The 144,179-nt window shown below is 49.9% G+C and overlaps 1 protein-coding gene across 1 annotated transcript; it reads right to left on the bottom strand.

Annotated features, from left to right (window-relative positions):
- Positions 1–68,109: 68,109 nt before the first annotated feature.
- Positions 68,110–139,053, bottom strand: UMODL1 (uromodulin like 1). Its single transcript, XM_063659821.1, has 23 exons — positions 138,978–139,053; positions 135,538–135,780; positions 127,336–127,497; positions 126,178–126,299; positions 123,139–123,325; positions 121,187–121,327; positions 112,425–112,679; positions 108,354–108,466; positions 106,527–106,746; positions 101,081–101,218; positions 99,485–99,897; positions 98,992–99,439; positions 96,886–97,143; positions 94,578–94,690; positions 91,235–91,448; positions 89,329–89,466; positions 87,371–87,690; positions 83,868–84,013; positions 83,095–83,331; positions 82,506–82,665; positions 80,101–80,185; positions 72,513–72,715; positions 68,110–68,134 (listed from the first exon to the last, which is right to left on the bottom strand). Exons 1-22 carry the CDS (start codon positions 139,051–139,053, stop codon positions 72,534–72,536), a joined length of 4,371 nt encoding a protein of 1,456 aa, XP_063515891.1. The 3' UTR covers positions 68,110–68,134; positions 72,513–72,533.
- Positions 139,054–144,179: the final 5,126 nt, after the last annotated feature.

Genomic DNA, 144,179 nt, shown 5'->3' with positions numbered 1-144,179 from the left:
TGGCACCTGGCTAAGTATCTTTTCCACATGTTCACTGCTATCAAGTATTTATTGGGTGAAGAGGGCAAACCTATTCCAAATGGGCAGATTTCTACAAGGAGCACAAGTTCAATCTGTTCAAAGTCATAGGACAGGCTTGTGAGAAGATGGAATAGACATATTTTTCCCTACTCCTCCCTCTAAGCACAATTCAAAACCTTGGATATTACACAAAACAAACATAAGGAGACTCTAGAAGATGGGGAAAGGAAGGGAAACCATCCAGGGTTCTTGGGACCCAAAGAGCCACACTGTGGTGAGGTCCCTGGATTTTTATTTTGCATCATATATCCCAGATTTTGAGTTGAAGAAGCTGAAAACCTGGAAATGCAAGTGAGCACAGACCAAAAAAAAAAAAAGTCCCAACAAAAGCCTGCCCTCTCTAGCCAAAAGAACAGGAAAGGGGCAACCTAGAGGACAGAAAATTTTTAGACAATAACTTCTCTGCTTCAACCAAACATTCCAGAATAAACTGTGGTCAAATGTCTGCCCATGCCAGTAAAGAAAGAGTGGGGAGTTCAGATTTCCACCCTCCTCAGGCTGTAATTAGGCACGTAAACCAACTCCTACTTTTCTAGCCATAATATATGTGTCAGAGAAGGCCAATTAGGAAGTCTGGACTTCTGCTCCCACTGGGCACTAATGAGAAGCTCCTCGTCCACCTTGCTGGGGTGGTGACAGGAAACCCAGTAGAGTCAGGACTTTCACCACCACCCAGGGTAACAAGGATACTCATCACCTTGTGATATCATGAAGACCATGTGGGGAACAGTACTAAGGTCTCCTACCTCCCCCAGCTAGGGAGGTATCAGTAGAGGCCAAATGGGAAGCCAGAACTTCAACCCCCATCCAGTGGTAATGAGGAGCCCCTCTTTTGGGTGTCAACAAAGGCTGAGCAGGGAACCTGGACTTCCATCCTTCCCTGGTAGTAAGGTGGCAGTGCCATGCCCCCTTCCCCTCCCACAGTGATGTCAGAGAAGACAATTAATGGATGGATGCCAATCAATGCATGCCAACAAAGATGACAGCAGTGTTAGAATTATCCAACAAATGTTAACAAGCAGCCATCATAAAAATGCTTCAGTGAGCAATTATGAGCAGACTTGAAAAAATAAAATAGAAAGTAGAAAGTCTTAGCAAACAAATAGAAGATAAAAATAACAAAATAGAAAGTTTAGAATTGAAAAATTAAATAACCAAAATTAAAAACTCAGCAGATGGGCTTAATAGCACAATGGAGGGGACAGAGGAAAAAATCAATAAACTGGGAAATGGAACAATAGAAATCATCAAATCTGAACAACAGAGAAAAACAAGTTGAACAAAAAATGAACACAGCTTGAGGGGCCTGTAGGACTGTATATAAAGATCTAACAGAAGCCCAGAAGTGGGGCTGAGGGGTTAAAAAGTAATCAAAGAAATAATAGCTGAAAACTTCTCAAACTTAGCAAAAGACATAAACCTACAGATTCAAGAACCTTAGCAAACTCCAAACAGAAAAAACCCAAATAAAACTATACCAAGAAATATTACAGTCAAATTTCTGAAAACAGAAGACAAAGAAGAGATCTTAAAGGGAATGAGAGAGAAACAATACCTTACCTATAGGGGAAAAAGCAATTTACATGACAGCATATTTCTCATTGAAAACAATAGAAGAAGACAGAAAGAATTAGCACAACATTTTTTATTTCCTGAAAGAAAAAAAAAAAAAAACTGGCCACTCAGAAATCAAGATATTCTCAGATAAAGAAAAACTAAGAAAATGTGTCACACGTAGACATAACCTAAAATAACGATGAAATGAGTTATTTAAACATAAATAAAATGGTAAAAGAATGAAACTTTGAACATCAAGAAGGACAGCACTTTGAGAGGCTGAGGCAGGAGAATTGCTTCAGCACAGGAGTTTGAGATCAGCCTGGGCAACATAGTGAGGTCCCATGTCTACAAAAAATTTAAAAATTATCCAGATGTGGTGGCACCATGCCTGTAGTACCAGGATATAGAAGAACTCAATAACACTATTAATCAATAGGATCTAATCAATATTTATATAACACTCCACCCAACAACAGAAGAATGCACATTCAAGTATCCATAAAACAGATACCAAGTTAGACCATATTCTGGGCCACAAAGCACACCTCAACAAACTCAAAAGAATTGAAATTGTACAGATTGTGTTTATTTATTTATTTATTTATTTGTTTGTTTTTGAGACAGGGTCTCCCTCTGTCACCCAGGCTGGAGTGCACAGGCATGATCTCAGCTCACTGCAACCTCCACCTCCCAGGCTCAAGTGATTCTCATGTCTCAGCCTCCTGAGTAGCTGGGATTACAGGTGTGTGCCACCATGTCTGGCTAATTCTTGTATTTTTAGTAGAGATGGGGTTTCACCATGCTGGTCTCTAACTCCTGGCCTCAAGTGATCCTCCCACCTCAGCCTCCCAAAGTGCTGGGATTACATGCATGAGTCACCATGCCTGGCACCAGACTGTGTTTTCTGGTCAAAGTGAAATCAAATTAGAAATCAATAACAGGAAGATATAAAAAAAACTTCTGAACAGTTAGAATCCAAACAACATACTTTAAAATAATTTATGAGGCAAAGAGGGAGTCTGAAGGGCAATAAAAATACATTTACCTGAATGAAAATGAAAATAAAAATACATGAAAAATGAAAATAAAAATATCAAAATTTGTGGGACACAACTAAAACAGTAAGGAAAGAGAAATTTATAGCACTGAATTCATATATGTTGGAAATGAGGAAAACTCTCAAAATGATAATTGAAACTCTTACCTCAAGAATGTAGAAAAAGGAGAGAAAAATCAGAAAAGAAAGGAAATAGTAAAGATAATCACAGAAATCAATGTAATTGAAAAGAGAAAGCCAGTAGAGAAAATCAATGAAACACAAAGCTGGTTCTTAGAAATAATCAATAAATTTTTTTTCTTTCTTTCTTTTTTTTTTTTTTTTGAGATGGAGTATTGCTCTGTCACCCAGGCTGGAGCGCAGTGTCATGATCTCGGCTCACTGTAACCTCCGCCTTCCAGGTTCAAGCAATTCTCCTGCTTCAGCCTCCCAAGTAGCTGGGATTACAGGTGCCCACCACCACACCTGGCTAATTTTTGTATTTTTATTAGAGACGGGTTTTTACCATGTTGGCCAGGCTGGTCTTGAATTCCTGACCTCAGGTGATCTGCCCTCCTCAGCCTCCCAAAGTGCTGGGATTGCAGGTGTGAGCCACCATGTCTGGCCACAATCAATAAAATCGACAAACCTCTAGCAAGATAAGCAAAGGAAAAACAGAGAAGATACAAATTACTGATATTGGGGATGGAGCAAGGGATATCACTACAGATCCCACAAGCATCCAAAGGATAATGCGGGAACACTACAAACAACTCTGCAATCATGCATTTGACAACTTAGATGAAATGAACCACTTCCTCACAAGATGCAAACTACAACTCACTGAATATAAACAGACTATTTGAATAGTCTCATAACTATTAAGAACATTGAATTTAGTTTTGAAAACTCAAAAAAAAAACAAAAAACAAAAACAACACCTAATTCTCCAGGCCCAGATGATATCACTGGAGAATTCTAGCAAACATTTAAAAAAATTAACACTAATTCTAGGCAATCTCCTCCAGAAAACAGAAGAGGAAGAAACATTTCTCAATTTATTTTATTTAGTTAGTATACCCTGATATCAAAATCAGACAAATATAATATTTTTAAAAAACACTATAGTTGATCATGGGCTAAGGCAAGAGGGTTTCTTGAGCCCAGGAGTTTGAGGCCTTAGTACACAATTGTCATGCCTGTGAATAGCCACTGCACTCCAGCCTGGGCAACATGGCAAGACTACTACACTGCAGACCAATGGCCCTCACGAATATAAATACAGAAAACCCAAACAAAATACTAGCAGATAGAGTCAAAAATATATTTTAAAAATTATATACCACATTCAAGTTGTGTTTATTCCAGAGATGTAAGTCTGGTTCAATATTTGAAGGTCAATCAATGTAATATACTATATTAATAGATAAAAGAGGAAAAAAATCACATGATCAGGCCAATTGATGCAGAAAAAGCACTTGACAAAATTCTATACCCATTCATGGTTAAAACATTCAGAAAAATCAGAATAGAGAAGTTCCACTTGATAAACAGCATCAAGAAATCTACAGTTAATAATATAGTTAATGGTGAACAACCCAATGCTTGCTCCTTAATATCAAAAATAATGCAAGAATGTTTGCTTTCACCACTCTTATTCAACATGATGCTGGAATTTCCAGCTAGTGTGGTAACACAAGAAAAGGAAATAAATGGCAGACAGATTGGAAAGGAAAAAAAAGGCAAAACTGTTCCTATTTTCAAATGACATGATTGTCTACCTAGGAAATCCCAATTTATCTACAAAAGCACTCCTGAGACAATAAGTGAGTTCAAGCAAGGTTGCAGGATACAAGATAAACATACATAAATTTTATTTCTATCCTGTGTCAATGAACATATGAACACTGGCATTAAAAACATGACACCATTCACAACTGCTCAAACACAATTCAATACTTAGGTGTAAATGTAACAAAACAGGTACAGGACTTGTATGCTAAAACCTACAAAATCCTGATAAAAGAAGTAAAAAGAGAACTAAAGAAAAAAGGAGAGAAATGCTGTTTATAGATTGGAAGACAACGTAGTAAAGATATCAATGATCACCAAAATATGCATGTTTAATGCAATTGCTATTAAAATCCCAGCAAAATTTTCTGTATATGTAAACAAGAGTAGTCTAAAATTTAAAGAAAGGCCAAGCAGTTAGAATAGTTAAAACGATTTTGAAAACGAAGAATAAAGGAGGAGAAATCAGTTTACCTGATGTCAAGACTTATTTTACAGCTACAATAATCCAGACTGTTTGCTATTGGCAAAAGGATAGACACAAAGACCAATGGAACAGAATAGAAAACCCAGAATCACACCCACTCAAAGATACAAAGCAAATCAGTTGAGGAAGGATGGCTTTTCCAGCGAGCGCTGCTGACACATTTGGGTATCCACGGGCAGAAAAAAAGAACCTGTACTTAAATTTTCTTATATAAAAGTTAACTCAAAATGCATCGTAGATGTGAAATAACCTTTCAGGGAAAAAATATGAGGAGGAAATCTTTAGGATACGGAGCCAAAGCATTCCAAAAGCATGATCCATAAAATGAAAAATTGATAAATGGGACTACATCAGAATGAAAAATGTTGACTCTGAGAAAGACCCTGTTAAGAAGACGAAAAGTGTTAATAACAGACCAGGAGAAAATATTTGCAAATCTCATCTCCAACAAAGGATTAGGATTCATAATGCCTGAAGAACTCTCAAAATTCTCAAATATTCTACATCTATGATGCATTTTGAGTTCACTTTTGTATAAGAAAATTTAAGTCCAGGTTCTTCTTTTCTTCTGCCCATGGATACCCAAATGTGTCAGCAGTGCTTGCTGGGAAGCCGTCTTTCCTCCACTGATTTGCTTTGTGTCTTTGAGTGGGTGTGATTCTGGGTTTTCTATTCTGTTTCATTGGTCTTTGTGTCTGTCCTTTTGCGAATAGCAAACAGTCTACGCCCAGAGATAGCTGTGACTGTTGAAGTCCGGGCACTGTGGCTCACACCTGCAATCCCAGCACTTTGGGAGGCTGAGGCCAGAGGATTGCTTGAGCCCAGGAGTTCAAGACCAGCCTGACCAACAGGGTGCGACCTCATCTCTATAAAAAATTTTAAAAATTAGCCAGGCATGGTGGTGCACACCGGTAGTCTCAACGACTCAGGTGGCTGAGGTGGGAGGACCGCTTGAGCCTGGGAGGCAGAGGTTGCAGTGAGCTGTGATCGCGCCACTGTACTTCAGCCTGGGTGACAGAGCGAGACCTTGTCTCAAACGAAAAAAAAAAAAGGGAGAGAGACTGTTGTGACTGTTGAGTAAAATTAAGATGGGGGTGACTAAGTTGCCTGGGAGCTGCCAAGAGAGGGATGGGGGGAGGGACGCGTGCATGCATTCAACAGCGTTGCACCCTGAGATCACACCCCTCCTCTAACCTGCCGGCCCCCATTTTTCTCTGCTTATCTCTCCCCAGATGGCTTTACTCCTCCATGCTTCCTGTGCTGAACTGTTGTGTAGAAAGTTCTGCAAGGAAAAGTGGGTGGATACATGCACAAAGGCACTCCCACCAGCCTGAGATCTTCAACCCTAGGTTTGTAATATTTCAATATTCAGGTTTTCACTAACATGAAACCCAACTGAATTTACATATTTATTGTCAACTTCCCTCACAAGTCTCTGGGACCAGCCTGGTGAAGGGAGTCAGAGGGGTCTGGAGTGGAACCCTGGCCTCCATACTCAATAGCAGACCAACCCGAACAAAACCTGTCCCCAGGCACGGTCCAGGGGTGGGGATCCATCCGTGGGTAAATGCTGCTGCTGCATGGAGATGACATTGCAGAGGGCAGGGACAGGCACCTGCACACTCAGCAGGACACTGCGCCCTGCATGGACCAGGAGAACCATAGCATCAGGGTAAGGTGATTTGGGGGACAAGGGCAAAGTTCAGGTCCCCAGGGTGGGGCACCTGGAGGGATGACCCTGAAGGGCAGAAGTGCTGAAGGCTGAAGAAGCGGGTCCCCAGTTTGCCTCGGGCTGGCCCCTCACCAAACTATACAGCAGGAGCTCCCACAGCCCACGCCAAGAATCATCTCTAGACTACATCAGGCCCACGGAACGAGTTGAAACAAGCCCAGTCTAGATCTGAGCTTTAGCTTCCAAATCCTTCCCTGTCTCTTCTGATCACATCTGAGGGCAGGGCTTTCTCTGTTTTGTCCACCCCTGCGTTCCCAGCATCAAGAACAGCTCCTGGCACAGAGTAGGTGATCCCTGATGTCTGCTGAGCACGGGGCTGAATCTTAGGTCTCAGGAAGTGAAGTTCAGGTTGGTGTAGCGCTGTGGTGGAGTGGAAGAAAGTCGACAGAATGGAGCTCACTCAGATTAACTCAGGGTAGCTCACCCTGTCATGTAAGACAAGTCCCCAGCCCCTGGGCTGCAGACCAGTCCGTGGCCTGTTAGGAATGGGGCCACACAGCAGGAGGTGAACAGCAGGTGAGGGAGCGTTATGGTTTGAGCTCTCCCTCCTGTCGGATCAGTGGTGGCATTAGAGTCTCATAGGAGTGAAAACCCTATTGTGAACTGAGCACTCAAGGGATCTAGGTTGCACGCTTCTTATGAGAATCTAACTAACGCCTGATGATCTAAGGTGGAGCTGAGGTGCTGGTGCTCGTGCTGGGGAGTAGCTGCATATACAGATGAACATTGGCAGAGAGGTCTGACTGTACAGAGACCATAATAAATCAACTGCTTGCAGACACATATCAAAACCCTATCAGTGAGTGGCAAGTGACAGTTAAGCTGCATCTGGTGGCAGGCTTTACAGTGGCAAGTGAGGTGAAAAAAAAAAGCACAATATGCTGGGCTTAATACCTAGGTGGTTGGTTGATAGGTGCAGCAAACCACGATGGCACACGTTTACCTATGTAACCAACCTGCACATCCTGCACATGTACCTCGGGACTTAAGAAAAATGAAAAACAACAAAATAAAAATAAAACAAAATACAAAAAGCACAATAGGCTGGGCATGGTGGCTCATGCCTATAATCCTAGCACTTTGGGAGGTCGAGGCAGGTGGATCACTTGAAGTCAGGAGTTCGAGACCAGCCTGGCCAACATGGTGAAGCCCCATCTCTACTAAAAATACAAAAGATAGCTGGGTGTCATGGTGCATGCCTGTAGTCCCAGCTACTCAGGAGGCTGAGGCAGGAGAATCACTTGAACCCAGGAGGCAGAGGTTGCAGTGAGCCGAGATCATGCCACTGCACTCCAGCGCAACAGAGGGAGACTCTGTCTAAAAAAAAAAAAAAAAAAAGTGCAACATAAAAGTATTGCACTTGAATCATCCCGAAAGCATCCCTCCACCCCACCCCCAAACCATGGAAAAATTGTCTTCCGTGAAACCAGTCCTTGGTGCCAAAAAGTTTGGGGACCTCTGATATATGAAGACTGCAGGTAAAATGGTTGAAAATCGAAGCCCTACACTTCCAGGAAGACTGTGTTCATGCCCAACACTTGATCAGAATTTTTCTTCACTGGCTGAGAGGGGGAGGCTGGGAAGCCATGGGATGTACCCAAAGGCTTCTCTGGAGGGATCTAGAAACCCGTTGGGACCCTGCAGAGGAGTAGGCAATCCAAGCCACCAAGCCGGCCTCACCCCTATGGCCCGGCTGGCTGCACATGCTCACCAGGGGCCATGGGCAGCCCTTCCGCAGGCCCACCTGAACCTGTGACTCCTCTGCACCCACCATCACAGAAACCGAGTGCAGGATCCTCACACCGGACCCCAAGTCTTCAGGGTCCCCCTTTCTCCCCCTCATGTCCTAGGCTCTGACTCATTCTCACCGCGTCTCCCAAATCCAGGCAGCTCACCAATATTTGGTATCTGACTGGTGTAGGTCACAGATACTTTACATCACAGTTTAAGTCACAAATGATTGCTGCCTGAACTAGGAGACGTGGCTTACATTTTTCTTAATCTACATCTAGTTAATTACACTTATTCCATACATTTATATTTAAAAATATTTTCTTACTAGAAAGCATTTTGTCAGTGACTTACCCACAAATATAGGTAGTCCAGCTGCTGCCCTCTGAAGTGACCTATATTTATTTTGCAATTAATAAAGGGAAGAAGAAACTCCCTTAAGTGGGACAAAATTTCAGTTTTCACCACTGCAGGCATGTGAAGCCCACCAAACTACAAATGACGATTCAGTGTCTGTGTAATGCTACAGGGAGGATTGTTTTAAAATCAGCCTGATGCAATTCCATGTGTAATAATATTGCCTAATGTAATTGTTACTGCAGAAAACAGGAAGTGAGCGGGGTTACTAAAGGGCAGTTCTGTTTCCTCCCAAGTCACTAGGCGTAAAACAGCACCTAGTGCCTGTCCACAGAGGGACCCAAGTAGGAAAATCTACCCATCTCTCACTTTTGGTCAGATTATAAGTTTTACATTCGTGAACATAGTGGAATTTATTTTTTATAACACACATTGAAAACAATTATGGCAAAAACTGGAATTCCTCCGGGTCTACAGTGTAATAGTTTTAGGTAAATCAAATTTTCGTCTATATTAACTTTAATGGCATCATATCACAATACCTCTAGCCAATGATTATTGCAGCAAAGTGGGGGAAGGTGAGCTGGTGAAGCCTCTGAGATCTCAGCCCTGGAAGGGAGCTTAGCAGAAACCTGGTAACAAGGACGAATGGGATGGAGGCTGTATTAGGTGCTCTGTGCTGAGAACTCTATCCATTAACTCAATCCCCATCACAGCTCCATGAGCCAGATACTGTTATTATTCACAATAATAAGTAAGGCACAGATTATTTCACCTGCCCAAGGTCACAGCAAGAAAGTACCCAATTCCAGAGTCAAAACAGGTGGGTGTGGCTCCAGAAGCTGCCCTTTTTTTTCCTTCCTGTAAGGACTTACTTTCTTTTTAAGTAAAGTGCACAAATCTTTCTGTAAAGTCTGATGAATATTACATGTCTATACACCTGTATATTCACCATCCAGATCCTGATATAGACCATTTGCATTGTGTAAAAATGTTCCTCTTCCATTTCCTAACCAATTACTATCTCTACAGGTAAACATTATTCTGGCTTCAATTAGCATAGATTAGCTTTGTTTATTCTTGATCTTTATATAGTTGGAATACAGTATTACTACTTTGTGTCTGGCTTCTTTCATTCATATGTTTTTGTGATTCATGCATGTTGGTGCTTGAGTCCATAGTTTACTCTTTTATGTCACAGAGTATCTTTTCATTCTCCTATTGGTTGACATTTGGGTTGTTCTCAGTTTGGGGCTATTATAAACAAAGTTGCCACTAGCATTCTTGTATCTGTCTCTTGGTGGATACAAACATTCATTTTTGTTGAGTGAAATCGACCAGAGAAATTGCCAGGTTATGGGACAAGAATGTGCTTAATGCTAGTGGATGCTGTCAACCAGTTTTCCAAATTTTTACCGACTTATACTCTCGCCTGCAATGTGAGACTTCCAGTGGTTCCACGTGCTTGCCCTCACTTTGTACTGCCAGTTTCTTTAAGATGTAGCCACTCTGAGTGGAATGTGGTGATCACATCATGAAGGTTTTAATTTGCTGTTCTGTACTGATTAATGATGTGCTGCTTCATTTTTTTTAAGTTGTATTGTTTTGATTTTAGTATTGGTTTGTAGAATTGCTTAATATTTCTAAATAGGTGCCCTCTGTCACATAGATGGATTTTGAATATGTTTTCTCAGTCTGTAGTTTGCCATTTAGGTTTGTTTTGCTTTTTGTTTTTTGTTTTTGTTTTTTTGATACGGAGTCTCACTCTGTCACCCAGGCTGGAGTGCAGTGGCATGATCTCAGCTCACTGCAACCTCTGCCTCCCAGGTTCAAGCAATTCTACTGCCTCAGCCTCCCAAGTAGCTGGAATTACAGGTGCCCTCCACCACACCCAGCTAATTTTTGTATTTTTAGTAGAGATGAGGTTTCGCCATATTGGCCAGGCTGGTCTTGAACTCTTGACCTCGTGATCCACCTGCCTTGGCCTGCCAAAGTGTTGGGATTACAGGCGTGAGCCCCTGCGCCCGGATGACCATTTAATTTTGTAATGATGTCAGTTTTTGTCTTTGTTTTTTGATGACAGAGTTCTTAGTTTTAATGAAATCTAATCACTTTTATAGTTAGTATGTGTGTGTTTTCTTTAAGAAATATCTGAAGAAATGAAGAATATGAAAATACATTTATTTGCTTTCTTCTAGAAGCAGCGTTATTTTCATTTTCAGATTTAAGTTTATGATGCATCCTGAATTAATTTCTATGTAGGCTGAAAGGTGCATTTTTTTCCAAATGCTTTCTTAGTGTCTCCAGCACTAGGGATTGTAAATGCCCTCCTGTCTTCATTGCACTGGTTCTTTGATGTAACCAATGGCCATATATGGGAGGAAGGTAAATCTCTCAACCATCTGTTCTTCTCCACTGCTCTGTTTATCTCTCCTTGTACCAACACCACACCATCTTAATTACGGTAGTTTTTAACTAAGTCTTGAAATATGATACTGTAAGTTCTCCAATTTTCTTCAAGGTTCTGTTGGCTGTTCTGGATGTTATTTCTGTATAAATTTTAGACTCACCTTGTCAATTGTCTTCAAAAAAGGGAGTGGGAGAGAAAGAAGAAAACAAGCACACTGGGGTTTTGACTATGCCATATGCATAGATTAATTTGAGGAGAAATGATATCTTAACACATTAAATGTCCTGATCCATAAATGTAGAATAGCTCCCCATTTATTTGTCTTTTAAAATTTATCTCTGCAGTGTTTTGTTTTGTTTTGTTTTGTTTTGTTTTGTTGAGACAGGGTCACACTCCTGTCGCCCAGGCTGGAGTACAGCAATCACGGCTCACTGCAGCCTCAACCTCCTGGGCCCAGGTGATCCTCCCACCTCAGCCTCCCAAGTAGCTGGGACTACAGATGTGCATCACACCCGGCTAATTTTTTGTACTTTCAGTAGAGACCGGGTTTTGCCATGTTGCCCAGGCTGGTCTCAAACTCCTGAGCTCAAGTGATCTGCCCGCCTTGGCCTCCCAAAGTGCTGGGATTATAGGTGTGAGCCACCAGGCCCAGCTCTCTGCAGTTTTTTAAAGTTTTCAGGGTTGAGTTATTGTTCATCTTGAGTTATATTTATTCTTAAGTATTTAATATTTTTCATTTTATTGTAAATGATATATTTTAGTCTTGCCATCTAAATGTTTGGCGTTAGTCTATAAAAAATGGTATCGACCTTTGTATATTGACTTTATAACCTGCAACCTTGCTAAGATCACTGGTTTCTGCTCTAATCTTTATTTCCTTCTTTCTGCTTGCTTTGGGTTTAGCTTGCTCTCCTTTTTCTAGGTTCTCAGGAGGAAGTTTAGGTTATTTATCTGAGATTTCTTTTTAAATACAGGCATTAGGAACCATAGATTTGCCTCTCAGCGCTGCTTTTGCTGCATCCCGGACCTTTTGGTATGTGGTGTTTCTATTTATTTTCATTCATTTTAAAGTATTTTCCAATTTCCTTTGTGATTTCTTCTTTGAACTATTGTTTATTTAAGAGAATACTGTTTAATTTTCACATTTTAGTGAATTTTCTAAGATTATTTATTAACAATAACAGTTGATAGATTTGTTTAGAGATAGTTCGACTATGTTGTGCCTGAGTATAATCCTTTAAAAACTTATTCATCTGGCTTGGATCTAATTTCTTGACTCTGTGGGTTTCTGTCTTTCATAAGATTTAGAAAATATGTATCTATTATTTCTTCAAATCTTGCATCTCTCTGTCTCTCTCCCTCCCTCTCCCTCCCCACTCTCCCCCTTTCTCTAGGACTCCAGTCACACCTGTGTTAGCATTGACTATATCAACATAATGTTCTGTTTTTACCATTGTTTTCTCTCCATGATTTGCTTTGGATATTTTCTATTGATCCGTCTTGAAGCATATTAATCTTGTGTTCTGCTAAATGTAGCTTGCCGTTAAAGCCATCTGCAATACCCTCATGTCAAATATTTATTTGTGCTTCTGGAATGTTCATTGGTGACTTTTGCAGATTCCAGTTCTCCACTGGGATGGTCTCTCTTTGCACCCCTCATGTCCATCTTTTCCTGTTTTTGGCATATTTACAAGCATTACTTTCCAGTCTTTGGCTGCTCACTTCCTTCTCTGGAGTATGGTCCCTGAACACACAGCCGTTTCCAGAGGGGAGGAGGTGAGGCTGGCCTCCCACAGCTGCGCTGCCTCTGACCCACAGCCTGCTGCTGGGGTCAGCTTTGTCTTCCCACGTGTGCATCATTTCTTAGAGTCCCCAGCATGCCATTTCCAGGAACCAGGCCAGGAGCTGAATGTTGCAACCCGTCTATAATAACAGCAATGCAATCACCCAAACTGTGGTGAGGTCACCAGCCTGTGACTGACAGTCAGGGGGTGTCTTTCTTTTTCCACAAACGACTTGGGAACCTGTCTCGGGCAAATCAGGTCTACACATAAAAATTGTTTTCATCATTTTCTTGAATCAGCCCATCCACATCCAGCAGGACACGCCCTTCAGCCACTGCTCTCTGGCCACCTACCTCTGGGTGCACTTGGATTTCTCAGCTCCCCCCATAAGAAGTTGTGACTCCCCCACCCCCAGCTCTCCTGAGAGGCCTGAGCCCCTCAGAGGAGAGCAGGACCCACTTCTGAGACAGCACCTTTCCTGTAGCCTGAGATCAGTGCGGCTCCCTTAGCTGTTGGCATTGTCTGCAGGCATCTCCATGAAGCCCATCATCTGTGTCGTCCGCCCATGCTCCTGCAGCGCCTGCCCTTGGCTGGCTCCTGTGGCTTCTCCAGCCAGGGCAGCTGAGGGTGCCAGCACCTCTAACGAGCGCCTCAGGTGGGAAAGGCCTGAGTGTGGGGCTGCCCGGGGGTGAGCAGTGCCTCCAGTCACGTTAACTCGCTTTAGGTGTGCTTGATTCACTCCTGAGAGGTGGAGGGTCAAACACTGAGGGTCTCTGTTCTCTGTTCAAGCCACTGTCTTTTCGTGTGCGGCAGCCGAGTGTGATGATGGGGCATTCCCAGCACCTGTGAGCCCAGCCACAGCATCACAGACATGGGGAGCGGAGGGATGTCCTTCCTTCCCTTTGCTCCATTGCCTCAGGCATTGGGATGATGGCACATGCTTCTCCAGCCCCGGGTATGCAGTGTCTTTCTTCTCAAATCCACCTCCTGTCCCCCTGCAGGGACCTGGCCCAGGGGGTCTCCAGCTCCCGGAATCCCTCCCCACAGCCCTTTCCCGATGATCTACCTCCATGTCCCACCTCCTGCCTATGGTAAGGCTCACAGCCTGGGATCCCTCAGAGATTCTGATGGGGTGAGACTGGGCATCTTCCCAGGCGATTCAAGTCTACCTCCCAGGCAGAGAACGCCTGAAACTGAATGTGTGCAAGAATTGTCCAGAGCTTGCCCAACGCACTGCCCACATTCTGACTCAATAGGTCTGAGACTGCACATTTTGTTATTTATTTATTTATTTATTTATTTATTTATTTATTGAGATGGAGCGTCGCTCTGTCGCCCAGGCTGGAGTGCAGTGGTGTGATCTCGGCTCACTGCAACCTCCGCCTCCTGGGTTCAAGCAATTCTTCTGCCTCAGCCTCCCCAGTAGCTGGGACTACAGATGCCCACCACCACGCCCGGCTAATTTTTTGTATTTTTAGTACAGACAGGATTTCACCATGTTAACCAGGATGGTCTCGATCTCCTGACCTCATGATCCACCTGCCTCAGCCTCCCAAAGTGCTGGGATTACAGGCATGAGCCACTGCCCCTGGCCGAGGCTGCACATTTTGAACTAGCTCCTTGGGTCTAAGTGCCCACAGCACTTCTGTATTCCTTCTTGAAAATGGTATCATCGTAACGTCAGCCCTGGCAGAGCGTGCCAACTCCTTCCCTGTCTGTCATGAACACCTAACCCTCCAGCCCCACCCAGACTGGCCAGGCCTCCCTGCCTCTTGCACAGTGACTGAGTGTGATGCCATCACAGTTCTGAAGCCAGGCTGCCCTGTAGAATCACCTGGGGAGTGACTGTCACCCCTGACCCATAAGGCAGGAGCTTGGGGTGTGGGGTCCAGGAACAGGGGACTCCAGTGAGTGACCAGAGTTGAGAGCCATGCCTCGGGTCAGTCCTGAGCCACTGGAGGTGGCGACGCTGATGGTCAGTGTCCTCCGTCTCTTTCACAATGCTTTGCCAGTCCCCTTGCACACATACCTCAGGGGCTTCACACCCCTGCTGCAAGTGGCCATCTGCTTTCCTAACCTGGTCTGTTGGTCTAAGCCCGTCAGGCTGCCCTCACTGCTGGCCTCACCTGCTGGTGCAGTCTGAGGTCATTGCAGGCAGGATCTGTGTATGAGCTCAGGCCACGAGGACATGAGGATGAGGGTTTTGCTTTGTTTTTTCCTGATGAACCACAGGATAAGAAATGATTCACTCTTTGAAAAATACGGCGCAGACTATTCTTGTTCTGCTGAAAGCTCAACAGGTCTGAGAAGAACCACAAAACAGCAAGGAGACTGTGGCGTGGAGACTGTGGCGTGGTGGCTGGGATGATGACAGGCAAGGGAGCGGCTTGCCTGTGGGGGCTTCACCCTGCTGGAGCACTCTGGGCCATGCTGGGAAGGGCAGGGACTGTGTCTCTGAGGGCCGCCCCGGAGCCTCCTGCAGGGACCTCCTCTGGTCACCCCCCCTCTGCATCTTTGGTGTCCTTGAGCTCGGTCATCCTCTCCTTACCTTTCAGAACCTGCTCTTGGCATCTGAGACCAGCTGTTTGGCCCTCACTCCTCTCAGGGGCATTTGCATTCAAGCTGTGCTGCATGTTGTGGAACTGTGTTCTGCCATTTAAAGCCATTCTGGCAGCAGTGGAGGAAGCTGTCTAATAGGGGGTGGGGTGGTGTCAGGTACAAGTCCTGGAGCAAACATGGTCCTTTCCATGTAAAGAACTTGATGAATAAAGAATAATGAAGACAATGAAGTTAATGACAATTAGCGTTTTTAGCATTAAAAACATGTCATTCTCCAAGGCAGTCTTTTTCAAACCACTGAGTTGTTTTTTCTAGTCCTCCTGGAGTCTATATTCTAGAATATTCTGGGTAGGAGCCAGGGAGAAAGCCCAGGAGAGAGCAGGGTAACTGCAAATGCCTTCAGTGGGCAGGGCAGGCCAAAGCTGGGAAAGGGACAGCTTGAGATGTGGGGGATTTTTCTTCTTAATAAAAATAAGGAGAGGTTTGAAGAAGGACCCTGTGGGGAGTCTAGCAAATCTGCACCGGCTTGACGCGCCTGTCCTTTTCAATTCACAGAAAGAGCTGCCCTGATCGCTGACTCTGGCCCACTTCCAAAAAGAGAAACTGGAAAGGTGTTAAAAAAAAAAAAAAAAAAAAGGGAGAAGGGTTTGGGAATAGGAACACGAAGAAGGAAGCCGGGGAATTGGACCTGACTGCACGGAGGCAGAGGGGGTGGTGTGGGAACAGGGAAGGCAGGTCACAAATTGTCACACATGGTGGTTTCTGTACAATAGGTGTGGGGAGAGGGTGAGTAAGTGAGGGAAGAAGGGGACAGCCAGGTCCAAAGACAGAGAACACAGGGCCCAGTGGCTTCACTGCTTTGCCCTGAGGCCGGCTGCACTGCCCCTCCATATTCTGATCTTCGGAGAACCTGCCCAGGCAGTGTGATTTAGTGAGCGGGCGTGGCTATGAACCACAGTGACATGTGAAGGCATGCCTGGAATGTATGCCCCTCTGTTTTACTGGACAGTGCGGGCGAATTTGTCTGCAAGAACAATGACCCATTTTAGATATAGCCCCTAGTGGGAACCCCCCTCCCGGGAGCTTAGACTTGGAGAGAACTGGGCCCCTTCATGATTTCATTTGTAAGCCTGGGAGGGCTCGAGGCGAGTTCAGATCGGCCGCACCTGCTTCCTCAAAGATTTTCACTTTCTGCACTGCCGTTGGCCTTGTCATGTTAACAAATGTCTCGGGCTCCAGTGGCCGATGAGTTCTGGGATGTACGCTGCTGTTGGCAGTGGGATGTTTATTGTGTGTTTTCTACAGAGAAGCAGCTGCTAGGATGAGGCCTGTTCACAGCAGGCCAGGTAAGCATGAGCTGGGACAGAAAATGAAATAGTGCCGTCAAAACTAACATAGGAAGTCACATTGGGGCAGAGCATTTTGCTCTGCAACACGGGAAGAGGTCTCCTAAGAGGTTCCCAACTGTCAGCGGCAGAATCTTACAGCCGCAACACCTATTAAATAATTGCAGGATGTGGAAAAACCACATAAAAATATCTCATGTGGCTGGGGTTGAAAGGCATATGTGTGTAGTAGGCTGCCATTTGATATAAGTCACAGACTGTTGTTGACCAAATCTCAAATCTGCTCACCAAGACAGTCCAGGTGCTGCCCACATGGCTGGGACAGTCCCAGCGGCCGCAGGAAAACCAAAAGGCCATTTGTGCATCATGGGAGCCGAGAGGACAGAAAAGCAAACCTAGTCAGTGCCTCCCCAGGGTCCAGAGGATTCTAAAGGCAGAAAGTTGGACAGCTCGGGGTCTAGATGAATGCTCCTCCTCAGTGTGCTGTGAACCTCCCACGGTCACCGCTGGATGTGGACAGCTGTTCCCTACCTTCAGGTCTCCAGCTGATGGCAGGGGGTCTGGGGATGGAAAGCGGAGCTGAGTGGAGTGGGTTGAACAAGGTAGCATGGAACACCTGGTATATGGGGCCACAGAAAGCTCACCTGCTACCTGGAAGCCATGAGATCCTGAGCTACTCAGGGCAGTGGGCAGGGCCCTTCCAGCAGAGCAGAGCCAGAGGCGGCCAGGGACTAACAGTGCAATTCCGTTTCAGCCTTCCGGGCTCCTGGCTGCGCTCTTTAAAAGTCAGACTGGGGGCCCTGTGTACAAATGTGCCCTGATAACAAAGGTTTTGTCTTTAGAAACCATCAAAATCTTAACTTAAAAACTTTGAATATTCGGATCTCTTTATAAAACCTGATGGAGCACTGGAGACACGATCTTTAAAGTTGCTGGGGCTAAAAGCCCGCCTCCTCCTCAGCCCCAGCTCTGCAGCGGGTGCCCCAGCAGCTTGTGGCAGGCGCTACTGTCCACTTCTCTGGTCTGTGGGCAGCGCAGACCATCCTGTGTTGGCAGTCCCAGGCGAGCCTGTGTTTTCGTGGGCTTATTGTTCAGAAGTTAGAATGCATTTTCCCATCTGTGCAAGGGTGAGGTTCCCAGGCCAGTCCATAAAAGCCTGTTTTTGTTTCATTTGTAAATAGACTGCCTCACTGTAATTTCTCATGGTACCAAACTGTAGGACTCAGTATAGAGAGCTCTGCAACACTGTGGGTGTTGGAAAAATATTCCAAATTTGGCCCCTGGCCTCCAGGGCTATAGGCTTGGTCTTCCCTTCACACAAGATCTCTGGCAGCCCACACGCCACAGCCACGCAGGTGCTGAGGAGTCCACTGGGATCCAGGGGGGGTTTTGTGCAGGGGCAAGTATGGCCCAGCATCACCTACAGGGTGGTTCTTGGCCAGGGGGGCAACCCCAGGGCCGAGGAGGTGAGATGGAGATGACAGGATATTGGTTAACACAGTCATTTCTGAGGGTTGAGACTTGAGAGCTCTGGTGGCTTCTAAACTGTGCGGCAAGGGTTGATGAAGCAAACGCCAACAGAGCTCCTGTCAGCACAAAGGATCTCACCTGAGGAGGAGGCCGTTCGGATTCATCTTACATGCCCAGTCCGATCTGCCGGTAAGGCTGTCACTGTCTTAATTCCTGTGGAGCCAAGCCCATACTCAGCAGGGCCTGAGGCTCCGATTGATTAGTGATGTCTGCCATGGAATGGGGCAGGGACACTGTGGTGGGAATTTGCCAACCCTGGCCACATCTTCACTGGGAAAGTCAGTACCTGCCATACTTTTAGAATTCCCCATGGAAAAATGTGCTCTTAAATGCAAGCTGAATTCACCATGGAAAAATGTGCTCTTAAATGCAAGCTGACACTTGGGTCATTTTCAGAAGTCCATACTAGAAGTGTTATTTGTCAAGGATTCTACAATTGGGCACATAAATCTAAAAATGTTCTATGCCAAATGGTATCCATGCAATGTCAGGGAAAAAGCAGGCAGTCATGTTCTGGGGAAAAGGTTTTGTTTTCTGTACACAAAATTAAGTGTAGTCTAGAGAGCTGAAATCACTAGTTTTGAAAAGTTGAATGTTTCCCACTTCCGTGTCCAGAAAAACTTAGCTACAAAGTATACTTACAGCCACTGTGTATTGCACCTGAGTTGCTTCTGTAATCTTATGTTGCCATACTTCATATCTCTTCAAAGTCATATAGACACTAATATATTTTGGGACATTAAATAATATATTGTCAACTGATTTACAACATAATTTAAAAGATGTATTATAACTGAAATGTAAAAATTCAATCATTCTTTTTTTTTTTTTTTTTGAGATGGAGTTTCACTCCTGTCACCCAGACTGGAGTGCAGTAGCACAATCTCAGCTCACTGCAACCTCCACCCACTGGGTTCAAGCGATTCTCCTGCCTCAGCCTCCCAAGTGGCTGGAACTGCAGGTGTGCACTGCCACGCCTGGCTGATTTTTTGTATTTTTAGTAGAGATGGGGTTCCGCCATGTTGGCTAGGCTGGTCTCGAACTTCTAACCTCAGGTGATCCGCCTGCCTTGGCCTCCCAAAGTACTGTGATTACAGGCGTGAGCCACTGCGCCCGGCCCAATCATTGTCAATTTAAAGTGTTTTTCATCCATAACTGTCCCCTAAAATGACAGGTGTCAGTGAGTCTGGGAACTTCTCCATAAGCAGTTATCGAAGGGCAAACAAATGATTAAAGGTCTCAAGGGGAGTTTCCTGGGAATTCTAGGATAGCAGAGGATCCTTGGCTGACTGCAATATTCTTGCCGCGCCATTGCAAGAGTGTGCACCATGGCACAGCTCATCTCAGAGGCTGAGACAGGGAACTGTTGACCCAGAAGCATTCACAGGGCTTGCGACCAGCTTCCCAGCAGATGCAGGTGTTGGGCCTGGGGCTCTTGTGGGAAGGACTGGCTTCTGAACCCACAAACATCAGCTTTCCACCGAAATCCACTGCAAAATGTTCGTGCCTCTTAAATTTAAAAAAAAAAAATCTTTTTAGCAACATAACTGAGCTCAACCAATATGAAGCAACTATATGTAGGACATCTTTTTGAATGAAGGAAGGAATGAATCAATGATGAACAGATAGATAGATAGATGATAGATACATAGATAGGTAGGCAGAGAGAGAGAGATGATAGATTTCTAAATGAGTAAATGCCTTGCCCAGCCCCCTTCTCCCTGGGCTATGTCTGACTTCCGCTCGTGGTTTCCATCTTAGCCCACAGCCAAAGCTCCTCCTGGTTTGCTCAGCCTTAGAGCCAACTTCTTAACTACTGGCTGTCTCGTTGTTGCAGCCTAGGCTGTGTGACCTGATCACAGGAAATACACTGCTTTCTCTTTCTGGCTGAGTTGTTGCTCACACTCCTGCAGCCCTTCTCTAACTGCAGAAGAGAAGGAGACAGTCAGTGAGGCCTCCACAAACTCTAAAAGCCTAGTGGTTCCAGACTGTGGGTGATGGACAGTTTGCCCCCCTGGAGTACTGTCACCACCTCTCACATAGCCTTCCCGAAGAACAGCTGCTATGTGTGAATTAGACTTAGAGGGCGCTTGGCCAGGGGGAAGGATTGTGCCTTTTGGCCAACACTGGCCTTGCATAGTTAAGTAAAATAAAAACACAGACTTCTGATCAGCCACTTAGATTGGTTTCTTTGTCATCACCGATCTCTTCTGTAAACCAGATTTTAATGTTTCATACTTTTTTCCAAGCAGATGTCTGTAAACTGCTTCCATTATTATGAAAGCAGTAACTACCTGTTATCAAGTGACTGCCCCGTGCTCAGCACTTTACTCTCAGGACAGCCTAGCACTGTGGGGATGATTTAGGATGGCTTTGCCAGGACTGGGAAGGAGGGGAGAGGAGTTCCTGGAAAGCGGGAATTTCAGTGCTAAAACCAGGACAAGTTGGTCACTCCAAAGTGATTCCCATTTTCCAGGTGAGGTAACTGAGGCACAGAGGAGCCCCTGGCTTGTCCAGGACACACAGCCTGTGGGGCAGCTGACTTCTGACCTCGTTTACTCTGATTCTAGGGCCTGTGCTAGGAAGCATGGACTTCCTCCTGCATGTTCTTATCCACATAGAACTGTCCAGTTGTCTTTCTCAATGGTCCAGACACAAGCTTTCGGGCCCTGGGTGAACCCTGAAAGACATAAGGAACAGACATGAGCTGCAGCGTTCAGCCCTTCTGTGGGGCACCCACCTGCCCCTGCTGGGGTACAGATACCCTGAGTCAGCTGCCCCCACCAAAGGATGCCTCCCAACCTCCCCCAGCTCTCACCTCTACACCAGGCCTCCCCTCCATGAGCACGACCCTCACCCTGCTCAAACTCCTGCACCTCCTCTGACCCACGGCACTGCCCCGCCCATGCCAGAACAGACCCCTACCCTGCTCAGCCCACCTCATGACTTTAGGACCAAATTATTCAGAAAACAAAAAGAAGCAGAAGATCTCTTTCGAAAAAATAGGATAAATTGTAACAAAATATATATGAAACAATGCTTCTAGCCTTTTTCACTCCCAATGCACATATCAGATACTTAAAAATTGGGTGTATTTCTGCTATGGACTCCCAAAATCCACGTGCTGAACCCCTGATCTCCAATGTGGTGGTATTTGGAGGTGCCGCCTTGGGGAGGAGATAAGGTCACGAGGGTGGGGCTCTCATGTTTGGATTGGTGCCCTATACAAAGAGAGAGACACCAGCACGTTCATGCTCTCTCAACCCTAACCATGGGAGGACACAGCAAGAAGTCTTCTGTTGGCCAGTCACGAAGAGGGCCCCCACCAGACCCTGACCCTGCCACCACCCTGATCTCATACTTCCCAGGCTCTGGAAGTGGGAGCCTGTTGCTTATGAGCCACCCAGTCCCCATGGAAGCCTAAACTGACTGAGACAGAAAGTGGCCCTGAGGAGTGGGATGCTGCTGTAACCAAGACTCACAAATACGGATGCAGCTTTGGAGCTTGGTGATGAGTGGAGGCTGGAAGAGTTTGGGGGTCCATGCTAGAAAAAGCTGAGATGGCTGTGAAGGAAGCACTAAAGTCAATTTGCTGAGGGCTAAGAAAGGGGAGAGGAGAGCTGGAGGGAAAGCATTCATCTTCTCAGAGGACACACAGACAACCATGAGCAGAATGGTGATAGGAATACCAAAGGCCATGTGGGTGAGGTTTCAGGGGGAAATGAGAAGCATGGCGTGGGACAGCAGAGGAAAGGTGATCTTTGTTATAAAGTAGCAAAAAACTCTGCTGACTTGTGTTCCTGTTCTAGTGCTTTGTGGAAGACGAAACTTGCAAAAGATGAAATGGGATCTTTAGCTGGGAATATTTCCAAGCAAAGTCATGAAGGAGTGGCTTGGTTCCTCCTGACTGCTTATAGTGAAATGTGAGAAAAGATAATGGATTGAAGAAAGAATTGCTAAGCAAAACAGAACTAGAACTTAAAGATTTGGAAAAATCTCAGCCTATCCATGTTGTAAAAAATGAGAAGGCATGTTCAGAAGAGAACACTAAGGCTGTGGCTTCCAGAATGGTAAGAAATAAATTTCTGTTGTTTAAGCCACCCGCTGTATGCTGTTGTGTTATAGCATCCTGTATTAATCTGTTTTCATGCTGCTGATAAAGACATATGTGAGACTGGGCAATTTACAAAAGAAAGAGGTTTAATGAACTTACATATGGCTGGGAAGTCCTCACAATCACAGTGGAAGGTGAAAGGCACGTCTCACATGGCGGCAGACAAGAGAAGAGAGCTTGTGCAGGGAAACTCTCTTTTTTAAAACCATCAGATTTTGTGAAACTTATTCACTATCATGAGAACAACATGGGAAAGACCTACCCCCATGATTCAACTACCTCCCAGTGGATCCCTCCCACAACACATGGGAATTCAAGATGAGATTTGGGTGAGGACACAGCCAAACCATATCATACCCCAAGCAGACCAAAACAACATCCTTCCATAACTTTCTCTTTAATCATAACACATAAGTAATTGTGAGTGTGTGTGTGTCTGTGTGTGTGCATGATTTATGTGAGGTAGTTTTTCTTTTAAATCACTATGGAATTGTACCTTTTCCATGTCTTGAAAGCATTCCATGGCCATATATGGAGATCGTACCCATTATTTTATTAGCTACATCATCTTTCCTTGAATTGTAAGTGCCATAATTTATTCAGCTATTCTCTGATGTAGGAACATGAAACTTGCTGCCTTTTTTTTCCTGCTAATACTGTTACTGGCATAATTTTCCTGCTAATACTAATTCTGGCAACTCTAGCTTTTTCTTTTGTGTGCGTGTTCTAGAAATGGTCAATAATATATTCTTCTCTGTTAGTCCTGGTTTTTCCTTAACTAGTAGTTTGTTTTTAAGAAATTGACAGTTTTACATTATTTTTTCCTCTTATATTTGAAACAACTTGGGCTTATTTGTTTTTGAATCACCATGTTGTTTATCCCTGGCTGTCCTGAGATACTGAGATACTTGTGTCTTTTTTTTTTTTTTTAATACAGAGTCTTGCTCTGTCTCCCAGGCTGGAGCACGGTGGCGCAATCTCGGCTCACTGCAAGCGCTGCCTCCTGGGTTCACACCATTCTCCTGCCTCAGCCTCCTGAGTAGCTGGGACTACAGGCGCCCACCACCATGCCTGGCTAATTTTTTTGCATTTTTAGTAGAGACGGGATTTCACCATGTTAGCCAGGATGGTCTCGATCTCCTGACCTCGTGATCCGCCTGTCTCGGCCTCTCAAAGTGCTGGGATTACAGGCGTGAGCCACCGCACCTGGCCATACTCACATCTTAACAGATCTTAACAGGAGAGTAGCTTCCCGTATTGCTAAGGAATATGTTAACTCAGGGAGCTCCTCTTCATTTTTCTATACACACACACATCCCACACCATGCACACAAACTACACACACACCACACACATGCCCCATATATACACCACATGCACACCACACACAAGTGTGCATGCACACACACACCCCCCACACATATACACTGCACACACAAACCACACACACACACCACACATACCCAAACACACATCCACCACATGCACACCGCACACACAGGCACATATACACACCACACATATACACCACACACACCACACATACACACCACACACCACTCACACCATACACACACACCACACACATACCCAAACACACATTCACTACACGCACACCACACAGATATGTGCACACACACCACACACACATCACACATACAAACGAAACACACCACATCACACACCTCACACACATCACACAAACCACACACACCACACACCTCACACACATACCACGCCACACCACATCATATACCACACACACAGCACACACAACACAAAACACACACCTCACACACACACACCATAAACACACACACACCACACACCTCACACACACACAAACCACACACACCACACACCACACGCCATATGTACACCACACACACACCACACCACACACCACACATACACCACACCACACACAGACACACCACCCCACACCACACACACACACACACCCCTCACACACACATAACATATATGACACACACCACACCCTTCAGACACACACCATAAACACACACCATGCACCTCACACACACCACACCTCACACACACACCACCACACATGCCACATAACACACACACTACACACACCACACCGCACATCTCAGACACATACCACATCACACTACACCACACACCTCACACACACACACCACCACACACCTCATACACACACTACACACATATCACATATGCATATACCACATACCACACAAACACACACACACAACACCATACATCTCACACACCATACCACACACACACACGCACACAATGTACCACACACCATACATCACACACCCACACACCACACCCACACACCACACCACACACCACACAGACACTACATACACACTACATGCACACCACACATCACACACCACACACCTCCCATACATACACCACACCACACACCAGACATATACCACAAAACACACCACACACACACCCCACCACATACACACACTACACACACCACACAGACACACTCACACCACACACACACACATATATTTTTCCCTCTTCTAATAAACCATTGGCTTTGAATAGCTTATCTACTAAGCAGTTTCAGAATGGTTTGTGTGTTTTTACACTTGTCTGCCTAATTTGTTCAATGTCATGAAGTCCCATGCCAGAGTGATGTGTGCCCTGAGAGTCGGGCCGGCAGGCCTGGATTCCAGCCCTCATCTGTCAGCTGACCAGTCCCTGATGCTGTGCAGGCACACCACCTCTCCAGACCTCTTCATGAATAGGCAGGATGGTATGGGGACATGGTGCTGCCCCAAACATAAAACCTAGAAGGACAAATCCATAGCCAAAGCCAGGTTTGGGACGCTCATGGCTGAGGATGGCTGGCTGTGCTCTGGGGCTGGAGGCAGGTGCTGGAGGGTCAGGAGTGAGATGGGGATGGAGACAGCTCCCTGCTTAAAGCAGGGCAGGGGTCAGGCCAGCCCTGCTGGCGAAAGTGACTGAGAAAAAGCTGCTGCTGCTGCTGCTGGCTGGGCTGGGCTAGGGCTCCTTGGCCAAGGACACTGTGGGCAAGGGAGGGGATGGGTGTCACAGATGGCAGTGCTGAGACTCTGCTAGACAAGCCCCAGCCCCTAGAGAGAAGGAGGCTGGCCCAGGTGAGCCTCGGGATGGTAGGGAGCTGGCAAAGAGGGGGCCCAGAGTTGCTCCTTGGTTGGGGGACAAAAAAACAGAAACCCAAGTTCTCATGCAACATGAGCTTGCAAACCACAATTCTAAAACACATGGAGACGTCTAACAATCCACTGGCTTTGAATACCTTACTAAGCCATTTCATAATAGTTTGTATAAGTTTTTACCGTTGTCTGCCTAATTTGTGAGGCTTTCAAAGATCCCCCCCCTTTATTTTTTTGAGATGGGGTCTTACTCTATCACCCAGCTTGGAGTGCAGTGGAGTGATCTCAGCTCACTGCAACCTCCACTTCCCGGGTTCAAGCAATTCTCCTGCCTCAGCCTCCTGAGTAGCTGGGACTACATGTGCGTGTCACCATGCCCAGCTAATTTTTTGTATTTTTAGTAGAGACGGGATTTTGCCATGTTGGCCAGGCTGGTCTCGAACTCTTGGCCTCAAGCGATCTGCCCGCCTCGGCCTCCCAAAGTGCTGGGATTACAGGCGTGAGCCACTGCACCTGGCCTTTCAAAGCCTTTTTTAATGCCATGGAGTCACATAACTGAGTGAAGAGCTTTCTGAAAACCAGGGCCAGCAGACCTGGATTCCAGCCCAAATGACCAAACCCCAAAACCAGCATTGGAAACATTAGAAACAAGCATTCACATCAAATAGAATTAATTTTATAGGACATTCTGGCAGAAATACTGAAGAAATTATTTAAATGTAAAAGAAGCAGAAGAAATTATTAAACAAAGAAAAAAGATATAAAAAGAGAATCACATTAAAAATTTTGAAAATGAAGAGTAGAATAATTGAAGTTTAAAACAAACCTTATATCTGGCAAAAAAAGTAAAAAGAAGGAATTAATATAGATAAAAGTAGAAGTCACTGAGTTAGAAATCAGACATAGGTAGGATGAATGAATGGTCTGGTTCTTTGAAAAACATCTCCAGGAGAGAAAATTCGAAAGCCAACTTAGTTCTTTAAAAACAGGTTTAAAATACAAAAGTTGGTTTTCTGCTGATTCTTGAAGCTGCATCATTGTAGTTTGTTATACGATGCTCTCTATTTTATGTTTAGACATTTCTATATAAAAAAACTAAAAAGAGAGAAGAGAAATAGCAGGAAAACATTAACCAAAGAATATATGTAAATATCAGAAAAATAAATGTAAGGCAAAACCATGAGCAATAAATAGAGTGTCAGTACTCAATGACAAAGCTTCAGTTCACCAGGACAATAAAGCAAACATGTCTGTAGACAGGAGAGGGCCTTTCCCCAGCTCTCATCCTCACTGTCTCATGGCTTTTCCTAGGAGTGTCAATTCCCAAGTACTTCTGGCCTACCCTGCCTTCTGTATTTCCAGAAATGCCTTCTAACACAGAGATGCAGGCACTGCTAGTTGCGAATTATACAGAACATCCCAAAATGACAGGACCCCAGAGACATAGGTGACACCAGCCATATCTGTGACATGAGAGAACACAGGCATGTTTCAGGCACAAGCAGAACATTTACAAAAATTTACCTAATTCCAGGACACAGAGCAAAACTCAAAAAAATGTTAAAAATTTGGTTTCATGAACATTTTATTATTAATCCACAATTAATAATTAAACACAAAAGATAACTGGGGAGAGGGAGCGCATGTTTAGGAATTAATAAATACACTAACTCACTCATGGGTCAAAAAAGAAACTATGTTGAAATTAGAAAATAATACAAAAATTAACTCAAGATGGATTAAAGACTTAAATGCAAAACCTAAAACCATAAAAACCCTAGAAGAAAACCTAGTCAATACCATTCAGGACATAGGCATGGACAAAGACTTCATGACTAAAACACCAAAAGCAATGGCAACAAAAGCCAAAATTGACAAATGGGATCTAATTAAACTAAAGAGCTTCTGCACAGCAAACAAAACTACCATCAGAGTGAACAGGCAACCTACAGAATGGGAGAAAATTTTTGCAATCTATCCATCTGACAAAGGTCTAATATCCAGAATCTACAAGGAACTTAAACAAATTTACAAGAAAAAAAACAACCCCATCAAAAAGTGGGCAAAGGTTATGAACAGACACTTCTCAAAAGAAGACTTTTGTGCAGCCAACGAACATATGAAAAAAGCTCATCATCACTGGTCATTGGAGAAATGCAAATCAAAACCACAATGAGATACCATCTCACGCCAGTCAGAATGGTGATTATTAAAAAGTCAGGAAACGATAGATGCTGGTGAGGCTGTGGAGAAATAGTAATGCTTTTACACTGTTGGTGGGAGTGTAAATTTGTTCAACCATTGTGGAAGACAGTGTGGCTATTCCTCAAGGATCTAGAACCAGAAATACCATTTGACCCAGCAATCCCATTACTGAGTATATACCCAAAGGATTGTAAATCATTCTAGTATAAAGACACATGCGCACATATGTTTATTGCAGCACTATTTACAATAGCAAAGACTTGGAACCAACCCAAACGCCCATCAATGATAGACTGGATAAAGAAAATGTGGCACATATACACCATGGAATACTATGCAGCCATAAAAAAAGAATGAGTTCATGTCCTTTGCAGGGATATGGATGAAGCTGGAAGCCGTCATTCTCAGCAAACTAACACATGAACAGAAAACCAAACACTGCATGTTCTCACTCATAAGTGGGAGTTGAACAATGAGAACACATGGATACAGGGAGGGGAACATCACACACTGGGGCCTGTCGGGGCATGGGGGGCAAGGGGAGGGAGAACATTAGGACAAATATCTAATGCATGCAGGGCTTAAAATCTAAATGACAGGTTGATAGATGCAGCAAACCACCATGTCACATGTACACCTATGTAACAAACCTGCATGTTCTGCACATGTATCCCAGAACTTAAAGTAAAATTTTTAAAAAAGAAAATTAGAAAATAGTAGTTTAGCCCTAATAAACTATCTTAAATCTTACAGAGTACAGATTAAATGTTTCTTAAAGTGATATTTGAAACCCTAAAAGCTTACATTAGAAAACAGGAGAGGCTAAAAAAAAAATGAATTAAGCTTCCAGTGTAAGAAATTAGAAAAAGAACAAGCAAATAAGCACAAAAATATCAGAAGGAAGAAAATAATAAATACCAAATTGAAATTGATAAATTAGAAAGCCGACTGCACCAGGCCCCTGTGCCCAGCTCAGGTCTATGCAGTTTCTGTCTCGTTCCAGCTGTGGCCTCAGCCAACAGCTGCATGGGGGCTCCATTCTCTGTCAGCTGACGGCCCTCTCTTGTTACTTGGACAAAGAAGTCTGAGGGAATTCCATGCCCTCCTCAGTAGGTCCCAGCAGGGTCAAGAAAAAAAATATCAACAATTGCTCAGAGCAGTGGCAAACATTTTAGCATCCAAGAAACAAAATAATTCTTTCAAGCACATGGGACCAGGTTAAATAACTGTAAATGAAGTTTTAAAAAAAGTTACAGCAAGTTTTTAGAATTACCACCATTCAGAGCACTTTCTCAGACCTCAATGCAATTAAGTTAGAAATCAACAATACAAGCACTTCAAAAGTATGTTAGAAATTAAGGGCCGGGTGTGGTGGCTCATGCCTGTAATCCTAGCACTTTGGGAGGCTGAGGTGGGCGGATCACCTGAGGTCAGGAGTTTGAGACCAGCCTGACCAACATGGAGAAACCCCATCTCTACTAAAAATACAAAATTAGCCGGGCATGGTGGCACATGCCTGTAATCCCAGCTACTCGGGAGGCTGAGGCAGGAGAATCGCTTGAACCTGGGAGGCGGAGGATGTGGTGAGCCAAGATCATGCCATTGCATTCCAGCCTGACTCCGTCTCAATTAAAAAAAAAAAAAAAAAGAGAAAGAAATTAAAATGTCCTCTTAAATGACTCTGGGGTTAGGAAATGGCAATTTCTAACCCAAGAATCATTTGGGTTAAGGGATGCCAGCTCCACCTGAATGGATGGATGGCAAGAACACATCATATTGTCATAGATGAATATTGCCCCTAGAAGCGATCAAAATCAACAAACTCAAAAGTGGGTTTTCTGTAAAAACTAATAAAATAGACAAGCATCAGCCAGAATGACACAGAAAGGGAGGGAGGGGACAGAGAAGACGGAGGGAGAGGAAGAGGGAGTAAAGAGAACAAGCTATGACTAATGGGAATGAAAAGGGGATTTAATGGCAGTGAAATTTAAAGCACATCTATGAGATACTATGAATAACCTTGTCCAATGAACCTGAAAGCAGCAATGGAATGGATCATTTTCAGAAAAGTAAACATCACCAAAACCGAATCAAGAAGAAATCAAACACCTGGAAAAACTTATAACCATTAACATACATTGATTTGGTAATCAAAACTCTCCCACCTCCCTAGAGATCCTAGACAGAATTTCAGATGAGTTTTTATCAAATCCTCAAGAAATAGGTTATCTTCATCATACACAAATTATGCTATACATACATACATTAGCATTTATAAAAATGTTAAATCTCTCAGAATCCCTGAAATCAAGTTCGAAGAGTATTGGTAGAACACTATTCTTCATAGCAACGCTTTTAAGATGCTAGCATAAGTTTAAGGGAATATACATGTACAATTCAACCAAAAAGATTTAATATCTAGACTATATAAGAAATTCAGGCCAGGCATGGTGGTTTACGCCTGTAATCCCAGCACTTTGGAAAGCCAAGGCTGGAGGATTGCTTGAGCCTAGGAGTTCAAGCCTGGGCAATAAAGTGAGACCAAGTCTCTACAAAAAATACAAAAATCACCTGGGTGAGGTGGCTTGCACCTGTAGTCCCTGCTACCCTAGAGGCCTGGGGTGGGAGGATCGCTTGAGCCCAGGAGGTTGAGGCTGTAGTGAGCCAAGTTTGCACCACTGCACTCCAGCATAGGCAACAGAGACCCTGTCTCAAAACAAAACAAAACAAAAAACTGATATTTGAAACATGCAATGGATATGAATAGAAAATTCACAGAAGAAACTCAGATATCCACCAAACACATAAAAAGATGTTCAAATTTGTCAGTAAACATGGAGCTGTAACTTAAAACAATGACAGACCATGTCACACTCGTTCACATGTTTAGACGTTTTGAGCCTGTCGACAACAAGTGTACCCAAGCATGCAGATAACAGGATTTCTAGCACATTCTCAGTGGAGAATAATATGGTACAACCACTTTGGAGGGCAGGTTCATGACATTTGGTGAATTTGAGGATGCGTATCCTCTGTAAGCTGGTCCTTTTAAGGGTAAAGGAAAGGACGCAGGTGGTCAAGATTACAAAATCAGTGCATGGCAGTGCCCAGCTCCATCCAGGGCTCTGCTCTGCTCATTAGGCACCCCTGCCTCTTAAAACAAGGAGATTAATCATGTGAGATGATCAATCTCTAATGGCATTTGGACATTTTAACAAGTCCACGTTTTGTTCACTCTCATGATCTCATGGTTTGTTTTCTCATAACTTATAAAAAATAAACTTCCAAAGTGTTTAATCCAAATGGAAAATCTAATCGTCAAATGTTAGCTCCTTGAGTGTGTCGATACAAGGGATGTCAGTATTACAAGCGAAGAAGAACAAAAAAAAATACTGGGTGTATTTTTAGCTTTAATGTTAACACAAAGTATTCAGTGCAATCATGTGAGAATGTTTCCAAGAACATTTCAACCACTTAAAAATGGCCTGTTTTCTAAAAAGAAACCAAATGTATTTTGCTGGAGGAAATCCATGCTTCTACGAAGTCAAATTGGATTGTTCCATCCTGTAAGGGCTGAATCACGTAAGGGGCTGCTTTGAAATGATTTCTCACCAATCCTGCCCACGTGTTTTGTGTCCCTAAGATTTTTAGCTGAAGGAATGTGGAGGCTGGGTGCAGTGGCTCACGCCTGTAATCCCAACACTTAGGGAGGCCGAGGCGGGCAGATCACTTGAGGTCAGGAGTTCGAGACCAGCCTGGCCAACATGGCGAAACCCTGTCTCTACTAAAAGTACAAAAATTATCTGGGCGTGGTGACAGGTGCCTGTAATCCCAGCTACTCAGGAGGCTGAAGCAGGAGAATTGCTTGAACCCGAGAGGTGGAGGTTGCAGTGAGCCGAGATTGCGCCATTGCACTCCAGCCCGGGTGACAAGAGAGAGACATAGTCTCAAAAAAAAAAAAAAAAGAAGGAACATGGGAATCCTCATGCCCAGCCCCTTTCTCCAGATGAGTAAAATCCTCTGGCTTTTCCCCTATTTCACTGTGAGTTTGAGGTTAGGCTTTGGCGATCATGTCTCTCCAGTCACTTTGTGATCCTTTTCAGCTCTGGGAAGTGCACTGGCAGCCCAGCAGGAAGGCTCTGGTGAGCCTCAGCTCTTCCAGGGGATGCACTGATACCTCAGTGTTGGGTTTTGCATGTTCAGATTTTCAATCTTAAAGCATGCACCATTTTGAGGTTCCAGAAAGAAACACCAAAGCAGCTGCCCTGTCTCCCGCTGTGACTGTGTGGCCATCAAAAACCCCCAGAAGGCTCTGGCAGCTGAGTGGGTGTAAGAGCAGGCTGGTGCTGGGGGTCCTGTGAGCTTCAGAGCTGTGAGGGCAAGGTGCAGACCCGGGAGTAGAACAGAAGGAAAACACCTTTGTAAATCTTGAAGCAGGTCTTGAGTTCATTTAAAAGTGTTTATTGAGTGCTGGCTAGGAAGGCACTGTGCAGAATCCAAAGCTCTGGAAAACGTGGTCCCCATCCTCGAGTTGACAGGCTAATTAATGGAGCTAAGTTCTGTGCACTTGCACACACATGTTCAGACACATGAACACGCGTCCCCACTTGAGCATCCAAAACATGACCAACATTTAAGCAGCGTTTGATCAAGTGTCCATGTTTTGCAGAAGCCCAAAGGAGACAGAACTTGCTGTGAGATGGAGCAGGATGCCTTCTAGGTGGAAGAGGGAAGTGTGTCATGTCTATATTGGGGTTACATTTGCAAGCATCACACACCCACTGTATGTAGGGAAGAAGCCACTCGGCGGATGGCCAAGTGAGCAAAGGAGCAAGGTTAGGTTCCCTGACTCTAAAGATCTAAAGTGGTTTGTTAGTGCTTCATAAAGCCAACTTCAAAACTGTGGTTTGAGGTCATTTCTTACTAAAATAATCAGATTTTAAAAATCCACATGGTAGCCAAGAGAAAGCATGTGGAGTCAAGAAGCTGAGAAGCTTCAAAGGGAAGTTGGAGTGATCGGGAGGCTTCTGTGCAGGCAAGTGGCTTGGGTGAAGGGGTGCAGACAAGTGCTTGAGGGCCACTGGGAAAATGGATTGACATTTTTAAGGCTGTTGCCAGGAAGAGTAAGGACATCCCTGGAGCTCCTCTGCAGGAGGCATTCCTAGCAGGTTGAAGGTCAGTCTCTTAAGCAATTCAAATAGCCAAGGACAGTACGTGGAACAGTAGAAATTGCCAGGACGTTCCAGTGTTAAAAAACTCACTACTTAGAGGCATTGAGGGATGACTTCGCTAAATCTCTCGGAACTTTCTTTCCTTCCTTCCTTCCTTCCTTCCTTCCTTCCTTCCTTCCTTCTTCCTCCCTCCCTTCCTTCTTTTTTTTTTCTTTTCTTTTCTTTTTCTTTTTTTGACGGAGTCTCGCTCTGTCGCCCAGACTGGAGTGCAATGGCGCAGTCTGGGCTCATTGCAACCTCCGCCTCCTGGGTTCAAGCAATTCTCTTGCCTCAGACTCCCAGGTAGCTGCAATCAATTACAAGCACTTGCCACCACACCCAGCTAATTTTTGTATTTTTAGTAGAGATGAGATTTCACTATGTTGGCGAGGCTGGTCTTGAACTGCTGACCTTGGGTGATCCACCCACCTCAGCCTCCCAAAGTGCTGGGAGGTAAGCCACTGTGCCCGGCCTCTCAGAATTCTTGAAATCGAGTTTGAAGTGTATATTGCTAGAATGGCCTATATAGGAAGAAATAAAGCCAGACTAAAAGCTAAACACAATCAAGACGGTAACAACAGAGACAGCAGGCAACGAGGTTTTAAAATAAAACAGTGTATAGTTATACATTTATGTATTGAGACCCAGCCTTGTTCCAGGGAGGATTAGGAGGGTATCATCGGCGCTATTCATAGGGCTGTCAAGATTAAGGTCATTTAAGACATGAACTAAGGGCCAGAAAAACGGTCTGGTGAGTTTTGTGTGCACAGTACCCTTTCGTGTCTTTCTGATGTCAACCAACCCCTTTTCCCAAGAGGGATCGTTTCCACCTGGCCCAAATGGGGCTGACATCTTGCCAACCATATGGTCCAGACCTGACCAATCAGAGCACCCCACCTCCTGGCTATGGTATTGGTTTAAGCCCACTCACGTGACTCAGGCTGGACCAATCAGACTCTCTCCTGACCAGCACTGAGCCAATGGGAAAAGCTCTCTCCCTTCGTTGATGTGTTGCACCAAGGAGAATGTGAAACCCAAAGGCCCACCTACCTCCTCTCCAGCCTGGCCCAGAAAGCACCTTTGAAAGGTAAGAGGATCGGAAGGGGCTGGGGGAGACTAATGACATCATTAGAGCCCGGCCAAGGGCCACTTGGGTGTACTCTGGGCTTTCCATTTGTGTCAGCCAAGGGGCTCCCTGTTTTGCTTAGGCCGGTTTGAGGCGGCTGCTTCTCAGACTAATACAACCTTTAACCATAATGGGGTGATAAATGGCATTTTAAAGAAACTACAGCTAATAATTCCCCAAAATAGAAACAGAACTGGCTGTTAATTCAGGCCACCGAGAGAGGAATGAGCTGCATTTTAGAGGTGTAGAGAAACCTTTGCATTTATACATTATTTCTCCAAACTAGCTCTCTGTGTCTCTCTCCTTCTCTCTCCCACCCACACACATTTTAGCGAGTGTTATGAGATGAAACCAATGTTCTCAGGTGCTGGAATGTCATTAAATACTACAGAGTAGTCATTAACTAAATGGTACCTGATCATTTTGGAAGAGTTCATGGAACTTTTAAAACAATACCTGGCTTGCTTTCTTAGAGTAGTTTTTGAATTGGTTGAATCAGGCTGAACACTTCGAGAAAACTCTAAGCTCTAGGGGTGATGGCCTCTTTAAAGGCAAAGGAGATACTGACCCTATCTTCTGTGATAGAGTCATTGGGGGTCTTAAATGATAATCTGGAATGTTCTGGAACAGATGGGTTGCCTCTCCTCTTTGATGAGCCACATGGGGTGTTTTCTGCGGAAAAGGTCCTGTCCCGATTCCCCTTGGAGGATCTCCTGGGCTCACTGCCATTCCCTGGGCAACCTCTAAACGAGAGGTCCCCTCTCCCGTGCCATCACACCTGGCAGGTCTCCACACTGGCCAGGGCCCAAATGGACCGAGAACAGGCTTTCTCACGGGATCCTAGCCTTAGCCTTCAAGCTCAGAGAGGTTCTGAGTTCCAAGACACCCTGGATGCTGGGAGCCCCGGCCACTAATTCAGCGGGTCACCACTGTTCAGCTGGCCGGGGTCTCACCCACGTGCTCAGAGGTGCCGGCGCTTCTCAAGGCATGCCCTCTCCTCCACACCGCCACTGCTGCCCTCTCCGAGAATGTGGGTGCAAGGGAGACCACACCGGCCCAGGAGTCAGAAGACCCCTATCGAGGCCAGCTCTGTCTCGGCAAGGGTCGAGGGAGGGGTGCATGGGACCTTGGCAGGCCACAGAAGCTCACTGAGCCACAGTTTCCCCATGTTTAAATAAGGGCAGTAGCCGAGGTCAGTGGTTTTCCACTGCCCACCGCCCAAGTCTCGGGAGAACAATGGGGAGGTGGTAAGAGGCAGAGCCATGAGCCCTGCCCCACTGCTACCTGCGGCTCCACTTGGATCACTGCGCAGCAGGCCCCTGGGCTACAAAAGAATGCCTGAACTGCCGTGGCGCATGGCCTTCAAGGGCTTGCTGGTTCCGTGATGCAGTGGCAGGAGGCATTTCTACATGTGTCCGATCCATACATGCGTGGGAAACACAGAAGCACGTTGAGAGCAAATGCTGATCACTTGGCGGAGACCTTTCTGCCTCCCTTCAAGCAAGTCACCCCATCGGTCTTCCATCAGAGTCACGGATGACAAAACCCACCTCTCCCCATCAAAAATGCAAAAGAAATCCGTGCTCAATAAATGAAACAGGAAACAGGAAGGCTGTTGAACTTAATTTTAATTTTACATTTGAAAGAAAATTCTTTAGCTTTTTAAATAATGTTATATATACTTTAAAGATCCCTCTATGAAATAAGTCTTCTTCAATAGAAAGTTAAAACGAGCTGGGGGCTGGGCACAGTGGCTTACACCTGTAATCCCAGCACTTTGGGAGGCCGAGGCAGGCGGATCACCTGAGGTCAGGAAATTGAGGTCATCCTGGCTAACTCGGTGAAACCCCATCTCTATTAAAAATGCAAAAATTAGCCGGACCTGGTGGCGGGCGCCTGTAGTCCTAGCTATACGGGAGGCTGAGGCAGGAGAATCTCTTGAACCCGGGAGGCGGAGGTTGCAGTGAGCCGAGATCGTGCCACTGCACTCCAGCCTGGGCGACAGAGTGATACTCTGTCTCAAAAAAAAAAAAAAACAAAAAAAACAAAAAAAAAAAACTAGCTGGGGAGGGGGAGAGTATTATTTTATTATTTTTGTTTTTTTGTTTATGTAGAAACTTTTATTAAAGCACATTGTGAACATTTTTCTAATCATTCCAACATTCAAGGATTAAAAAATTAGAGAAAGATCAGTAAAGCAGAGTGAAGTATAACATAATGCTATCATTGTTCTGAACTCAAAATGCTAGAAGAGAAATACTTCCACATCCTCATTTTTAGAACTGAGAACTCTGTTGTACACTGTGAGGCAGCTTTAACTATTCCTGTGGCACACAACCGCTTTAGAAAGCATTTGGGGTGGGACTTTAAAGCTCTAGGCATGAAATTTTTATATCCCAAACAATTAACACCCACATTATTAAGCATTCAATGCTCCACTTTATTTGCAGAGAATTATTTGAAGTTGATGCTGCTGCTAAGATGTCTCAGTTTGCCCAATGAGATCAGGAGCAAGCATGGGCTCTGGGACAGTTTCCAGGCCCAGCTAGAACACAGATCCAGAGTGACCCACTCTCTGTTTCCAGACCCCACCCACAGTCACATTTGTTCACAATACAGACACACCCAAGGCCTCCAGACACAATGACGCACCGAACAGGGCCACGTTCAGCAGCTCCTGGCAGGCAGCCAAACTTAGGGTCCACCTGAGTCCTTTCTGCGACTTTTAAAAGTCCATTCTCTTTAAGGCATTCTTTGATGGTCCATGATTTCCTCTTTCCTCTTGCCAAATTTTAAATGAGAAGCTGAGCATTGAGAGGTGAGGACAGAGGGGAGGAGGTGCACATAAAAGTTATCAAGGGGGAGGATGCTTATCTGGTTGCGTGTGCTAGAGCCTGCCCCAACCTGCGTGTGGTATGTGTGTTTCCGCAGGCTCATCATTCCTTCATTCAGTCAGTCAGTCACTTGGACAGTCAGGAAATCAGTGATGGTACAACATTTGTTGACCTCCTGCCGAGCGCCAAGCATTGTGCTAAAGTTACGAGGTGAATAGATATTGTTTCTACTCTCAAGGGCCTTATTGTCTAATGCAAGAGAAAGACAAATAAATAATAACAGCATAAAAATGCTGCAACTGAAGTACAAACAGTACATTCTAGAAGCAAGAGGAAGAAGCCGGGTAGTTGCTGTGTCATTTTGACATCTTATGTTAATGATATTTGTATTTAAAAATTATTTTTCCGTTAAGTTGTGATCGTAGAAGAAGTGCTTAAAAATGATGTGGAATGTATTGTAGGATTCATGTGTATCCTACATGTGTAAAAGTAAAATGTATGAAAACAATAATACAAAGGAAGGGTGGGGAAATGAAAGTACACAGTTATAGTTGTAAAGTTCTTATACTACATGGGGAAGAGGTGTCCTGTGATTTGGAGATGGCCTGTGACAAATGAAGATGCCCTAGAGCCTGATACTAAAAAGCAACAGAGCAGCCACTAAATAACAAAAAAAGTACAATCAATGAGCCAGTTGTGGAGATAAAATGAAACACTAAAAAACACTCAATTTAAATTTTAGGTTATGGGTATTTTACCATGATTTTAAAAAAATACTGAATATTCAATTGATCAAAATAGGAGAGGAAAAAAGGAAAAAGAAACAAGTAAATGATGGGACAAATGAAGCAAATTACAAGATAGTAGACTTAAACTCAACCACACCCAAATTATCTCACATATAAACGGGCTAAGCACTGCAATTAAAAGACAAAGACTGTCAAACTGGACAAGAAAGCAGGGCCCAAATTTATGCTGTCTACAAGAAACTGACTTTAAATCCACATAATGACGCAGACAGATTAAAGATTAAAAACATGAGAAAAAATATACCATGCATATACTAGGCATGAAATTAGTTGGCAAAGTAGACTTTAGAACAAAGAATATTACCAGGGATAGAGAGGGACATTTCAGAACGATAAAGGAAGAAATGTATTATGAGGATATAACAATTCTAAATGTGAATGTAGCTAATTATAGAACTTCAAAAATACATAAAGGAAAAGCTGACAGATCTCAAAGAAGAAACAGACAAATCAGCAATTAGAGTTGGCAATTAAACATTCCTCTCAGTAACTGATAGAACAAGTAGACAGGAAGTTGTAAGAATATGTTCCTTACTCAGGAACAAAGTACTAGCCACTATCAACCTGCTTGCCCAATTCACAATTACTGGCACTCCACCCAACTACTGACAAATAAATATACATTCTTTCCAAGTACATGTAGCATGCTTACCAAGATAGACCATATCCCAGGCCACTAAACAAATCATAATAAAGGTAAAGTGGTTTGAATTATGTAGTATTTGTTTTTTAACCATAAGATAATTAAAATAGGAATCAATAAGAGAAAAATATGTGGAAAATCTTTCAAGTATTTGGAAATTATAACACACATTTAAATAGCCCATAGGCTAAAGAAGAAATTACAAAGGAAATTAGAAAATATTTTGAATTGAATGAAAATAAAACCACACCATATCAAAATTTGTGAAATGCAGCTAAAGTAGCACTTAATGGGAAGTTGATAGCATTAAATGTTTATGTAAAAAAAAAGAACAAAGGCCTCAAATCAATTATCCATATTTGCAACACAAGAAGGAAGAAAAAAGCAAATTAAACTCAAATTACAAAACAAAGAAAATGATAAACCTGAGGGTGGAAATCAATGAAACAGAAGACAAAAAAGGAATAGAAAAATCAATGAAAATAAAACCAAGTTATTTGACAAGATCAACACAATTAATACATCTCTAGACAGGAAAATAAAAAAAATTTTAAAAAGGAGAAAAGACAGAAGTCACCACTATCAGAAATTATAAAGAGGACATTACTATAAATACTATAAACTTTAAAAGAATGATTAATAAACGAATATTATGTATAACTTTATGCCAATAAATTTGACAAGTTAATTGAAAAACATTTCTTGAAAAACACAAACTACCATAGCTCACTCAAGAAAAAAATCAATAACCTGAATATTCCTATATCTATTAAAGAAATTGAATTTGTAGTTAAAAGCTTTCCTCAAAGAAAACTGTAGCCCCAGATGGCTTCATTGGTGAATTCTACTAAACATTTTAGGCAGAAATAACATAAATTCTGCAAAACTCTTTAAAAAGCTTAGCATTCTTTTTTTGTAGAAATTGATAAGCTGACTCAAAAATTTAATATGGAAATGCAGAGGACCTAGAACAGCCAAAAGTTTTTTGGAAAATGAATAAAATTAGAAGACTTCCACTACATACTTTTAAGGCTTATATCAGGACATTGTAGTATGGATATAAACATAGACATAAAGATTCATGGGACAGGACAGAGAGTCCAGAAATATACCCTCAATTAATTGTTGACAAAAAATGCTAAGGTAATCGAATGGGAGAAGGAGGGATAGTCTTTCCAACAAATGGTACTGGAACAACAGGGGGTCCATATGAGAACAAGAAAAAGGAACCTCAAACCTTCCCTCAGGACATATGCATTGAACTGTGTACTTACAATGGGTGCATTGTTGAATGTGCAAATTACATCTCAATAAAGTTAATTTTTTAAAAAGAGCTGTTTATTTTTAACCAATTCAGTGATTATTCCAGTGTTCTTATTTGTGTATTTGCTCACAGATGAATGTTTCAAGACTCTTATTCTTAGTCTTACTCATCTGTGAGCAAATACACAAATGTTTACAGTGAGCAAATACACAAATATTGATACACAAATGTTCACAGTGAGCAAGTACACAAATATTGATACACAAATGTTCACAAGAACATTTAGATGACAAGAATCCATCTAATCTTTTTGTGTTTTTTTTTTTTTTTTTTTTTTTGAGATGGAGTCTCGCTCTGTCACTCAGGCAGTAGCGCGATCTCAGGTCACTGCAAACTCCACCTCCCAGGTTCAAGAGATTCTCCTGCCTCAGCCTCCCGAGTAGCTGGGATCACAGGCGTGTGCCACCACGCCTGGCTAATTTTTGTATTTTTAGTAGAGACGGGGTTTCACCATGTTGGCCAGGCCGGTCTCGAACTCCTGACCTCAGGAGATCCATCCACCTCGGCCTCCTAAAGTGCAGAGATTACAGGCGCGAGCCCATCTAACTTTTACTTTACGAAGGAAGATACATGATGTCCAAAAAGCACATGAAAAATCATCAACATCAGGAAAATACCCATACGGTACAAAGACATCACAACAGAATGGCAAAAATTAGAAAGAACGGCAACACCAGTTGTTGGGAAAGATGGAGTATGACGAGAACTCTCACACACTGGAAGGCAAAATGGCACAGCCACTTTGGAAAAATGTCCAGCAGGATCTTATAAAACTAAATATGCAACAGCCCCATGAGTTAACCTCCCACTCTTAGATATTTACCCAAGACAAGTCAAAGCAAATCCTGGACTCAGCTTGTGTGTCTGTCACCAGGAGAGCGAATTGACAAGCCATGGTGCATTCATACAATGGAGCAATACTCATCCATCAAAGGCTTGGCCTACCATCGCATGCAACAGTGTGATTCTCAGAACACCATGCCATGTGAGAGAAATCTTACACAAAAGAGTACAGACTGTGCAACTCCATTTATATGAAGGTCTAGAGCCAGCAAAGCTCATCCCCAGGGAAGAAAATTCAACACTGGGGTTGCCTTAGTGGTTCCATAGTGCCTGGGGAAGGTCACAGGGGATTCTCGGCTGATGTTCTGCATTGTGAGAGAGGTTTGGATGAGACTTAAAAGTTATGCACATGGCTGTTTGTAAATTTTATTTAAAAAAAGAATTATAAACTCATAATGAACTCTAATTAATGGTCTGCATGCTGAAGCGCTTGCAAAGTGAAGCGTATTGGTGTCTACAACTTACTTGAAAATGCATCCGAAAAACCAGTGGATTTGTTGACAGAGGAACTGACAAATATGTGATAAAGCAATAATAGAAAAATGTTCATTTTAGAATCTAGGAAGAGTTTGGTACACTTTTCTATAAAGGGCCAAATGCATATTGCAGATTTTATGGACCAGACAATCTCAGTCACGATGGCTCGACTCTTCTTCCGTTGTTGTAAGAAGCCAGCCATAGTCACTATGCAAATGATGAGTGCGCCTGGGTTCTGTTGTAAAATAAATGCAGCTTCATTCATAGATGTTGAAAGTTGAATTTCATGTAATTTTTATGTGTCCCAACATATTTTTTCTTTTGACTTTTTAACCATTTAAGAACAGAAAAACCATTGTTAGCTTGCAGCCCATATAATAACTGGTAGTGGGTGAGCTTTAGCCCAGGGGCTATAATTTGCTGACCCCTGACATAGGAGGAGGGCATGTGGGTGTTTCTTGTACAATTCTTTCAACTTTTCTGTGTATTTAAAACACTGTCATAGTAAAATATTGGGGAAAATACAAAAAGAAATTAAATACATTACAACAGTTATTTTCTTTAAGGTCTCCTATTAGTATTGTGGCCCTACGTGTACCTCACTGTATCTCCCACAATTTTTACCCTATGCACTGTTGAAGCACCTTTTTGGTACATTTGTAGTTGGGACATGTCTGTTGTCAATTGCATTCTTTATTATTCTAAAGAACCTATTCTGGTCTTTCTTGGTGAGTTTCCCCCTGAACTCAGCCTTACCTGACATTAAGGATACAAATCCAGCTTCGTTTCTGTTTGAGGCTGTCCATCCCTTCTTCACCCATCGTTTCATTTTACAAGCTCTCTCAGTCACAGAGCTTTAGGACTCTCTCCTGGACAGGCACGGGATTGAGTTTTTGATTCTTCTGTTTATCTCGTTTATATTAAATGACCTGACGCGTTTGATCTTGGTTCTCTCGTACGTGTACATGGGACGCTTTTTCTTTTTATAATGAAAAGGTACAACATCAACACACAGCTTCCTCATCGTATGGTTTGCTGGGTAATTCTTCATTCAGCCACACATCCTCCACTTCTCAGAACCAACACAGGTGCAGGTGCCCCTCTGACTGCGCACGGACCTCATCTCCCTGCTACATACCAGCTTTTGCCTTTGTGATGTGATCCTTCATGGCCTTTTCTGAAATGTGTGGCTGCAAGATTCTGTCTCCATTTCTTCCTGCACCCTTGCTCCGCCCAGGCTGGAGTGCAGTGGCGTGATCTTGGCTCACTGCAACCTCTGACTCCCGGGTTCAAGCGATTCTCATGCCTCAGCCTCTCGAGTAGCAGGGATTACGGGGGCCCGCCACCACACCCGGCTAATTTTTGTATTTTTAGTAGAGACAGGGTTTCACCATGTTGAGCAGGCTGGTCTTGAACTCCTGACCTCAGGTGATCTGCCCACCTCGGCCTCCCAAAGTGCTGGGATTACAGGAATGAGCCACTGGGCCCGGCCAGCTGCTGCTTTTGACATCTCTTCCACCTGTATGGCTTGAGGTCTCACATACACCCAGATTTTATCACAGATAGAGCTCGTGTTTCTTATTCCTCTTGTTGTGTGCGGGTCTTCCTAGATGTTAAGGGAGAAATTCTGCCCTGAAACCACTGTTTTTGTTTGTTTTTTTGAGATGGAGTCTTGCTCTGTTTCCCAGGCTGGAGTGCAGTGGCGGGATCTAGGCTCACTGCAACCTCTGCCTCCCAGGTTCAAGCGATTCTCCTACCTCAGCCTCCCGAGTAGGTGGGATTACAGGCATGTGCCACCACACCCAGCTGATTTTTTGTATTTTTAGTAGAGATGGGGTTTCTCCATGTTGGCCAGGCTGGTCTCCAACTCCTGACCTCAGGTGATCTGCCCCCATCAGCCTCACACAGTGCTGGGATTACAGGCGTGAGCCACTGTGCCTGGCCTAGAACACTGTTTTTAAACTGAAAGTCTTGCTGTGTATTTTAAATCAGCTTTAATCATCATTAATAGTCTTACTGACTTTTTTTCTATTTAAGAAGAAAAACAGATGTTTTCTTTATTTAAAGAGAATCTATGGCCATTCTTTTATATTGCTGCTGGATTATTAAAACAAGTTAGTCCATAGGTTAATGTAATATGGTTGGTAAGTAAGCCCAGTTTCCTAAAAATGAACAAAGCATGAGTAAATATAATTTCTCCACACAAGTAAGTAAAACAAACATCATAGTCTCCAGGTTAAAGTTATAAAAAATAAACCATCTGAGTTTGAATAGACTCCCATAGAGAGATTACTTGCAATAAGTGACTGTGTTTCATGATGACAAGATGCATAACTAGTTTTAAGCACAGTTTCCCAGAAAACTAAAGGTCTTTCCGTTCTCTTCCACTGATCTACACGTTTCAGCACAGTCTGCCTATCTACACAATGCCAGACACGTCCACACTGGGACTCGAACTCTCAGATGCACTTGTCTTGCACCTCTGCACCCAAACGTTCTCACTTGAGCATCCTTGCAACTTCTGGGCTCTGGTGCCAGCCATAATTTTACCTAACATCGAACCAAGATCTGGGGGTCAAATTAGTCTGTTTCTTTCTCCTTCCTCTGGCCACAGTTGCCTGACTTTGGACGGCTGCCTTTGACCCTGTGTGCAGGCTTAGAGGTTGTCAATCAAGGAGCTCCACCTCCCGGCCAAGTGTGGGGCTGGGACACAAGCCAGGCCAAGGAGACTAATTTGGAACCCTGATCAGGGTGATGGAGGGATGGAGGTGAAACTGTCAAAAGCAATTCCTCCCAGGGCAGTGACCTGCAGACTCAACTACCTGGATCCCCAGAGCTGCCTGGAAACTGCTCTTTCTTGGTTGGTTCTTTAGCTATTCCCCCGGTTCTGAGTCCCCACATACCCTGGCCTCTTGGATTCTCAGCCAGATCCATATTCTGTAGCCTGCAACCAAACACCTTGACTAGCTCCTCTGATCACTAGCCCCATTCTAAAACCCAGAGGCCCATGCCAGACACTGGGTCAGGGATAAGGGTTCTCCCAGGTGGTCTGAAGGGTGGTAGGCCAGGCTTTCTAATTAGGTCAAAGATGGCTTAGAAATCCAGGACAGGAAAGCCAGGGGCATGGCCACCATGAGGAGAGCCCAGGGACCAGAACACAGGGCAGAGAGTCCTGAGTCAGGCAGGATGCTACCACGGGCAATGGGAGGTGGGCACATGAGCTCTCTGTATTATTTCTGATAACTGCTATCTTATCTACTCTTCTTTTTTTCGTTTGTTTTTTGTTTTTCGAGACAGAGTCTCGCTCTGTCGCCCAGGCTGGAGTGCAGTGTATCTTATCTACTCTTCTTATAATAATTGTCTCAAAATAAAAAGATTTTAATGGCAGAAGTCAACAGGCTCACACCCATTAACTACTCACCACACTCCCTAGGCCGTGCACTCTGATCTGGGGCTCAGCTCTGGCTGCACTGAGGACTGGGCACCTGGCACATCCCTCATAACCAACTTCCACTCCACCAGCGGGCCCAACCCTGCACCCCACACCTCCCACTGATCCCTAACATCTGTCCACTCACGTTCCCTCCTTCACCACTGACTCTCCATCTGAAGCAGGCAGGGCCCTCTGCTCACACCGACCCATTCCCCATGTCTCCAGCAGCTGCTCCCCAAGCCCCTCCTCCTCCCTGTCATCCAGGCTGTGTCTTCGCCTCCTGCCCTCCAGCCCACAAACCTGCCCATCTTGCACAAGGCGAAAACAAACCCTTCTCTGCAACCAGGCGCCTCCTCAGCAGCTGGCTGCCTCTTACCATTAGCGACCCAGGTCCCTAAGGAGCAATCTGCTCTTTGCCTCCATTCCTCATCCCTCACCCACCCCTGCCCAGCCATGCAGTCTCACCCTCACTAGCTCCTGCCCAGCCATGTGAGTCTCCCTCTCTCACACACCCCTGCACAGCCCTGTGAGTCTCCTCTCACTCACCCTTGCCCAGCCATAGGAGTCTCCCCCCACTCACCCCTACCCAGCCGTGTGAGTCTCCCCTAACTCACCCCTGCACAGCCATGAGTCTCCCCTCACTCATCCCTGCCCAGAGATGGGAGTCTCTCCCCACTCACCTCTGCCCAGCCATAGGAGTCACCCCCTACTAACCCCTGCCCAGCCTTGTGTGTCTCCTCCTCACTCACCCCTGCCCAGCCACGTGAGTCTCCCTCTCTCACACACCCCTGCCCAGCCATGTGAGTCACCCCTCACTCACTCCTGCCCAGACATTTGAGTCTCCTCCTCACTTATCCCTGCACAGCAAAGTGAGACTCCTCCTCACTTATCCCTGCACAGCAAAGTGAGTCTCCTCCCCGACTCACCCCTGCACAGCCATGCGAGTCTCCCCCCACTCACCCCTGCACAGTCATGTGAGTCTCCCCCCACTCACCCCTCACTCATCCCTGCCCAGACATGTGAGTCTCCTCCTCACCCCTGCATGACATGCAAGTCTTCCCCCACTCACCCCTGCACATCCATGCGAGTCTCCCCCGACTCACCCCCACACAGCCATGAGTCCCCCCGCACTCGCCCCTGAACAGCCATCTGAATCTGCCCCTCACTCATCCTCACTCCAATCTGTCCTGACAAGTCCGCCTGCAGAATCCGTGGCTGTGCTGGTCCTCCACCTCACTGGCGGCTCTGAGCCTTCCACTGGGTCCCCCCTCCCCTGCTCCCCTTCTCTGGGCTGCTGGATGCTCTGCTCCCCGCCCGCGCTCTGCCACTTCCTTCGTCTTCTCCCAGGCGTCTCCTGGACTCTTTGTTTCTTTGTCTAAGAAAAAATAAAATTGGGGAAAGGCAGCCTTCTTCCAGATATTGTTGGAGTGAGGATATCGTAACTATTTTGAAAACTCAAACGGGCTGAAGAGGGGGATGTGTTTGGCAGTGTTTGCACAAACAGAGAGGCCTGTGGAAGGTGGGGGCTGCGTACAAAGTGAGGCCTGTGTGGCCTCAGGGTGGCGTGTGTGCCTGTGTGTGAGGCTCTGTGTGTCTGCATGTGGCTGTGTGTGTCTGTGTGTGTGTCTGTGTGTGTCTGTATGTCTTCTGTTTCTCTGTGCATGTCTGTATGTGTGTGTTTGTGTGTGTGTGTGTTTCTCTGTGTCTGTGTGTATCTATGTGTGTCTCTGTATGTGTCTGTCAGTGTGTGCATGTGTTTGCGTGTGTCTCTCTGTGTGTGTCTGTGTGTATTTGTGTGTGTGTGTGTGTGTGTGTATATGTTTGGGTATGTCTCTCTCTGTGTTTCTTTTTTTTTTTTTTTGAGATGGAGTCTCGCTCTGTTGCCCGGGCTGGAGTGCAGTGGTGTGATCTCGGCTCACTGCAACCTCTTTCTCCCAGGTTCAAGCAATTATCCTGCCTCAGCCTCCTAAGTAGCTGGGATTACAGGCATGCACCACTACACTCAGCTAATTTTGTATTTTTAGTGGAGATGGTGTTTTACCATGTTGGCCAGGCTGGTCTCAAACTCCTGACCTCAAGTGATCCGCCCGCCTCAGCCTCCCAAAGTGCTGAGATTACAGGCCTGAACCACCGTGCCCGGCCTGTGTGTATTTCTCTGTGTGTGTCTGTGTGTGTGTCTGTGTCTGTCTGTGTCTTTGTGTGTCTGTGTGTTATGCATGTGTAACCCGCTGAGGTCAAATACACACATACTTGGTAGCCCATGCCAGTGAGTCATTGTTACCTGAAGCCCAGGGCTCCTGAGCGGAGGTGTCTCAATCATGTTTGCAAACTCATTGAAAATCTGTGATGTTTCCAGCCGGGGCTGCCTGAGAACAGTTCTTGCCCCAGCTTACCATCCACAGCCCTAAATTTCTCTGGACTATAAGGAACTGTGGGTCCTCGTGCCACAGTGACCTTGTTGTCTCCAAAAGGAGACCTGAAAAGGGGGGTTGGCAGGGGGCAGAGGCTGGGCTGAGTTGCTGGAGGCCGAGTGGGAAGGGCCCATCTCTCCCCTTCATCTCTGCTCCCAAGCGACCCGCAGGCCAGTAAAGCTTCCTGGAGAACATCTGGGGGCTAGAGCCACGCAGGCTCCAGGACTCAGAGAGGCATCCAACATGTCCCCACACAGGTTGCCCCCCTGGCCTGGCACCAGACACGCACTCAACACCTGTGCTGCCTCAGTTACTGCCCCATGGCTCCAGGGAGGGCATTTCCTTCCGAGGTGAGGATGTGGGGAGGGCTTTCACGCTGGCTCAGCAGCCCCCCCACCCAGCCCCTGCCCACGGCGCCTGCAGAGTGAGCGAACACAGGGGTCAGTGCCACACTCTGCCCCAGCACGTGTCCACTGATTTCACACTCCAAGTAGAAGAAGAGGCAGAGGAGGCGGGGGCCTCCCAGGATGGGGTGCCACCACCTGGTGGGGGTGGCAGGGACAGGAGAGGAGCCCCCACCTCACAGCCACCAGGGCTCCGGATGGAGCGGGAGGGCAGAGGGTGCCACAGGCGCCCGGGCTCCGTGGGAACCACAGCCTCCGTCAGAGGAGCTTGCGGCTGGCACTGAGTGTTTTATGATCATGATGTGGAGTATCCTGTGGTGGTTTCAGGGCCACGATGGAATGGCTGTCCTGGTGCCGACATTCACCAGGCATGGAGACTCATGTGTCAAATGGGCATAGCCCTGAGAGTGCCCATGTGGACGTGGACACAGGGAAAGGGCCTGCCCCTGCCTGGCTTTGGAGGCCACCAGCCAGCACCTCCATCATCACGATGACCTCACTTGGCATCTCTGGGACCTGTCGGGTCTCCCCTCCAACCCCCCACTGTCATCCCATAATGAGCTGTACCCACAACGTGAAGTGAAGGAACCCCACGTGGCCCCCAGTGCCCCACCGTGATGAAAGCCCACACAGACGGCTTCCATGCCTGGCTGACTGCACTGGGGCTCCCAGAGGACTGCCTCCCAATTAACTGCCTCATCTGTTTATCCTCTGAGCACCCCTGGCTGCAGGATCGTGGCTCCCAGGACCCCCTCTGAGTCCTGGGTTCCACATCCCTCGTGCATCTGCAGAAAGAAACTCCTCTGTCAAGGATGTCAGGTGCCTGCTGTATTGAAGCCAAAAGGGTCCAAAGGGCCCTCCAGACATAGGAGCTGAGACGTGGTATTCCCCAATGTTCCCCACCCATGTGCCCAAGAGTCTTCATGTGCCAGGACCCAGGGCCCCTTCAGAACCATGTATCCATCAGAGCTTTCCCTTCCCTTGTCTGTTTCCTTCTGTGTCCAGAAAGAGACCTAACTCTGTATTCAGTCAAGAACAATCCCAGCTCCTTAAGTGAATATTCTGTTTGTTCTATTGAGTGAATGTTTATTGAGCATCTGCTATGTAGGAAATGTGCTAGATTCTGGGGCACAAAAGGAGAGTTGCACGGCCCCACCAATGAGGCAGCCAGGGGCCAGTCCTAAACACAGAGAAGCAAGCATGATTCCTGCAGGGTGCAATGGGGGAAAGCCCGGGACCCCCAGAACACAGAAGGGCACTGACCCAACCCAGAAGCCAGGACAGCCTCCTGGAGAGAACAGCTTCCTGGAGAGAACAGCTGCTGGGCCGTGCCTGAGGGACCAGTAGGATGGGCCAGGCAAGAGGACATGGTGGTTGGGATGGGTCATCCCATGCTGGGCAGAGGGCATCGGTACAGCAGGAGAGCTCTGGAAAGAGCTCGTGGCTCAGAGGACGAGAGCACAAAGTGTGGGGCCAGGAAGGTGAGACTGGTGGGGTGGGGGTTGCGGGGTGAGGCGGTGGTGTGCTGGTAAATGTTTAACAACAAGCTCTCTGCAAAAAACATGTGCGTGTAAACATCTGTACATCAGTCCATTCTAAATTTTATTGATACAAAGGAAGCACGCAATTTACAAATAATACAGGATTTTTTATCATAAATTCCATAGAGCCAACTGGTCCACACAGATGCTTTTGTTGATTTGGGCCAAACTCTCATATTTGTAGCCAGCCTACAGCTGCAATTCAACTACAATTTGACAACTTTTTGTGCTATTTACAATGTAACAGTTACGAGCATAGCACACTTGTAGATTAATCTGCATTGATCGAATATTTTCATCATTTCCTTAAGTCTAGATAATCAATAAGACGATAAAATGAAGCCTTGATTTGTAGCACATGCTGATTTCCGTGACGTAAATGCTCTTGTGATGGTGGATTCAAGCTGTGGACACGACGAAGCTCAATGCAGAGACCAGTGTGCCCTAGCAAACCTCCTGTTACACAGGATTTCTGCCATACAGATGCAAGAGAGGTAATAACTGCCACAGCATGATGATCATAAAATTATATCATAATAATACCATAAAATGTACAATTAATAAATTGTATTAAAACAAAGGTAACAAATGCTCAAAACTCAAGTTACCTTTGTTTTAATGTAATTTATTTATTGTACATTTCAGCTGTTCCCCACTGGGCTCTCACAAGCTGGCGTGAGCTGACTCCAGCACCTGTCCCTGCCAGCAGGGACAAGACGCCAGGACTGCCAGGCCAACACACAGAAAGGCCATAGAGAGCACACATCTGAATGCGTCAACCCCGGCTGAAGCCCTTTCTTCCTCCTAATCCTGGAACCTGTGACTCGGTTGCCTTACCTGGCAAAGTGAATTAAGGCCTCAGGTGGAATGAAAATTGCTAATCTACTGACCTTAACATCAAGAGTTTATTTTGGATTATCCTGGTAGGCCCAAAGTGATCACCAAGATCCTTAAATGTGAAAGAGCAGGCGGAAGAGGAGCTCAGGGGGATGAGATGTGAGACGGCCTCCACGCCAGTGCTGCCTTTGAAGATGGAGGAAGGGCCAAGGGCCAAGGCCTGAGGGCGGCTCTAGAAGCTGGGAAAGGCAAGAAGTGGACTCTCCCTAAACTGAGCCTCTGGGAGGAACCAGCCCTGCAGTACCTTGATTTTAGCTCAAGGAGACCTATATTGGACTTCAATCTCTAGACCTTTAAGAGAATAAATGTACATTGTTTTAAATTACCATTTGTGTGGTCCTCTGTGACAGCACCTAGAGGACCCTAGAGCAGGAGCCCTCTGCATTTGTATGTCCCATTCTTTCACAGCTGTGACCCCAGGCTCTGTGGGCTAAGGGCTGGGAGTCTCGGGCTGACCCTGCCCCACGCTGATCTATCCTGGGGCCCTGGGCAGTTCCTCAGCTTCCTGAAGGGGAGCAGCGACGGTGATATCGACCTTGCCCGATTGTTATGAGGATTAAATGAGATTATAACTGTGCAGGGCTCAGTACAGGATGGGGCACTATGAAGCTCCCCATGGCCATGAGCTGTGATTATCATGAGTACAGAAGGGTTGTGTCCTTATTAAGCCCGCTTCTCTGGGAAGACTGGGCTCTCTTTTTCCAGAAACAGCAGTGATTGAAAGGCAGCCTGCGTCCTCGGGACAAGGGCCACTGTGCATTGTTTCCCAACAGATGCAGCAGAAGTCTGCTCAGCCCCGCAGGCGTCATGGCCCGGAGCCAGCCAGGCTGATGGTGTTTTCGTGTTTGCCTTTGTCTGTCCATGACTTGGGAGAAAGCCATCTTTGGGTGTTATTCCCTTCAAATAGATGAGCAAAGTGGAAAATGCCCCTTTTCTCAGCCACAGCTGGACTGTGGGAATCAGGACTCCCACATCTGGAGTCCCCTGCGGCCCGCATTCTAGGAGGATCTGCAGGTGTGTGCCTCCAGCCTGACCTGCATTCTCACCTGGAAGAAGGTTGGGGAGGCAGGGCTGGTGCCCTCAGGACCCAGGGGCAGAGACGAGCACCTGGAGAGCAGACCTATCTTCACAAAAGCATCTGCAGAGACAATGAGGGATAAAGACCCAAAATCCAGTCTTCTGTGTCCAGGGCACCCCACACCCGGCCTTGACAGACTCCACCGTTTACCCTCTAGTCCCTGCCAAGTTGGCGATCCCAGGTCCTTCCAGATCAAAGATTTGGGCCTCAAAGTCTGAAAAAACTATGGACTGGACTTGCTGCCAGCAGTGTAGACCGAGGGCAGCCAGAGCTGGGGGTCTCAGGTTCCCCTTTTAGTTTGTTTGTGTTTTGAGATGGAGTCTCACTCTGTCCCCCAGCCGGGAGTGCAATGGCGCAATCTCAGCTCACTGCAACCTCCATCTCCCGGGTTCAAGCAATTCTCCTGCCTCAGCCTCCCGAGTAGCTGGGATTATAGGAGACTGCCACCATGCCCGGCTAATTTTTGTATTTTTAGTAGAGACGGGGTTTTGCCATGTTGGCCGGGCTAGTCTCGAGCTCCTGACCTCAAGTGATCTGCCCACCTCGGCATCCCAAAGTGCTGGGATTACAGGCGTGAACCACCGCGCCTGGCAGGCTCCCCTTTTTGCATCTGCCTCCAGTCCCACCTCTGCCCACCCTGGTCTGGTGTCTCTGATCCGTTCCTCTCTCCAGTCTAATCAGTGTCCAGGCAGATCCGAAGTGAAGGTGGTTTGGGAGGGAGGACAAGCTCCGTGACCCTGAGTGTGAGGGAGAGGACGCCACCTCTCCCTCGTCAGCAGGTGAGGGAATGGCCTTTTCTCCAGCGGGAGGCTGGGCCTTAGGAAGAAGGTGAAAGCTTTGCCTGGGGAGGCCATGTGGATGGCCCCTATGTGAAATCAGTGCTAGAGAGCTGTGGCCTGGGTAGTGAGTGCCTGTGTTGCTCATCTGAAGTTTTGGGACAAGGTTTGAGTGTCCCACAGATCCCACACACGGTGTCCGCTACCCAGAATTGCAGGGAGACCTGCAGCCTCTCATTGCCGTGGTATTTGCAGGGGATACAGAAACTCACTGCAGACAAGGGAGAAATGCCTCCTTGCTCTGCTGCCCACGGAGAAGGCAGCCACAGCACGCTGTGGGATTCCAGTGACCAGGCAGCCACGGGAGGAACCCTCCAGTCGCCGTTTCTCTAAATGCCCCAAGTGTATGCAGAGGTCTCTAGATGCAAGTTCAGGCACTGGAAATATCTCGGGTATGAATTCAGTAGGGAAGTTCTGGCCAAGAAGAGGGGCCATTTGCAGGGCTGGACGAGTCCCCCAGGACATGCCCGGCCCCTGCTTGCTGCCCCATGACAAGCTCCAGGGCCAGAGCGTGGGCCTCCCCTAGCTGCCCCAGGCCTCCTGCAGACCGTGCTCCTAATGCCCCTCAGCAGCTGTCTGTTCCGACCCACGTTCTGGCTCCATGCCTCTCCATCCCCGCTGCTCCTCAGGAAGTTCTTTGGGGACAGGGCTGTGTGTCTTGTTCCTCTTTATCTCCCCAGAATGTCGCTTTGCTTTGGGCATGGTAGGTGCTCAGTAAGTATTTACTTCCCACAGCAGCTCCACGACTGACCGCACAGCGCCCCACAGAGGCAGGCCCCGGGGATGGGGTAGCTCAACGTGTAACCCTGATTCTCACTGTTGGCAGCTCCCACACTCCACACCCAAATCCAGTCACCAGGAGCAATGGAGTCCCTCTCGGATTCTGAAATCTGCAAAGAAGATTCCAGTCTTGCTTGGAGCACTGCGGGGAGAGGGCCGCCTGCCTTCTAATGCCCCCAAAACACTTGTAAGAAACGTGATAAACCAACAACAGATGAATGGATAAAGAAAGCGTGGTAAATACACACATGGAATGTGTATATTACACAAAGGGAAATATACACAATGGAATCTTATTTCGCCATCAAAAAGGACGGAATCCTGTCATTTGAGGTGGCATGGATGGAATTAAAGGACATGATGTCAAGTGAAATAAGCCAGGAGCAGAACTCATGTGTAGTTCACATGTATGAACTCATGTGTAGAAGCTAAAAAAAAAAGATCTCATGGAAGTAAAATGTAGGACAGAGGATGACAGAGGCTGGGAAGGAAGGGTAGCAGGAGGGAGGGATAGCGAGAGATTTGTTGAAGGATACAAAATTGCAGCTGGCTGGGAGGGGTAAGTTCTGGTGGGCTATAGCTATAGCACTGTAGGATGGCTACAGCTCATAGTAATGCAAAGTTTCAAATAGCTGGAGGGAGGAGACTGATATTCCCAACATGAAGAAATGTTGTTTGAGATGACGGATCTGATCACAACACATCATCTGTATCAAAACATCACCATGTACCCCATAAATGTGTACAATTATTGTGCCAAAAGATACTCTTAAAAAAAAAGAGAGAGCACCCTCCAGTTTACTGAATCGGAAAGACTGTGTGTGGGGCCCAGGATCTACCCAACAAGGCCCAGGTGGTCCTAAGATTTGGGAAAGTTTGGGAAGACCCTTTTGGGATCAAGTGTGTGACGTGGCCCAGAGTCCCGCTAAGAGTGTCCCTGGGGTATCACACATTTTAATTATTCTGACTCCACAGATGGGCAAGCCTGGGCTGGCCACCTGCCCTTGGAGGAAGGGCCAAGTCCAGCACAGTCTGCATGTCCCCGCTGCAGAACAGGGAACGGCTTCCTCCAGCCATTGCCTCCAGTCAAGCTGAGCTTCTCGAGGTTAAGTTCACAGCCTCATTCTCCATGGCGATGTAAGCATGTCACGTGGACGGTAGAAGGGACACTGGTCCCCTCGGACTCTCCCCAGGTTGTCTCCTCCGGGCCTTCCCCCGGCCCAGCCTCTTTCTAAGCCCCCAGCAACCGCCAGGGGTCTATGAAGGTGGTGCCTGGGCTGTGCACCCCTGGGAGCTCCAGCAGGCTGGCCCCTCTTGCCTCAGCCCCATGGGCGCAGGCCTCCCAAAACCCAGCCTCGTGCCTCTTCCTCCATCCGTTCACTGGGGCCAGAGAACTTTCTGGACTCCATTTAATGGGAACTGCAAACCCTCAGGAAGGGAACCTCGAGTGCTCATGGCTCGTCTTGTCTAAGAATTCTAAAATAACTTCCACAAAACATTTGTTCTCTTACTACCAGCCACAACCCCAGCTAAGACCCTGGAGACTACATGAACACGCACAGACTCCAGCTCACACTTTCTTGCCAGCCACAGGCCATGCCTGGGGGCCCCTCTGCTGGAAGACTCAGAGTCTCTGGCCGCCCGCCTGGCAGGAAGTCCCCTTCCCTGTCACCTCTGTGGAAGGCCCTGCCCTGTGGCTTTTCTGCCTCACTGCTGCTTAACACACCACCCCAGTCGTCTCCTATGACACGGTAGAGAAGGTTCAAGCCTCAACATCTTCATCCTAAGGGACAGGGGGGACTTCCACGCCCACACACCCCGCTCTTCACTGACACTCGCAAGGCTACAACCTGGTGGCATCTATCAATGTTCCATAGAAAATTCTGCATGTTAATTTATTTTCTCATACCTTTAGTTCCTTAGGGTTTTGTTGCTGTTGTTTCTCTCTCGCTCTTGCTCTCCCAAAATCCACAGAGAGAAGACTGGTGTGCACTGGTGAACGTTGAATATTTGGGCTTCCTGGCATCATCGCTGTGCAACAGAAACCCAGGCAGATCGTGAGTCTGGGCCCAAGGAAGGAAGCCTGGCTGAGCGGTGCCCAGGTCTCCGGCCCTGGGTCCTAGTTGGGTAAAGCCCCTCCCCAGGAAGCTAGTGGTGGCCTCAGGAGACCAGCCCGGGCACCAGCAGCTACAGCCCCTGTCACTGTTGAGGCTTTCCAGGGGAAGGGCAGACACCTGCAGGGAGCGTGGAATTCCAACCACCAGCGGCTGTGAAGAGTTTCAATCAGATCTAGTTCACCTTCAATAGAAGCGGCTGTGAAGAGTTTCAATCAGATCTAGTTCACCTTCAATAGAAGCGGCTGTGAAGAGTTTCAATCAGATCTAGTCCACCTTCAATAGAAGCCAGCGTTTAGAACCACGCCTGCGCCCCTCTGTGTCCGCCTGAGGTCATTTCTGCCCCGGGCTGGAAGGCTGAAGTCACCATGGTTACTGATATGTTTATTTTTGCTGGGTTGATGGCGGTTTCTGCTACTTGAAAAAAAAAATTATAAACACCTTCAGAGATGTGTAAAATATGATGCAGCCAACAAACAACGAGGGGCGTCTCCTCTCAGCTGCGCGCCATCAGCTGCACACACCAGTTGTCCCTCCAGCAGGCGCTCATCATTTCTGCACAGCTGAAGTCAAGGAGCTCTGAGCTTGAGCTAATGCCCCCTTGACCTTTAGTCCAGCTGCACCTGAGTGCCTGGGGTGGGGCAATTTCCCCACCCTGCAGGGAAATCAGAGCCAGACACAGGAGGGGCTGACCCCCAACAGCTGGGACACGTCTTTATGAGACGTCAGTGCTCAGAGGGCGGCTCCATGGACACAGGCACCCTCAGACACTCACGCCCCTCCCTTCCAGACCTCCTGTCCTCTGTGCGGGGAAGGGCTCACTCAGTGGAGCTGGGCGTCCAGACCCTGCACATTCCACAGGACTGGCTCCTGCTGGGCCTGGTGATGACCTCTAGGCCCTTGGAATATCCTGCCCGACAAGCATGTCTTTGTAGACCTGGGACCTGGGGCCCTGTTGGATGGTTTACCCTAACCAGGGGATTTAGGGTAAAGGTTTGGCTTGGTCTTCTGGGGTCCTGGGCCACACTGTATCAGTTGTGACCTCTTGGGGGCTGGGGGCTGAGAAGCCGTGGGCAATCATGTGGGTGCTCCATGCCTTCATGGCTGACACCCAATAAAAACGTGGACACCAAGGCTCAGGGCTCCCAGGGTGGCGGCAAGGCACCGTGAGTGTTGTCACACATCGACGCTGCGGGAATGGGTGCTGACTGTCGACCCCACTGCGAGAGGAGCTGAAAGCTTGCGCCCAGTCCCTCCCCACCCTGTGTGACTTTCTCATTTGCTGATTTTAATCTGCCTGCTTTTGCTGTAAGAAACTGTGACTTCTGTGGTCTGTGAGTCTTTCCAGAGAAGCATCAAGCCTAAGCGTGGTCCTGGGGGCCCCCAGCACATCCTTCTTCCCCCATAAACTGCCCCTGACTAGAGCCTCTGTTAGAACAAACAGGATGGAGATGATCCTGCCCCTTTATGAGAGAAGGATTTGCTGTCTGAGATTTGACACATTGTATCCTAACGGGGGTTGGGAGGAGGTAGCTATGGGGTGATGAATAAAAGGACGCACTGGTCCCCAGTCCCCACGACCTCCTTCCCCTGCCACTGAGACCTGAGAGAGGGCCACGCACACTCGGCCCAGCTCGGGTCCCAGGGCTCAGGCTCCAGAGAATCAGGGCATCAGCTCTCCTGTCCCGTGTTCCAGGGCTCAGTCCCACACAGCCTGGTGCTGCTTCTGCTGCTGGGCCAGGGCTCCCCAGACCGGTTCCTGAAGCACAGAGCCTTGGTGATCTGCCCAGGTGTGGCGTGCTAGGTCAGGCCCGACACTGCTCACGGACGACCTTGACCAAGCTCCCTTCGCTCTGCGCTCAGTTTCTCTGGCTGAAGAATACGGAAAACGCTTCCTGCTGCCAAGAGCACATTCAAGGGCATCATCTCTGTGAAGTGCATGGCTCACCACCCAGCACATAATAAAAGTTCAACAAACATTCATGTTAGAAACCTTGCCTTTGCCCAAGCCAGGGAATGGAGTCTCACTCCTGCATCCCAATCAGCCAGCCTGGCAGTGGACAGTGCTGCCCCTGGACAGGTGTCCCCAGCTGCCTGCCTGCCTGGAAAGCTGTGCTGCTGCCCCCTCCAGGTGCAGCCTGGGTGCTGAGTGTTGGACACACTCCTTCCTTGCAGCGCCACCCTGCGCCCTCTGACTTGGCGTGGCCTTCTGTACAGTGGCCACTCCGCTGAGGACCGAGTCCTGCCTGCAGCTGGGACCACCCCCAGGATTTGTCCTGATATAGCTCACCCACTCTGCCTCCTCCAGATGCAGTTAAGCAGGGCACCTATAACTGTGTCCAAAGTCACTGCAGGTGGCGATGCCGGGGCTGACATCAGGGGAAATGCAGCGCTGCAGATGCTAAGCTCAAGCTCTGGGGTCAGGGTGCCTCAGCTGGAATCTCAGCCTCACCGAGTTGCTCATCCTCTGTGAGCTCCTGAGTGCTCATCTGTGAGACGGGGGTGGTAACAGTTCCCAAACTGTGCTATTCTTGGGAGGCATCATTGAGATCATGTATGTAAACTTCTTAGCACAGCATCCAGCTCTAAGAACATAACCAATCAATATCCGCTCTTGCTATCGAGGTTCTAAGGGTACTGGTTATGCAGCCTGATGAGGCCCCTTAACGTGCCTTGACATCAATTCCTCACTTATGAGCCTGGGAGGATGCCTGCTAACTGCACAGCCTTTGTGAGGATCAATGATCAAATGTGCATGAAGGTCTCTAAAGCCCATAGTCCTATACAGCCAACCAATTGTGCTACACTCTCTAAGCGCATGTGGACAGACTGGGTGGTAGGGTTTAGTTTTGAATAGGCCAAACGCTCCTTGCAAGAGCACAGGTAGGGCCAGGGCCACAGTGGAGGAGCTGGAGCCAGATGCTAAATCAGAAGCAGATCAAGGGGCAGCCCAGAGCACCAGGCAGCATCACAGCACAGGAACCACCTAGCTGGGCAGAGCACAAAAGACATGGAGACTCTACCTGTGAGAGTCGTACCCCTGCAGTTCAGAAGAGCTTGAAAATAGCTTGAAAGAGAAGCCGAGAAGTTGAATCTAATCAGTTGTACTTCTCCAGTTCAGAAGAGCTTGAAAATAACTCGAGAAGAAGCAGAAACATTGAATCTAATCAGTGGTGAAGTCACCGGACAATGGGCACAGACTAATCTGATGGAAGGATCGGGGAATGATTTATCTGAACCAGGTCATGCCTGGGAGACTGGCCCCTCTGGAGGATGTGGAGGTCTGTGTCAAGGCAGCTTCCAAAGTTCTCATCAGTGGCGTCCCAGAATCATCCGGAAGGCCTATGATCCCAGGTCTCAAGCCCAGACCGAAATCACGCACACTTAGAGAAAGTAACCCTATTCTTGCTACAGGAAATTGCTTCCATAGTGGAGAAAGCTCTTCAGCTCCAGGAAGGTTTACCATTGTTTGCAGATGATGAAGTAAATCAAACCTATCATATTAATACTTTCCTGCTGTGTTCTGAAACAGTCTGTGTATGTGTTTGAAAGTGTTTACAGTGTGTAAGAGAATGAGGCATACTAGAGGCTCCCACAGCGCACACTTTCCTAGTTTATTCCCCAGAATAGCTGATTCTAGTTTAAAATGTGCCATTCTTTACAGACTAGTGATTCTAAATTGAAAGGTGTGAGCAAAACAAACTAGATATATAAGTAGAATTGGAATGTTTCCTGGAATCTGGGAACCGCCTGTTTACAAAGGTGTCAGTGGTTTTCTCAGAGTCCTCTGAAGTACTTGGGTCAGGCAGCTGAGGTGTCTTAAAAAGAAAATCAAATAAATTTGTAAGTTCAGTGTAAATGTCTGAGGGAATTTAATTAACAGAATGGACTGTTTATGAGGGTTTTTTCAACTGAGTTGGTCAAACATTAATCAAAAGTCCCTCTGAAAGAGATTGCCAAAAGCTCCCAGATGAATATAAAACAAATAAGATTCATGAATTGAGTTTACTTAAGGAAAACTAATCGTTTTTTTAAATTAACCTCAATAAATTATATATTAAATGTTCAAGCAGCCATGAAGGTGTTTTCTGTGTACAACAGCCTCCTGGAACAACCAAGCCCCTGGTGGCCCTGGGTAGCCCCAGGCAGGAGGCCGGAGCCAGGAAGCCATGGAACTGAGGGCCAAGGAGAAGCCCAGGAGCCAGTGCAGGGCAGTGGGGAGGCCGGGACCGTGACAGGGATCCTGGGGCCACTTCCTCCCCCAGCAGATCTCTCCTGCTCAACTGCAGAGGGGCAGGTATGGGAGGCATCCGGCAGAGGGACTCAGTGGCCTTGGAGGGTGTAGCCATCACTTTCATGCCCCATGGATGGCCCAGCGCCTGCCTCTCCCCAGCAAGGAGGGGAGGTCAATGAGGGATCTGTGGCTGGGAAGCCAAGGCATCTGGGCCGTGGTGCTGTCCAGAGGGGGAACCAGAAGAATCCCTGCAGAACAGGCTGCTAAGGAGGGCTCGCCTGGGTGTGTGGGGTCCTGTCTGCCTGCACAGGGATGCAGCCAGCCCTTGTGAAACCTCAGAGTTTAATGTACCTTCCAGGAAGGAAGAGGATTGCCCAGGAGGGGCTTGATGGGTCAGATATTAGAAATTAGACTCAGTCCCAGGAAATGCTGTGCGTGATCAATAGGAGGAAGTCAGATCATTGTGACTCCGATAAAGTGAAAGGGGGCCGCATGAGAGGGGCCTGCCCGTGGGGAAGAGCGGACCTGCTCTGAATGAGGCCAGTGCCTGCATGGGCATGGGGGAGCTGCAGGAGCCACAACCTTCCCAAGGCAGCTCCAGGGCACAGTGTGCAGACAGTGGAGGCCAGAAGCCACCCCAGCCACCTGGTGATGCTGGCTTCCTGGAGGGTTGAACAGAGAGTACCTGCTCCATCCTCAGCCAGAGCTCCAGCGCTGGCTTCCCCCTAGGTTGCCAGCCTCCCTGACCAGGGCTCTCGCTGTGTTCGGGGGACTGGTGGTCCTGGGAAGGGGAAGTCCCAGCAAGGACGGCCCCTGGAACTGTTGCCAGGCTCCATTCCTCTACCCAGCCCCTGGCAGATCATGGCTGTTGCCAGACAGGCTCCATCCCTCTTCCCAGCTCCTGGCAGATCACGGCTGTTGCCAGGCAGGCTCCATCCCTCTGCCCAGCCCCTGGCAGATCACGGCTGTTGCCAGGCAGGCTCCATCCCTCTGCCCAGCTCCTGGCAGATCACGGCTGTTGCCAGGCAGGCTCCATCCCTCTGCCCAGCCCCTGGCGGATCATGCTAGGTAGTGACCCCCTCCCCACCTGTTGTGGCTCTACCCTGGGGAGGAGGGTCCCGGAGCCAGAGCAGGCATGGAGCCAACCTGTACCAAGCCCACTGGGGCCCCGCATCGTGCACGCCCCTGTGTTATGTCTTTAATATTCTCAGCCACTGCCCCAAGTACTCAAAACATGTCTTTACAGAGACTGAGAGTGAAGGTGGAGGCGCAGCCTAGCCAGGTGGGAGGGAGGCCCTGGCCTACCATGTGGTACAGGGGCAGAAAATTCCGTCATCAAAACCAGTGTGGTCTTGTTTAGCCCAGACTCCCACCCAACGATGCCCATGGGAAATGGTGCCTAGGACATGACCGCGGGCAGCCTGGGCTCTGGTCTGGCCCCAGCTGTGTGATCTGAGGCAGGTTACTAATGTCTCAGGGCCTCTTTGTTCTACCATGTGGGGGTGCCAGCACTTGTCCCCCAAGATGGTCTCATGGAGAAACGTACATGTGTGCAGCTCAGCAGCTCTGGGCCCTGGACAGTGTGACCTAAGCGTCATTGACCCCTTTGAGGATGAGCACAGGTGCTTGACGCTGAGGGGAAGTGACTTCCTCGGCATCACTCAGCTGCCAAATGCAGAGTTCAAAGAGGACTCAAGTAGATGACACCAGCTACCCCCAGACCCTAGACATACCCGCCTCTGCCACCGTCAGGGGCTCCCACCTTCATTCAGGGCTTCTAAGTAGGAATCAGAATGCTTCTCACAGGAACAACCCAATAAGAAGGCACCACTCGCCCACCAAGCGCATTCTCAAAGAACTACGTGAACAGGCTCTGCTATCCTGCTTTCCCTAGCTCCCATAAAACGTCCTAGGAGATGGAGCCTTCGGAGGTCCGAGAAGCAAATATCAATGTAGACCCATTCAAAAGACACTCAAGTCCCCTCCTCCATGTTTGGGTGCAGGCTTGGGTGCTGTGAACCCAAAACACAGAGGCTAGGCTCTTTCCCTGGCATGTCACCTTCCTGTAGCTTCTCACTAATGAACCAACAGCATGAGGCCTTTCCCTTTGACACTGCAAATGGCCCAGGCCTCAGCCCATCAGGAGCACCCAACATCCTCCTGGCCAGAACGATAGGCTCAGAGTTGGGGATATCACGTAGGACATTTCAATCAAGAGATAACTCTAACCTTTTTAAATTTTATTTATTTATTTATTTATTTTATTTTTTTGAGACAGAGTCTCGTCTCACTCTGTGGCCCAGGCTGGAGTGCAATGGCATGATCTCAGCTCACTGCAACCTCCGCCTCCCAGGTTCAAGCGATTCTTCTGCCTCAGCCTCCAGAGTGGCTGGGATTATACACACGTGCCACCATGCCCGGATAATTTTTGTATTATTAGTAGAGCCGGGGTTTCACCAATTGGCCAGACTGGTCTGGAACTCCTGACCTCGTGATCCGCCTGCCTTGGCCTCCCAAAGTGCTGGGATTACAGGCGTGAGCCACCGCACCTGGCCTAACCCAGCCTTTTAATCAGTAGTTGGGGGAAGACCTGTTCTGTCTTCAGCTGGACATGCACAAATGAGCAATTAGTCCTGATTACTGCTCGCAGCTATTTGGGAGCTAAAAGGGAGCTTTGGGTTAAACTAATACCATGGAATGCAGAGCAAAAGGCAGATAAAATCTGGGCCATTGAGAGCTGCAGGAGCAAGCCACACCTGAGGTCCACCCTGGCCTGGACTTCTCACTTGCAAGGGGTCATAAATTGACTTTATCCTTAAAGCCTGTTGGAGTTGACATTTCCATTGTTTGTTGCCCAAAGTTCCCTAACCAATGCTAGCAACACCTTCACTTCACAGATGGGGTAAATATGAGGAAATGGGCTCAGAGAGATTGGGTGACATGCCCCACATAGGAGGGCTGAGATTCAACCTCCAAACTCTCACAACCACAAAGCCCATGCCCTTAGCCTCCCACAGTCTCACACTAGCTTGTGGGATGCAAACTAGCTATTCCCTGGGTTAGGAACTCCAGGTCGTCTGTCACTTTCTTTCCATCAGAACTGAGACAGCAGAATAGGGAATAGGGTGACCAAGGGTTAAGGTAGAAGCAAAAGAACAGCAGGTGCAGCCAGTTCTAGGCAAGATTAGGCAGCACACGGGCCACATCCTCACTCCTGTGATAACAAGACAGAAGTTTCCACTTCAGCTTCTGATTGGTCACAGGCCAATCCTTCATAGGGTCTGACTAATTGGAGGCTTCTAAAGGCTGCCTAGGGGTGTTACCAGATTATTTGAGTTTCATAAAAACCCTAAAGAACATTGTAATGAGGGCTCTTGAGCCACCTGCTCCAGCCTGCTCCCACTCTGTGGAGTGTACTTTAGCTTCAATATACCTGCACTTTATTTACTGTTATTTTGTTGCTTTGTCTTTTGTTGCTTCCTTCTTTTTTGCTTTGTTTATGCATTTTGTTCAATTTTTTGTTCAACACAAAGAACCTGGATGACACACAGTCAAGACCTTTTATCCGGTAATAGAAGTGCTTTGGTGTCCTGGGTGTCGCAAGTGAGGATCTACAGTCCTTGATGAGGGGAACGATTTCTGCCCACCCAAGGCTCAACAGTCCAGTCCCAGGCCACCCCCAGGACCCATGGCTCCCCTTGGTGTCCACACCGTGGTGCTTGCCCCTCTGGTGTCCACTCCCGGCACGTCTCCCCTGCCTGACCTTGATGCCAGGGCACATGGATCTCTGTTGACTCAGAGGGGCATCCAGGTCAGAAGCATGTCCATGTTGTGTCCCTTGTGACAGCCTGTGGAGTCATGCTGCCCCTTCCCTCTAGTCCTCATTGCTGCTTCCCAGGAGTCCCACTTCGCACAGGCCATCTCCTGCTATAGGGACAAGCCTTGCAGAATCAGCCTGCCTGGGCGATTGTCCCTACCCCCTGAAGCTCTTGGGGATCCCCAGGGCTCTCCTTGGCTCCTTCTCCCCTGACAGGCATCTGCTGTGTGTCCACAGCCGGGCATTCACCAGCAACAGTGCACAGACCCTCCAGCATCTGCCAGCCAAGGGCCTTTGCTCTGCCCGGGTGAGGTGGGGTGAGCTCCAGGCCAGCACAGACACCAGCAGTAGCAGGGGATGGAGAAAAGATCAAGCCTCATTAGCTGAATGATGACTTCCCACTTCAGCCAGTCGCCCACTTCAGCTATGTTTCTGACCACACTTTGAAATCTGCCAGGAGATGAGGGGCCAGACTCTCGCCCCTTGCCCACCCCCGTGCTGGAGCCCATGGGCTCCTGGGGGCATGCAGGGCCGCAGATGCATGGTGTCCTTCTCCCGGAAGGCTGCCGGGCCCAGCCTGCCATGAGCTTCCTGCGCAACCTGGGCAACTTTGGCAGTGCTGGACGCGAAGCCCAGAGCCCACAAGAGGCACCCAGCACCCGACACTGTGCGGAGGAGAGGCCCACGGGCCTGTCGGAAGGCGCCGCTGCTGCTGTGACTTTGGCAACAGGATGTGTGCTTCGTCACCTTAGGAGCCTGTGTGCTGGGCCCTCGGTGGGCAACACTGATCCTTACAAGGGCCTGCAACACGGCCCCATTCCACAGAACGCAGAGCCTCAGCACAGGTTAGCAGAGAACTGGGAGGAGCCTGCATCGTGGGACTCCCACCGTAGCCCTCCTCCCCAGGAGGGACAGAGACGGGGTGGGGGGTTGAACAGCAGACATTTAATACTCCCTCTCTGGGACAAAGCAGGTGCTCAAACTAAAGAGGGTTGCTAACCATCCAGTCACAGCTGAGGACAGGCTTGGGGAGCCCCTGTCCAGCCCCTCTTATCTGATGACTTACGGCATGCAGGGCCATTCTGGATACTCACTTCTGGTTTAGGTGCTTATGTGGCTACCTCAGCAGACTCCGTCACCCTCCACAATAGACAGAGGTGTCACTGGGCATTGCGGGCGTCCCTTCCACATGCACAGGTCCTCTCCTGAGCCACAGGGATCTCACCTGGGCCTCTCCAGCACCAGCTCCTGGGGCTGCTGGCTCCCTGCCACCTGTCTTAGTCACCTGTCCATCTGCCCCTTTCCTCCCAGAAACGGGAAGGGAGGGAAAAGATGTCTCCCACTCTTGGGAAATCCAGATGGGAGGGTGGACATCCGTGCTGTGGCCCCCATGTAGACTCATTTGTCCTGTACTTCGCAATCACTCAGCCTCTGAAGAAGACCAGCCTCACTATTTACAGGACCAGTTATTTACAGGGCCTCCAGGGCACCACCTTTGCACACATGTGCCCCGGAGCCTTCAGGTCTGCAGAACAATTTCAGACACACAAGAGGCTCAAATCCAGTGAAAGAGAACAAACAAGAGAACCCAGGGATGTGGTTGCTGTGGAAACTCAGGGGACACTTGGTTTCCAGCGTGGACTCCAGCTAATGTCGCCATCTAGTGGCCAGCATGGAGAGATGCAACCTGGGCCAGAGGGCCCACGGAAAGCCCCAGTGATTCTCCACTTCGATCAGACCCTCCTCCATCAGAGCCTTCACCTCCATCAGACCCTCCTCCAACAGATTCTCTTCCATCAGTCCCTCCACCTCCATCAGATCTTCCACTTTCCAGTGATTCACAGCTTGGGATCCTGGGCCAGGAAGATTGAGATCTCAATAGTGTCTGAACATGAGAACCTCCAGGGACCCAGAACCCCAGGAGCCCAAGGCCCACTGGCCTTGGGGAACCCCTAAGCCCTCTTCCCACATCTCAGAGGTACTCTGAGTTCTAAAGTCTGCAAAGACCCTCCTTCCCATCCCCCACAGAAAGCAGAGGGTGGCATGAACTTTACACCCAATGGGCTTGGTTTAAATTGCAGCTCCTTCACTGGCTAGCTGTTTGGCTTCAGAAAAGTTGCTAACTGTCTCCATTTCCTCAACTGCGAAGTGAGAACAATCATTTGTGGAGGGCTTATAACGAGGCTTGTATAGAATACGTCCATGTCAGTCTCCCCCCTTCCACAGACAGGAGGATTTGAGTTACCCACTGTCTGTTAAGAGATCTCGGCCAGGCGCGGTGGCTCACGCTTGTAATCCCAGCACTTTGGGAGGCCGAGGCGGGCGGATCACGAGGTCAGGAGCTCGAGACCACGGTGAAACCCCATCTCTACTAAAAACACAAAAAATTAGCCGGGTGTGGTGGCGGGCGCCTGTAGTCCCAGCTACTCGGAGAGGCTGAGGCAGGAGAATGGCATGAACCCGGGAGGCGGAGCTTGCAGTGAGCCGAGATTGCGCCACTGCACTCCAGCCTGGGCAACAGAGTGAGACTCCGTCTCAAAAAACAAAAAAAAAAAAGATCTTCTGGGGAGTCTCCAAGGCCCTGAAGTCTGGCCTCACAGGTTGTGCATTACACAACCCTGGGGTGACATCTGCACTGGAGAGCAGTGAACAACTTCTACAGATATCCAAGGGCCACCCAGGGGCCCTCCCTTCCTCCTTCTGTTTCCACACACTTTGGATTTAATCCCTTAAGCCATGTAGTGGAAACAGTCTAGGATTGGAGGGTTTAAGCTACAAGCAATATGCATGCTGATAATAATCTTAAACAGCAGTCATGACACGGCAGCATCCCAAAGCCCTTCAAATGAAGTAATGGGAACAGGTGCACAAGTCCATATGCATAGATGTGCATTTTTCTGTTTCTCTCTCTTCCTTCCACCAGAGGCCTCCCTGGATTTACTGCACGTATTATAGTGTCCCCAGGGGTTTTTCTTCAGATGGATTGTGAATACTTGAGGGCAAAAACTCTGCCTCATTCTTCTTGTCTTCCTCATGTCAGTATATAAACTGGGACTCAATACACATTCCTTGGTTGGATGGATGGATGGATGGTTGGGTGGATGGGTGGGTGGGTGGATGGAGGTGGATGGATGGATGGAGGGGTGGATGAGTGGGTGGATGTGTGGGTGAGTGGTTGGATGAATGGATTGATGAATGGTTGAGTGGATGAATGGATGGATGGTTGAATAGATGAATGGATGGTTGGATGGATGAACAGACGGATGGATGGGTGAATGGGTGGATGGGTGGGTGGGTGGATGGATGGACAGACGAATGGATGTGTGAACAGGTGGACAAATGGGTGGATGGGTGGGTGAATGGATGGGTAGATGGTCAGATGGCTAGATGGGTGGATGAAGGGACCAGGTCAGGGGCATCTCACAGCACACATGCAATCATCACTTTCAGTACTTACCACGGCTCTCATCATCTGACTTCAGCGTCTCCCTCCCCCACAAGACCGTGTGCTCTGTGAGGGCAGGGCTTTGTCTGTCCCTCCCATCACTTCGCCCAGAGCACTAAGCTCAGGGCCTGGAGCACTGTGAGTGCTCAGGAAGTGTTTGTCGAAGAATAGACTTGGATGGGGGAGGTAGGATGACAGGAAACCAAGTTTTCATTATTACAGAAAACACAAATGAAAAGACGTGGCATATGTATTAAGATTATGTGAGGCCAGGCGCAGCGGCTCATGCCTGTAATCCCAGCACTTTGAGAGGCTGAGGCGGGTGAATAACCTGAGGTCAGGAGTTCGAGCCCAGCGTGGCCAACATGGTGAAACCCCATCTCTACTAAAAATACAAAAATTAGCCAGGCATGGTGGCCTGTAATCCCAACTACTCAGGAGGCTGAGGCAGGAGAATCGCTTGAACTCGGGAGGCGGAGGTTGCAGTGAGCTGAGGTCACACCATTGCACTCCAGCCTGGGCAACAAGAGCGAGACTTTGTCTCAAAAAAAAAAAATTACTTCAAAACTGTAGATGAAGTTTGAAAGACAGAGTTTTTAAATATATGTCAATGACTTTATCTGAAATCCAAAGAGCCACACAGTCATGGGGCTCAACAGCTGTTTTTACTGAATATGTGTCATGCTCTTCCAAGAAAGGCAAGTGAAAACTCCTCAGCTGACATCAGAACAGCTGGACATGACTTGGGAAGAACCAGAGATGCGTTCCTGGCCTCCCCAGAGAGCCCAACACAACACTGGCCCTCATTGGATGCTCAGTGAGCCTGTGATGGACCATCCCAAATGGAGCATCCAGCACAACCAGCCCCATTTCAGTGTCTTATGCGATTGATTCTACTTGATCAGAATCTGTGATCCACACATATTACCCACTGTCATTCTTTACTGACTGAGAATATCTAGTAAATCAAAATACTCCTTTCCCCAAATGTTCCGTATGAATGACAATTAATTATATTCAACAAAATTAGTATCATGGGTTGAAAACTAAGGCCATGTTATAATTCTAAGTTCATTGAGGAAAAACACTCTACTTTCAGGTGTGAGCTATCTAATATAATTCCAATTTATTTCAAATAAAGTACAGAGCATTATCTCTTGGGATGATATAATGGAGAAAATTCTAGACTAAAATACTTAGATTTTAGAACCATTTTCTTGCTAATTCATTCTGTGACCTCAATTAAGTAACTCATCAGCTCCTCTGGTTTCTCATTGTGTAACTGGTAAATCACACCTCCCACTGTGGTCGGATTATATGAAAAAACGGCTGTGAAAATGCTCAGAAAAATGTAAAGAGTGATGTGTACCTATGTTATTTCTACTTATTAAAAAGGTTGTCACATTACTAGAGTGCCTTTTGAGTCGCTGTTGTGTAAATAAAAGCAATACCTTGGTACACAGGAGAAAAGTCAAAGAGCATAAACATCCACTAAAAATAACATTAGCAGTATATTTCTAAGACTGACCTATTTTCAAAAGAGCGTCAAGAGCACGATCGGGTCTCTCTGAGAATGTGAAATATTCTATATTTGCCAAAGGGTGATGGACGCCAAGGGAGGGCAAGCCCAGGAGGGTTCTGTGGGCTGGTGTGGAGGGTCACAGGTCTGGGAGGTCTGGGCTGTGGGGGCCGCACAGGTGGTGGTGTAGCCGGAGCACCCCCAGCACTGCCCCCATCTTCTGCAGCCCCTTCATCTGCCTGTGGGCTGTGGCTCCTCTAGGACCTACAGGACGGCCTGCCTCTTCAGGGCAGACGGTGGCTGCTGTCTTCCTTTCTGGGCTCACCCAGGCTCTGGCAGAGCCCACCCATCAGAGCAGACCCCCGTTAAGGCTTGAAGAGTTAAGAACCAAGGGATGGGTGGAGGCACAGAGAGACACTGGGGATCCCGGGGGAGCCCACCAGGGAAGCTCTGAGGTTCTGGAGGCAGGTTGACTCACGGCGACCTGTGTGGAGAAAGAGGTCACCTGGGTCAGCTTGCATGCAGGAAAGGTAAAGTTAATACAGAAAACCCCAGGAGGATGCATAGTGGAGGAACCACCAACCCGAGGACATGGCGTCTATGTTTACTGGAGAGGGGCAGATCAAGCCCCAAATGAAAAGGCAGCCACTCCCAGAGTGCCCAGTGGAACGGGGACTGTGGGGCTGTGCCTGACCTCAGGTGAGCGATGCTCCTGCCACGCCAACTGGTGGGGGTGGCTGGTGAAGATACCTGAGCCGGACAAGCACACGTGGGGCCCCTGCACCTTTGCACCATCCGTGGAGAACCCACCAGGACTCTGGGAACATCTCTGAGTGGGGCTGCCCAAGGGTCAACCTGGTGGGGGTGGGTGGGTTGGCTGATGGTTTTCAAAGAGCAGATGTCTGCAGGAACTTTAGAACTGGTGAGACAGTTCTCACTTCGAAAGACAGGAGCCCCAGGAGAACAAAGAGAGATGAGAGGCCAATTTTCCCTCGGATGTTTTAATTTCGAGGAGGGGGACATTCAGCATGACCTAGGCACCAACCCACAGATTTCCTTAGAAAGCTAGCGGGATAGTGTTGGCCTCATCCCTGGGATTCACATCTTAAATATTAAGTAAAAGGCACTGACATTTCCTCGTAACTCTATCTAGGGAGATGCCTGGCTTCTAGCACTGGCCCCGTCTATGCTGTAAGGGTCCTGAGACGCCAGAATCATGTGCATGTTAGTTACCAGGAGTCCTGGCAGGAGAGAGGGAAAGACAAAGCTAACACAAGCGTCCCCCTCGCCTGAGCAGCATCACATCCACAAGCGGGTGGCGTTTTCTCTGAAGTTGCCTAGCAAGGGCAGCATGGAGGTTGCCTTTTGGAAATGTGTGCTGTAGTCTGGGCTTTGCTGGTGACCTGGGAGGACTGGCTTGAGTTCTCTGGGCCCCATTTCCTCATTTTAAGATTGGAGCCAGTGTCTACTACACTTTGCTGAGTTGTTTCAAAAATCTGTTATCTCAAGAAAATAAGGACCTGAGCACAGGGAAGATAGGCTTGGCTGGAGAAGCTGCCTGCCCAATGAAGAGGGGGTGGGCTGGTGTTGACAATGTCTCCTGCCCAGGATGGGAGGCAATGGGGTTGGGGAGGAGGGGTCTTCATGGCCCAAACCCCATGGGCCCCAAACCAGAGGCCAAAAGCTACCAAACTGAGGAAGCTTCCTTATTTTTCACTATTAGAGTGTAAAGTTGAACTGAAACGTCACTGTTGTTCCCTGCAGCTTTGGGATTCCCAGAGGTGGCTGAGGACCCAGACCACAACTGAGCAGCAGTGCCTAGCTCCCGGGGAGGCTCAGGGGTCCTGGGAAGGCTCCCTCCCTGTAACCACAACAGTTGCTGCCTCTAAACTGGGACACCTGGCATCCCCACTGCAAGAATTAAGAATTGTGGATCCCCTTGCACAGCTGCTAAAATACAAATTCTCCGGGTCTCTGATGAAGGGGAAAGGCAAGGGGCATTGTTCTAAGGATCCATCAGTCATGTGAACACTAGTGTAAGAAAAGCTCTAAGCTTGGTAGCTAAGAGAGCTGACCCCAGAGCCCAACGGAAATCCCATGCAGCCCCAGCTCGGCCACCTCCTGGCCACGTGACCTGGGACACCTATCCCTTCCTGCCCTGGAACTCCCAGCCACGTGACCTGGGACACCTATCCCTTCCTGCCCTGGAACTCCCAGCCACGTGACCTGGGACACCTATCCCTTCCTGCCCTGGAACTCCTAGCCACGTGACCTAGGACACCTATCCCTTCCTGCCCTGGAACTCCCAGCCACGTGACCTGGGACACCTATCCCTTCTTGCCCTGGAACTCCCAGCCACGTGATCTGGGACACCTATCCCTTTCTGCCCTGGATTTCCATCTATAACACAGGATGCTAATAACAGCACAACCTCACGGGGATGTTGGGAAACAACAGACATTGTCAACACCAGCCCACCCCCTCTTCATCGGGCAGGCAGCTTCTCCAGCCAAGCCCATCTTCCCTGTGCTCAGGTCCTTATTTTCTTGAGATAACAGATTTTTGAAACAACTCAGCAAAGTGTAGTAGACACTGGCTCCAATCTTAAAATGAGGAAATGGGGCCCAGAGAACTCAAGCCAGTCCTCCCAGGTCACCAGCAAAGCCCGGACTACAACACACGTTTCCAAAAGGCAACCTCCATGCTGCCTTTGCTAGGCAACTTCAGAGAAAACACCACCTGCTTGTGGATGTGATGCTGCCCATGCGAGGGGGACACGTGTTAGCTTTGTCTTTCGCCTCTCTCCTGCCAGGACTCCTGGTAACTAACGTGCGCATGATTCTGGGGTCTTAGGACCCTTACAGCATAGACGGAGCCAGTGCTAGAGGCCAGTCACCTCCCTAGATAGAGTTACGAGGAAATGTCAGTGCCTTTTACTTAATATTTAAGATGTGAATCCCAGGGATGAGGCCAACACTATCCCGCTAGCTTTCTAAGAAAATCTGGTGGGTTGGTGCCTAGGTCATGCTGAATGTCCCCCTCCTCGAAATCAAAACATCCGAGGGAAAATTGGTCTTTCCTTGTTCTCCTGTTGGCTTACAGGGTGGGCAGTTGATACGGTGTGGATCTGTGTCCCCACCCAAATTTCATGTTGAATGTGATCTCCATGTTAAAGGTGGGGCCTAGTGGGAGGTGGTTGAATCATGGGGTGGATCCTTCATAAATGGTTTAGCACCATCCCCTTGGTGCTGTCTCATGATAGAGTTCTCATAAGATCTGGTTGATTAAACATCTGTAGCACCTGCCCCAACCCCTTCCTCCTGCTCCAGCCATGGAAGATGTGCCTGCTTCCCCCTGGCCTTCCACCATGATTGTAAGTTTCCTAAGGCCTCCCCAAAAGCTGATGCCGCCATGCTTCCCTTACAGCATTTGGAGTCAGCAGTCTCACACGCTGCCAGATAAGCCTCGTGATTGCTTCTCTTCTTCTTTATTATTATTTATTTATTTTTGAGGCAGGGTTTCCCTCTGGAGTGCAGTGGGGCGGTCTCAGTTCACTGCAACCTCCACCTCTAAAGCTCAAGGGATCCTCCCACTTCAGTCTCCTGGGTAGCTGGGACCACAGGTGTGTACCACCACACCCAGCTTATTTTTGTATTTTTTTAGAGATGGAGTCTTTCTATCTTGCCCAGGCTGGTCTCAAACTCCTAGGCTTAAGCGATCCTCCTGCCTTGGCCTCCAAAAGTGCTAGGATTACAGGCATGTTCTTTTTTTAGAAAAATCTCAAAATTTGGCCAGGCACAGTGGCTCACGCCTATAATCCCAGCACTTTGAGAGGCTGAGACAGGTGGATCACCTGAGGTCAGGAGTTCGAGACCAGCCTGACCAACATGGAGAAACCCTGTAGCTACTAAAAATACAAAACTAGCCAGGCATGGTGGCGCATGCCTGTAGTCCCAGCTACTCGGGAGAATCTGAGGCAGGAGAATCGCTTGAACCTGGGAGGTGGAGGTTGTGGTGAGCCGAGATTGTACCATTGCACTCCAACCTGGGCAACAAGAGCAAAACTCCGTCTCAAAAAAAAAAAAAAATCTGAAAATCTTTACAAAAGTCCCAGTCTTGGCATTTCCAACTGAAGGTTTACACTAACCATACTGCCTTCCATAACGCTTGCCATTCATTTGTAGTGAACTATGTGCAGGCCCAGGAGACACAAAAGTCCACGGGGCAGATCAAAGAAGCATCTTCAGCCTCAAAAGGTCATACGTAAGTCGGGGCTGCAGGCCTGAGCAGCAAGGTGTGGGGGGTCCACTGTGGCATCCACACCACATGTGACAATCCCTACGAGCGCCAGGTTTCAGGGACACTCGGCTGAGGACCATCGTTAGGATCCACCAGCGATTGAGGGCGTCAGACCCCATAGCGGGGCTTCTTGGGCATCTTCCCATTTGAATCTCACACCCTCCACGCGGCCGGCACTGTTACCATGGTTTCTTTTACAAATGATGAAACCGAGGCACCAAGAGGCTCAGGACCTTGCCCGGGGGGCCAAGAGAGTGGGTGGCAGAGACGGGACTTGTGTTGGGCCCCTGGGTCCTGCGGTCACCCGTGTAGCACTGCCGCTGGTATCGTGGAGCCAGTCCAGCGGGTGTGTGAAGCGATCGAACCTTCACTAACCTACCTGTAGTTTCCCCTCTCTGCCTGCTCATGGTTGCTTTCTCAGAAGGGAGGCTGCATGCTCCGTAAAGGGCCACAAAACACAGACACATGCAAATCTACCCTTGGCCGAATCCTGCTCGGCCATCCCCATCACCATGGATGGCAAGGCAGGACACGCGCATCAGATGCCCCCACTCCGCACCCACCTTCCTGTCAGCCTGCACCTCCTATTCGTAGAACACCTGGTAGCGGAAGTTGTTGGACTGGATTTTAAAGTTGTATCTCCCATTCATTCTCTGGTAGCGCACGATCAGAAGGGTGGCTGTTCCCGCCACCAGCACGAAGATGGCCACCACAATGAGGACCACGTAACCGGCGCCCAGGCCTGCTTCTGCACGTGGAGGCTCACCTCGGGGAGGAAACAGGCACAGGTGAGAGATCTACCCAAACGGGAGGAAGGCGATAGAGCAAGCCCTCCACCTGGATCTGGGGCTGATGGATCTGAAGCACGGGGAATGCAAGGCCCACGTGTGCACCTATGTGCCTGTGGGTTACCAAAGCCGAGGGAGGTGTCCAAGCCCAGGACAGTGTTGCAGTCAGGACGGCACAGCCTGGGGAGGCCTGGGCCATGAGGGTGGGGCTGCGTGGGACCAGCAGTTCCTCCTGGTGGGAGGGGGAGAGCCCAGCCAGATTCCCTGCATGGAGACACAGGTTGGGCCTACACAGGCTCCACAACACAGAGGAATGAGCCATCCCCAGACCCAGAGGAGCAATTAAAAAATAGAGAGTGTGGGCTGGGCGCAGTGGCTGACGCCTATAATCTCAGCACTTTGGGGGGCCGAGGCCGGCGGGTCACAAGGTCAAGAGATTGAGACCATCCTGGCCAACATAGTGAAACCCCGTCTCTACTTAAAATACAAAAACTAGCCGGGCATGGTGGCGCATGTCTGTAATCCCAGCTACTCGGGAGGCTGAGGCAGGAGAATCACTTGAACACAGGAGGCGGAGGTTATAGTGAGCTGAGATCGTGCCACCGTACTCCAGACTGGTTACAGAGCAAGACTCGGTCTCAAAAAAGAAAGAAAAAACAAAACAAAAAAAAAACAAAAAAACAGAGCGTGGACCCTAAAAGATGTGAAAACTGATTCAAACAGCTATTTGCACACCCACGTTCACAGCACCAGCCAAAGGGTGGCAACAACTTAAGTGTCCGCCAGTAGGTGAATGAATCCATACACTGTGGCCCCACCGTGCAATGGAACGTGACCCAGCCACGAAAGGAGTAGAGCGCTGACCCACTGCAACGTAAATGAACCCTGAAGATGTCACGCTGAGTGAAAGCACTGAGTGAAGGAAGCCAGGCCCCAGAGGCACTGATAACATGATCCTGTTCATAGGAACTACCCAGAACTGGACAGAAAGCAAACGAGTGACTTTCAGGGACGGGGGAAGGTGGATGGGGAGGGACTCATGCGTATGAAGTTGCATTTAGGGTGAGGAAAATGTTTTGAAACTACATGGAGTTGGTGGCTATACAACACTGTCGTACTAGACACCACTGAGTCGTTTACTCTAACACAGTTAGCTTGAGGTTACGTGAATTTCATCTCAGTTTAAGTTTTTAAAAACTGTGCTGCCTGAGAAAGATGCCAGCTGCCTGCTAGCTCTCTGGCCGGCCCCCATGAGCCCAGGCGGAGACGTGACCCTCTGCCCACCGTGTGTGGGTATAATTCTTTGTCAAGGGCATCTATAGCCACATCCTGCACCACCCAGTCCCCTCCATCTCGGGGTGTTCATCCCCACATATCAGGAAGGTCTGCATTGGAAACAGCCTTCCTGTGCAACCAGGAGCATCTGAGATCCCATTTTCATTCCCTGTATTGATTTCTGGGCAGTCTGCCCAGAGTGGACGCTGCTGTGCGTCCCCCAGGGAACAGCATGGAGTGTCACCATCAGCAAAGCTGTCCAACAATGGCACTGTGGGATCCCTGGGGTGCTGAACATAAGCCAGCTAGAACCAAACCATCCCTCCTCCAGAGAGAGGGACAGGGAACACCTCCCCACCTCCAGCCAAAGTGACTCCACCCTCCCCAAGCAACCGAGGCCCCCAGATCCCGGCCAGCCACTCCCCCAGACAACTCCTAAATCACAATGGCCACTAAATCCAGCCCCCAGGGGCTCTGTAGTGGACCTTCCTGCTGGGCCTCGAGTGACGGGCCACCTTGCCAGCACAAGGGGCGGTGCCGCCCTGAGGATTCGGAGCAGAAAGACCAAGGAGACCTGCTCCTGCTGGCCCCTTGCATCCCGAAATGGCCCCAGACTCTCAGCCCTGGGAAAGACCCATCCCTGTTCAGTTGCCACCTCTCCAGCTAGGTTTCTGTGACCTGCAGCTGTGTGCTCCGAAACGAACCACTAGCTCAGGGCTGGCCACAGGGGGTCCGCAGGCCAGTGCTGCCCACTAACTGACACCAAAGTCCAGGAATGCTTACTCCCCATGGCCAGATGAGCTAGAAGTGGAGAGCAAGCCCTGAGAACTGTGGATGGTAATTTCCCGCAGCCACTGGCGAGGCATCCTGCCGAACAGGGCATCTGTCTCCCTGTTCAAGGAGGCTCCACACATGTGACGTGAGCTGCATACGCATCACGACCGTCGGACCACATGTCAGTCCATGATAAGGGGGAAATTTAAATGATGGCCAAGACTCAGCAATGGCTGCTTTTGTAAAGGGGGATATAACCCAGTGAGGGAAAGGGAAGAATGCACGTGGGGCTTAAAACCTAGATGCTGGGTTGACGGGTGCAGCAAACCACCATGGCGCGTGAACACCTATGTAACAACCTGCACGTTCTGCACATGTATCCCAGAACTTAAAGTAAAATAAAAAATTGCCAGGCAAGGTGGCTCACGCCTATAATCCCAGAACTCTGGGAGACCGAGGCGGGTAGATCCACAAGGTCAGGAGATCAAGACCATCCTGGCCAACATGGTAAAACCCCTATCTCTACTAAAAAAATACAAAAAAAATAAAAAATAGCCAGACTTGGTGGCGCGCATCTGTAGTCCCAGCTACTCAGGAGGCTGAGGCAGGAGAATCGCTTGAACCTGGGAGGCAGAGGCTGCAGTGAGCCGAGATCGCACCACTGCACTCCAGCCTGGGTAACAGAACAAGACTTTGTCTCAAAAATAAGTAAGTTAATTAATTTTAAAAATTAAAAAATTAAAAAAGAACCCGGGTTCAGAGGAAACAGGGCCCTTCCAGGGGGTTTGAGTTCCAGCTCAGCCACCGCCTGGGGCTCCTCAGTCTCCCCACCACTGAGCAGCCACAGTAATTGCTCCAGGCCCTTCCTGCTGGGACACTGAGCACTCCCTGGACGCTATCCTCGAAATTTCTCAGCCTTTTAGCACACGGACACGCTCATGATTGTGAAATGAGTGGGCCGGCTAGGAAAGGAAGGGGCCATGGAAGATTTCCAAAAACTGAATATGCAAAAATTATGATGCTGATGTACTATTTGTCGGTAGCAGACATTCGGGGAAGATGCCCAAATGGATTCTTTCTTAAACTGTCAATATACAGGGTTATCTATGTGTTGAATTGGGAACCCCTCACCCCCTGCAAAAACAGATATGTTGACACTTTGGGAGGCCGAGGCGGGCAGATCATGAGGTCAGGAGATCGAGACCATCCTGGCCAACATGGTGAAACTTCATCTCTACTGAAAATACAAAAATTAGCTTGGCGTGGTGGCCCACACCTGTAGCCCCAGCTACTCTGGAGGCTGAGACAGGAGAATTGCTTGAACCTGGGAGGCAGATGTTGCAGTGAGCCAAGATCACGCCACTGCACTCCAGCCTGGCAATAGAGTGAGACTCTGTCTCAAAAACAAAACAAAACAAACAAGACAAAACAAAAAACAGATATATTGAAATCCTAACCTTTAGTACTGTGGGGCATGGCCTTATTTGGAAATGGAATTGTTGCAGGCGCAAGTAGCTAAGATGAAGTCACACTGAGGTAGATAGGCCCCTAGTCCAACATGACTGGTGTCCTTATAAAAAGAAGGCCATGTGCAGACGGGGGCAGAGACTGGAGGGAGGCAGCTGCAAGCCAAGGTCCACCAAAGATTGGGCACATCCAGCAGAAATGAGGAAGGGGTAACGGAGGACTCAGCCCTACAATGTTGCGAGGGACTGTGGCTTTGCCAGCACCTTGATTTTGGACTTCTGGCCTCCAGAACTGAGAAAGAACAGGTTTCTGTTGTTCAAGCCACCCAGGCTGTGGGACTTTGTTATGGTGGTGCCAGGACATCGTGAGTGTGATGTGAGAGCTGGGGTGGAGGGAAGCCTCAAAATGAAGCCAGCTCAGTCCCCAGGAGACAGAGAGGAGGCGGGTTATGAGTAGCCTGGATCTGCACTCACAGGCCCTGCTCACACAGGTACCAGCTGTGTGAGCTTAGGCACATTCCCTAAAATCTCTGAGTTGTTCTCATTTCTTCCCTGAAGTGGAGGTGATGGTGATGGCAGGGACAGAGCGTGGGAGCTCAGAGGCCGTGGATAGTGGTGAGGTCCTGAGGAACCTGTCTGCCAGCCTCCTCTCATCTCTGCGGTCTCCAACAGTGTTTCTGTTAATATACACTATTAAAATGTAGCCAAGTCCCCACCAACTGGGAGATTCCATGTGTCTAAATGATTTTGCTGTGTATTTGTATTATAGTCATAGATGAAACAAAAGCTACTAACACAATGAGAAAGAATGTTGAACAACATGAATATTTGCAGTCCTTGTTCTTCAGCCTGAGCAATTACACTCTTATTACATTCGGTGCTTCCTGCTTTGGTTATGCCAGTGTAGTGCTCTACTGGTTACAGTGAAAAGTAGCACTTATTCAATAACTTCTATGGGCCAGGCTCTTTATGAAGTAGGAATTATTATTATTCCCTTTTCCCAGATGAGGAAAATAAGGCACAATTAATATGCAGCATGCACAAAGCTACAAAATTATTAAGTGTCAGAGCCAAGTTGTGAATCCAGGGAGCCTAGTTTCAACCTCACAAATCTTAGCCTCACAAAGAATTCTTAGTTACCATTAGACACTCACAACAACCTTATGAGGTAGGCAGGGCATGTTGCAAAGAAAAATCAGAGTATCTGAAACATAGTAGATGAATGAATTAATGAATAAGTGGGTGGATGGATAGATGGATGGATGGGTGGGTGGATGGATTAATGAACAGATGGATGGATGATGGAGGATGGATGGATGGATGAATAGATTGATGGATGGATGAATGAAGGGATGAATGATAGATGGATGAATGGATGATAGATGGATGAATGATGATAGATGGATGAATGGATGATGATAGACGGATGATGGATGGATAGATGGATGGTGGTTGAATGTGTGTATGTATGGATGGATGATAGATGAATGGATGATTGGATGAATGGATGGATGGATGATGGATGGTTGATAGACGGATGGATTAATTAATGGGTGGATGGATGGATGAACAATGGATACATGGATGGATGGATGGATGGATGATAGATGAGTGCATGGATGGATGGATGGATGATAGATGAATAGATGAATGAATGGGTGGATAGATGGATGACCAATGGATAGATGGATGGATGGATGATAGATGAGTGGAGGGATGAATGGATGGATGGATGATAGATGAATGAATGATAGATGGATAGATGAATGAATGGGTAGATGGATGGATGGATGGATAAATGATAGATGGAAAGATGACAGATAGATATATGGGAGGATGATGGATAAACCACACAGCTCATAAGTATCGAGCCTATAATCAAATTCAGGTGTCCCAAGTCCAAGTCTAGTGCTTTTCACCCCCTAGTCATGACATTCCCTATGATATCAATGAATGAAGGAGGAAGTTTAATTTCTATTCATGAAAGAACACATTATCTGTTAATGAGAACATATTTCACACATATGCTATTTCTTATAGGGTGAAAGAAATAGGCTGACCCGTTCTTCCCAGGAAATTCAGAAAATGAAGAGTGAGGAGAAGCAGGTTGTTCCAGCATCTTGACCAACAGTCATCTGATGACCAACTCAAGGGCCTGGGACCCAACTCTAGAGATTCTGAGTGTGTGAGTGTGTAGGCCTGGGGTGTGGCCTGGGACCTGTATCTACTTTTTTAGTTTCCCAAATGCTTTAAATGAGAACCAGCAGTTGAGTCACTGGCCAAGACCTCCCTCCTCCTGTTCCCCAGCTTCATGGCCAAGACCTGAGCAGCATTCAGATTCTGGCTTACACCCTGCATCCAAACCCCAGAAGTTCTCACACAGGGAAAGAGAGAGAAGGGAGAGGGTCATCAAGATTAGGGAAAAAAACAACAAAAAAGGAAAACCAGCTAGGATTAGGCTCGGCAGCAAGCAAGAGAAAAAAATCGAAATAGCAGTGGCTTAAAGGACATGGAAGTTTCTTTCCTTCTGTCATAAAAGTGGGAGTCAGGCTGGGCACAGTGGCTCACGCCTGTAATCCCAGCACTTTGGGAGGCCGAGGCAGGCAGATCGTGAGGCCAGGAGATCGAGACCATCCTGGCTAACACAGTGAAACTCCGTCTCTACTAAAGATACAAAAAATTAGCCAGGCATGGTGGTGGGCACCCATAATCCCTGTTACTCGGGAGGCTGAGGCAGGAGAATGGCGTGAACCCGGGAGGCAGAGCTTGCAGTGAGCCGAGATCACGCCACTGCACTCCAGCCTGGGCAACAGAGCAAAACTCCGTCTCAAAAAAAAAAAAAAGTGGAGGTCAGAACCCAGGCCTGCCTTGGCCGCTTGCCCACAGTGTCCTGGGGAAGCCAAATCCCTCCAAGGACTGGGCCCCACGGCCCTAAAGAAGAAAGAGGCAGAGGGTAGGCACAGACGTCTTTTAAGGATGGTGCGCCTCTAAAAGTTGTCACATGACTTTCCCACTTACATCTCATTGGTCAGAACTTACTCACATGGCCACACTTAGCTGCCAGGAGGTTGGAATTACAGTTTTTATTCCTGGCAGCCATGTACCAGCAAAAGCTATTCCTATGAAAGGGGAGGAGAACAGATACTATGGGACAACTAGTGGTTTCTCTCTTAATACCCAAAGCACACAATTTCCCTCAAATCAATGTATTTTTTTTTTTCAAAATAAGATGATGGACCATATAGAAAATAAAATGTTTTTCTGGAAAGTTGATGTGGGGTTTTGAAAATACATGCAATGTAATTGCCTGATGGAAGTTTTAAACTGAGGGGGAACAGACATGCCATTTTTTGCATCTTTTGAATAAAATAGCTTTTTCTTGTGCATGCACATTTGTGCGTGCACACACACACACACACACACAAGTTGACATGGCCTGATTATAGCTTGAGTTCTTATTTTTTAACAGCCCACTGGATGTATTTACCCAGTGTCAGAAAACTTCACCAGCTTGATATTATGCAGCTCAAAACATTTCATTATGTAACTTTGTGCCTGGCCTCTTGAAGCCTCAGTCTTTTCATCTGTAGCATGGGTATGGTAATAGCTTATGCTCCATAGGGTTGCTGAGAGTAGCATATTACACTCTGCATGTAAAGAACTTAGTGCCAGGCTGACACGTAGCAGCTCTCAGTGAATATTAACTATTAGTATTTCTATTATCATAAGCCTCTTAGAAGTCTCTCAAGAGTTCTGCATTTCAAAACAGTTGCTTTTTTGTTTACATGCTGGTGAAAGGAATTGGCTGCATCTTTTCTTTCGTTGTCTAAACCAAGTCATCAACTCACCTTCAGACCGGATGAGGGGTCCCCAGGACATCTGGTGTGTGGCAGAGGTTTCACTATTTTGCATCAACCGAAAGTTATTGCAATTCTGGTTTTTTTCCAAGGAGAGAAACATCAAATTAATTGAACAACATTTATGAGAAAGGAGCTACTATCAAGGATGCTATGTGATGCATGTGATCTTATCCTGCTAGAAGTTGCAAGGCAAGGGGTCTGAGTGTGATCTTATCCTGCTGGAAGTTGCAAGGCAAGGGGTCTGAGTGTGATCTTATCCTGCTGGAAGTTGCAAGGCAAGGGGTCTGAGTGTGATCTTATCCTGCTGGAAGTTGCAAGGCAAGGGGTCTGAGTGTGATCTTATCCTGCTGGAAGTTGCAAGGCAAGGGGTCTGAGTGTGATCTTATCCTGCTGGAAGTTGCAAGGCAAGGGGTCTGAGTGTGATCTTATCCTGCTGGAAGTTGCAAGGCAAGGGGTCTGAGTGTGATCTTATCCTGCTGGAAGTTGCAAGGCAAGGGGTCTGAGTGTGATCTTATCCTGCTGGAAGTTGCAAGGCAAGGGGTCTGAGTGTGATCTTATCCTGCTGGAAGTTGCAAGGCAAGGGGTCTGAGTGTGATCTTATCCTGCTGGAAGTTGCAAGGCAAGGGGTCTGAGTTTAGACAGAAGAGTGGGAGACCTGGTGAGACCAGGGTGGTGGGTCCTGGTGCAACAAGAGGCAGGCCCAGGGGTCAGTGGGGAAGGAGGTGAGGTCTGCAAGAGCAGCAGGCTGGAGAAGACCCCTTGAGCTGCTTTTGGTTCCTAGAGCTGCTTCCTTGGGTCCCTTGAGGACTGTGTCTTGGTCACAGCCCTCAGAGTCCCTCTGTGTTCTCCAAAGGCTGCTGCAGCCATTTGTTCCCCTTTACACCTTTGCCTTACAAAAAAGACTGCCTGGCTCAGTGACATGGTGGGATCTGCTCACTAGATGCCTGAGATGGGCTGCAACATGTCCTCCAAAAAGGGATTGAAGTCCTAAATCCCAGCACCTGTGCATGTGACCTTATTTGGAAACAGATAATCAAGCTGAGGTCATCAGGGTGGGCCCAATCCACTATGGCTGGTGTCCCTCTGTATAGGGGAAATTTGGACACAAACATAGATGTGTACTGAGGGAAGGCAACACAGAGAGACAGGGCAAATGCCTTCTACCAGCCAAGGATCGCCCGAGGCCACCAGAAGCTGGGAGAGAGGCCTGGGACAGATCCTTCCTTTAGAACTCTCAGAGGGAACCAGCCAGCTGACACCTCCATCTTGGACTTCCTGCCTCCAGAACTGAGACAATACATTTCCACTGTTTAAGCTGCTCAGTTTGTGGTACGTTCCTACAGCAGCCTGGAAAGCTCATACACTATCCATCCTAAAGGAGCTTGAAAAAAACACTGTGTGCTGCTCCTCTTGTAAAGAATCCTCTTGTAAAGAACTTGAGAGCCAGCCGCTCCCTGCAGAGAGGAAGCCTGGTGGTGGCCGTCCGTGCTCCTGTCACCTCTGAGGCTCCGATGGAACCAGGGGCAGGCTCCTCGTGTGTGGCCCTCAGCCTGCTGTCATTAGGACCTGAGATTCCTTCTGTCCCATTGCTCAGGAAGATCTAGTGTTTGAGCAAAACGGACACGAACAGAATCAGCCTTCCTTGTGTTGCTTCTCTATCCACGTCCTGCAGACGCTTAGAGCTTGGTCACCCAGGAAAACAGCCGCGTTCTGCGACGCGTGCTCAGATAAGAGCAGGAACAAGCACTCCCTCCGAGGAGAGAGAAGCATTCGGTCACTGAGCAAAAAGCAGTGGGGCACCCTAAGCTGTCCCCTGCCTCAAACAGCAGGCGACCAACACATGGGAACCTCATGTACTTGTCTGTGATATAAAGCACAGTTTTCAAACCTCAGGATTACAAAGCATATTTCAAATTCAAAAGTCTAAGGAAACAGGAATGTAAAATTATCCCTGCATGAATGTTGAACAAAGGAAAGGGCAAAAAGCTTTATTAAATAACAGAGTGGCTGATATTTAGTATGTTCCATCAATGTTGTTAAAAATAATATTTAAAAAACATTTTTACACCTATAAATCACCTTAGAAGCACTAGGTATCATGGCAAGGCAGTGCCGATGTGACAGCTGGTTGAATATTACGGCCTCAAGAAGGAACTTAGCTCAGCCGTTGAGAAATGGGAAATGCCCACCAGTCCACATGAGTCCTCTGTCCAAGGGCTGCCTGCCGTGGAAATACCATTTCAGACGCGGAGTCTGCCGGACAGGCACAGCGACTCCTCCCAGAGGTTGGCCCCGAGCCACTCGAGCCCTAGGCTTTTATTAACCGAGCCTTGCATCTCAACAATAAGGAACGTGAATCCAACCAAACGTTTAGAAAACCAAAAAACACTCACGATTTTGCACGTGGCCCCGGGGGATTCCATGCAGATGCGAAGTTTGCAGTGCAGGTAGACGATGGAGTTATTGATAAAGGAAAAGATCCTCAGCTTGAACTGGGCCTTACTGGAGTTGCCGTTCTCAATCACGTTGGTGTATGTGTTGGGCACGGGGCAGCTGAGAAGAGAGGAAATGGGACTCCTTGCTTGTCAGCGAGCCCAGCTGTCCTTGTTCTCAGATGAGTTTACTCATGACTACCTCTGACAACACTCGCAGATCCCACAGGCTCCATGGAAGTTGAGGACCGGGCACCTCATTTATTCCCCAAAACCCAGGTCCATGACAGCACTTGCCTAGAAATCCTGCAGAGCTCAGAGCCAGCCACACAGCAAGGCCAGGCAAGAGCAGTGCCCGCTTGAGCCCTACCTGTTCTTAATGAAGCCCAGGGCATTGCTGGATGGGGGTGCCTGCACTCCTGAGCCCTATCTATTGTTAATGAAGCCCCGGGCATTGCTGGATGGGGATGCCTGCATTCCTGAGCCCTACCTATTGTTAATAAAGCCCCAGGCATTGCTGGATGGGGGTGCCTGCACTCCTGAGCCCTACCTGTTGTTAATGAAGCTGAAGGTGACCGGGTCCCGGGCGTTGCTAGACGGGGTTGCCCAGCACTCCGTCAGGACCACCTTGAGGTTGCTTTTCTGCCTGTAGAGCCCCACTTCGATCTTGACGTCGTCACTGGCAGACACGCTATAATTCTGAGGTATGGGAGAGTCTCCGATAAACAACTGCATTTCGGTAACAGAATTCCCAGCGCCGTGGAGGTCCTCGATGACGGTGTAAACCCTGCAAGAGGAAGCAGCTTGCAGGAGGTGTGTTTCAGGAGGCGCATTATCGTGGCCCCCCGTTCCCACTTCTCCCCTAAAATTCCCACTTCTCCCCTAAAACACAGCTCCAGAGGAGCGTGCAAATGAACGAGAAGACCCCCCCACCCCAAATGAGAGCACTTGGAGGCCATTTATTCAGGGCTGGCTGGTCCAGGGGTTGCCTCCCTCACTTGTATTGGTGGAGACTCAGTGGCAGGTGGGGGGGCCACCTATTATAGAAAAAGTAGTGCCTGATGGAGGTTTGGGTGGCAGCCTGCCGGTGGCTCACTGGAAGTGGGGCCATCCCATGGGATTGGCCACGGGACATATTTGGCCTTCTCTGGCTGGCCCTGAGTGGGAAGAGGGAACAAAGTTTGGGGAGCAGCCCGGCCACACCCATTTGCATATTCCATCTCAAGGAAGGGTCCTTAAGTGGTTGAAACCCTAAAGAACTCTCAAAGCGCAGGTGCTCTGGAAGCACGGGGCTGTGGGGCAGCCGGGGCATTTCTCCCTTACCCCCACTCCAGGGTGAAGCCGGAGGATGTCAGCAGGTCATTCTGGAAGGCGCAGTAGATGGGGCTCAGGATCTTCAGGTGGTGGATGATGCCCTCCTGGGACAGGTCATTCCTCAGCGTGGTCCTCACCACGGTGTTCGTCACGTTCTGAGCACAAAGTGGAGCGTGAGGAGCTCCCAGGCCCCAGCCGGCCCTCCAAGCCCTGCTGTGGGCCACGGCTCTAGGTGCTGGGGGCACGGGGGCCGGGGGTTCTTCTCTAAAGCCTCTCCCCAGAAGCATCGAGACCCTGGCGATTCTCCCAACCACAAACTGCCTAAGAGCCTAAGGGCTCGGCCTCTGCTCGTTCCCTATTGACCAGAGGAAGCAGAACCTGAACCTGTGTGGATTCCGTGGCAGCTGCACAAATAAATCTTTCTGGGAAACTTAGTTTTTGACAAGTGTCAAAAACCGTCAAGAGCTCTTGTGGATTTCAGGGACTGGGTGACTCATCAGAGACAAATTCCCTTTTCTTTCAACATGCCCCAAACCCTGCTGCATTTAATAATCAAGCCAAGCATTGGTCTGGCTCAGAAAAACACAGAGGGAGCTGCCGGCTGCAGGCTCTGCCCAGGGCCCCAGTTCTGGGAGGCGCTGCCTCTCCACTGGAGCTGCCGGTGTGTGGATGGTGCTCTGAGCACCAGGTAGGCTGCCCTGCACCCTTAGCCCCTCCACTTGGCCCTGCAGCCCTGCAAGAGCCCTGCATAGACATGAGGATGCTGCCGTGGCCCGGCCCATGTGCACCTCTCACCCCAGACCTCCCTCACCAAGGAAGCTGCCGAGAAGCCACAGGAGCCACTGATCACCACCTATCCCCCTTGCAGACACCCCCCTGCTGCCAACGCTTGGCCTCCAGGTGGCCGTCTAAGAATCTTTGAGGGAGAAAACTAATTCTGGGCAGTTCTTCTTAAGTTGTGCCGTTTGAGGGGCTGAAGGGTGAGGAAGGTTTTGTAGCTGTTGAAACAGTGCAGGTCACTCCTTCAGCCCAGGGAGGATCCGAAGAGCCCCCGAGGGGGCGGAATGAGCTCGGCAGAGTGAGCTGTGCCTCCCAGGCAAGCTTGTGCTCTGCGATGGCCTTGGACAAGTCCACATGAATCCCTCAGCTTCCCGGCCACCCTCAGTCCCAGCTCCAGGCTCCAAGCAGGCTCCACACTGTGGAATCACCTTAAGCCCCACCTCCCCACCTCATCCCTCAGCCCCTGGGGCTTTCTGGCCTCTGCTCCCCAGGGCTAGCTCCTTACTCAGCCCCAAGGTCCACGTCCCAGCCTTCTGCTCAGGACGCCCACCAGGTTCCCACCTTGTCGGCTCCCAGACATTGACACCCCATGCCGGGACTCTGGGTTTCATCTGCCAGCTTTGCCCCATCCAGTGCCAGAGGCCACCTTGTCCCCACTAGGGAGTGTGTCCAGAGCCCCAACCAGAAGCAGCACCCCCTCAAGGCTCCTCAAGAGGCAGAGCCACAGGGACAGGGCTGCTTCTTGGCGTCAGGGTGACTTTGACCCTGAACTCCCATGGACCCTGCCAAGCACCCAGGGCTCAGCCGCAGAGCGTGGATGATGATGCCTGACCCATCGGGTCGCTAAGGGACTAAACGTCATCACACATGTAGAACTCCCAGCCAAGCAGGTCCACAGCAGTTTCAGGGCACCACCCCTCCCAGTCCCTTTTTTTAGAATGCAATGCCTTGGACTGCTCAAAGGACCGAGGGACAGAAGCCCAGGGCCCAGAGTTCCTGCCAACTACCAGGAACCACCATTCCTGCCTAGCTCCTGATGAGGACAGTGTCCCCATTAGGAGAGCCTTCTGGCCGTAGCTCCTAGGCCAGGCACTGCTCCTGCTCAGCCCCACCCACAGCCCCATCTTTCCCGCCAGGCCTCACACCCCACCCTGACCATGAGTCCACCCTTCCATCCCTGCCCACCTGGCCAGAACCACTCGGGCAGACTCTTAACTCCGCCATGGTTTCCAGCCTCCCTCATCTAGCCACCCCCGGCATGGCCCTTGGATACGCTCACAGCTCTCTCACTCACCCTTGGAACGATGCTGGCCTTCTTTCTAGGTCAAGCCCCTTCCCCGAAGGCCACTTCCCCAACCCAGAGCCGGCACGGGCTCCCGCTGAAGCCGCCGGCCCCTCCATGCAGCTTCCCTGATCCACCCTGTACGCCCAGCCCCATGCAGCCCAGGCCCCTGTGCCCAGTACCGGGTTGAGCTGGTGGAAGGTGCTGACTCTCCCCTCCTCTTGTCCCCCCAGCAGGGCCCTGAACATGAAGCCTTTGTGCTCCACGTGGCCAAGTGGGGTTGGAGAAGAACAAGGGCCTGCATAGGAGCATTCGCCGTGACACAGAGGCACCCTGGGAAGAAGCAGGACCTGGAGCCAGGTCGGCCGCCTCGTGGGTGCCATACACTAGAGGCTCAGAGTAGACCCAGGACCCACTGGCCCAGAGTCACCGGCAAGTGTGCACACGGAGGTGCGAAGGCCTCAGGCCAGGAAAACCCACTTTCCCTACCTGGGCTCCCTCTGTCCCAGGAGCCCCGTGGCCCATCCAGGACCCTGAAATAGAGAACGTTCGCTAGGAACACAGTCCCTCCGACAGGGCAGTTCTGACTAATGCCACCCAATGCCCCCCAAACACACACCCATACATACACGCTCACACACAGACAAACGCATCCACACATGCTCAACTCACAGACAAACATGCTCAACTCACGCACACATGCACATAGACACATTCTCACACTCATACACTCATTCATACATGCATGCACACCCCCACACACACAAGCACACGGTACACATGCACACACACACGCACACAAGCACACGGTACACATGCACACACACACGCACACAAGCACACGGTACACATGCACACACACACACACAAGCACATGGTACACATGCACACACACGCACACAAGCACACGGTACACATGCACACACACGCATGCAAGCACACGGTACACATGCACACACACATGCACATACATACAAGCACAGCCATGCATATACACATACATGTTCGCACAGATTCACACAGATTCACACATTTACGCACATTCACACACATGCACACCCCCACATACACAGACATATTCAGACACATGCACACATGCACACACGTACACTCACGTGCACACACTTTCACACACACTCTCATATCCACACACGACTCCTTGGCTTTCCTGCCTCTCCATCCTGTCTGTGCAGGGAGGAGTTTTAAGCCATGACTCTGAAGCCTGCCCCAGCACTCTGCACCAGAGTCCCTCCTGGGTGGACTCACAGCTCCCTTCCGATTCTGGGGTGCAGGCTGGTCCCTGGTTGAGAACTCAACCCTATCCTGACCCCTGTTTCTGGGTTCCCCTCGGAGTGCAGAGTCTTGCCTGGCCCTCCCACATCGAGGCCCATGCGACCTAGAGCCCCCTGTGCCCTAGTGTGCATCCTGAGCCTGGCTCTCCTGGTCTTACGCTCTGCATGAGGGTCCCGCACTCGCTCCAGCCGGCCTCCAGGAGCACGTGCGTGCCATTGCTGTGGCTCACGTTGCAGGAGGGGTGGCTGAGGTACAGCGAGGACTCGGGGATGGATTCCTGCTGCAGGAAGCGCTTCTGGATGGCGACAACCACCTTCTCAATCTCACAGAGCACCCTGACTGCTCCGGTCAGGTTCAGCCGCTGGGGCAGGCCTTGAGGGGTGAGGCTGGTGCCTTGCACAAAGGCAGCCTTGGTCCCTGCTGTGGTGAGAGGCCTCTCTGGGCTTGTGGCCCAGGTTTCATTGCCAGGAGAGTCACCTGCAAGGCACAAGGAGGAAAAGGCAAAGAGTGGCTCTGTGTTTGGGGCTGGCATGGAGGGGCAGGGGTAAGGAGCAGACTGGAGCTATCCTGCACTCTGCAGCAGCCACACCTGGGAACCGCATGTTCCAGCCACAACTACACATGTGCACACACACGCACACATATGCACACACATGCACACACACATGCACACATGCACATACGTGCACACATGCACACACATGCACAGATATACACATGCACGCACACACATGCACACACATGCACACATGCACACACACGCATGCACACAGATGCACACACACACATGCACGCGCACATGCACATGTTGCACATTTCCACCAGCTCAGGGATCCAGGCTCACCATGAGCCCCCGAGGACCAAGGACCGAGGGACCTGATGCCGGGGATGTGCCAAGCCAGTGGAAACAGGGTGAGTCTTCTGCCCTCAGAGCCCTGAGTCTATTCTCTAAGATGGGGTAATGATGCCTCCTCTTGAGGTCCTTGTGCCCAAACTTCCCACTCCAGCTCCCTTCTTGCCCCCAGAGCAGGTTCAGTTTCAATGCCTAGGAGAACAGGGGGCCCGGAAAGGTTTCCGATCCACCCACCTGTTCTCAGGGTGGTCTGTATGGAAGCAGACCCCAGACACAGCTCCGCACGTGCCCTCCACCCTCCTTCAGCAGGGGCTCCATCACCTGTGGGCCTGGTTTGTGCCTTCTTTTATCTCAGAGTGGGGCTTGCCCAGCCTCAGCACCCTGCAGCTCCACCCAGCTCACTCCTGTCTCTGGGCCATAGTCCAAACCATTGCTGAGGACTTCACAGTTGGCTGCTGCCTCACCCGCCTCCCTGGGCAGCCTGCTTCTCGCTCTCTGCCACCCATCTCCTGCAGGTCCCTGCATGTGAGATCACACCCATCACCAGCTCTGTTCTCACCACAGCACCCACCCACCATGCCCTGCCCTCCCTGCTGGGTGCCATGTTAGCTATCTGTTAAGACCAGCTTCAAGACACCACTTCCAGGAAGCCCTCCCTGGCCACACTCACTGAACTGAAGCAACTTAGCCTCCTCTGTGCTTCCTGATTCTCCCTCAAGCAGGACACGTTCTATAGTCCCCCGGATACAACGCTCACTGGTATAAATGTCCGTCTCCCTTCACTTGACACAGATTCCTGGATAGCAGTGGCCATCTTGGGGTCAGTGCTAAATCCACTAAGACCCCATTTAACAGGAAAAGAGCTGGGTGGAAAGACTGGCCAAGAGGAAACATTCCCCTGTGTCGCGTGTCCCACGGCTGCATGTTTCACAAGACGGTCGCTCAGCATCTGCACGTTCACACCTCATGTATGTGTGTATTTTCTCTCCATGGATATCAGAGCTAGCACTTGGAGAGATAAGGCACTGCCCAGAAGCCTGGACACATATGAAAGACTGGGAAGGAACATGCACACACATGTACACACATGTACACATACATCACACACACACACACGTGCACCCACATCACACACACAGGAAACTTCCCCAGGACATAAAAATATGACTTCAGAAGGACAAGAAGCCCTTTGCAAGTGAATGTCCTTAAAAAAAACCGATTATGAGACAGTATTCCAGAAAAAGAAACTCTGACAACATTACCTTCACAGGGTCTCTCAGAATATTCCACAGGGAAGTCGGGGGCTCCTCCCTCGCAGCTACAAGTGAAAGACCCGAGGGTGTTTCGACAGTATGTCCCCGGCACACAGTCGTCCTCCTTCCTTTCACACTCATCGTAATCTGTACAACATTTAGAAGACAAAACAGAAGAACATCCCTGGGGGCTTGCGGGCTCACAGCAGCCTGGTTGGGGGAGAGCGCATCTCACAGACAAAGCTGGAAACTCCAGCCACAGCAGACTGCAGTCAAGCTCGCCAGTTCTGGAGAGTACAGGAGGCTTCCTGCAGCTGGGGCTGGGAAAGGCTAGGTATGTCTGCAGGGGCTGTTCTGGAAGTAGGATTCTGGCCCAGGGCTGGGAGGGGGATCTGGGCAGAGCAGGGCCATCCTTTCAGTTCCCGGGAGTAACCAGGAGGTGCACAGGCCTCCAGACCCACCTCGGTCCAGCCCAAGGGACCCAGGCCGCAAGCCCAACCCTGGGCAGAAGGCCCTCAGGCCATTTGCCTTTCACCATGACGCTGGGTTGATTATTGACAGCAAAACAGGTTTACTGCAGAACATGAATAAGAACCAGAAAAGCATGGCCAGGAGCAAGTTAGCATGTGGACGTACTTCCTTCTGGCCTTTTAAAATGCAGGCATGCTCTGAGAGCACGGCTTGCCTCTGCCACCAACTAGCTCCATGCAAATCCACAAACCGCTATTCTCATCATTGCACAACAGCCCGGGGCAGGGACACCTGGTAATTTAGCACCTTCTTTGTTACTGGATGATTGGTGACTTCCAACTCTTTGGCTTTTAAAGTAACACTGAAGATGAACATCTTTGTATTTAAACTGCGGTCCAAACTGAGATCAAATTCATTAGGACAAAGTCGTAGAGGTGATATTTCAGAATCCAAGTGGATGGCCATTTTGAAAGCGCTTGATTTACATCACCAAACTGGTTTCCAGGAAGCGTGAGCAAATCCTTCTGCCACCAGCAATCTGTGCAAACACCTGCCTCACTACACTTTCACCAGTATTCATGTCAGCAGTAAAGAGACCTTTTTTTGCAATTTGATGGGCAAAAAGTGCAATGCATTCTAATGGGGATGTCTTGGGTTACCACATCTTTGCTAGTCATTCATATTTCTTCTTTTATACCTTGTCTGTGTAGAGGTTTCGTACATTTATCCATCAGGTTCTTAATATTTCTCATCTATTTGTATGATCTCTCTATGTATTTGGGATACTAACAACTTCATCAAATTATTGAAAAATTTTTTGTTTACTTTGCTTTAAAATGGTGCCTTTATTTTGATTTATCTCTGCATGTAGTCAGCATCTCATCCTTTTCCTCTAAAAATCGTATTTTCTTTAGGAAGTCCTTCTTATTCTAAAAATCAAAAAATTAATATGAATCTTCAATTTTTAAAAGGTCTTTCATTTCTGATACATGTAACTATAAGCCATTCATCATTTATGTTCAAGTATGATAGGAGAAAGGAATCTGAATTGTCTTTTCCTCCCTGCTTTTCTCGTTAATTATCTTTACTGGGATCTCCTTGGGAACTATGCTTGGGGGAGAGTCTGGCGGCAGAGAGGGATGCATCTGCCCTCAGCTCATGGAAACAAGCAGCGGAGGTGGGGGGTCAACCCAGAAAGAAAGCAGCACCCCTGGGGATCTGCAGTTCACCCGAAGATGTTTTCAACACTTCAACCTTTACAAAATTATAATCGCAATAAGAGGGACAGACAGGGTCCTATCTATTTCACGTCTTCATCTAATTCTGGGGGAAGAAGGACCACATGGGCACAACACAACATCTTTCAAAAGCGAAGGGTGGTGGCTGCGCTCTGGCTGCTTCTGGTTCCGGAACATGGAAGAGGCTCCGTCCTAGCCTCTCGTACCCCGTATGAAGGTGTCGCCTCTGATCACCTCCAGCAGAGGTGCGGTCTGGAAGGCGGTGAGAAATGCAGCTGACACCTCCTGGACATCCACATCTGCGATTATCAGCAAGTGAAACTCCACCACGACGCTGCCGTTGGTGACGCCGATGACTTCCATCCTGATCTCGCCAGCGTCCATGTGCTGACGCAGGGTGGCTGGCAGGGAGCCCCGCACCTGCGGGGAAAGAGGCAATGTAAGGAGGTCCCCGCGCTGAGAGGAAACAGATGCCCGTCTCAAGGCAGTTCCTCCTGCCAGTCTGCCCAGCAGCAGGGCTGGCCCGTGGCACAAAGGTAAAAGCCACAGGTTGGTTCTGGGCCCCTTTCCGGTCTGCCGTGTTTTCAAGCCCAGCACAAATGCCTGGGAGTGTCTGTGATATGAGAAGAGCCCTTGCTTCCCCCCAAAAACCAGTAAACAGCTTCAGAAAGATGCCTGTGGGGCGAGGGTGGGACTTGGGGCACAGGCAGAGACCCTACCTCATGGGGCTTAAAATTTGCTGGGGGCTCACAAGGGCTTCTAGAACCTAATACTCCTGGTTTGCAGCCACCGAGGGCAGGGGGCTGAGTGAGGGGTCATGGGGCGGGAGACCACTCCCCACTGCCTTCTCTGGAACAGCCCTTTTGCTCCTGACACTGCAGAACATGTCCTCTTTCATTCTCCCTCCCTACCTGTCCCCAGACTGCTTCCTGTGAGCATTTCCAACATCCCTATTAGGACAGGGGATTCCTGCCCCCGAACACCCTGCTTTCTACTCTGTCTCTTTGGACAGAGTCACACACCACACGCTATATGATTCCACACTAACCCATCATGGTCAAAGCACCCAGAAAGGCAAACAAGCTTAAAACGAGCTTTAATCATCCTCAATGCAAACCTCCTATGGGTACTTCCAGGGTTTGTCCTCACAGGTTCGATGGCTCAAGGCCCGGGTCATGGACTCACTTCCCGGCTTCTGGGCCGCCAAGGTGAACAGATCCATTGTCCCTCTCAGAGCCTGTGGACCCAAGGGAGACCACAGCTGCCCTTGGTTGGCTCAGTAGATGACTGTTGTCGTGACCATCCTCACAATCAATTCTTCCCTCTTTCTTTCTCTCAGAGGAATCTGGCATAGTCTTGGATTAATGTGACTTTTAGCTGCATTTCAAACCAACCTCTAAGCAAACTTCCAGGCCTCTTGCTAGGAAGTGGTGAAGAGCCAGGGACCGAGGCATGCAGCCAACACCTCCTGGACATCCACGTCTGTGGTTATCAGCAAGTGAAATCCCTGAAATTTCTCTCAACATCCTACTTCTGTGATTAAGTTGTATGATTATTTGCTGTCCTGAAATTCTAGGCAAACAGAAAAACAACACCCCAAAAATGGGCAAAGGAAGAAATGGTGCAAAGAGGAAAGATTAATCAAGAAACTTGGGAAGGAAACGGAGCCACCTCTTTTGACCACTAGAGCCAGATGGAAGGATTCAGTGTTTGTTGTTTAATATTCTAACTACTATTTAACCTTATCAATGAGAGCACATTATTAATCAAACCATATTATTAATCAAACCATCAACAACTCCTGAATGCACACATCAGGAGCAGGGAATGAGCTAAGCCTTCCCAAAGGCTGCCGAATCTTCTCCTCTGTGGGTGAAGCGCTGGGGTTTGCAGCCCTGCTACGGTATTACCACAACAGGCCACTAGGTGGCAATGTCAAACCCTCTCTGTGCTGAGCCCAGACTCAGGAAATCTACAATGTGAGATTCCGTGCAAACAAAATCACTAGATTATGACGAGGGCACTCCCTTTACCTAAAAAAGTCCACAAGAAGGCACGTCACTAAATGGTAACAGATAGCGTCCTGGAGAATACTGAGGGGATGGCAGGGAGGAATGCAGGAAAGGGCAGGAAAAGAACTTTCTTTGAGGCAGGGGCATCGCAGCACTATTTTATAACAGACAGAAGAGGGGAGCCGCCCAGTGCCCTCGGTGAATGAATGGATGAGCCTGCATGGGTTATGCCCCAGCCATAACAAGGAATCCAGTGCTGACACATGCTGCCACGTGGATGAAACCCGAAAACCTCATTGTAACTGAAAGAAGCCAGACACAAAAAGTCACATATTGTACGATTCTATTTCTGTGAAATGTCCACAATGGGCAAATCTATAGAGATAAAAAGCAGATTAGTGATTACCAGGAGTTGGAGGAAGTGGCGAGAGGGGTGACTTTTTTTTTTTTTTTTTTTTTTGAGATGGGGTCTTGCTCTGTCGCAAGGCTGGAGTGCAGTGGCATGATCTCAGCTCACTGCAACCTCTGCCTCCTGGTTTCAAGCGATTCTCCTGCCTCTGCCTCCTGAGTACCTCGGATTACAGGCACCCGCCACCATGCCCAGCTAATTTTTGTATTTTTAGTAGAGATGGGGTTTCGCCATGTTGGCCAGGCTAGTCTAGAACTCCTGACCTCAGGCGATCCACCCACCTCAGCCTCTCAAAGTGCTGGGATTATAGACATGAGCCACCACGCCCAGCTGGGAGTGACTTCTAATGGGTATGAGGTTTCTTTTTTGGGTGATGAAAATGTTCTGGAATTAGTAGTGATGGTTGCACAATTTTGCAAAATGGTCCAAACCACTGAATTGTACAGTTTAAAAGTAGATTTTATGGTCTATGAAATAAATCTCACTTTTTACAGGTTTTAAAAAAAAAAATCGTGGAGGGACTTTCTGCTTCATAGGTTCCACAACTGAAAAACAAGTTTCACTGGACAGAAAGTGAAGTATGAAGGATGCAGCAGAGGAAGAGTTGTGCCTCCTGTCTGCTAACTGTGTCTTTGGGCAGATCCAGGGACACTCAGGGAGCCAGGCCAGAGCTTAAAGTCCTGGCTTCCTTCAGAAATGAGGAGCTCATAGCACCTACAAGTCAAATTCCTAGTTGGATGAAACTAGAATTCTTTTTTTTTCCCACAGGGTCTCACTCTGTTGTACAGGCTGGAGTGCAGTGGCACGATCTCGGCTTACTGCAACCTCTGCCTCCTGGGTTCAAGAGATTCTCCTGCCTTAGCCTGCTGAGTGGCTGAGGTCACAAACATGCACCACCATGACAGGCTAATTTTTTGTTTTTTGTTTTTTGTTTTTTTTTTGGGTGGAGATGGGGTTTTGCCATGTTTCCCAGGGTGGTCTCGAACTCCTGAGCTCAGGCAATCTGCCCGCCTCTGCCTCCCAAAGTGCTAGGATTACAGAGGTGAGCCACCGTGCCTAACCTAGATTTCTATCAGCCTCCACCCTTTCCCTCCTGAAAGGAATTAAGGGCTGATATCACCAACTCACCGTCCTGAAGAATAGTTCTAGGAAATCTCGATACTCCTGGCTGCTTGCATTGCGAAAGGATTCTGAGTACCTGACATTTGTGATTCTGACCTTTCCAATGAGCTTCCGGGCTGCTGCAGGATGGAGGATAAGCACATTTGGAATTGGTGATGTATTAGATAACAGACTAACATTTCAATATTAATAAACATATTTTCATGTCCAGGAAGAGCATCACACCAAAGCCGACCGGTGTTCTAGAAAGAAGGAATAGTGCCAGCGCTCAGAGACACAGCCCATCAGATTCCAGAGGACACAGGACAAAGCCTTAACACAGTGGGAGAACCTTCCAGAGGCCACGGAGCCAGCTCGGCCCCTGCAACTGTCTCCCCACGACACACAGCCTTCCTTCCTTGCTGCCGTTCCCCATGCTGGGGTTCAGACAATTTCCCAGCAAGCTGGCATGACTTAAAGCATGTGGAGGCACCATTAAATAACTTTTCCAGGGCCATGGGTGCAAACTGGGCTGTCCCAGGTATACCAGGACTTAGGGCCCTGGCCAGGCCTCTGCTCAGAGTCCACATGGCGACAGGGTGCCCAGGGGTCTTGTTTAGAGCCAGCCGTTCTTCCTCCCCCAGCAGCCCCACCTCCCCTGGTCTATGGGCAGTCCCTGTTTTGGCATCATCTGTTCCATCTGAATCTTTTCCCTCCGCAGAGGGCTTCTAGGAGTATGTGGCACATAAATGTGGTCCAGGAATGTCGCCACCCATCCTGGCCCTGGCATGGCAGCCACCCCAGTGTTCAGTCAATCCCTCACCAGATATTTGCGAAGCGCCTGCCATGTGCCAGAGGCATTCTAGACAGTGAAGGAGAAAGACACAGCTCTCCCCTCAGGGGGCTTGGAGTCCATCTCCCCAGAGCTTCTCACTAAGTTTAAGACAAACTACAGAGCCATTCTGCTATGCATTCCAGGGGGAACCCCAAACTCTACACCCTTGAGATCAATGTTGTTGCTGCCCCTGAGGGCCTCTGGTTCAGTCTCCATGGCTGGCATGGGCAACCCAGTCTGAAAGCCATCAGTAGCAGGACAGGTGCACAGGTGAGAGTGGGTATAAGTGCACCCACAGGTTCGGGGTCCCCCAAGCAGCCAGTCCCGTCCAGAGCAGCTGAGACCTTCAGAGGCCCAACTCTGGCTCTCAGACCCCAGAGCCACCCTGCCTGACCGTCCAGCCAGCACTGATCTCCCTCCTCTCCAGCTGCTCGTGAACGTGCACAATTCACATCATGCACTCCGTCTGTTCTCTGATTTCTCAGGCCATGGCTGATTGGTACTTTAAAGCACATACATAGAAGTTCTCAACTTCTATTACTGCATCCCAATAGGCCATCTTATGCCTCTCTCAAGGGGTGTGCGCCCCACCTGCAGACCACTGCTATCAATGCTGCCCACAGTGTGAAACCATCTTACACCTCCCACAAGGGGTGTGTGCCCCTCCGTGCAGACCACTGCTATCAATGCTGCCCACAGTGTGAAACCATCTTACACCTCCCACAAGGGGTGTGCGCCCCTCTGTGCAGACCACTGCTATCAATGCTGCCCACAGTGTGAAACCATCTTACACCTCCCACAAGGGGTGTGCGCCCCCCCGTGCAGACCACTGCTATCAATGCTTGGGAAGCTGCCCATGGCGTGAAAACCAGCCTGCAACATCAGACACGCCCTTGACTACCCAGGTAAGGTACACATAAGAAAATACCCAGATAGCAATGCTAATGAAAAGAAAAGAGGAATTTCATCCAAATATGTGTAATATTGTCACTGTCCAGCTGGAAGGCAGTGGAGTCTATGTTTGATTCATTATTGCTCAGTTCTTTACTTTGTGGCCCCAGGCTCTGGCGGGCTGCTCACAGATCATCCGTGTGACTGCCGATTGTCTGTCGATGTCCTTCCTGAAAGCCAAGTCCTCTGTAGGACTGTTGAGATCAGAGGGAGTGGATGCAGCTCAACAGATGAGCACCGCATGCATTTTCCATGCTGCCTCCTCTGGAGGACATGGGCGAGCCGCACCCGCAGCCTCCCAGGCGCAGTCTGCAGCACTCTGCTGCCGCCTCCGTGACCGCAGGCAGCCTAATGTCTTTTCCTGAATAAGCCGCCTCCTGCCTGGCCATGGTTGCATGCCTGCTGAAGCCAGCCGGATGTCCCTAAGCTGAGAGGAACAATGACACCTAGTAGCCCACAAACAAATCCAGCTCTCTTAAGCCTTCACCCACGGAAAGTCTTTTTCATACTTTTTGTTCCTCTCTTTAAAAACAAATGGAAGCCCATTACCTGTCCTCACTTTCAGATGAGCTCTGGCACCTTCTTTCCCACATGCTTTGGCCATGATCTGAACCAGGTGCAAGACCCCAGGCTCCAGCCCCGACAGTGTCACACTCGTGTTCCGGGTCTCTAGGACCACAGTAGGGCTCCACGTGGAAGTCAGAGTGAGCTGGAAGGTGGAGTCCAAAGCAAGACTCGCTTCCCATGCCAGGTGGAAGCCGGTGCTGGTCACATTGGAGACCATGATCCTCCCAATGGAGATGGGAACTGGGAAGTGGAATATAAACACCAAAATTACAATCAAGCCATTTCTAGGAGAAAAGAAGCCTCGCCCAATGCCAAAAATCAAATTCATCACCATGGGAACATGAGCGATTTGCAGGTGATGGCCGCCAAGGTGATGGGTGAGTAGGATCCTGTACAAACCTCCCAAGCCCGGGCTTCCTGGGCCTGCATCCTTGTCCCTCCTTGGGATGATAGCAAATGGCTTCTGATTTTGTTTTGTTTCAGCAGGTGGTTCATATACATCCCTGAGGCCCCTGGACTCCCCAAAATGAAGGCCTCTTGAGCAGGTTCTTGGTGGTGCCTCAGATGGACTGTCTACTCTTGACCCCTGAGTGGATTTACCCAGGGTCCAACTAGGAGTTGACATTGGTGACAATGCTGGCTAGAGAGCCATTCTTACAGGAAGACACCAGGTCCCTTGGTAATACTGACTTACATGGGCTTAAGAGTTTAGTCTTAGAGCCTGTGCTGCTTAGCAGAGGAAATGCATTGAGGAAGATCACATTTAACAGCTCATTTGGTTGAAATCCAGAGGCAGGCTAGCTCTGCAAGCTCACAGGGCTGTCATGGCCGAGACCCAATTCCTGCACAGATTCCTGCTGTGAATCTCCTGAGATGTCACCTGGGGGCTTGGTGATGGCTAAATCTTCTACAAGTAACATGGAACTGCTGGGGGTTACAGTATGACTAGAGGTGCAGAACAGCTGGGGGGTGCAGGAACTCTGGATGTGTAGAGCAGATGGGGGTACAGAACACTTAGGGGGTAAAAAAAAACTGGGGGTGCGGAACAGCTGACAATCCAGAGCATCCGCGGAGGTTCAATATCTGGGGTGAAGAACAGCTGGGGAACTGCAGAACTGTGGGTACAGAACAGCTGAGGAGGCGCAAAACAGCTGGGGAGGTGCAGAACACCTATGGAGGTACAGAACAGCTGGGGAGATACAGAAGAGCTGGGGAGATACAGAAGAGCTGGGAGGTACAAAACAGCTGGGGGTGCAGAACAGCTGGGGAGATACAGAACAGCTGGGACGATGCAGAATCTCTGGGGCATATAGAACAGCTGGGCAGATACAGAGCAGCTGGGGAGATACAGAGCAGCTGGACAGATACAGAGCAGCTGGGCAGATACAGAACAGCTGGGGATGCAGAACAGCTGGGGGTGCAGAACAGCTGGGGAAATGCAGAATATCTGGGGCATATAGAACAGCTGGGCAGATACAGAGCAGCTGGGGAGATACAGAACAGCTGGGGAGGTGCAGAGCAGCTGGGAGTACAGAAGAGCCGGGGGTGCAGAAAAGCTGGGGTGCAGCACACCTTGGTGTGCAGAGCAGCTGCAGGGCTGCAGAACGCTTGGCAGGGTGACGGAACAGCTGAGGGGTGCAGAACAGCTATGGGAGTGCAGCATTACTGGGGGGTGCAGAGTTGTTGTGGGGGTGTCATCACACTGATTGGGGCTGGGGCACAGCTCTGCTAGGAGGCAGGACAGCGGGGGTGGTCAACACCTCAGGGGATGGTTCCAGCACCTAATGCGACAAGTAAGCCCCAAAGCCTGCTCCTGAAGGCAGACCTCTGCCCCAGCTGCTGCAGACAGGGCACCCTAAGAGATGGGGAAGAGAGGTCTGGGACAGGCAAGGGGACCAAGCTGTCTTCCAAACTCAACTAGAAACCAGCTGCTGGGTGCCTCCGTTTCCTCACGCACAAGATGAGGATGCCGCCTGAGCATTGCTAGCAGCCTGCGACTCCACAGCTGTGGGAGCTTTGCCCCCAGAGGCTCACACAGGCTATGGGTCCTATTAGTCCTAGTCCCCATGCACCATTCGAGGAACTCACCACAGGCGGGGGTCTTCAGAGCTGTGAGGGTGGGGATCAATGGCAGGTCTACAGAACCGGAGGGTCCACTGTCCTCATTTCGCAGCCACGTGGGATTCAGAAGTGTTTCCTGGGTGGAACGGGTGGCATGCCACATGACGTGGCCAGTGGGGTCCTCAGTAGGGGAAGGCCAGGAGGGTGGCTCCATGGTGGAGTTTCCCTGTAGCTGTTCAGGGAGGGCCAGTGGGCCATCTGTGGCCCCAGGAGGGAAGCTGTGGGTTGACCCAGGAGCCTTGGGGGAAGAGGTGGTGCCTATCACCCCGATAGTGTTCCTATGGCTGGGGCTTACCTGGCTGGGGCTCCCCTGGCTGGTGCTCGCCTGGCTGGGGCTCCCCTGGCTGGAGTTCACGTGGCTGGTGCTCCCCTGGCTGGGGCTCTCCTGGCTGGAGTTCGCGTAGTTGGTGCTCCCCTGGTTGGGGCTCCCCTGGCTGGGGCTCCCCTGTCTGGGGCTCGCCTGGCTGGGGCTCCCCTGGCTGGGGCTCCCCTGGCTGGGGCTCTCCTGGCTGGTGCTCCCCTGGCTGGTGCTCCCCTGTCTGAGGCTCCCCTGGCTGGGGCTCCCCTGGCTGGGGTTCACCTGGCTGGGGCTCCCCTGGTCCATCCCCAGACCCAGGGCAGTGCTGGGCACCTCCTGCTCCACGCCTTTTCCTGTGTCGTTCCTGTCATACCCGACCACATTGCTGCCCCCTCTTCTAAGTGAGGGCTCTGGGGTCCAGGCCTGGCCTGCTGCCGGGGTGCCCTGAGGGTGCCCAGGGCTGAGTGACAAGGTGAAGTTCTCTAGGCCGAGGGCTGCTGTTCCCGTGCCAAGAGCTGGGACCGTTACCCCTGTTGCCGCAGACAGCCCACCGCCTGTGGGGCTCACCAGTTCACCTGCCAAGACACATCCACTGTCAGAGCCTGCTGGATCCCACCCATGAGTAAGAGCCCTCCCAGGAGGGCAGCATGGTCGTCCAGCAGGACTGCTCTGCATCCCCGAGTGGGCCTGGCCAGGGATGCAGGCGGGCTCAGCTGGCATTCAGGAGTGTTTCATGGGCCCATGTTTGCAGGCTCCCCGGGGCTCTCCGAAGGCAAATCACGCCTCTCCACTGGATAAATGAGGAAACTGAAGTTGAGGGTGAGAGATCCACCGGGGGGGCTACAAAACCCGGACTTGAATGCAGGGCTTGGTTCTCACAGGCCTCAGATTAATCCATCAGGACTCTGGGAAAATGGGACAATTTCCCCCAGATTTGTGCTCAATGTGGGACTTGGTGCTGGATGCTGTCATCGACTTGCAGGACATTAGGCAAATAAGAAAAACAGAAGACAAGGTGTGGGATGTTAGGAAGCAGGACAGAACACACAGTGTCTAAAGAATATTCTCCCCAGGGAACTGGTCTCGGCTCCTCCTTCCAGCTAGAAAGCCTTCAGCGGGGGCTGGCAAGCCAGTGGCTGGGCACCTCTGCCACGCCTGTGTCAGGGCCGACATTGCTAATCAGTCACTGCATTTTAGGTCCCTACGTGGCCTCCTCCTGCTGCTCAACTCAGCATCCCAGGTATCCCCAACCCACTCATCAGAACTGGCCCACAGAAAAGACTGGGGGCCGATACAGCAGGACTAGAGCTCAGCGGGCCCCATCCAGCCTCTCTGCAGCTTCTCTGGGCTTCCACACCCTCTCGGGCTCCAGGCCACACCCTCTCGGGCTCCAGGCCACCTGGGGAGGAATCCCCTGACCCCGGGCTGCATCCTGACTTCTGTGGGCCCAAGGAACTTGGCCTTCATGGACCCCTGTACCCCTCCACTTAAAAATCTATCAAAAATTACATTTTATAATGGCATTTGGATAGAGATGAGTGTAATCCAAGCTAGATTCATTGTTTTATGTATATTTACTATCCTTCTATTAATTTCTTTCTTGTGATTTTAAAATAAATTGAAATGAAAACATTTCTGTAGGCCCCTAACATTACCATAGGTCCTCAGCACTGTGCCTATGGAGAATTGGACCTTGCCCCACCCCCAGATTCTCGGGCAGGGAGTCTTCCCAGAGTTGGCAGGGTGGTCAACACGTACCCTCACAGGCCCGGCCTGCGCGGGAGGGGGTGGCGTCCCTGGCGGTGCGGCACTGGCAGGTGTAGGAGCCCTCCAGGTTGATGCACCAGGCAGCCGGTGAGCAGTCGTGTTCCGCGCTGTCCACACACTCGTCCCAGTCTGCCAGGGGGAGACACAAGTCAAAACCCATGAGAAAACAGCCAAAGAGTGATCAGAAGACAGACCCATGCTGGAAGGAGTCCTTCCTAGCCGTCTTTGCAGTGAACGGCCGGGAGGAGGGGCACTTTGGGGCACCCGTCCAACACTCTCATAACAAGCTTATGGCCACCTTCACATTGGTTGGCTTATTTGGGGGCAAAGATTAGGAAATGTTCATTCCTTCAATATTAGCACCCATAGATGTGCATCTAACCCTCTCTTCTTTATTCCGTTTCCACACCCAAAAGTTGAAATGCTTTCTCCTCTCTGATGTGCCAACATTCTCCAATACTTAGTGTCTCAACCAAGAAAACAGGAAAGTAACAGCTGGGGTGGGGATACAGCTGAGTATAACGTGAACTTTCTGCATGGGCGGTGGGGGTCCGGCTGAGTATAACATGAGCTTTCCACGCCGGGGGTGGGGGTCCAACTGAGTATGACACCAGCTTTACACGCCGGGAGTGGGGATCAGCCTGACTATAACATGAACTTCCCGCGCAGGGGGTGGGGTCCAGCCGAGTATAACCTGAACTTCCCACACCATTCTAGAGCACCCGGGTGTCTCCACAGGTATGATCCTCCTCCTGTGCCCCAAAGACTTGTGAAGTCATGTCACTGGGGGGCCCGCCTGAGGGGAATGAAGGTGAGGACAAGGACAATGTAGTTCCCATGGGGTGGCTGAGCTGAGGGGTCATCAGGGGCCAGGCACTGCTGGATGGTGACAGTGCCTTCTGTGCGTGCTTCTGCAGAGCTGCAGGTGGAGGTGCTTGGGAACGAACCCACACCCAGCATACCAGGGAAGTTCCAATTCAGTTGGAATTTAAGCCACGATGCAGGACCAGTTCAGTTCTGTGCAAAGAAAACCCTGCTGCCAAGTGCTCTGAGGCCTGTTTTGTGGGTTTTTTTCAGTTGTGCTTCCTGCGGTCTCCACAGAAGCAGCTTCCCTGGAGAACAGCAAGCTTGTCAGCTGCCACAACAGCTATGCCGCCACCACCCTGGCATGGCCTGGGGACTGCCTTGCCATCAGAACACTGCTGGTGCCAACCCACACCTCTTCCTGGGGTGCTACTCAACCTCCAGCCTACAGGTAACTCTCCTGGGGGTGCTCCGGTTTGGGGTTGGAGCCTAGGCTGGCTGGGCTGCAGTCCATGGAGGACAGCAGAGGCACCAGGCAAGACGCTGGCTCGAACCACCAAGCACCTGATGTCTATTCTGGTGTGTGGTGATTCACCTAGTCTTCACTCCTCCGTCCCCCCAGACAGCTCCCAAGCGAGCTCAGAGGAAGGCGCTGACAGCTGTATTTAGTCTTGCATTAAGCCTTGAGGCTTCCTGGCCCTCCAGCTCAGAGGAAGAGGCAGGTGTGGGAGTAGGAAGAGCTGCCAGTGAGCCTCTGCACCCTCCCAGGCTGGCCAGGCAAGGGCGCAGAGCCAGCGAGAGCCCAGGGCAGGATGCTGCACACTGCTCCCACTGGCCCCGCAGCTGGGACAAGGGCTAAGCCCTCTCCTGGAGCAATGGGGGCAGCTGCTTCAGAGAATCCCAGCTCAGGTGCCCCTCCTGAGCTGGCCCCACCCAGAACAAACTGGAGAGGGTCCAGGAGCAGGTACAGACCCCAGATCTCCTGGGCCACCCTGTCCCAGCAAGGTGCAGGCTCCTCAGTTGGACCATGATCTGTCTTTCAGGGCCCAGGGTGTCCTCCAGAAGTGATGCCCCTTGGACTCTCCTGGGGGCGTGTGTCAGATGCACACTGGGAGAAAGAGGGCACAGAGCACCTCGTCCTGATGCCACCACAAATGGACGCTGGACAAATAGCGGTGCCCGCGAACCTAAGGAAAGGAAGCAGCCTGCAGTACGTTAGCCTGGCCAGCAGGTGAGGGGGATGGCGACAGCCCCAGGCCAGGGTCCTCACTCACGGCCCTTCTCTCATTCTGCAGAAGGGATGGAAAGGGCTCGCACAGTGGTGAGGCGGGTGGGAGCAGGCAGCCAACTGGAAGCTCTGGGGAGCTCAGCTCCACCTACTCTGGCCCCAGGAAAAGCAGCATTGATTCCAGGGCCTCAGAAGACCCACACGGCCTCTCACGCAGAAGGATGCCGGTGGGAGTCCTGCTCCTCTGGCTGAGGTCGGTGCAGAGGGTTCACAGCGGTGCCTCGTAGAAGCACAGTGATGACCCTCACTCTAGAACAAATGGGCACTGTATGAGAATCTCTCCTGAGAGCAGATGTTGGGGAAGAGAAGGAATAGGGGCCATGCTGTTAGGAGCAAGAGATTGAATGGAAGTGATGTGAGGGATAGATAGAGGAGCCCCGTGAGGAGGAAGGACCAGTGGGAACCCAGGGGTTGCTAGGAGACCTTCCTAGATGAGCTCTCATCCAAGATATGAAAGTTAATCCTGGAAGAGTTAGCCTTGAACGCTGGAGGGGCCATCAGAAATGCACTGTCGCCATGCACAGGCACTGGGCTAAACCCACACAGGCATTGTGCCTTAATTTACTCCATCACCATAGGAGGTGGGATGTTGCTGTAATCTCATTCCACAGATGAGTATACTGAGGCCCAGGGAGAGGAAGTCATTTGTGCAGCATCCCACAGTGAGTGAGAGTCAGAGCTGGGATTCCAACCTGTTCCACCTCACTCTAACCTCTTCCTATGGGGCAAAGTGAGCAGGAGGTTTGGCCGCTGCTATGAGGGTGCAACTCGTAGGCACAGGGGGCGGCTCAGCCTCCAGGCCTCCCAGCACACAGGATGTACCTCGTGGGGAAAGACTGAACACATGGCCACCTACACAGTCCACTGTGATTGGTGCAGGAAACCCCAGGCCCTGGGATGGACGGCCTAAGGGTAAAGATAAGGTCACGACAACCTGACCCCTCCACGGGCTGCTGTTCGCCTCATCTATTGGGGTTGGGACGTGTTGACGCACGGGCAGTGAGTGCTCCTGAATGACTCAAGAATGTTCTAGTTGTGCCAACAACATTATTTCTACATGGACCACAGCACAAATACCTTTTCTTCTTCAGAGGAGCTCTTTTTGTGTTTTCATTTCTCGTTTGTTTTGCCGAGTAGTATCAAATGTCTTCTTCTGCAGATCCTCGCCGTGAAGGTGGGGCTCTCAGGGAGGGGTGGATGTCCCCCTGTAAGCTGGGCTCAGGCCTCGTGCTTCCTCCCCAGGTAGGGGCAGTGCCCCATGGTTGCTCCCCCGGCTCTGGCGTCTGAAGACACCAGTAGTCATGGAGTCAAAAGAGTGCAGAGGCAGGGCCGCCTCCCCGGCCATGCACAGCCTGAGGCGTCACCATCGCTGGCCACACAGCTGACCTCCCAGCTCAGGAGACCTGCCCACACCAGCACCTCAGCTCTGAAATGTGGAGGAAGCCCGGGACCCTGCTGGGCAAGAGCCTACAGAAGGAGCTTAACAACTTCTGCAGGGCCACTGGAACTGCGTGGGGAGTGGGGTGCTGCAAATGCTTACAATGGATTCATCCAGTCCTAGAGATGCAAGACATGAGTCGCCTGTGGCTGCCATCACAAACACACCAGCTGGGGGGCCTGAAACAGCACAGATGTATTCCTGCCGTTCTGGAGGCGAAGTCCAAACTCCAGGTGTCAGCAGGGCCGCCCTCCCTCTGGGGCTCCAGGAAAGGGGCTTTCCCAGGCCTCTTCCAGTGTCTTATCTTGTGGCTCCAGGGGTCCCTTGGCTTGTGGCTGCATCACTCCAATCTTGGCCTCTGTGTCTGTGTCTCCTCCTCTTGTCTCGTATAAGGACACTTGTCACTGAACTTCAGGCCCACCCAAATCCAATGGCAGGAGGACCTCATCTTGACATCCTTACCTTAATCATGTCTGCAAACACCCTTATTCAAAATAAGGTCACATTCTGAAGTCCCAGGTGAACATATCTTTTTGGAGGGGGCCGCCATTCTACCCACGACATCCCTGCTACCAAGGTTCTCATTTGGCAGGGATCTGGAATCGCCTGAGCCCTAGTCCCAGAGGATGGGAGCAGGGAGGCAGGGAGGTGTGGAGGGCAGTCTGGGAGGCATCCACCTGAAGGCTGGATCCACCTGAAGGTTGGATCACGGGGTCACACACTGAGGACCCTGCTGGGGGCATACCCTGTGGACCCCACCCTCAGGCCCTACCCTGCAGCCCAGCTAGGTGGGCTCTTACTAGGTACAGGGGCCACTGCAGTATCTCCATCTTTAGGGAGTTCCAAGTGAACAGAGTGACCCCAGGCTGAGGTTTCCAGGCATGACTTCAAAGAGCAGATCCCCCACACCCAACCCAGTTCTTCCCAGCACCTCCTGGTTGGGGAAGGTTGGGACAGGAAGCCAGCACATGGCTGAGCTCCAAGACCCAGCACTCCAGGAGACAACCAGAGAGGCACCCACTCCACAGATTGAGCCCAAAACTGGAGCTTGTGGATCTAGAGACTGTGTGTGCCCTCACAGCCAGGAGAGAACTTCGTGCCTACTGTAGGATGGCAAAAACCTGGTCTCTGTGCCTTTCTGTCTCTCTCTTTATCTCTCTGTCTCTGTCTTTTTGTCTGTCCTGTGTCCATGACCTCCTGCTTCAAGGCAACACCAAGTAAAATGAAATAACACACAGGGTAATGAAATAGACCCACAGAGGCCAGACACGGTGGCTCACGCCTGTAATCCCAGCACTTTGGGAGGCTGAGGCAGGTGGATCACCTGAGGTCAGGAGTTCGAGACCAGCCTGACCAACACGGTGAAACCCTGTCTCTACTTAAAATACAAAAATTAGCCAGGCATGGTGGCGAGCACCTATAATCCCAGCTACTGGAGAGGCTGAGGCAGGAGAATCACGTTAACCTAGGAGGTAGAGGTTGCAATGAGCCGAGATCGTGCCATTGCACTCCAGCCTGTGCAACAAGAGCGAAACTCTGTCTTAAAAAAACAGAAAAGAGAAGAGAAAAAAAGAAAAGAAAAGAAATAGACCCACAGGTGGGCAGTTGTCCAGCTGCCCAGAAGTGCTGGGGGGCCCTGACCACAGACACAGTGAACTCCTGTCCCTTTCCCCCAAGGGGACCTTCCAGCCCCGTTTCACTCAGTGTCCTGGGCTGACCAATGAGACACAGGTGAGCTAGTTATTCAGGGCTACTGCCCTGGCCCCTGGTTCCGGTGGAGGAAGATAGAATAAGGATTCGCACTTCTTTACCCTTTGAAATAAAGGAAAGACTGACTCAAATAAAGTCACCAAGAGGATTTCTGAGCTGGAGGGCACCAGGCAGCAGGGCGGGTGGCCGGGCCATACCTTGCACACGTGTCCCCTGCCGGTCAATCTGGAACACTGTGCTTGCCAACAGGGGCTGGAGCATGGGGGCCAGCGTGGAGATGGCCACGGGAAACCCGGGGTCCTGCACGGTGAGCTTGAGCCTCACGACCACACTTCCCGCCTGGAGAGACACGATCTGCATTCTCAGTTTCCCATTTTGGTACAAGTCAGACACCCCCGGTGGGAAGGAGCTCTCGACCTAGCCAAGAAGAGGCAACAGCTACTCAGACAGAGCAGACATCCATCAACGTCTTCATGATCATTAAGCAGGGTTCCAGGTGTCACCGATGGATGGTGCTTGGAGCCATTTCTCTCCTCTACAATCAAGAGGAGGCACCTGACGACCGACCTCTCAGAGCACTCAGAGAAGTCCGTTCACAGCACCTTAGCTGGGCTTTCCCTGGGATGGCCGGGCCTGGCCTGGTGTGTGCTGGGGACTCACAGTGACCACTGTAATCAAGCTCCCAGTTGTGGAGCATCAGATGGACAATCCCCTCTGAGTGTCCTGAAAACTGGTGCAAAGGTCATTTGTGTGAGTGTGTGAGAAAGACTATTGGATTGATTGATAGATGGATTGATAGATGGAGAGGCCCCACCAAGGAACAACGCCTATGGCTATTTGGAGCTGTCCCCGCTCTTACTAGGCTGTATCCCACAGAAAACACGCACACAGAGCCAGGTGCTTAGGGCTACCCATGCCCAAGCAAGGGCGATACCAGCCTGGTTCCCCGCCTTTGTGCCAACCCATACTTGCCCACACAACTAAGTTAACATTTAAAAAGGGAGGGAATTCTCTGAAAACATTGAAAACCAGATTCCCCCTGCAGGTGAATGCTGGGAAGCAACACTCTGTGGGTCTCTGGCATTTCTACACATCTTGCAAGTAGACACACTAACTGCCCTTTTGTTCCAGAATATCTTTCCAAGGATGTTTGCACAGTGAACAGCCTTGGGAGGGAGAGATAGTGGCTCCCTCCAGAGCAAAGGGCAGGTTTGTTACTGTCCGATTTAACAGATAATGTCTCCTTCTGGAGTAAGTGCTTGTGCCCATTATAAAAGATTCAGGTTCCCTAGAATTGGGGTTCCTCAGCTCAGGTGCAGACCCACTTTGTGTGCTTCATGCCCCTGGGCCCCTCTGCATCACCTCTGCAGGACTCGGGTGTAGGAAGAGGAACTGGCACAACAACACACGCATGCTGCCTGCTGTGCTGTGAGTAATACAGTCTTCTGCCTCTGGCCCAGGAGTCTCGTATCTTCTGCCAGCATCCATGAAACTGTGGCAGACTCACTTGTTAGTTTGCAGAGAGGGTAAAACCTCAGACCTTATGTGATTCTTGGCAGCTTAGGAAGTCACTTTTCCCTCCAATGTACCATCTGTGGATAGATGGTGCTTCCCACTGGCTGTCTGCTGATGTCTCCCTTTAGTCACGAGGGAGGAATGGATGTCGTGATTGTTGGCAAATGCTTCGCTAATGAAGCTACCCTGGAGCTGGAAGACAGAGCCCTCAGACAGAAGGTTCCACAGAAAATCCAACAGTAGGATTAAGTGGTGTACACCATTTGAATAAAGGCACATGTTTTAAGGATGGGTTGGCCCAGTATCTGGATTAAGTACCCCATAAAAGCAGGGGGGAAGCTTTTGACTAATCACTGTGCAATTTGGGTTTGGCCTCCCCTGAAGCTGCAGTAACATGTATTTTTGCCACAATCCCAGAGGAAGAGCTGGGCAGGAATTAACGGCTTGTGTTTGATGTCCTCACTCAGAACACCCAAGAAAAGATTTCTATGTCTGCATTGCGGCTTTACCTCGTGAAGCAGTTGTCTAGAAAAGTCCTGGTACTCCACGCTGCTGCGGTTGAGTAACTTCTCTGTCAGGTTGTGGTTTACAATCTTTATTGTGACTTCAAATACCTGGGCATCTGAGACAGACAGTGAAACAAATTAGCCTGTGGTCAAAAGTCACACGCTTGTCTGTTAATGTTTTCCATGAAGCCTACTCTTTGGCGGATAATTTTTTTTAATAGATTGAGGCATGAATCTTAGATTGAGGTATCCTAATTGGGGGAAATAAATGTAAGAAACGAGAGAATAAACAAACACTTTTATGTCCAGTGCAGAGACATCCCAGGAAGGAGGTACAAACTTTGCACACAGCCCGTACCCACAGGAACTGGGATTCAACCAGCGCATAGAGGGTCCTTTCCAATGGGGTGGCTGCTGCTTTCCTTTGCCATATTCACAACCACAGGGCCCAGCGGGTACTCACACAAGGCCCTTACTCAGGCCTCCAACATCAGGGTGACCAATGGGTTCCAACCTGCCTGGGAGGTTCCAGAATTTAGCTCTGAAAGTCCCGCTTCTCAAGAACGTACTCTGCCAGTCAAAAGGGTAGGGTTTCTCACTTACAAGGGAGGTTGCGTTATTTTTGGGCATAAGCAAAGATGGAAAAAAGGTTCAAGATGGGACACGGGAATATTCGTCTTTCATTACTGAGAGGAAGCCCAACATGCACAACCCAAGCGTCGGTGGGCACAGGAGCAAGTCGGCTGCAATTCTGCATGTTTCTCTAGTTATCTAACAGCCACCCGCAGCTGTGCCCCACCCTGGCTCTCTCCCAGCTGGCAAGCTACAGGCCATCAGAGTGTGTCATCTATGCACGCCACACTTAAGGCCGCAGAAATGCCACCAATGTTGTATGTTGTATATTTCCCAGTTGGGGCCTCTGTGACTCTCCCATCTTAGCAAGAGGGAGGAGCACTCCTTGTGGCCTCCGATTCTCAGGCCCCGACGTATCGCGGAGCCCCGTGGACTGGCGGCCTCCTCCAGGGCCCTGGGAATTGGACTCCCTGGAGGCTCTGGGCATCAGCTGCCACCGTAACACCTGCCCTGCTGCCTCCCGGCGTCACAGGCTCATGACAAGGTGGAATTAGACGAGGCCTTTAAAGCAAATTGGACTCCTTAAAAAAGGGGTCTACAAAAAAAGGGCATTTTTATAATCTGGAAAAGGACAGAAAATCAAGGCTGGGAAGTGGAATAGGTTGGTAATTCAAAAGTCTTCTAGAGTCTTCCAAATTATCTGTGCCTGACATTGGAATGCAGGTATTTTTTTTCCTGAGGGCATGGGGTTGGTGGGTGGGGAGGGTGAGGAGGGCACTGGGTTGGTGGGTGGGGAGGGTGAGGAGGGCGGGGGGTTGGTGGGGTGGGGAGGGTGAGGAGGGTGGGGGTTGGTGGGTGGGGAGGGGGAGGAGGGCACTGGGTTGGTGGGTGGGAGGGTGAGGAGGGCATGGGGTTGGTGGGTGGGGAGGGTGAGGAGGACACTGGGTTGGTGGGTGGGGAGGGTGAGGACACTGGGTTGGTGGGTGGGGAGGGTAAGGAGGACACTGGGTTGGTGGGTGGGGAGGGTGAGGAGGACACTGGGTTGGTGGGGTGGGGAGGGTGAGGGCGGGGGTTGGTGGGTGGGGAGGGTGAGGGCACTGGGTTGGTGGGTGGGGAGGGGGAGGAGGGCACTGGGTTGGTGGGTGGGAGGGTGAGGAGGGCATGGGGTTGGTGGGTGGGGAGGGTGAGGAGGACACTGGGTTGGTGGGTGGGAGGGTGAAGAGGGCACGGGGTTGGTGGGTGGGGAGGGTGAGGGCACGGGGTTGGTGGGTGGGGAGGGTGAGGACACTGGGTTGGTGGGGTGGGGAGGGTGAGGGCGGGGGTTGGTGGGTGGGGAGGGTGAGGACACTGGGTTGGTGGGTGGGGAGGGTGAGGAGGGCGGGGGTTGGTGGGTGGGGAGGGTGAGGAGGACACTGGGTTGGTGGGTGGGGAGGGTGAGGACACTGGGTTGGTGGGTGGGGAGGGTGAGGAGGGCACTGGGTTGGTGGGTGGGGAGGGTGAGGAGGGCGGGGGTTGGTGGGTGGGGAGGGTGAGGAGGACACTGGGTTGGTGGGTGGGGAGGGTGAGGACACTGGGTTGGTGGGGTGGGGAGGGTGAGGGCGGGGGTTGGTGGGTGGGGAGGGTGAGGACACTGGGTTGGTGGGTGGGGAGGGTGAGGAGGGCGGGGGTTGGTGGGTGGGGAGGGTGAGGAGGACACTGGGTTGGTGGGTGGGGAGGGTGAGGACACTGGGTTGGTGGGTGGGGAGGGTGAGGAGGACACTGGGTTGGTGGGTGGGGAGGGTGAGGAGGACACTGGGTTGGTGGGTGGGGAGGGTGAGGAGGGCACTGGGTTGGTGGGTGGGGAGGGTGAGGGCACTGGGTTGGTGGGTGGGGAGGGTGAGGAGGGCATGGGGTTGGTGGGGTGGGGAGGGTGAGGAGGGCAGGGGGTTGGTGGGTGGGGAGGGTGAGGAGGGCACGGGGTTGCTGGGGCGGGGAGGGAGCTGCAAGTTCCTATTGCATTTCCCAATAGAGATCAATTTTGCACCCTGGAGGATGGCTCTGTAATGGAACTGCTTCTCAGGCCTCAGTTTCCAAAAAGGGAAAAGAGTGTCCCTCCCCTTAGTCCTGGCGTACTTTGGAAATGAAATGAGAAGATGAGGTGGAGTCAGCTTGGAATGGGAAGCCGCGTGCACAGTGGAGGGCTTGTGTCGAGGGTGGCCGGGGTGCTTGAGGGCTTCCTGGATGCCCGTGCTGGCTGCTATGAGGACTTAGCTTGAGGTCCGCCCCAAATCAGTTTGAAAAGGGTGTAGGGCCGGGCCACAGAAGGTCTGCTCATTCCGCCATTCATTCTCCGCCACCACTCACTGTCACTAGCATTAACCTCTGTGAGTGAGAAAGGCCCCAGTATGGTCTTTATGCAGCAACGTCTATGCTCTGTACACTCTGCTGAGACATAAAGCCCAAAGCCCACAGCCCAGGGCTCCCACTGGCTCTACGTCAGGGACACACATCGGAACCTAGGACCAGAATGGAGCCCCAGCAACCCCATATTCACACCCCACAGCCACGGATGCCAGCCTGGGGGAGAACTTCCACCAGCCAGCCTCACCTGACCAAGTCTAGGCACCACCGGGCACCAGGCAAGTGGGGAGCAAGACACGGGCAGAGCCAAGTGGGCTGCCCGGGACAGACCCAGATGGGCCACACCGGCTGCCTTCCCGACACAAGTCCCAAGTTCATGTGTGCGTCGTGTGTGTTCTGGAGACAAAAGTTGCCTCCTGAGATCACTTGAGCCCAGGAGTTTGACACCAGCCTGAGCAACATGGCAAGACTCCATCCTTATGAAAAATAAAAAATTTAGCCTGGTGTGGTGGTGTGTGCCTGCGGTCCCAGCTACTAGGGAGGCTGAGGTGGCAGGATCACTTGAGTCCAGGGGGTCGAGCCTGCAGCGAGCTGTGATCATACCACTGCACTCTAGCCTGGGTGACAGAGCGAGATCCTGTCTCAAACAGAAAAAAGGTTTTGTCCCAGCACAAATGTGGTGGGCATGGCATTCGCTTCACATGCATCATGAGGGAAGCAAGGCATGAAAACATCAGCGATGCTCCCCTCTCGGGGAGGGAACTTAGACGGCCTCAGTGCTGCAGGGTAAGCAGGCAGGGTCCAGATCTGCCTGCCAGGAGCTGCCGCCTTCTGCTTTATTATTATGATTTTATTCCTTTGCTTCACTCTAGCTGACGCCTTATTGGTGCTTCTGAGTCCACATGTTGTCCCCTCACGCGGCAGAGTGAACCCATAACAGTACGAGATGTAGGGAAGCGAGGGAGCCAGTGAAGGCACCAGCGGGCCAGTGCAATGCCGGGCAGGCAGTGGGATGACTGGGAGGGGAGGGAGGAAGTGCAGGGCGGTCAGTGACTTCTGGTGCCCTGGTTATAGGAAGAAGAACGCGACATGCTAGGGCCACGGACCTGGATAGAAAGACAAGCTCACAAGCTAACGTGGGTCTCTGACTGGGGGCCTTACCGGTTTTGATGGTCAGCGTGGTAGAGACGTCGGTCCCGCACCCCCGGTAGCTGGTCTTCACCCTGTGCAGCACTCCAGCCTCCAGCCCAGCCATCGCCAGTGCCTGGCTCTGTGTCCTGGTGCTCCTGAGCAACTCCATACCCCGGTAAACCCGGACATGGAAAGTGTGGTTCTGTGTAGAATTTAAACGCCAGGATACTTGAAAACTGTCACTGGTGACGTTGAGGACCACGTAGTCACTGAGTGGAGGACAATCTATGAAAGCACAGAAAGAGAAGATGAGCAAAGGGTCAGTGAGGGCGGCTTTATCTTCTGAAGCAGGTAACACAGCCTCGTCTCAACTTGGTTCTCACAGATTTATTGATCAAGTTGACCCATCCAGGACAGCACTGGCTATTTTTTGTTTTTTGTTTTGAGACAGAGTCTCACTCTGTCACCCAGGCTGGAGTGCAGTGGTGCGATCTCGGCTCACTGCAACCTCCGCCTCCCGGGTTCAAGCAATTCTCTGCCTCAGCCTCCCGAGTAGCTAGGATTACAGGCACTTGCCACCACGCCCAGCTAATTTTTTGTATTTTTAGTAGAGACGGGGTTTCACCATGTTGCCCAGGATGGTCTTGAACTCCTGACCTCGTGATCCACCCGCCTCAGCCTCCCAAAGTGCTGGGATTACAGGTGTGAGCCACCACGCCTGACCCACTCGCTGTTTTTTTTTCCAATAATAAATGAAACCCATTCATTCAAAACAGAGGTATCAATCATCTCTCTCTCCAGGCTTCTGAGTAATTTTGGAAGGTAGCTCAGGATTGCATTAGGTGATGGGGATATTTGAGATGAAAGGGAGAAGCAAGAGGTCTGAAGTTGAAATCCCAGCTTTCTATCACTGAGCCAAGTTAGACGGTGGGAGCCATCCAAGTGTGCCTCTGTCTACACAGTGAACAGCATTGAGTCGTGGGGCTCTCTGGGATCCAGAATCAGTGGTTACTAGAAAGTCAGAACAGTCTCTCTGGGGACCCGTATACAGTCATTGTACAGAAAACATTTGTAGCAATGGCCATGACAGTGTAAGGTTTCTGTGCCACATCTACAAATACTGCCTTGCCAGCCTCTCCCAAGGCCCTAGGCTGCTCTGATTCATGACAAGTACTTGATCATTTGCACGAGAACTTCTGCACTGGGCTGACTCATCATGCCGTAAACGATGGCCTCATCAGGAAGCCAGACTCAGAAATCAGGCTGAGCTTCCTTTATTGCCCTTTTTATGCTTTCCTATTGAAATTCATGCCTCAGAGAGCAAAGCTCTGATGTACCAACCTATATATATTCTAGTGCTCAAATAGCATTGAAGCTCTTTTTTGGTTAAAAACATTCTGGCTGTACAGCAAGTGTCTGGGCAGTAAGAATTATATAAAAAGTAGACGGCCCCCAGTCTACGCACCAAAATTTTCACATCAGAATTTAAGTTCTATAAAAATAAGCAACGAAGAACTTTTAAAAATATATTTTGCAAAACCATGGTAAAGAAAATAATAATTTTATAATGTGTGGCTTCCCAAAGCCTTTTATGTAAGGACTGGTAGGATATATACTTTCTAGTATCATGAAAAGAATTCTGTTTTTAGACACATGTGCCTGCTTTATCTCAATAACAAAAAAAAAAAAAACCCAACACTATCCAACTCATTTCCCTTTTTGCCTTGGCTGCCGAGAGGCTCAGAATCCAATTTAGTGCCCAGTCACCACCACGCGACATAGCCCTGCTGTCTCCTCCTTCCAATCTGAGACTGAGCTGCCTCTTTTGAATCTTGGTCCCTGTGTAGGTGAGCTCCCTCACTGAGAACCCTGCCGCTCCACCTCCCAGCAGATGAGCATCTGTTACTGGAATCTGGACAGGCTTCACTCGGACAGGATCAGTGACATCCATCCAAATTCTGATGTGTCCTAATAACACTTCTAGGATGTGGGGTAGAATGTAGTTTTTTAAAAGACACATCTATACTTTTTACAGGATTGTCCAGTGATTTTCGGCATACTGGTCAGAGAAACAGACATGGATTCATTCTTTATGGCATTTTCTTTAGTGGCAAGAAAAGCAGAAATGCTTCAACTGAGGGTGGCCCAAAGCTTGGGACCTGAGATTGTGGGTGGCACCCCCGTCTCCAGGGTCACCAGAACCTTGGAATCAAAAAGACCCCCCACTCACTGCCTGGCCTTCTAACAACCACCCAGCTTTTTAAAGTCTGTTCCTTGGGAACATATGTCTCACTGAAAAAGGAAGGAAGGGCTACAATTTCTTTTCCAAAAAGTCTGCTAAAAGCACTGACTGTTCTATTTTTGTACAGTCAGGACACAGCCCCAAGCATTTTTTTTATCCACGTTGGTGGAGGATGGTGTGACAGCAAAACGCCCTGCAAATAGGAAAGTGGGGCAGCCACGAGCAGGTGCAGCAGCCCCCAGCCCACATCCAGGGCTCCAACCTTGCCTCCTTGTTGCCATTCAGATATCAAACTTGACGCGGAGCGAGAGAGCACATGGGTGGGACAACAGATGGCCCACCCAGATTACAGGCCATTTAAAAACACATTCTATAAGGAGTGCTTATGAGCCGAGAGGAGTTAAAATTTGAAGGGCACCAGTACTTATTTGAAAAGAACACAGAGGAATGGTGTTTGGAAAGAAGTCTCAAAGGGTACGGGGCTGGCAATGCATGCTTTACCTCTTTTAATAAGTACATTTACTCTTTAAATTAAGATGCCAGGGGGTTTTTGGATCACTGGATGGGGGACCTGCAAACCTGGCATTTCAAATGCTGCGAAACCCTCCGAGGCACCTGCAGAAGCTACCATCAGTGACTCTTGCAACTAAGAGAGATTGTGAGCATTTGGGGAAAGAGAATCTCATCTAATCCAAAGAAATACATTATCCCTGAGGACAATGTTCCCACCCAATATCTGTGTGGCCCTTTCTCCAGTATGTTACCTTGAAGCATTTGGAATTGTCCATATTTGACCATGTTTGACCAATAAGGGCACCAATTTCTTACGGCTCAATTTTTTTTTAATTGAGCATCTACTATGCACCCAGCATCACCATAAACACTGAGGGAACAATGATGAGTTAATGTCCACAGTGTCCAAGCTAGCGCAGCATGCGTTACAGCAGTGGTAGGAACTTGCAGGGAGCTATAAATTAACTCCCTGGTGTGAGCCCCCTGCAGTACTCCCTCCCATGACATCCACGTCACAAACCAGCCAAGCTATCAGCGACATGGTTACAGGTAATGTTTCCTGGGTGCTGTGTGCACCAGGCATATTATCCTATTTAGTCCTTACAGCAATCCCAGGTCATAGGTTCTTCTAGGATCCCTGTTTTACAGAGGACAAAACTGAGGCCTAGAAAGGTCAAGTAGGTACTAAATGGCAAAGCTGAACAACAGGAAATAGCAAAGTTCACTTACCTTACTACTAAGCTTTCCTATCACCAGTAGTAGGCTGAATAATGAGCTTCAAAGATATCAAGTCCTAATCCCTGCAACCTACGACTGTGACCTTATTTGGAAAAGGAATCTTTGCAGATGTGATTCAGTGAAGTATCTTCAGTTGGAAAGATAATCCTGGATTTGTCAGGTCCACCCTAAATGCAATCACAAGTGTCCTTATAAAAGAGAATCAGGAGAGATTTGCACACAGACACACACACACACACACACACACACACACACACAAAAGAGAAGGCAGTATGAAGCTGGAATAGAGAAAAAACAAAGATGTTCACCTTGAAGATGGAGTAGGGCTGGGCGTGGTGGCTCACATCTGTAATCCCAGAACTTTGGGAAGCCAAAGTGGGCGGATGGCTTGAGCCCAGGAGTTTGAAACCAGCCTGGGCAATATAGCAAGACCCCATCTTTACAAAAAATACAAACATTAGCCAGACATGGTGATGTGTGCCTATAGTCCCAGCTACTTGGGGGGCTGAGCTAGGAGGATCAATTGAACCTGGAAGGTGGAGGCTGCAGTGAGCTGAGACTGTGCCACTGTACTTCAGCCTGAGTGACAGAGCAAGACCCTGTCTCAAAAAAAAAACAAAAACAGCAGAAGATGAAGGAGTGATGTGGCCACAAGCCAAGGAATGCCGGCAGCCACCGGAGGGCAGAGAGGCAAGGAATGGATTCTCCCAGAGCCTCCTGGGAGCACAGCCCTGCTGGCAACCTGATTTAGGCCCAGTGGTAACTACTTCAAATTTCTGGTCCTCAGAACTGTGAGAGGATACATTTCTCTTGTTTGAAGCCACCCAGTTCATGGGCCTTTGTTAGGGAAACCCGGGAAACTTACATATCTCCCAACCCTTCTTTAACGAAATTTCACGGCAGCTGTTCCCGTGGCTGGACAGCACAGCTTGGAGAGTTTTCTTTGTGTTGTAAAACCAACCAACCAACTTCTAACGTGCTAAGGCCAATCTCTCTTTTGTTGGACAGATCTTGGGGTATTTTAAAACTAGAAATCTTCCTTCTACCCCTGACTCTTCTCTTCCAGGGTAGGCCCCTATAACTTGGTTTTTGGTTTTACATTAGCCAGGACACCCTCCTTTGGTTACCCTTAAATGGGGACCCTTTTCAGTGTCCCCCTTAAATATGGCCCTAGAAAATGATGCTCTTGACTCTGTGTTTGCATGACCCAAGGCCACAGCAATGCGGATAATCTAAACTTCAGGCCCCAGAGCCCTTGCTCCACGGCCCTCCCCATCCACAGCTAGGAACACAAGTTCAGAACTCTGCCTCTATCTGGGTAAAGCACCCTGGGTTCTCCACGTCTGACAGTCTGACCCTTGTTTCTTCCAGGCAGCCCATGACTCATCTCTGGTTCAGCAGGGAAGGTGCCGGGGATGCTGTTTCCCTTAGCAATATGCAGTTGGAATTCACTCTAAACTGCTGATCTGGAAACACTGGATTAGTGTGTCCTGCCCTATTAGAAGTGAAGCTGGGGCCGCGCAGCCTCCCGTTTGTGTTTGGCGGTCGCTCGAGCGGCCCTGTATCCTGACGCAATCTGGCAGCTCACTGTGCCAAGCAACACGGCAGAGTGTGACTGCCAACAAACCTAACCGTAAATAGAATCTAATATTTTTCCAGATGACTGACCAGGGTAAAAATAACTATTTGGAAAATACCTGTTTTCCAACCTTCTGTGCTCACGAAAGGGACAGGATTCTCACCCTGGAAGCCACAGAGCAGGAATCTATAGACGGTTCTCTGCAGAGCTTAGTGGGGTACCATGGGGTGTGCACGCGGTGCGAAGTTCTAAGTGGATCTCAAGGCCTCGTGCTGCGGGGTACAGGAGTGTTCTCAGTGTTTTGTTGCCAGAGCTGGGCTGGAAATTTGTAATACCTGGAGACCCCGGGGATGACCACTGTGAAAACCTCTCTTTCCGTGATTGATCCAGGAAACGTTTGTGGAGTGCCTGCTCTTTGCGGGGCACCAGGGATTCATCTGCCAGCGGGTGGAAGGCAAGTCCCCTCTCCCCACACAGCCTCATTCTGATAGGAGGGGAACATTCCTGGTGACGGGGGGATGATCTGACCCTGGAGCCCGCCACATCCACAGTTGGCTCTGGGAACTGGTCCACTCCCTCCACCCCTCGCCCACAGGACAACGAGAAGAGCCAGTCAGAACCTTAGGCTGAACACGGGGTCTCCTGCCTGCGATCCCAGCGCTTCGTGAGGCCAAGGAGGAAGGATCTCTTGAGGCTGGGAGCTTGAGACCAGCCTGGGCTACTCAGTGAGACCTCGTCTCTACAAAAAAATTTAAAAATGAGCCAGCTGTGGTGGTGCATGGCTGTGGTGGTGCATGCCTGTGGTCCCAGCTACTCCAGAGGCTGAGATTGGAGCCTGGGAGCTGGAGGCTGCAGTGACTGGTGATCACGCCACTGCACTCCAGCCTGGGTGACAGAGTAAGACCCTGTCTCTATAAAAAACAAAAAATAAAATTAAATAAATAAATAAATCAGAACCTTAGACTCCTTTTCCTAGTTGGGTTCCGGAACGCCAAATAAAATAATTCATCTCTTCTGGAGCTCTACCCAAGTCTTGGTCCTAAGCACTCATGAAGGCAGGAAAAGGCATGGCGGTTTTCCTGAGTGCACCGGGACAAAAGGCAGCTCCCGAGGACGGAGGAGAGGCCATCGCACTCTCAGGCAGGTCCCCGCCAGAGAGCTCCTAGGGAAGACGGCCTCGGGACTCGGGGCGGCAGGGAGTCGTGAACAGCTGGTTCATGTGCGTCTTCAGAGGACCAGCCTTGGGATCTTATGCAAGAAAATCACCTTCCTCTCCCTCAATTTCCTCTTCTGAAAAAAATGAGCTTAAGAAGAGTAGTTGCCTCTTGGGGTTATTCTAAGAATTTAAACGAAGCAATACCCACAGAGCGCTCAGAGCAGAGCCCAGTGCGCGTGAAGTGCGGGCAACTGCCAGCTGTGGTGTTATTGTGAACAAAGGGACGGTCCTCACGGTTGAGTCCCTTTTAAGGAAAAAAAAAATGCAAATTAAATGATTAACGAATTCAAATTGGATATAAAGAGATTCTCTGTAACCCCTGTCACAAGGTTACAGTTCCAGACTCTTGAAAGCAACAGAAGTGCTCCCGTGGGGGGAAAGAATATTATATGATTGCTTTAGAAAGCCACTAGTTTTCAACCACCAATAATTACCATGGTGAAAACCAGGCTTCTTCCTGGAAACTTTATACACACTATAAGAACTGAAGAAAGCAGCTTATAAAATTACACATGTAGCAGGATTTAAATAAGGTTAGAAACAAAACAAAACAAAAAACCTCAACCCTGCATTCAATAAGGTCAAAACCTGGAAAGGAACAGGGAATAGAAAGAGCCAGGATCAGCTTCGCCTGTCTTTTGAGAGACCCCCTGGGAGTCCAGAGCCTCCTCCTCATCAGGCTTTCTTTCCCTCAGCCTCTTCATAGTCAAGCTTCCCCCTGGGATTCTCAGTTGTTCTCTCTCCTTTCTCTCCTCCAGCTGTCTTCCTAACCCGGCCTGCTGGGTGCTTCCCTTCTGCTCTCCTGAAGTCTGCACCGGATCCCCGCAGTTCCCACGGGCACTTTCCTGCCCCGCTGTTACCCACGCGTGTGCCCTCCCTGCTTGCCATCCAGCTTACCACTTGCTCGCTTGGGGCTTGCTGAGCCTTCCCTGCTGACCTTGCTGTGCACGCCCTTACAGCTGTTTTCCTGCCTTACCCAGGTCCTCTGCAGCCTCTCCTCCTGCACTGACCTGGCACTGTTGGGGTTCTCTGGCCACAGGCCCCAGGCCCCTTCCCTTCTCTCAGCTGTACCATGGTTTAAGTGTCACCTGGAGATGACCCTGGACTCCCGTATGCAGCCCAGCCCCGCCTCTGCGCTCCAGCACCACGCCTCCAACTCAATCAGCATCCTGGCACCGCCACGCACTCCATCTCAGCTGTAACTATTATTGACAATAACAACAGCTCGCGTCTTCCCCTTCCCTTCCAGTGGAAACACCCTCTACTCCATTGTTCAATCAAGATATCTGGATTCCGTCTTCTTTCCTTTTTCCTCTTCTTCACTGAATTAATCAATAAGTTCCAGAGGTTCTATCTCTAAAATGTTGCCGGAATCCCTTTCTCCACCACTTTCCACACCCTAGAGTCCTGCACTCAGAGTATCGTCTTTATAGCACCTTCCTACATTTCAGATTACACAGTTACTTCTTATTCCAAGCTGCTTAATGGCAGAGCCAATCCCGTGTGCCAGTCCTGGCTGGTACATCCCTCCCCATTCCCAACAGGGACAGACCTGGGCACATTTATCTACGTGCTTCCCCCCACGCCCAGTCTGCTCTTCTGCTCTCCAGGCTGATCCCGCGATGCTAGGGATGGTCCCAGCTTATCCTCGTGGTTCCTGTGCAGACATCAGTCATGCCCTTTCATGCGCCAAAATGTCTCCATTTCCACAATCCACTAGACAGGCAGACATTAGGACCTGCTTCTGCATGTTTCCATTACCAGCACCTAGCACAGTGAATAGCACCTAAATCAACATTTCCTAAGCCAAAGAATGGATGCAAGGGTGGCCCACTAGGAGATCAATAAGGGCTGAAAGAACTAAGTGTATTCTATGCCTGTGAGCCAGCTGTTCCCTCTTGGCAAGAAGAGTCCCTGTGGTCTGAAGACCATCCAGCCTTTAAAAAATGCCTTCACCCTCTTCCCGTTTCGAAGAAAAAAAACGGCAGCTCACTGCCAGCACTCATTTAATTTTGCATAAACACGCTCTTTGGGGCTGAAGCAAATCTAACTGATTTTCAATATGAGAACAAAATATAAAAACTGTTCTTAGAATTACTTCTAAACAGAACTAACATCAGAATTGTCTGAATCATCAGAATCATCTATTTCAGAAAAACAGGTTCAGCAAATGAATCGTCGGCCAACAACTTGTTCGAGAACAATGTTAACAACACACGTGGGACGGCCGTTTTCTAGGATTTGACATTTTCAATGATTGAGAATCACTATATTTTGTACATGGAAATACCACTACTAAAAGCAGAATGCTATAAGTAGAATTGTGTCCTTTGTTTCCAAAGTCAATATACCAGAGTGATGCGAAAATAATAATAAAAGCAAGATATTTCATGGCAGAGTTATCGCGGGGTAAATGCTGCAGCTGTAAGCACTGCTGGTGAGTATTCCGGGGGCAAACAGGAATTAAGCCATTCCCACACCATCTGAGAGAGCCTAGCCGTTACCTTCCCACTCCAGGTTCAGCTTCCGTGGAGACGTGGCTGGAGCTTCCTGGTGACAGACGCACCGGTACGAGCCCTCCAGGTTTGTGCACAGTTGCCTTCCAGAACAGGCGTTGAGCTCCTCGTAGAAACACTCATTGACATCTACAGGGAAGGAGAGCAGGACCCACACTCAGCAGTCGCAGCTACCTCGTCATCTTCATCTACCTGCACACACACGGCCTCTGTGGACTCGTGTCATGGATTTGTGCCACGTCGGTTGAGGGGTGCCTTGGGCAGTGATCCCAAGGGGGACTATGGAAGCCTCGTCTTAGAGGGCCCTGTGCGGCTGCTGGCCATCTTCATCCAAGCAGCAGCCCATGCTCAGGCAGGGCTTGTGGCTGGCTCACCGGGCAGCCTCATGTGAACAAATCACTCTGGGCTGGACTGAGTCTGAGTAGTCATGAAAAGACGGGGCCAAAACATCCCACCCCAAGCGTAAAGCAAATCAGTGGGTGTTTTCTACGCCAACAAGGAAACCCAGAGCCACCCCTGACGTTCTGAGGCTGGCCCAGGCCTCCCAGACAGAACCATCTCGCAGCAACCAGCCTCAGACAGGGCCTCTTCGTAATGCTAAGTACAGACAGCGATAAGCTCATGTGTCACCCACAAAATACTAATGCCCCTCTCTTGGCCCAAATGAGTGATTATTAGTTCTTTACAAACTATGGCTTATCTTTATGCAATTGTTCCCATCTCTTTTGCTTAGATGTATTGAGATTCCCAATCGTGGAGTTGCCTCCATTTTCTGGCAGCATTCAATTCAGAACAAAATCACACTTCCCTAGACCCTCCCCAAACCACCCAATCAAAACCCACATCCTATAACAGGTTCTTTCTAACAATCTCTTACTGAGAGATCTCATGGTTCTCCATGGTGTGGGTTCTCCCTCGCTGCCTCGAATAATAAACTCAACTGGTCCACCCACAGGGGTGCTCCTGCAACCTCTGGCCAAAGGTCATTGACAGAGCAGATGACAGAATGAGCACTTTGCTTAATGGCACTAGAGCAATGCGGCTTGGTTTTGAAGAACATGTGCGGATCTGAAGGGAGATCAATGCAATCGCTAGAGCTTTCACACGGCTCTGAGCCCTGGCATTGTCATGTGCCTCCTCAGTGTCATAGAAGAGGCTTCACCAAGGCAGCCACCCTCCCGCAAAGCCCTGGGAGCAGCAGACTAGCCTGGCTGCCTCCTGCTTGGGTACAGGAAGCCATATGGGAGCCCAGCGGTTTGCTTGCAGACTGTCTGTGACTACTACAGCAGTAGGGCTGAGTCGTTGAGACAGAGACCACGTGGGCCCACAAAGCCAAAAAATATTTACTATCTGATCCCTTTTAGAAGAGGTTTGCCAATTCCTCACATAGAACAACAACAACAAAGAATAGGTTATTTCTTCCAGAAACAAGGCCACGTCTATGTGCTTTGCCAGATACGAATTCAACTTTAGACAAATTGTGCTGAAGGAGCCTTTGGAGTACAAGGATGTCCTTGGCAGGGGTGGGAAAGAGGCGAGAGGGAGATTTAGGAAACGAAAGAACTGAAGAAACAAGTTCTTTGTGTGTGGCTCTGGGATTTGCACTCCAGTGTCCACCAGGATGGAAGGAGAAGCCTGCTAAGGGGGCAGGAGGCCAGAGGGATCTGAGGAGAGATGGAGGGAAGGGGAGAGGGGTGGGAAATGGGGGGCAAAATAAGTTCTCGAGGTCTGCACTTGGGGACTTGGAATTTACAGGGTGAGCTGAAGATGGGTCCCACACCTGTGGGATGAACACACTTGAACCAGTTATTCTTTTGCTCCTGAACTTAAACCTCCTTTAAAAGAAAAGGACTGGCCTGGCTTTAGCGTCCACCTTGCATTTTGGCTGTTCAGGCACCGCCCTGCAGCCTCCCCAGAGGGAGGATCAAGGGAAGCCCAACCTTGCACCTGGACGCTGATCACTTCGTAGACACGCTTCGCAATGTCGCCCAGCAGGGCGGAGACGTCGGCCACAGGCAGTGGCCGCAGCAGGCCCAGTAGCAGCCGCGACACTGTGGTGGAGGCGTCCCCAGGGGCTGAGTGCAGGTGGTGGACGGTGCAGGCCATTGGTTGCAGGGCGCTGGTGACCTGTGAAGCCAGAATCAGAGCGTCACACAGCAGAAGGACACCCCGTCAGACAGACCAGGAGATTGAGGCCCGCAGAGCTGAAATGAACTGTCCACACACACACCATTCTGCTCTTCAGCAAAGAACCTCTACAGTACTTATATAGCCATCACTATTCCAATAAAAGTCCTACAAACCAGAACTATCAGTACCTTTCAGCACCAGTTGTGATAAGCTGAATTCTGTCCCCTAAAATCCATATGTTGAAGTCTTAACCTCCAGTACCTCAGAATGTGACCTTATTTGGAAATAGGGTCACTGCAAATATAATTAGTGAAGGTGGGTTCTAATCCAATATGGCTGGTGCCCTCACAAAAAGGGGAAATTTGGACACAGAAACAGACATGAATGGGGGGAAGACAATGTGAAGAGACAGAGAAGACTGCAGGCCAAGGAGAGAGGCCTGGAGGCCTCAGGAGGAACCAGCCCTGCTGACACCTTGATTTCAGACTCTTCAGCCCCCAGAACTGTGACAGAATAAGTTTCTGTTGTTTGAAGCCCCCAGTCTGTGGTCCTTGGTTACAGTGGCCCCAGGACACTAATACAGCAGCCAGTCCCAGGACCCTCGGTCTTCCACCCTTGCCAAGACTGCAGGTCTCTTGCAGCTGACAACAGAGAATTCTAGAATTAGACAATTCGAGATCAAAAGCCACGGTCTCCTGTTGTACACATCCAATTACTTTTTTGAGGTTTAATGATCACTTTCCTCATCTCATATGCATTATTTTTATTTCAGCTTAATATCTTGAAATCTCAACCCTTGGGAAGCCAGGCAAACCGGCAGCTGCACAGCCAGACCAGTGGTCACCAGAACAAACTTTGCCAGCAAACCCCTAAGTCTCCACTGGGAACTCCAAAGGAGGTTTGGGGAGAGCAGGAGTCCTCCGATACACACTTGAAGCCCCTTCCTGGGAGGAGATGCAGCTCATAATTTAGCATACAGAACTGGGAACCAGCCCCGGCCTCATTGGAACCCCTTATTCAGCAGCAGAAGCAGGCCTCAGAGCCCAGCCCCTGCTGGTGCCTGACCCCTGTGCAAGGCAGGCGCTTCTGCAGGGGGTAATGGGCTGGTTGGAGACACAAAACCTACATGCACGAGGAGACAGCAGGTGGCACGCAGCAATATTGAAAACACAACAACCACAACATCTCAGGCCCCACACACATCAGGAAGCTCAGCAACCATCTCAAGCTCTTTACATGTATGATTTAAACTCATGGCCCTGTCTCAGGCAGGGTTATGATTATTTCTATTTATTTACTTATTTATTTATTTAGAGACAGAGTCTCACTCTGTAGCCCAGGCTGGAGTACAGTGGCATGATCTCAGCTCACTGCAACCTCCGCCTCCCGGGTTCAAGCAATTCTCCTGCCTCAGCCTCCCCAGTAGCTGGGATTACAGGTACATGCCACCACGCCTAGCTAATTACTGGATTTCTAGTAGAGACAGGGTTTTGCCATGTTGGCCAGGCTGGTCTTGAACTCCTGACCTCAAGTGATCCACCTGCCTCGGCCTCCCAAAGTGCTGGGATTACAAGCTTGAGCCACCACTCCTGGCCGATTATTTATATTTAATGGAGGAGGTATCTCAGGCACAGAGAGGTTAAGTGACTTGCCCAAGGTCACACAGCTGATGAGTGGCAACACTAGGGCAAGGCAGTGTGGCTTCAGAGCTAGTTTCTTACTGGCCAATTGGGCAGTCCCCTTAACAAGCTAAGAGGAAACAGGAATCACTCCTAGCCCGGGCTGTTAAGGCCGAGGCTGCAGACTACCTGTCTAGCAGCTCACTGGCCAGCAGCCCAGAACAACGTGAGGTGTGCACCATCTGATCTGGGCTCCCAGCCAGCTTAGTCTAACGGCCAAGGAGAGCCCCAACCCTGGGTTTGACACCAGGACACCCAGGCACACGTGGGACACACAGAAGATCTGAAGCACAGAACAGCTACACAGATGCCGAAGGAAAATGCGGGGCCCCTTGTCTGAAAAGTGTTCAGCATTTCCAGAGGCAACAGCAGCACATTAGACCAAGCTGAGGCCCCTCTGAGCACAGGCCCCTGTCAGCAGCCGGCCCTGAAGCCAGACCATCCCCCAGGGAGGGCCGCCTTGGGGACACGCAGCGCCCTGTCCACACTGGGATTCTCGAGACTGACGGTGGCCTGAGCTGGAGAAGACATCCGGGTTGACATAAGTCACAGCTGATGGGCCAGAAAGCATGAGCTGTGTCATCAGCAAGGGTCAGCCAGGGTGTTTGTTTTTATCCCCGGGGACAGTGGGCGACGTCTGGAGACGGTTTTGGATGTCACCCTGGGGTGTGCTTCTGACTTGTGTGGAGAGGCCAGGGGCGCTGCTAACCATCGGACCCCAGGGTGCTCTCCAGCCCTGGGCTATGGTTCCCATCTCGGCACTCCCAGGATGGTGCCGGCTTCCGCGAAGCAGGAGCCAGAACTTGAAGAAATTGGGAGTGCAGGTGGTGAGGGAAGAGCTCGGGGCTTAGGCTGTCTTTGCTGGGACTGCAGACCCCTGCAAGCTTAGGGATCCGCGTTCTCCACCACAACAGGCGGGCCTACGAGGGTACACACATCACAACTCAGCCAACTACACGCTTCAGTTGTGTGCATTTTGTTGTATGTAAATCATACCTCTTTGAAGCTGATTTTTTAAGAACCAGAATTTGGTTCAGAGTCAGTCATTTGGGGCCATTTGTGAAACATCACCCTCCCCAACCCCCAGGTCCCTTCCACAGCCCCATAGCTGGGTCTGCCTGAGCAGCTGCCGCAAGGAGCGTGCAGGCAGCCCCTGTCTGTCTCACCTACCAAGGAATGCAGAAGGCGCATGTGGTTCAGGAGCCTGGGGTCCACTTGCTGGAGTTCCTTGAAGTCCATTTTCACCAGTATGGTGACGTTGTACCAGGAGCCTACGGGGTCCCTCTCTGGAGCTGCACGAGGGAAAACACTGATGATTATGGACCCAGGAGAGGTTGAAGTCACAAAAGCTGCTGGGGTGGGAGAGGCGGCAGGAGAGGGAACAAGAGGCCATGAGAGGCCCTGCTCTGCATTTACCTCCCTGCAAAAAGACATCTACCACAGGAGACGGGGGATGTCCTCACTGCCCGCCCCTCACTCCTCTCCATCCTAATGTCCCTGAAGACCACCAATCCCTGCTCAGAGGTGAGCTGGGCCTGGGACCCACAGCAACGAGCCTTCCCTTGAAGAGATCTGCTTAGGGGGTAAATAGAGCCTATCAGCCTCATTATACCGGCATAGTATGTTGATATAGAAAATTACTTTATACTGTGTCATTATTTTATTGATACTACAAATATTGGATAGTATAATCATAGGTAATATGACATATGCTATATAATAGCATGTAGTATAATGATATAGTATTATGATATAATATTTGATATTAAGTATACTATTGCTTTATTACTGCATACCATACTAATGCTATAATATATAATATTTTAAATAACAAATAATACGTAACATTATACATATATATATGTGTAGGCCATCCCATTCTCCTGGATGCAGACCCCAATCAAAAGAGAACTTTCCAGACCAGCAGGTGCACATTTGAGGCGGCAGGGCCTGCCTACGGGTCCTGTGGTGCTCGTCAGGCCCCTGTGGCATTGCAGGCACAGCCAGCTTCACACCTGCAACAAATCTACCTGGAGCTCCTGGCCTCTCCAGGCAAACTGGGAAATCCGGGTCTCTGCTCCACCAGAAGCGTCTTCCCATTTCAGGGCCCCAAGAGCGCCATGAGATTTCTCCCCCGAGAGTTCAGTGGCCAGATTTTGACTAAGAAATTATCTAAGAGCAGGCGCTGCCTGTGCACATGGTGGGGGCTCCTGGTGAAATCGGTCACTGCTCCTAGAAACACACTCCTCCCCACACCTTCACACAGATCAGGCCTCACCGAGACCCTCCTTTGCTGCCTGTCCATGAGCACGGCCCACAGCAGCCTACCTTGGGGTGCAGGGGCCATGCAGCAGCGCCCCCCTGACCAGGGGCAGCACTTCTCCAGTCCAGGACAGTCGGTGTCCAAGCTGCAGGGGGAGGTGGGTGGTTCAGGCCCCTCTGCGGGGCAGACCCCGGGTCTTGATGTGAACTCCCCGGACTGATTCAGGGCTGGGAGAAAATGATACAATTAATGATGCTGGCGATAAAAGACAAACCTGATTTGCTACACGGGGACCTCATGTCAGTGCTTCCTGGTGTTGAAGTCTGCCTGTAGGTCTATGGCCTGTTCGGGGCCCATCCCCATGCCTGGGCAGACACTCACCCCATTGGAGGGCCGTTGGCTTTGGCTTTCATATCCTCTGTCCATCTGTCCTGCCAGGGCAGCTTCAGCTGGGGTCCTAGGTGTCTCTGTTCCCTCTAGGCCTCAGAAGTCCAGGTCCAGGGGGCTCCACCACCCCGAGAGGGCCCCTTGCTGCTTCAAGTCCTGATAGCTCATTCATTCATTCATTCATTCATTCATTCAATATTTGTTGAGCACCTGCTATGTGCCGGGCACAATGCCGGGTGCCCAGGGCCCAGCCTTCAGGGAACTTATATTCCAGTGGGGGAACAACAGTGCAAGGAGATCTACAGATATTCAGATGGGGTGAGCGCCTCAGGGAATGAAGCAGCGTGGGGGATTGGAAGGACACTCTGGAGAGGGGCTCATGCCTAGGCTGGGCAGAGGGGAGCTCAGAGCAGCTCTGCAGACATCAGCCCTGGCGCCCACGAGGCAAGGTACAGGCCTGGTGTGGGGTGTGGTGGGGGCCGGCCTAGGTGACAGTGCAGATGAGTGCAGCATGGGACCCTGGGGAGATCAGGCGGGGGCGTCCACAGGATGTGCTGACAGACGGGACGGGGTGTAAGAGAAGAAGAAGCTTCAGGAAGGCTCCCAGGCTTCAGGTCTGGCATCCCTGGGGCTTCATTCCTGAGCTGGGGAAAGCTGCGGGAAGAACGGCCTGGTGTAGACCAGGAGTGTGGCAGTGCAAATGTCAAGTCGGACATGTCCACTGCTCGCCCATGTGGAGACGCATGGGAGAGTGGCACTGGAGGCGGCCACTGAGGCCAGCCCGCTGGCTGTTGGCTGCACAGCTCCCCAGCCCTTCACAGTGTGAGCGCAGCTCAGATGCAGCTCTAGACACAGAAAGGCGGTGAGCCTCTGCAGGAGGCAAAGATGAGGAAGGCAAGAGGCCAACCCGGTGGGGTCCCCATGGGATGTGTGCTGGTCCTGGGGACCAGACCTCAGCCAAGGCTGCAGGGGGAGGCCATGGTGGGCTTTCCAGAAAAGGGGCTTATAGAGCTCTCAGAAAGCACTGCAGGAGTCTGAGAATCCACCCAAAGGGAAGCTGTCAGGAGTCCGGGGGCTGATGCTCAGGGCTCCAAGAAGCACAAGAGGAGGGCAAGGAGAAGAAACCGAACCCCAGGGGACAGGAGACAGCGGAGTGTGTGCCCGATGCCGCAGGGCCTGCAGTGTGCCTTTGCTAAGATGGCAGAGGTGGGCCCAGGGCAGGAGATGACCCCATCTCCCAGGACAGAAGGAAGCTGAGAAGATGGGAGCTTCAGGAAGAGGTTGAGGGCAGCCATGAGGAGGACACAGAGGGAGGAGGAACCCCAGTGCTGGGCCCCAGAGAAGGCTTGCCCAGCTCTGTGGCCTCCATAGCCAGCCACCCTGATGGTGGGTGCCATGCTCCCCTGGAGCTTTACTCAGAGCTGTCCAGTTCATGCCCAGATGCATGGCAAGCTTTGTGTGTCTATGGCCCGGGGATGTTTAGAAGCACAGCTCAAGACCTCTCAGAGCCCAAAAGACTAGAGGAGGCCAGCTGGTAACTGGGTCCTGGACTCACCCCCATGAGGGTGGGGAAAACTCGTGGGATTGGCCAAGTGGAAGGGCAGCCTCAGCAGGCTGCAGTCCCAGGGACCGGCCTCTCAGGTCCCCCAAGTTCTCTGCAGAGTCCTCTGCAACCAAGAAAGAGGTGGCGGCCCTGGCTTCTGTTGGGACTGCATCACCAAGAACACTGCACAGCTGTCCAGAGCTGGGGGAGCCAGAGTCACGGAGTATGCAGATAGCCTGCATCCCCGCTCTTCTCACACAGCCCTGTCTGCCCGGCGCCTGGCCTTGCTATGGGCATTCCTCTCAGCTGCACTCTCTTTCCTGCGTTGTCCCTGACTCATTCTTCATCTCCTCATCATCCAGGCAGCTCTACCAGGCAGCTCAGCCGTGCATGAAAAATGAACGTTGGGTGCAGCTCGAGGAGAGCAGCTCCAGGAGCCTGGTGGAGGCTTGCTGAGAATCTGAAGGTCTCTGCTTTGTCTCCCAGTGCAAAAAGCAAAGGCCTCAGGGTTAAGCAGAAGTGTGGACTAAACGGAAGGTGGGCTCCTGGGACAGAAAAAGACATTCAGGGGAAAACAGGGGAATCCAAATAAACTACGGAGTTTCTGACAATGCCCAGTGTTGGTTCCTTAGGACAAGTAGTCCTGAGAGCTGTAAGATGCTAACGTTAGGGGAAGCTGGGTTGAGGGGTACAGGACCTTTCTGCATTATCTTTGCAACTTCCCTGCAAATCTAAAACTATTCTAAACTAAAAGCCTATTTAAATAGAAACAATACTCCCAAAACTGGCTTCTAAAAATAGTTGCCTAATCACCAGAGGCATGTTTTTAAGTGAAAGGTTTGCATCTTAACTGGGTACTGCCGGGAAGCCCCTCCATCCCTTGGAGCTGGCCACCTGACTGAGTGCCCTGAGAACGCTGAACAAGTCCAACTTGTTAGAAAGTCAAAAATCTCCTTCTTCCCTAACTCAGTGCAAACAATAAAACAGAACTGCTCAGCTCCTGACAACACTGTTAGTCACGGTCCAGTGAGGCCACAGGGGAGCTTTCTGTTTGAGCAACAAAACCCAAGGCTCCCAGGGCTGAGGACTGGATGGGCTGGGGAGGAGTCGCTCCTGTCTCCCTCCTCCTTCCTCGGTGCCTCTTCGCCGGGTCGGGACAGGAGGTTCTCACCAAAGGGCCCCTGGTCATCAGCATACAGGGACAGGAAGTTTTGGGGAGTCTCCTGGTTCTCTGGGGGTCCTGGACTTGCCTAACGAGGCTGAGTTTGCCAGGAGGTTGATCCTGTGCAGAACTGGGGTGTCACTGGAGTTACGGAGCACAGCTAAGATGCTGGGTTCCACTTCTCAGAATTCATCCTCAGCACATAATCCCGCTTGTGCACAGTCGCGTTTGTACCGTATGATGTTCATCACAGCATTAGGTATGATAATGAGTAATTAGAAACAACTGTTAAGTGGCAAGCGCTTGCTCAATGAATGCTGATGTGCATATGAGGTAATGCCACGTGGCCGTAAAAGCATGCAGTGGAGTCACGTTTATGGGATGAAAGCTGCTGTGGATACATTGCTGAGTGGTAAAATCATGCTACAAATGTCTTGGACACAGTGGCCATCCTCTTGTGAAATGTCTGCCCTGGATAAACGACATGTGAAAGGTGGTTATTCCTGAGCAGCAGGCTTGGGATCGTTTCCTCCTCCTGTTCTTTTCTGTGTTTCCAAATTTTCTGCATGGCTCGTGTGTTCATTTCTGTAATTATATTTTTAAAAACTTAAAATAATGCACCAGTTGTCATCGCATTCCAAATGCTGGACTGAAAAAGTTGAAAAAGTCACTGAAAGTCATATCACGTGTGTGTCCATGCTTCCCTTCCCTTTTTTGCATAAGTCATTATTGAGTGGGAGGAGAAAGGAGGAAACATGTCTGGCATTTTACCACTGTCTGGGGGATAGAACTCCGAGGCGCAGACCCCCGGGCGGCTGAGGTGTGAGTCACCCACACTCGGGTGACCTGGAGGCCCCGCCGCAGAGGAAGGAGCATCTCCTGCCTTTCACGCCTCCCAGTATTTCCAGGGGCCTCCAACATCTGCCAGGTCCAGCTTTGGGCCCTGCTTCATTCTATACAAATCAGAGTCACGGTGCTCAACAGGTCACTTACTGAAACCATCTCACATCCAGCTCCAAAGAGCCAACCTGCTGTGCGGCATCCCGGAAAAATCGGCTTTGATCAAAAGAGCTGTGCAAACATGGAGAAGGTCGCGCTGCCAAAATCCGGGGTGTAAATCTGCCCACCACAGGCACCTTCACACCGCCAGCATGATGTCTCTGACCTTGGGGCTGGGAAGAAATGGGATACAGGCCCTTCAGCGGCTGTGCCCTTCACCAGGCCCCGGCACACGCAGGGACCTTTCTGAGAAAGAACTCCGTGTCCTCAGTGCCCTGAAATGTTCCTCCTCCCACAGTCACCACAGCCACGCACTCAAATGCCACAAACTCCCTTACATTAAAGTGCAGATTGGTAAACCCCCAGAAATCTGCCTGGGGGTCAGACAGCCCCGGGTCCACGTCCCCAGGCTGCCTTCCCAGAGCTGTGCCACGGTGGTGGAGGCGCGCGCCTCCCCTAGCCTGGATCCTCACCGGCAGAGCCAGGGATACTCATTCATTTGGTGCCCGAGGGATTGGAGGGTCTCCTGCCCTGGCCTCTTAGAAAGAATGCACTCAGGCAGTGCCTGTTCCCCTCCCTCCTCTCTTCCTTCCTCCTTCTAGGTCTGCCCCCTCTTCACTGTGCCAGAGTGAGCCTTCTAGAACCTGAGGGGCCATTACTGAGGGGCTCAGGGCCCGCAGGGTGAGTCCACCTCCCCTCACCCTCCACTCCCTGCAGCTCCCCAGGGCAGCCCACTCTCACCCATGGGACTCCCCGACTGCAAGGGCATCGCCCTGGTGAGCCCCTAATTAAAGGTGTTAACACTCTAAAAGTGGGGCTGATTCCAACAAGAGGCACTTCTTGGAGGCTGGTCTGTGAAGGAGGATGCAGGGCAGGTGGTGGGGAGGGGCCTCCCTGTCTTCTGGGAGGAAATTAACTTGTTTGTTGCAGCAGGCCAGGGTCTCTTGCAGAAGGTGATGGTGGGCATGGGTGGGGCTGGTGTGGCCCTGCAGAGCGGGGGCAAGAAGGGGCTGCTGATCAGCCTCCCCCAGGGCCTCCTTCCCTCACTAGTCCTGACAATGCCAACAGGTAGGAAGAGGTGTGGCCTTCACAGGTAAGGCCGGACAGGACAGGGCATGTCCTGACTGCAAAGCCCACATGCTCTAAACCGAGTTGCTGTGGCACCAGCACCTGTGTCCTAATGGCTCCCCGCTATCCCCTAGGAGTGGAGTTGTTGCACAGCAGCAACTGTAGCTCAGCAGGCCCCTCTGTGTGTGTGGCCCTCGAAGAAAGGGAAAGTGGAAATGGGGCCAGGTATCAGGACAGGAACGGTCTCCTTAGACCAGCACCTGAGCAGCATGGCCAAGGCATAGCCTTGTCCTGCCAGTGGCTCTCTAGGGAACCAATGAGAGTACAGAAGGGCCATTGCTCTGGGGTCAGCTGGCCCCGCCTGGTTTCTAATGGTGATGGAGGCGTTGCTCTGGGGTCAGCTGGCCCTGCCTGGTTTCTGTTGGTGATGGAGGCGTTGCTGTGGGGTCGGCTGGCCCCGCCTGGTTTCTATTGGTGATGGAGGCGTTGCTGTGGGGTCGGCTGGCCCCACCTGGTTTCTGTTGGTGATGGAGGCGTTGCTGTGGGGTCAGCTGGCACCGCCTGGTTTCTGTTGGTGATGGAGGCGTTGCTGTGGGGTCAGCTGGCCCCGCCTGGTTTCTATTGGTGATGGAGGCGTTGCTGTGGAGTCAGCTGGCCCTGCCTGGTTTCTATTGGTGATGGAGGCGTTGCTCTGGAGTCAGCTGGCCCCGCCTGGTTTCTATTGGTGATGGAGGCGTTGCTCTGGGGTCAGCTGGCCCCGCCTGGTTTCTAAGGGTGATGGAGGCGTTGCTCTGGGGTCAGCTGGCCCTGCCTGGTTTCTATTGGTGATGGAGGCGTTGCTCTGGGGTCAGCTGGCCCTGCCTGGTTTCTATTGGTGATGGAGGCGTTGCTGTGGGGTCAGCTGGCCCCGCCTGGTTTCTAAGGGTGATGGAGGCGTTGCTGTGGGGTCAGCTGGCCCCGCCTGGTTTCTATTGGTGATGGAGGCGTTGCTGTGGGGTCAGCTGGACCTGCCTGGTTTCTATTGGTGATGGAGGCGTTGCTCTGAGGTCAGCTGGCCCTGCCTGGTTTCTATTGGTGATGGAGGCGTTGCTGTGGGGTCAGCTGGCCCTGCCTGGTTTCTATTGGTGATGGAGGCGTTGCTCTGGGGTCAGCTGGCCCCACCTGGTTTCTAATGGTGATGGAGGCGTTGCTCTGGGGGTCAGCTGGCCCCGCCTGGTTTCTATTGGTGATGGAGGTGTTGGTTATGGTGGTATTGTTTTAACACTCCTGAAAGAGGAACATGCCTGTTAACAGCACACCCAAAACCATCAGGCCCTCTCTCTGCCTGGCCCTCTGAACGGGGCAACAGAAACGCGTCAACTCTCCCTGTCATCGGTGAAATCACACGGGGGGCTGAGGGAGGGCCCACTCAGGATGGCCCAGCATGTAGGTCTATGCAGACCCCAGACTCTACAATCTGGGGCCCTTGGTTCTGGAGGAGACAGACACCCTGGTTTGCAGAGTCCACGCTCCATTCTGCTGTTGTCCTTGTCTTGTAATGCCCAACCTTGTTTTTACTAACCCTGTTTTTAGGCTTGTTTCCACCTGAATTGACTCTCCCTTACCTAAAAGAACCAGACAGACTCCATCTTGGCTCTTTCACTGGCAGCCCCTTCCTCAAGGACTTAACTTGTGCAAGATGACTCCCAGCACATTCAAAAATGCAGTTAACTGATAAGATGCTGTGGTGAGCTATATCCGCAGTTCCCAGGAATTCGTCTGATTGATAACCCCCAAAGCCCCGAGTCTATCACCTTGTAATAGTCTTAAAGCCCCTGCACCTGGAACTGTTTACTTTCCTACAACCATTTATCCTTTTAACTTTTTGACTACTTTATTTCTGTAAAATTGTTTTAACTAGACCCCCCTCCCCTTTCTAAATCAAAGTATAAAAGAAAATCTAGCCCCTTCTTCGGGGCCGAGAGAATTTTGAGCGTTAGCCATCTCTCGGTCACCAGCTAATAAAAGACTCTTAATTCGTCTCAAAGTGTGGCGTTTTCTCTAACTCGCCTGGGTACAACAGTCTCAGGCCACAAAGATGGGTCCTGTAGGATCCCCTTCGGGGCACCCAGGAGCTGGTGGCTTCTGCACTCTGGAGGTCACAGCCCTTATGTCTCAGTGACCCTGGCCAACACCAAGCTGGAGTCATACATCCCCACATCCCTCCACAGTGGGGCTGCGAGGCAGGACCTTCTGACTGTACAGAAACTCATTGCAGATCTGGTATTGACTCAAAATTAGTGGCCACCACACACACACACACACACACACACACACCCCTCGCCTGGAAGAGATCACCTGCGTGTCAGCAGGCTGAGCCCTGGGTCCCCGCCCTATCCCAACGGCTCAGACCCTGGCCTGGCATAACCACACAGGTCACCCTGGTAACTGGCCCCAAGCATCCTACAGGAAGGACAGCAGCTTCCAAACTGCCCTGAGGAACTGGGAGGACGTGGGGGCCTCTGAGCACTTAGGGTGGTAGGCTCGGGGCTCCTTCCAGCTCTTTCACGTATTGGAGTTCAGAATAGGATTTTGGCTACAAAAGCATTTCACTGCAGCTTTTAGAAAGAAAAGGCTGCTGTAGAAGAGAGTTCAGTGCTGGCTCTCACACTCAGCGGTATATGAGAATCACTCTGGGAGCTTTGAAAACTCCCGACACCCATGCCACGCCCCGGACCAATTCCCTGACACTCTCTCAATGCCCCAGGCCTATTCCCTCACACTCTCTCAGGAAGAGACCCAGGCATCTGCATTTTTAAAGCCGTCCAGGAGCCCTCTGAGAACAACAGAGGTTCTCAAAGGGGGGTCCCCGGGCCAGCAGTGTCAGTGTCACCCAGGAACTTGTCAGGAGGGCAAATTATTGTACTTCACCCCCACCCACGGACTCAGAAACCTGGGAGTGGAGCCAGGGACAAGCCCTGCTGATGACCTGCTGCCTGGTCAAGGCTGGGAGCCGTGCTCCTGGAAGATCTAGCAAGTTCGGGGCCAATGGATGCCACCAGTGACTGTCCCATCGGGAGTCTGGACGGCAAGGGTGGCCCCGCCCCAGCCCAGCAGCCCCGGACTCACGCAAGACACAGTAGAGGCCGAGCTGTTCATAGCCCTCACAGCAGTCGGTCACGTTCCTGGACTCAGGGACCTCCACTACCAGGTACTGGGTCCGGTAAACCGTCTTAGGGCACCGCCTCCAGGGGATCCAGCCACCGCAGAACACATAGGTCGTGTAGGACGTCTGCACGGCCTCCACCTTCTGTACAGTGTGGGTCACACGGTGGCTGCACAGCTGGTAGCCCAACAGGGAGAGGCCTTTTTCTAAAAGAGGCAAGCAAGGAGGCGACTGAGAACACCAGGATCAGATCCATGCGAGCGGTTATCCGCAAGGCGTCCCTCTGCAACGGCAAGTGAGACCACACCTCCCGCACTCGGGCAGGCCTCTCAGAAGCTGCCCACCAGCCGTCTCCACCGGCCTTTGCCTGCTAGCGCACCAGGAAGGCTGTTGCACGAGTGAGCACAGAAGAATAAAGCATAAACGTAGCCTGGCCTGCTAAGAAAGCCGCTGTGACCGAGGAGGAGGTGCCACCTGGGCCCCACGCGTGCTTCCTGAAGCACGGGGGTCTCACGGTCAATATACGAAGGAGAGAGCACAGTGCTGGAATCAACGCTTAGAGATCACGTCCCTTTGTTCTGCTCCATGTGAGCTCATTCCACAGGCCGTAGAATCTCGTGCACATCTATCTCTTAGTCCCCCTGAGCCTCAAGGTTGCCACATGGGAAGTGAACGTGCAGCAGTCCCCTCCACAGTGCAAACTGAAGGCCTACTGTGGCCAGGACATGACAATCATGGCTTTCTTTTCAATGAGGTGGAAGATAAGTAAGCAGGTACTTAAAGCACCTGTGGAGTGGGGTCGCTCTGTGGCAAGTGTGTGAGAAGTTTGTTGATGATAAAAGACCAGCTGAGGCTGAGCATGGTGGCTCACACCTGTAATCCCAGCACTTTGGGAGGCCGAAGCAGGCGGATCACTCGAGCTCAGGAGTTCGAGACCAGCCTGGCCAATGTGGCGAAACCCCATCTCCACCAAAAATATATTTTAAAAATTAGCCGGGTGTGGGCTGGGCGAGGTGGCTCATGCCTGTAATCACAGCACTTTGGGAGGCCGAGGCGGGCAGGTCAGGAGATCGAGACCATCCTGGCTAACACGGTGAAAGCCCCTCTCTACTAAATATACAAAAAATTAGCCGGGAGTGGTGGCGGGCACCTGTAGTCCCAGCTACTCGGGAGGCTGAGGCAGGAGAATGGCGTGAACCCAGGAGGCAGATGTTGCAGTGAGCCGAGATTGCTGGACCACACACTTGCCACAGAGCGACCCCACTCCATAAGCAACAGGGACTGGAGCTGCAACCTCCTCAGGGGGCTGAACCCCAAATCACCCTGCAGGCTGAGCCGGGAGGGGATGGGGACCTCCTGCTGCTTGCTGTCACCAGTGGGGTAGTCACTGTGAGCTCCGCAAAGGAACGGGAGGTCCTTGTCGTAGGGGGTGGAACAGGACAAATCAGCTTCCGGGACCAGGGCAGCTTGGCTGACAGCCTAGAGGTGACTTGCTTGAGGAATGGTGGAATATGGCCAGAAGGAATGTGCTCACCTACTCAGTGACCACGCCAAGCAAGGCAGAGGCCGAGGACTTCCTGCACCGAGAATTTAACAGAGTGGATCTAGCTTGTGTTTTTCATTGTAACCTGAGCAGAGATGCCAACCACATTAAGGACACTTACAGCTCCTGGTCTCTAGAGAGCTGCCAGGGCCCCACCTGATCGTTACATGGCCCCAGCTGGTCCGCAGCAGAGCCCTCCTGCACACACACGCACGCGCGCGCACACACACACACACACACACTCGTCTCCTGTGGAACCCGGGAGATGTTTGCCCTGTTTTGTTTTTAACATTTTATCTGAGGTCACGTGCCATCCCAAGCCTGGCTTCTTGGCCAAGCCCAGAGAAGAAAGCATTTAGCAGATCCTGCCATTCTGCAAAGACCCATGAGGGCCATCGGAGCAGGAGCTGGGGGTCTTGGATTCTGGTCTCAGAGATGGGAAAGCCTAATGCTCTGGGGCCAACAAGAGTCCTGGAGTCAGATGGACCTGCACTCACAGCCAGGCTCACAAACCCCTGTTGCATGATTGCACCCGTGTCATGCCCTCCCAGTGCCCCTCTCTTGTCATCTGTGAAATAACAGCCATGCCCTGTGGCTGCAAAAGGCTGAAGTGGGGCCATGCCCGTGAAGGCAGTGCTGGCACACACAGAAAATTCGGGGCAAGCGCATGTGGGGTTGCTGAGGTTCTGCCCCGTGTCCTCATATGCAATGAAGTGTTCTGGAAACACCTCCTAAGACCTTCTTCAGCTTCCCAGGATTCCCACCCATTATGCATCTGAACTGTGGGGTCTACACATTACCTGTTCCAATGGGAAAATCCATTTCATAAATCACAAAGCAAAATCCTGCTTCTGGGTGAAAAATTTTAAAGTAGTACAAAAACATAGTTGATTTTAGAAACAGAATGGATTCCTTTAAATTTGTAACTGAATAAGACAGATTTTAAGAGGAAAATGATTTTAAAATTCTGCAGCCCCATTTCCCTGGATTCTGGGGTTTCAGAACTCCTGTGTGTTTTTTAGAAGCTGCTCTGCTCTCCGCATGCCTGGGAAAACTCCAGACAGAGCCCTGGTGCAGCCTCTGGCTCCTGTGGTGACTCTGCCCTGTGAGCTGTGTGGCCTGGGCGAGTCCCTGATCCATTCTGGGTCTCCCTTCCTTTTTTGTTTTTGTATTGTGGTTTTTTTTTGTTTGTTTGGGGGCTTTTGCTCTGCCACCCAGGCTGCAGTGCAGTGGAGCAATCTTAGCTCACTGCAGCCTCCACCTCGCAAGCTCAAGTGATCCTCCCATCCCAGCCTCCTGTGTAGCTGGGACCACAAGTGTGCACAACCATGCCTGGCTAATTTTTTTTTTTTTTTTTTTTTTTTTTGGTACACGTGGGGTCTCACGATGTTGCCCAGGCTAGACCTCCTTTTTTTTTTTTTTAATCTGTAAGCGAGGACTTGAATGCACCAAGGTTCAGGAGACCTTTCTTCTGCATCTGTAGGAGTTCACTGTTCTCAGTGGGGTCTGAGGACCCACAGCATCTGCATCACCCACAGACATGCAGAGTTCCAGGCCCTGCACCCCAGACCTCCTGGCTAAGAATCTGCATTTTACCCCCACGAACGCCCAGGTGATTCAGCAACAGGTTCCCACTGGGGAAGTCCTCTTCCCAAAACCCTACCCGGCACTCCTGCCCCACCTCCACAGCTGCTACCATGTGCGCTTACAGAAAAGCTTGTCCACCAAGGAACAGATGTCGCCTCTCCAAGCAGAGGCGTCCTTGCCTGCCCAGGTCTCCGCAGGGGGCTGTCCTCATGAGACCCATGCCAGGGAGCCCCTGTCCTTAAGAACTGCCCATGCCAAGCCCAGACCCCTCACCTGTGAAGCCGCTGGCCTGGCTTGGGCCCACAGCACTGACCAGAGCCAGCAGGGCCAGCCTCAAGGTCCTGAGCATCGTCCGGCAGTGGTGGCAGCTCAGGGCTCTGGGCCTCCACCAAGAAGCCTGGATCTCTGTTACGCCAGGGCTCATAGGGGCCTGAGCTGCCTGACCTGGAGAAACGGCCTTTCTGTCCCCTGTGCTGCTGCAGGTGGCAATGACTTCAGAGGAAGCACCGCTGGGAGCAGTCCCTTATGCCTGCTCGTTAACACCCACCACTGCCATGGCCGTTTCCCTGGGGGCTCCTGCGTGTCACAGCCTATTCTGCTCCAAGCAGATGGCATCTTTTAGGAAAGGTGAGTACCCAACAGCCCAGACCGCATCACTGGATCCCATCTCGTTGTTACGCAGCAAACACATTTGAGACCCAAATCTGAGTCTCTCCATCAACACGGAGTATTCTCTTACCCTATCATTCCGAACTGGCAGAAGAAAACAGCGTCAAATCAAAGTGGTACATCACGTTCAGAAAAGCGTCCTTCACACGGTTCCACAATGCAGTTCAAAAGTCACAAAACTGTCCAGGTGCTTTGACCCAGTCCTCTCCTCCTGGAGCTTGGGCTGAGAGCACGAAGCTGTGGTCACAGGGATGTGCATTACTTATTATGACTTAAATGGGAAATTACATAATTGAACAGCCACAGGAGAACGGGAGAGTAATTATTACAGAGCATCTGGATGCAGTATTACACGGGCGTTGAAATGCTCACCATGAAGTTTTAGTAGCTTAAAAAAATACTTAACAATCTGAAGTCAAAACAGCAACGCATGCAATTTCATCTCCATGAAAGTGACAACTCTGTACAGTTATATAAGCGTGGAGAAAACTCCAGAAAGGGCCATGGGACAGGAAGAAAACATTTTGAGGAGTGATAAGAATACAGGTGATTTATGTTTTATTTCAGTAACCATCATGGTATATGCGAAGTAGATTTCTAAATCTCATGTTCAGTTCTTTCTAGCTCATGATGTTTTCATACCGCACCGTTGATTGCCTCTTACTGCTTGGTGTTGACTGCTGAAGCCCAATTTTTAACATTGGATGAAGAAGATCTTGCTGATTTTACTGAGGAAACATTCAGATGAGTTAACAAAGATTCACGTTGGCTGCATGGTTCGGGAACATAATTCCCTGGCGTTCTAGATACAAAACAATTCCTCCAGAAGGGACCTTCTTGCCTAACTCCTGCACCAACGTTGCTACCTCTTTTATTCTCTGTAGATTAATCTCTGAGATGATGAACTGCTATATTTGCTTGGCTAATGACTAAACGTCAGATGCCATGACAAGAATACAAAAAGGAGGCTGGAAATGATCTCACAGCAAAGGGGCTGCGTATAACGGGTGTCCTTGGAACACAGCAGCTTTTATAGAAAACCAAAAGCTTCACACAGAATTGGCTCATTAAAAAATGTTTTCATAGGAAAAGAATAAATGTTAAAGCTATTATATAATACTCAAGAAAGTGAAATTTTATTAACACTAAAAGAATAAAAAGTATTATGATTTAAGTAAATCTGAACATTTTAAAATGCAAGATGAATTTGTATTATCTTGTATATATCATCTCAAAATGTTTGCTACTATAATGTATGAATGTCTATAAAATATCAAGGTAAATCAGGGATAATATTACAGGTTAAAACTCAAGATTTGTCTGGTGCACCGTTGTCTCTCATCTTCACGAGTACCCTACGAAATAGGTCCTTTGTCCCTATTATATAGGTGAGAAAACAGGTTCAGAAAGGCCACACAGCCAGTAAACAAGAGATTAAACCCAGGCTTGTCCAAGCCTCAAGCCGCAGTTCTTCACACTCCACTCCACTGCTGGTCTGTCATGATTTAACCATAGACCCCAAGACAGGGGAACAAAGTCAAGACATTTTACCAATTGAGGACTTCATAATAATTTACAATTGTCCATCAAATGTCATTGTAACATGCTGTCTCTTTATATTAAATGATTAAAGAAAAAAATCTCAAAATTAACAGTCTGTTTCTAGCTTGGTCTCTCCTTCAACCTCCGTTTCATTGAGGCACAATGAAAGATACCCCTGCCGTGTGTGTGTGTTTCTGTCTGTGTTTTGTCCACGGAAGGCATTTTTCTCCAGTTATCCTTTATACGTATTTTTCTGCATGATGGCCGGAGGGATTTTCCATGTTTGCACTGTCCATGTAAACACTCTGAGGAGAAAAACAACGCCATACTGTAACCCAACAGGGAGAGAATTCTCCAGCACTTGGTGTCCAACACTGCTGGGGTGTGTCTTCCACAGTCCATCCAGCAGAGAGCCCCAAATTCTCTCAGGGCCTCTGTGCAGAAAGGCCAGCATCCCCCACACAGCATCCAAGGGCTGGAGAGACAATGGAGGCTACTGGTGTGCCACGCTGGCTTTCAGGGCACACATGCCCAGGCATTCACACCCACTCACACTCACATACATGCGCTCACACTGGGTGTAAACACAGACACATCCATACTCACATGTGCACCGACACATACAGACACATTCACACAAGTCCACACACATACTGACACACGTTCACACTTACACACACTTACAAACTCATATGCCACATCACTCACTCATGCACACTCACTCACACATGCCCACACTAACACATGTACATATATTCACACTCATACACATATGCGCATGCACACACACAGACACACATTCACACCCTCACACTCGTGCACACTCACATTCACTCTTGAATCTGCACACCCACACACATGCTCATTCACACTAACAATCACACACATTCACACTCATGTACTTGCACACACACAGCTGCCCACTCTCACATGCACAACGCAGGAGCCAAGGCAGTGCTTCCCATCCCTGGACGCAGCCTCTCCCTGGGTGTGTGCTGCACCTCCTGTCTTGAGCGCTGGTGCCTGGGCCAGCAGCTGCCCTGTTTTCTCCATCTCTAGGGGGAGTGATTGGAACTCAATGGCCTCCAGGGGGCCTTTCTCCTCTCAGGTCAGACTTCTAGGCCCCTATGTGTGCAAGCTCACAGAGGCTCAACAAGTTGTACTGCAAAATCACATGTCTGTCATTACCCTACAGCCAAAATGTTCACAACCTCTTCTTCGTATCCCCAGGCATTCACACCCACTCACACTCACATATATGCGTTCACACGGGGTGTAAACACAGACACAGCCACACTCACATGTGCACTGACACATACAGACACACGTTCACACACACACTTACAAACACAAACTCATATGCCACATCACTCATGCATACTCACTCACACATGCCCACACTAACACATGTACATATATTCACACTCATACGCATATGGGCATGCATAGTAACGGCTGCCAGGCAGGTGCAGGCAGAAAGAGGCAGGGTGGGAGAAGTGCTCATCTCCAAGGGGTGGCCAGCTGGGTTTATCTTCAGGGAAAGCTGGTTGTGATGGAGAACGTGAGGACGAGCTAGGGAGGAGTCATGCAACGGAAAAATGGTTTGGACTTGGAAGCGACCTTGAGTCATCCGGCCCAGCATCCAGCCCATCCAAGTGGCTCTCCGACAGCGGCGGTGACTTAACACTCTGTTTCTCGGGGTGTGGGTGGGGACCACCCGCATGGGGAGGGAACATATAGAAAATGCAGGCTCCCAGCCTCGCTCCTCTCTCACTCAGGCACTGGAGGATAGGCCCCCCGGCATCCGGGTGACTCGGGTGCTCACACGACCTTGAGGACCGGACCCCGTCCTCCTGAACACCAGGCCACGAATTCAGTGGGATGGCCCCTTCTGTGGACAAATGGCTCTGCCTGAAAATTTCTCCCGATGTGGAATCACGATTGCCTTCCTGCTGGAGCGACCACACCCGAGAAGCCTGGTCCACCCTCACACTGGACAGTGAGTGCCACTCCTCCATGTGGCAGCCTTCGGACCCTTCTGGAGAGTTCTCCCGGCCGCCTCTGTTTTGCTCCCCTCCCCCATCTCTCTCTCCCTCACTCACACAGACACGTGCCCTCGTCTTTGTCTCTGTTTCCGTTTGCCTTTGCAGAAGCTCGCCTTTCTTATCACAGCCCGAATGACTTTTCCTTTTTCACATTCCACTTCGGAGACTGTGGCCCTCCACAGGCAGCAGTTGCCGGGTTGGATGGAAAGTGAAGGTGCGGCCTGGGATTGGGACATTTTCTCCAGGCCCCAAAGAGCAGCGTGGGCATGTCGCTTTCTCGTGGTGAGGCTAGAGCAGATCGGAAGGTGAAGAGACACAAGAAACTCCCAGAAGAGGTGCCCAGGCCTTCGGAGGTGCTTCTGTAACACAGCAAAGGCGTATCTAAGGCCAGGGGGGCGGTGGACACGCACGTGCCGGTGTGTTTTCAGACCCTGCGTGCCTCACAGTGGAACCCGGGGAAAGCCCTGGATTAGGAGCCAAATACCCTCAGTCCAGTCCTCGTTCTGCCAACAGCTGGACAGGGTCCCCTGGGTGGCATTTATCCTCTCAGTGCCTCAGTTTCCTAAATGGGAAATTACCAAAAGAGAATAGTGACGCCTTCTAATTTAGTGATGTTTTAATGCCTCCTGACTTGATGAAAACCAAATTAATTAATGTATGGGAATGCCTTCCAGAACTAGAGTGTATTTTAAGTATCCATCACTTATTGTCATTAAATGTAGGTAAGGCCATTACTGGGGAAATATAATTAAAAATAAAATGTGCTGGCCAGGCACAATGGCTCACGCCTGTAATCCCAGCACTTTGGGAGGCCGAGGGGGGTGGATCACGAAGTCAGGCGTTCAAGACTAGCCTGGCCAAGATGGTGAAAGCCCATCTCTACTAAAAATACAAAAATTAGCCAGGTGTGGTGGCACATGCCTGTAATCTCAGCTACTTGGGAGGCTGAGGCAGAGAATTGCTTGAACCCAGGAAGCGGAGGTTGCAGTGAGCCAAGATCTCGCCACTGCACTCCAGCCTGGAGGACAGAGCGAGACTCCGTCTCAAAAAAAAAAAAAAGAAAGAAAAAAGAAGTGTGCTCCCAACCCAGAAAACCTCTCCACAAAGGTGGAAGAGAAAGAAAATTTCATTATTGGATAACCATTAAGCCAGAAGACGATATGCATCACAAGCAATGGCTAAGAGATTGCAAAGAAAGGATCGTATCCTTTTAAAGACT

Source organism: Pongo pygmaeus, chromosome 22 (genome assembly GCF_028885625.2).
Source record: "Pongo pygmaeus isolate AG05252 chromosome 22, NHGRI_mPonPyg2-v2.0_pri, whole genome shotgun sequence".
In the NCBI taxonomy this organism is placed as follows: domain Eukaryota; kingdom Metazoa; phylum Chordata; class Mammalia; order Primates; family Hominidae; genus Pongo; species Pongo pygmaeus.
The sequence above is the reverse complement of the archived record's forward strand: the minus strand, read 5'-3'. Positions and strand labels throughout refer to the sequence as shown.

What these genes read in the sequence shown, in the direction of transcription:
- UMODL1 (XM_063659821.1), bottom strand. Translation starts at nt 139,053, where the DNA reads ATGCTCAGGACCTTGAGGCTGGCCCTGCTGGCTCTGGTCAGTGCTGTG. An exon ending in CCAGGCCAGCGGCTTCACAG is followed by an intron (nt 135,781 to 138,977) that starts GTGAGGGGTCTG and finishes TGCCTCTTTTAG; the next exon opens with AAAAAGGCCTCTCCCTGTTG. An exon ending in CGCAGGCCGGGCCTGTGAGG is followed by an intron (nt 99,898 to 101,080) that starts GTACGTGTTGAC and finishes GTGTCTTGGCAG; the next exon opens with GTGAACTGGTGAGCCCCACA.